Genomic DNA, 112,900 nt, shown 5'->3' with positions numbered 1-112,900 from the left:
CCTCAAACTTCCTCAAATTAAACAGTAACAAAACAGAACTTCTTCTATCTAATAGGCACAAAACACACCCTAAGCAAACTCCATAACTTCTCCATTCCCATCGATAACTCCTTTGTCTCCCCCTCTCCTTCACCTCCCACATCAATAATGTCACCCGGTCTGCCTACTTCCACCTTCGTAATATCAATCATCTCCGTCCTTCTCTGACTCCTCATTCCACTGCCATTTTGGTTCACAGCCTAGTTACCTCCCATCTAGATTACTGTAACAGTCTTCTATTTGGCCTCCCTCATAAAACCCTCCATAAACTGCAACTGGTTCAAAACTCTGCTGCCCGTATCATCACACGCACCCCCTCCATCCAACACATTACACCCATTTTGCAACACCTCCACTGGCTGCCCATCACATACCGCATCAAATACAAAATACTTCTCCTCACTTTTAAAGCCATCCACAACCTCGCCCCTCCATATCTCTCCGATCTCCTCCATGCTGCCACACCTGTCCGCACCCTCAGATCCTCTTCCTCTATCCATCTCACTGTCCCCTCTGCCCGCCTTGTTACCATGGGGAGCAGAGCATTCAGTCGCTCTGCCCCACAGCTCTGGAACTCTCTCCCACCTGACCTCCGTAATACAGTTATAAGTCTGGTGTGCTGCTGCTTGGTTGGAACAAAAACCTGCAGCCACACCGGCCCTTTGTGGAACAGTTTGCCTACCCCTGCTCAAGAGGAAGAAACCTCGGGAGGAACCAGGCTCTCTGGGGTAGGCCCATCCTCCTGATGGCTAGGGTATCCTCTGCTGCTCCTGGTAGTGGGATGTTGTCCTGATCCTGCCCCTGGAGGGTTGAACATGAAGAGAACATGCTGGTGAACATGGAGGGTTAAGATCCAGAGATCTTCTCTGGATTTTAGCCCTCCATGTTCACAATCGCTCTACAATGAGACTGAACAAAAGGTAGAGATGCTTAACTTTTCATGCCTCAGCCTGTGGTTGGTCTTCTTGATTAATTTTTGGGACTATCATCATCATTGCCATGGTCTGGGTCATTGGGGGTCGTTGGAGTAATCTGGCCATCTAGTCCTGAGAATAGAAACACATTTAAAATGAATACAGGTGGATTTCTAAATCCCTCCTCTGGACTGTAATCTTTCTGAAATTTAAAGAAGAGCAGCATTTGTGTTGTGTGTCTGTCTCTGCCACATCGTCTCTATGATCTGTTTGACTTAAGTTCACGTGACAGTGCTGTCTCCTTACTTGTCTTCTGTAGAACAAGATGTAGGAGGTTCTTTTCCGCTGGTCACATACAGAGGCACTGCTTGTTTCGGTGACCACTGCATCGTTGTAGGTGAACCAGCGGTCAGTGGGGTCCTCCTGTTGCACGTCTAGATCCACTCCATCACAGATGTAGTGTCCTACGAGGAGAGGAAGCATTGTTGCTGCTGGCTGTCTTCAGACTTCAGTGGATGTTATGCTGGTTAACTAATTTTAACTGATAGCAGGTGACAGTGATATATATCATTGTTGCTTGGATTCAGAGTGAGTTTAAGGAAAATAATAAATTATTTTACCGCTTGTTGCTGTGGCACCGATATGGTTGATGGTGCTCACCAAACTGTAGCAGCCACCACCCTGAGAAGGAACACAGCTGATCAGAGCTATTCCACACACAGTCCAAACATTTATCAGTCTCAGTCTGATGATTTTGTTTGCTATAAGGTCATTTAGTTCTTTACCTCGCTGGACAACACCACCAGCTCTCTGAACAAGCTGATGGGATCGTGAACCTTTTCCAGCTCGAAAGATGGAGTGAAACTGAAGCGCTTCAGATGTAAGACTAGAACTCTTTAGACAGAAAGAAACATCAGCACTGGGTGATAGTGAAAAAGATTAAATAAGATATTGCTAACTCATTCAATTGGCACTTTCTCTGTTAAATATGTCACAATTAGTCCTTGGAGTCAGTGGAGCCCATTTGGATACCACTGGGTGAACCAGTACTATCACTAAGTGCTATGGGCAGGAGTTAGGTCTCGTGTGATTGAATTGATGTTACTCACCTTGGCAGGGTGACAAACGATGAGCGCAGGCCTGACGTGGTAGCACTGCACTCACAATTATACTCCACTTCTGTTTCCTGCAGAACAACACAACACATGCTTTCACTTACTATACTATACTATACTATACTGAATTTACAACAGTGATGGTGTGATTGAAATGTGTCTGTGTTTTCTACATGATATCATCACATTATATCAGTGGGTTCTAATGTGAATGGATGAGGAGCAGTGTTTCTTACCATCAGGTAATCCTCAAGCATCTGTTCTACTGTTCCACCTCCAGGTGCCAGGTCCAAGGACAGGTCTGTAAAAGTCTCCTCTCTGGTGGATTCTTTGCCGCAGCTGCACAATGAACGGACAATACTGTTATAATACAACTGCAGAGGTGATGAGAATGCTCAGTTCACAAAGCTTTTCCTTTGATTTAGGCTAACCAGATCTTTTAAAAATTTGTTTTTGTTGATTTGCAAGTTGTACCTCTTACAGCTCCTGGTTGTTGCCATTTTGAACATGAAGTTGTCTTCTACTGGACAGCTGTAGGCTCTGCCCATGCTGGTGGCGAGCACCTGAAGCTGTGAGCTCAAACACGCCATCTGTTGTAGCACGGACGTGAGGAACTCGTGAGCGTCCTGTAGATAAATACACACAATTGTACAGAGAGGTTAAAACATTGAGAGGAAATTATCAAGAAGCACAACAAAGCATAAAACCTGCTTACTCACTTTCTGGTGAAGATCTTGGAACTCTGGAGCCCACTGAGAGACCGCCTTCTTGAATGCAGCAAGAAGGCAAATTTTATGTGTAGCATCACTCGAGAACTGTGAGCTTCTGATGTCCATAAATGATCTGGAGAAGAGGGAAAAATGATCAGAGGCACTGTCTATGACATTAAACTGTGTAGTGTTCAGGATACAACTTGAGGACAAAATGAGGGCTTATGTCTCAGGGGTGCTGTACTTCATGAGCGCTGACTCGGGGCTAAGACCCCAAACATCTTCCTGACGGCTTATGTCTCTAACAAAGTTCTCCAGTGTTAAGAGGCTCTGCAGGCAGGAATTCATATAACAGATCTGTGCTGGGTTGGGGAACCTGACACACAAACAGAACAAGTCCAGCAGCACATGTCAATATCATCAATTCTCCAGTGATATGTTCACAAACTGGGGCCTGTTTTCTGTGTGTGTGTGTGTATGTGTGTGAGTGGGTGTGTGTGTGTGTGCATGTGCATGTGTGTGTGCGTGTGTGCGTGCAGATGCACTCACCCCAGACACCCAACCTGCTGATATCTCAGGATTCTGGTTGTTGATACTTCAACTTCCTCCTCGTTGTTGTTCTTCTGGCTTTGTTCTTCAGGGGATGGTGCGACCTGACATCTCTTCTATTGGAGTAAAGAAATATTCAAATATAAAATAAATCATTCAAAAATATGTTCATTAAGTAAAAATTATCTGGTTCACATTGAGTGTTGTACTTTGTGTGAAACATGCATACCTTGCAACAACACCACCACCGTGGCTTTTTAGTCTTTGGCTTCTTGGCATGTTCTTTTGGGGTTTTGTCATCTGGGTGGGTGATGCTGGTGACAAAGAGAAACGCTGTTTGTCATCTCATTGAGAACTTAACATTTGGCTGCGGAGAACACTTGAAGAGATAAATCTGTTTCTAGTCACTGCTAAGTAAAGTGCCGATACAAAGTTGCATTAACAATAGCAGGATAAAAGTTTTGATTCCAAAACACATTAAATTCTTTATGGCACTTAATGTGCTACCTAACAAAAGGGTTGAAGGATTAAAGACATGCAGTCAGGAGGAGTTTGTCTACCTTTGCTTCTCCTTTTGGGGATGGTTGACTTTTGTCTGTACAGTAGAAACAGAAGAACAAAAAAATAGAATAAACTATGTCAAATATAGTTGATCACATATACAACTTACAAGCACAAATATTAGTTTAATGTTAAGCCATGATGCTGCCTGTTAAACATACCAAGGGGCGTCCGAAGAGTCGATACCTCCACGGGACCCTTTCATCTTTGTTGTTGACGGCAGTTGGATCATCAGGGACGGTGACACTGGTGATAAAGAGACACACAGTTGGTTTTCTGTTGTTTACTAATGCTCAGAAGAAATCAGAAATCCTTGAGAGGTGTAGAAACTCTGCTATCTGTACTTCTTTAATGTTAGTGCTGCAAAATTAAGCCAGGTCACAAATGAGTCACAAGTCTGTCTGACAGAAGACAAATCCAGGTCCGCTGTCTCAGGTCTACAACTCTGGTACTTAAAAAACCAGGATGAAGCATGATAACAGTTATGAACTTCCTTACCTCCTCTGAGACCTGATCTCATCTGCCGTCACAGGTACAACTCTTGATTTCTGCGCCAAGTAAATCAAAATAAACAATGAAAATTCATTAAAAAATTAAGATAAATTATTGGAAACATAATGTATTTTCACAGCAAACACTGTGAAGTGTGAAGTGGAAATAGATCCACGTTTCACAGGTCACAAACTCACATAAACAGTAGAGAAACAACAGAAAATGTGTATCTACGAAAACAAACCTTTCCGCAACGGGACCACGAACGAAACATCTTTCTAAGTCTTGTCAAAGTTCAGTTTGAGTTGGACTGAAAGTGAATTGCTTCTGTCTGCAGGTGTGTTCAACTGTGATCTGTTCTACAGAAACTCTGGGACCTGAGACAGTGACAGTTCTGGAATCTTATTATGATGTCATAACACCAGTGTGGATCAAAGCAATTCTGAATGTAAACATGGTTTGGATGTAAACAAGACTGGTGGTGTTAAATGGCCCAAACAAAAAATACTCAAAACTGAAAATAACCAAAGTGGTTGGTTGGTGGAAGTTGGTTTATCTTCAGAAACCCTATCTGCAACCTGGTGTACCAGGCAAAAAATAAAATAAAATAAAATAAAATAAAATAAAATAAAATAAAATAAAATTTAATTTAATTTAATTTAATTTAATTTAATTTAATTTAATTTAATTTAATTAAAAAAAAATAAAAATAAAAATACACACACATGCACACACACATATAGCAAGATGAAGCCCGTTTTTCTACCCAGTTATCAATTATGTGTCAAACACATATTGATGTCCTTTACTTAAAGTTGCATTTCAATCCACACAATTATTGTGTGGTGTCTACAGTATGTTGTAGATACAGTAATACAGTATATTGCTATATGTATTACATATATTTATTTATTGTTATATGTTATACACTGTATATATGTATATATGTGTGTGCATATGTATGTTTAAAAAGGCATATGTATATATTTAGGATTTTAGTGGGGATTTCACACATTACAATTGCTGCAGAAAAATACTCACATCCACACCAGAAGAAATATGTCAGTGCCATGTAAGCTGACCACTGATGTGTCCATGTGTTTGGTGACTCAAACGTCTGTTGCAGCGTCACTGTCCTCTGGAGCAGCCGTCCTGTCAACCGCACAGAGGACAAACTGTCTTTACCAGGCTGAGGAACATCAGAAATTTACTTGCTTTCTAGCTCTTTAGGCCCACAATGAAACCAGAGAGCTTAAAGTGAAACATCTTTACAACAACAGAACAGGAGATCTGCGAGATTTGAACAGTATGCTTCACTAAGAGAAGCAGAGGGGAAAAATACCTTAGGGCAATGTGTAGTGATTTCACATGCACATCTCTGAAAGTCAGTGTAGATTGTTGACACATGATGCAATGGAAACTAATCTGTTCCACGAGGCAGTGTGAATTGCTGTTTCAAAATATAGTAATAATAATACTTATATATAGTGCTATCACACCTTTCCTCCTGGCAGCAATGTCAGTTAAACAACCTGACCTAAAACCAGGCAACATCAAGAAACTTCTAACTACTGATTTGGAAACTAAGTGGCATGTTCATTGAGCATTTACCAGTGCACAGGCAGCTGTTGTTTGTTTCTCTAACAAACTAAAAATGGCTGGGTGTGCTGCAGGAACGGCGGTGGCTGCCTGTGATAGGGGTGACGGGGGCCACGACAATGCCTGTCTCCCTCCCTGCTGTTCCACCTAGGAGCCTAAACTACTAATGGCCCCCTAATGTATAAATACCATTCTCTATGCATTAGTCACACTTTCTCTCTTTCTCTGACACAGACACACACATGCATCCACACACACACTCAGAGAGGCAGGTCTATAAGGCATTAGTCACAGTAGCAGCACTGCCTATGGTTGGATTGCAGATGAGGGCCAAGGCCAGAGGCTGAGGGTCTAAATTCTCTTGCACAAAAAAATGCATGTCAAAGAGGCCCATCAGAGGCATTCTTTAAGGATGGGAAGATGAAGTTTAGAGCACAAAGAGAGGGCAGCAAGATCGTGCCAAAGACTGGTGAAGGTAGAGATGTGTATATACTGAAGTACAGGTTGCCACAGTTATATCTGTGTGTGTGTTTCATGAGGGTGTATGCAAGCCGTTCTGTTGGGTAAATGTCCAGTTGGATGAGTGGCATGTGGTGGCAGGTTTGACTGTAGCATAGAATTAGAAAACATGTTTACTCTGAAGCTGTGCTTTCATGCAAATCTGAGCTGGAGAATGCCATTTTTCTTTTTTATTTCTGTTGTTGTGAAGCAAGACCACAAGCAGGGGAAGACAAAAGCTTCCGCAATACCCAGGGGTTTGTTGACAGCTCGATGTCTTCATTCTCACATGAGGCATTACGGATGCAAATTGCCATTTAGGTTCATGTATGCAGGAACAGTGGAGATCATTAATTGCTATTTAAAGCACCATTTATCAGAGTTATATAAAGACTGTATGAACAGCCATTAATCACGATATATTAAGTAAAACTTGTGCACAAAGCTGTGTGTATTTTTTCACCTGTGTGTGTGTGTGTGTGTGTGTGTGTGTGTGTGTGTGTGTGTGTGTGTGTGTGTGTGTGTTTGGGTGTGTGTATGTGTTTGGGTGGGTGCATCATTGTGACCTTACCCTAACTTTCTGACATTTTCCCACACACGTCAAGGAAGCTACAAGTTGACAGCCAAAAAACACATTGATAAATTCATCATTTTCTTCTTTCCACCCACATACATGATCAATCAAATTTCTTTCAGCACCAGTCGAGGCAGCTTTCTGGTCGTTAGAGAAAAAGCAGGGGCCCTTGGAAACGATATTGTCCATTTTGGAAGGAGCGTTTCATTCATGTATGTGCAAGAGCTTATGTCCTATTTGTAAAAACAGGTTTAAATTGAACAAATCCTGTGATGCCAACAACCTCAGGCAAGTCCCGCATTTTTGCTGAAACTAACAGATGGCCCTGGGTCAAAAGCCCGTCATGCCGCTGCTAAAGTACAAACCCATATTTCAGTCTATTTAACAATTAGTGAACCTCACAGCATGGGACATGGACATCATTATTGGAGAGCATCAATCAGACCCTTGAAATCAACCGTAGCCATGGAACTATTACTGAGCCGTGACCACTCTGTTTCTGTGACCTTATAACAGAGGCTGTAAAACACATAAGGAGGCTGTTACTCTTTTTTTTTTTGTTTCACAGTGTTCTTCTATCACAGTGCTTTACTTTGGAGAGCAAAAATAATTTAACAGTCTGGTCTGTGTAGACGCTCTTCTGGTCTATGTTGCACCGGAATCCAATTACAAACCAAGACAAAATTGAGAAGATTAGAAAACATTAATACTTTGCTTTCATCAAAAAAAAAAAAAAAGTTGTGTATGGTTTGGCACATTTGTATTCATGTAGCCTGTTATGTGACCAAGCAGGAATGTGTGTGTGTGTGTGTGTGTGTGTGTATTAAAATAACAGTGTTTCTCTTAAGTGGCTGGAAACTCTAACAAGCTAGCAGCATTTGGAGGGGGATTCCATGAGAAAACACCTCACCAGGGCTTTCCTCAACATCCTTTTCCTCCACCCGCTCAGGCACCAGCGCTCGTACTTGCTAATAGACAGTGACATGCATGCATGCAGAGAGAGTGAGGCATGCTAATTTCTGCTTCTCTTGGACAAAGATAAAACCGTGCAGGAAGTCGGCAGGTTTCATTTGTGTTATTAAGACATCAAATAGCTGGAGCGTAGGAGTGTCGCTGTTACAAGCTTCACTGTGACCCTGCTTCATCCCCACACCCTCTGGGAACCCAGAGTGAAACAAGCACCTGAAGCTGATTCTGTCAGCTCACACTTCCACAAGTACGTCTGCATTTATTTCATTATTGTTGTTAAGTCCGGGGTCTCCAGGTGATGTGGCCATAATGTTTAATACCTTTGCAGAAATGCTAGACAAAGGGGAACAGTGCTCCCCAACAGCATGAGGCACATTTTCCACCGATTTAGATGTTTCTGCTGTTTACCAGGTAAAGACCCCAGAGAGAACACAGGCTGGAAACTTAAACGAGGAAGCCTGTTTAACGAGAGAGGGGAAAAGAAGCCTTTACAATTTGATTTCACATCATGGCAAAAAAAAAAAAAAAAAAAAGTTGGCCTTAAAGAGTGTATGGAAACCACCAGAGGTAGTGGAACACGACTGCTTCTGACCTTGCAGGGCAGGGGACAACGATGAGCGTAGCATTTTCATTCTGAACATGGGACTTTAGACAAACAGAAGGACTGGCATCAACTGTTCATAACGGACAATTTCTGGACTGAAATGTATTGAAATTGAAGCGCAGCATCCCAGCACTAATACTTTCCACATTGTCACACGACCAGAAAGCAAGCTGGCAGATCTCAACTGGCAGGATGAAGTGTGTCATGGAATATCATGGATCATTTGGCAGCTGATGTCATGGGTAACCAGACAAAAGGAATATTTTTCTCACCTGTGATTTGGATGCATGTAAGAAAAAGGCTGTGTCTCATTAACTAGAATTGGATGATTATAGCCCTCAGAAGGATTTAACTGGCAGTTTCATTCTGCCAGTAACATGATACTGAATCTTTAAATTCGATTTTTTTTTTCCCCACAATTTCACCAAATTACAAGGGCTCTTTTCTACATAATTTCCTTTCTGGTGGTGTGAGGAGGCCACTACAACACTTAGTCCATGAAACACAAAAACTCCCACTGAAACTTGAGCTCAATGCTGAGCTTTAACTGAACCATAATGCTTCACTAATCTATTTGTATAAGTCTATTTAAAAAATGAATTATTACCACAGGCTTTAGCTAACACATTTACCATATCAACTTTTTCAGCTAATAACACTTAAGTGAGGCTTTAATAACATGTGTTCTTTTTTTTCTTTTGTAACTTAAAGACTGAAATAAAGATAAATCCATTATATGTCTTGTGTTTACTTCTTATGGGAATGTCCCCCAAGTAAAGTAGTACAAACATTGTCAGTTCTCTTTTTCTGGACTTCATGGGTGAATTACAACAGGTTGTTTTCTTGTTTGTTTGTCTTTGTTTGTTTTTTCACATTCTGACAGAATCAGGTTTGTTACTGTTAATAATATCTTCTAATAGCTTGGTTTTGAGGCCTGTTTAATTATGAAGTGAGAGTTAATGGATTAACACTATTCACAGTCTCCCTGTCACACAGCACAGATACAACTGATGACTGACAGTATTTGAACAAATATCAAGCCCAAGAAGTTACACAACCTAAGGTTCATCAAAGGCAGGCGTCATCCCAGGTTTCACAGACTGCTTTAGATGAAGCTGTTCAATAAATTCACTTTCTCAATGCCCAGTTTTAATGAAATGATCAAGATCGGCTCCTTATTTACAAGACTGTCCTGTAAAAACAACTCACCCATAGGTCGTCTGTGCAAGCAGCTTATTACATAGGTGTATTTTATTGTTAGGTGACCTCTTGCAGCCGTTGCTGCTTTACGTTACGTAAAGGAGAAAGTCAGGTGACGTATCACAAAGTACGACAAACTCGACAGCAAAAGGAGATCAGGGTGGGTGGATGGGTTGACAAAACACAGGACTTTCACACAAGAGACCGCAGTTTGTTTCAAGTGTTAAAACGTTAAACTATGATTTGTTTTGTTTTTTTATCCATGACCTTTCCACAACCTTGAACGTGTGTTTATTGCTGTAACGGTGATGCCGAGGTGTGCTTGCCGCTTAGGGGCGACATTTCAGAACAAACAATCTATATGGTCATTATATACAATAGGCCTATACTTAGCACTAATGAATTTAAAAAGAAAGGCAAGGCACACCTGTTGGGTGTTGCCACATCCACATCTGACAGCCATTACCCCCTAGTTCAAATCTCCACTCCATTACACTACTACACTGTTACCATGATACCAGGATACCACCAAAGATGACAGCCTCATCAATCTTGTGCTGTCTTTGAACAAATACACTCACACACACACACACACACACACTGAAGGGAACTGACAGTCCTTTCTCTGCTGTGCTCAGGCCTCCTCCTGCAGGGAGTTTATTATTCTTTCTCCTCTGACATGTTATGTGCTCTTTTATCTTTGAATAATGCATGAAGCCTTTTTGAAATCCAGTTGTACATTTGGCACAGACATTCAGTTTATTTGGCTTTGCTTTTAGATGTCGAGGTGCCCCACGCATTATCGAAGTCTGTCAAACCTCAAACCCCGGCTCCCATTCTTTTTCTGCCTCCCTTTTCAATAATGACACATGCAATTTGCAGAACTTTCTTTGGTTGAGTTTTTACAGTAGGCCTCATTTCTGCTGCAGCCAAGTCCACATTTACAACACTTATTTCTTACAGTAGGTCCCACTTAGGAGTGTCCAAGCCTGCGTCTGCAGTTCTTTCCCTCCCTTGTGTATTGTAATGGTGTCGGAGTGATAATGTAAAGTGTTAGCAAAGGGGCCGGGTCACTGGCTGCTGTTTTGAGGCCTCTGTGTTCTCTCAGGCCTCTCCTTTCCCAGCTCCTCTCCCCTGAAGCACTGTGGGTGTGTTTAGAGCATGCTCAGCAGGCCGCCCTCAATCACAAAGCCCTCTTCTTCCACAGTCCAAGGCTGCCAGCTGGTGAGAGTGGCCAGTGTAAGTGTGTATGTGTGTTTGAGAGAAATAGAAAATTTGTGTGAAAAAAAAAAAAGAACGACTTTATCTACTCCTCCCTCTGCCACTGACCTAACCACTGAGGAAGAGAATGAAGGGAACAGGCTTGAAGAGAGACATGCAGGACTTGGATCTCGAGGTGGAATAAATCAACAAGCTGGACTCATTAGACCCAGCATTGCAGGTTTTTTTTATCTCCCCAGCAGGCAAGCAGGGCTGATAAAGCTCCTCCGCTCAGTGGCAGCTCCACAGAAGAAAAAAAAAGAACATAAAACACAAAGAAAGAATAAAGTGCTGGCTTTGGGGTTTCAGGAATCCAAATTAACTGTGGGTCATGTCATGTGAGAGCCTTTCTGCGGTAAAGCAAAAAAAACGAAACGGCTGAACTACATCACCTTTCTGGAGCAGTGGGCAGATCAGCCATTCCCATGAGAACTCACATAGTCCCGATGACCCACCCACCATGAAAGCCTTTACAGAGAGACACAAGTTCTCAAGCAGAGGAGCAGGCATAAGATAAAAAGATGTGGGAGTGTGAAAATGAAGGACACAGTTTCTCATTTTCTTGAGGCCAAATGGCATGCTGCACACCCTACAGACCTGGCTCAGCTGTATTCTGTGAAGGAGACAATGACAAGTGGTTGATGAGCATCACACTCCGATCCAATCTAAGTCCTCAAACAGCACCAGTGGCCACCAAGAGCGATGCATCTGTCAGCTGTCATCTTCCTTAAAGTCTCTCAGTGGGGAAAAAAAAAAAGGAGTCCACTTCCTTCCTCCCAGGCGTCGTGCAGCAGCCAGGTTTCAGAAGAAAGACATTCTGGTGCTCATCACACACCCCTATGATTATTCACAATAGTACTGGAATGCTGCAGAGACCAAGAGCTGCTTGAGATGTGACTGTGGCCAGACTGACAGCGAGAGATACATTTTCTGATGCTACAGTGTCCAAAGACAATCAGACAACTTCTTTCAGGGCTGTCAAAACAGCTGGTCGTGTGCCATGTGGGTTTGTAAAGGACACAAGAGGGAGTGAACCCCAGTTTTCTCCATCCTCTGGCCCTTCACCAAACTCTGCTGCTACACAATGTTACCCTCTTCTGTTGGTTTCTTCCCCTCCATGTTTTCTGTTGTGTATGCACTCATTCATAACTGAGAAAATAATTACGTTTTTTTAGTGTCCTTGTGATAGGGACTTTTGTCTCCAATTTTTAAATTCTCAGACGTGAGCCTTTTCATATCATGTATCTCTTTGACAATGCCCCGGGGATGTCCACTCTTGACCATGTGTTTCTGATGTTCTTCTCGGTTGCCAGAACTTTAACAAGATATCAGTCCTCATGTTCCATATTTTCATACTTGGGTATTTGACAGCCTATCATCACTTTCAAAACAACCCAAACATCATCCCAAAGTTTTCCACATTCTTTTCTCCACACTGTCTCCAGCATGAGTGTTGTGTAGATGTGAATCTAACATTTGGTATGTTGTATTTAGGAGTGATGAAAAATATAACTATACTTTTGCCTGGAGCTTGTGGTTGTTTTAAATCATTTCAAAGTTCTGGTTTGCCCAAATTACAAAAACAAAAAACATCTTTTCTTGGTAACTCTTGGTGGTATCTAGAAAACAGATAGTTTGGGGTTTATTTGCTTTGGCTTTGAGATATCCAAAGGATCTGAGACAGTGTTTCGAGTGAGACACATTGTTTAAATGTCATCTTTCAGTGCTGTGAGCACCACAAACAAATTTCCATTCACTTCCATTGTATTGAATTAGTTTTAATCTACACATTGATGGAAATCTCAAAAAAAAACAAACAAAAAAAAACACTTGGAGTCAAGCAGCATAAAGGTCTTGAACACATTCTGGTTCCACATGGATCAGAACCCATGTTCTGTTTCAGCTAGTTGTCGTGGTCGGCCAAACTGCTGAGCAACGGGCTAGATCTATTTTCAAAGCCACTCACACTGATCTCTGCTATTAGAGCAGACACTTAGAGTGCTATTTCAGGAGCAGGCCCGGGGGCCACAATAACAGTGTTTTATTGTTGTGGATGAAGCTTGAAATTAAAAAAGCCACTTTTGAGCTTCACTTAAACAATTTTAGTGGAACGAGGAGAGGCAGACTTAATGAGGTGGATTTGGATGGATAATAATAGGAACGATATGAATTCAGAACACATACTGTACTGGCTGAACAATGAAATCATAGGCCTTCTGACTCAGGAGGCATACGGAAGCACTTCAGAGAGGATCCTGCTTGGCTACGGTTTCAGTTTTCATTCCCCAAAACCATGATTATTCTTTTGAATTTCACCCCATCAAAACTGCACTCAGACCTCAAGGCACCACAGTGATCCTCCGGGTCTATGATTTGCATTTCAGGATTTATGGGAACACTTTTGAAGATCTCCAGATCAAATGCAATATTAGAACACTGAACTATTCCTCCAGCTCCATAAAAAAAGGAAATGATTACACAAACATAAACAATTTCAATGATATATTGAGAAATGATGAAAGATGCAAAACAGAATCAGTTGGATTGTTTTTACCTTTGGTGCATGAAGCCAAAGAGGAGGAGGGGCAGAAGGTCAGGGGCATTTTCAGTCACAACTTCACACATGCTAGTACATGAGGGATGGTTTTATTTCCTGTTTATACACTAAATGGATCTACTTTGGCCCAGGAGCACAGCTGCTGCAAATGTGATTGTTTGGAAAACTGCTAAAACGGTCATATTTATGGTTGCCACTGACAATTACTAATGGTGTTAGTCACTGAGTAGTACATTAATAATTTTGATGTGTTTGGCCGATAGCAAAAAATATATTTATTAGTTTGTTTAATGCAGCATGTCCCCCCACTGCCTAACAAGCTATATGTAACTGCTGGTGACCACAGTCTGTTCTTTTGAAAGGGAGAGTGACTTGTTGGCCTTTCTCCTGTTTGTCTTTGCCTGTCCAGGTTTGTATTGGCAATGTGGTGACTGAAGAGAAACACAATCAGGCCCAGAGTGCTGCTCTGTGCCCTTCATTCATCCATCACATCAAGGGCTCTCTGAACGCAGAGCTCCTACGAGCAATTAATGCCACTGAGCGCCAGCGTACAGGCTGCCTTGAGGCGCAGACCTTAGAGGTCACAAAGCACTTCCTATACTTTAACCTCAGTCTTGTAGTGGAAACAACAGACAGGCATCAAAGCAGCGTCAAAGCATAAAACCTTGATTTCCTTTGTACAGCTGAGAAATTTCAAATCTCACTTTGTCTTTTTAAACACACAATCTTACAAAGCTGTTTGACCAAAGACATGCTGCCCAGCAGATCAACAAAAAGCTGGCATTGTGTTTCCTGTCTGGAAAGGAAGACTTTACACGTTTCCCGCTATGAATGTGTACTGATAGGAAAACATCGAGAGGAGCTCAAAGCAGCAGTACAAGCCAAGCAAGGCATTTTCCTTGGCTCCAGTCAGAATGGGTAACATGGGAGTAAAGCTTGCTCCCAGGATATACCATGACATGTTGTGCTTAATTTTATAGTACAAATATAAACATGTTTTAAAGGAAAAATCAAACAGAAGACAGTTTATTTCATCTATTTCTCAGGGGTTAGCTTAGACGTACATAGTCACAGGCATGGATGCAAAACCACACATGCACACACACACAAACTTATTATTTTTCCCACAGCTGCCAAAGATCTTCACGCTCAATCATGTTCCACGTTCTCTGAAAACTTTCCTTGCCCGCTGTCTGGACATCAAACTAACATAACCACCTCCATGGGAATCTGAGAACGGCATTTCAAGCTGAATCTGTGGTTTTATGCTCCATAAAATGGACATTTTAAGGAGTTCAAAATAGAAATTGGTTTGGATGAGACTTTTTTGGCATGATAACAATGATAAAACCTCCAGAGAGGCATGGGTCTTGTTTTATATTTGCAAAAAGTAAGAGGATGGTAGCAAACAAAAACGTAATCGCTGGACTCAGCATCTATTAATGGGGCATCTCTTCCTGCTCCAGAACTCCAGTGAGGCATGGCCCTGGGCCACTGGGCTATGAAGAGAGATGAGATAATCTGGCAATGGTGGAGGTCCACTGTGGAGAGTGTATTGTCTGTGATGAAGCTAATAAAGTCCAGCCATGCTGTCTGATCCTTGATCCTTGGCCCAGGTCCAGACCGGGCATACTGCTCCTGTCTCTCCACTTATCGTCTTCTCTCTGCCCCCTCCGAACTGTGACAGGAGGGCTTCCAGGAGCAGCTTTGATCAGTGTCTGCCTGTCATTCAGCATTAGTCACCCCAGGAGAGGGGGAGTCCTCTCTGGGCCCGGTGATGGACCAGAGGAGTGCTGGACCCTGAATGGAAGGAACTATCAGCTCTGTGTGATACAGCAGAGCTCTGGGTGTTAGCAGACACACTCTGGTGTGTGCCACATGTCTCACCCCTGACACTGTCATGACCCAATCTGTGCTCCCGTTACAGCTTTATCTCCCTAACATGGCCCCACAACTCTATTAAAAAGGACGTGTTGGTGAGATCATAGCTACTGCTGACACATACACATGCTCATTTAACTATGATTTAATTGATATTTAATGATTTTTCCAGGGCAAAACTCCCAACAAAAAAAATTGTGAGGGCACTGACTTATACTTGCTGCAACCATAAGGTAAAAGATACACATTCACATGTTTCAGTTCCAACAAATTAGCTTATTTCCTATTCCATTAGAATCACTGTACTAACGACTTGTGAGAATATTTTTCTTGCTGCAGGCGTATTTAGCTGCCAAGCATGACATCAGACGCCCCCCGCTCAAATCTATCATCTGTCTCTACCTCATGTCTGAGGTGCAAGAGGTAGACAAGAGTACAGGAGGAGGAGGAGTGTGCATTTGTGTGGGTGTTATTCAGGCAGGCAAATTTTCATAGAAGAGACAGGAGGTTACTCTGGCTGATAGGAACTTTGACTTCTTTGACTCCTATGGCTCAGGTGCTTTGAAATTGAATGGGAGGATTGTGGAGGATTGGGTTTAAACAACAGAACATAATGTGAAGGCCTCATGGTTCGTGGCCATGGCCTTGGAGGCAGTCACGAGTGCAGTACAAGCACCCAACAGACACACACGCACATGCGCACACTCTGCATATACACACTGTGCCGTAACATCTGACACCGCTTCCCTGCTGCTCCCACCGTGTCAAGAGGGGAAGTCCATTCATTTCAGAAAAATACCTTGTGAATCAGAAAGACTCTGAACCACGACTGAGGTTTCAGTTTACATGGAGACTGAATGTTAACAGCTTGTGTCCAAAACCATTCATAAATAACATTTATATTTTATATGCAAAGGCTGTGATAAGGTGGACTGGGACCATCGATCATGAAGCATGTAGGCTGCGTTGAACCGTAAAAGTAAGGTAACATGAAATTTGACATTGTTCGTTTTAACCACACAGATGTTGAACGTCTGAAACTTTAGCTGCCAATGTCTTATTTTGTGCAATCTGCTGTATTCAATCTTGTGGCTCTCTGCATCTCAGTAGCAGTCACACAACTGGCAGACACATCAGCTATCACAACCCTTTAAGTATTTCCTGTTCACAAACCAAACCTTGAGCTTTATCCAGAGGCAATCTATCATCAAGATTTATGTTTTTGTATGGATACACATAGCCACACACACACATACAGACACACACACACACAGTAAAGTCAGAATGAGGGGAATGCTGTAGGATTGCAGTTTTGGAAAAAATGTAAAACTCAGTCAGCTGCAAAGAGATGACAAAGTGGATATGAGCCAGAGAAAGACAAATAAAGAGGCAGTGAAAGAAAAAGAAAGAGAAAAAGCTGACAAGCCAAGTAAAGGAGGATAAACCAGGGCGGACATTACTTTTGGTTTGGCTGATCTGATTCAATTAACTGACTGATCAAACTGACAGTAAAGAATTTGCACATCTTCTTTCTTTAAAGCCCCAAATTTCTACACTGAGCAATATTCATATTTTTCATAATGATTCAATTTATTTAACTGCAACAATGCAGCACCACAGCGCCTATGCAACGCTAAAACATCTTGGCATTCTCCCTCATACAATGTGGTGCTGGTTCCCTGTGTTGATTTAAAATTAAAAAAAAAAGTTTCCCCTTGTCTTCTTGTCTGATGCCAGAATGAAAGCAATAATGTAGAGAAAGCTGAAAGTTCACTTTGTTTAAAACCAGGAAGTTATCAACAAAGGGCCTTCACTGATATTAATTGAATCTGCGTTCCTATGAGATTAGCTACCGCTGCTCTGGCCTTGACCTTACAGCAGGCTCTCTGGGGCTGACAATGTACACGGGTCTCACTCTCTCATATTGTATATTTATTCTGTACGCTGACCTGCCTGTAACATCGACAGAGACAATAGACCCCAGTGGATGAAATGTTTGTTCTTGAGTCAGCGATTGCCAGAATCATGAAATATTAAACTGATTCAACATGACTTGGAAATATAACAACATGTTTCTTTTCGTGCTCTACTTTCCTAACTCTCAGTAATCAGTCACTTACCACTATCAGGCTTCTCACTTCCTGAAAACCACTAACATGACATCACCGGAGCAACGGTCATGTCCAATTAGAGGCCAGAGAGCGACAGGAGGCCTGAACCCCCACTAATGGGAAATAGATATTGTAGTTATTACTCTGCTAGAAGGGGTACATTTATTGGGAAATATTACACACTGCCTCGCTAAATGATGGAGACAGAAGCAAATTAGAGCAAGGGTCAGTCTGACAGGTCCATCAAGCTATGAAAAGGTCCTGCCATCATATTCCCAACATGAATTACATATCTGCTTTCTTTAGAGAGCTGGAGCTCTGGGATAACAAGCTTTTTTTTTTTTTTAAAGGAGCCTTGAGGCCGTTGAGTAAAAGTCAGCCCAACAGAAACAAACCTCATGTAAATCTCAGCAGGATATTGTACCGAATGTGTGTGGGCATATCACATTCTGGTAAAACACCCCAGCATGCACGCACAAAATTATCACATCCCACTGAAGAAATACACTTCGTCCATTCTTCCCTTCTCAGAAGTCAAGTTAAATAAACACCAGAAATGTGAAGTGAGGAGGAAGTGACAAATAAGTGCCCTTTGATTTGTTTTACAGTTAAAATACTCAAGCTCATTCCCAAGTGTTTCGTCTCTGTTTTCTGTCAATATTATGAAACCAGCTCCAATTCCCAGATCTCAAATAAAATCTCAAATTTCACTTGAATTTTAGTTTTTTCTTTTTCTTTTTTTCCTTTTTATAAATAAACATGCTCTGTCAAGAAGGCCGAACATTCCCATCTTTGTTCAACACAGTCAATTACCAAAGGCAAAGTCACTCAGACTTTGTGAAATCCAAATAATTAAAGGATTTAGCCAATCAGTCTCCCACTGCAATTTCCTCCATCCTGGCTCCAGCCCAATGGGGTTTAAAGGAAGCCTGTAGAGGTGAAGGTCACGGGCCAATGGGACGTGTTCAGGAAGTAGCAGCACACAGCGCAGCCTGTAATGAATATCACGGGCGTCAGAGTAAACACAACACCACAAGTAACAGCTCAAATCACGCTCTCTCTAGAATATTCTGCATTCCCAGCTCACACTGCACATTTCAGTGTCTGAGTGCAGAGGTGTTCAACATTTGATATTAGGAAAGGTCTTTCATGGAGGCAATTATATTTGGCATGGCAACTGGCAACTGGCAACTGCACAGAAACATAAGTTCACAACATGAATGTGAACCACAAAAAATAATAAGCCATTAGCTATTAGTCAAGGCACACAGTACAACCTTGATATTTCTGTCAGTGTATAACACGGCCATTGAGAGACACAGAACAAAGGCTGCATGTCAGACCTGGGAATGGACATCAATGTTTGAAATGCGTACAGACACACCACACACACACACACACACACACATTTATTTTCCTTAATCACCGATCGCCCCTCCTGTCAAGTGGTTTGAGCCATGCTCAGAGAAAATACTCTGTCAGTCAGTGAAATATTAAGCACAATACATCTCTCTATACCTCGCCACAGGCTGTGAGGACAGAAGTGAACAAAATGAACCTGAATCAGTCAGATGTCAATTAAACATGAAATAATACTCCCACAGAGGCCCGCTGTACCGTGGGATGGTTTTTCCATACAAAAGTCAAGATGTCACACAAGGTGAAAGCATGAGAAGTGAGGTTCTGTCCTCAAGTTCTCAACCTCAGGTAAAACAAGATGTCCAGTTTTGCCTTAGGACTGAGATTGAATGACCACCTGTGTGTTCAAGAGCCCTCTATCAAAAGCAAAGAGCCAGAGGAGAAAGAAAACCCCAAAACACAAAACTATTTATTGAGACAAATTCAGAGCAGGAAGGGAAATATTTGGTTAGCTCGGCGGCGAACGGTCGGCAGTGTTGGAGCAGTCCACGGCTGAAGTGGGGGGGAACAGCCGGCCCTTTGTTTGTGGACAGAATGGTGCACTCCGTGGGGTCACTGCAGGAGGCCCAACATCACAGACACAAGGACACATACACACACATTCTCACTCTCTCACACACACACATGCATGCACACACACACATACGTTTGGTTGCGCATACATGCACACGCATACAAAAACCATAACATTCCTCTCCTTCTATGAATGTTTTATTAACCATGTGAATGGGTCACAGAGTTACACCCCCTAGCATAACTGGAGTCTCCATAGTGTCACACACACGGTGCTGCTCTTTCTCACACTCACACATCTACAAACAGGCAAAGTGGATGACATTCACATGGCGTGATTTCTGGTCTTTCATTACCCTCCAACCTGTGTCTCCTTGTTAGGTCAGGCTGTCTAAATCTGGCCAAAAATCATGCAGTGGCGGTTCTACACTGAATTACTCCCTGGGCGACAACCCCTCCGAGCGCCCCCCCATGTTTTAAAAATATTTATATTATAACAATCTCCAACTCCAACATTGCCAAAACAATTTAGAAATTAAAGTTATCAGAAATTAAACAAATATACTCTATACACATAAAAGTGGCAAGAATATAAATAATCACACAGAACAACAGAGAATAACAATAATATAAAATAAAAAACACAAAATTTTATTACTCTAGAATAATAAAGAAAATAAAAGAATAATATACAAATAAAATATAGAATAAATATTCTGAATAGCACAAATCCTTCACACAAATGAAAACACACTAAAGGAAATCTAATTATAACACTATAAAAAAAAAACTAACAAAAAACTAAACTGGCACCGTCCCCATCTCCCAGCATGCCCCAGCAGCATGTATAGACAGCACCCTGACTGAAATGAGAGTGCACAGGCTCTCAGGCCTGCTCGGGGGGCGTCGCACAGCCCGAGAGAGGAGCATGCGAGCGCCCGGGAAGGAGGATATGTGTTGTCAACCAGAGAACTCATTGTTGCATCACCTACCTGTCCATAATTGTTGGCTGTGTGCATTGTTCTGAGTGTCAGCCATCATGGGGAAGTTGTTTAAGTCCCCTGAGTGAAGCTGCAGCACATCAACAGATCTATGAAGCATGCTGTCCTCCTCAGAAACTGTTAATTGAGAATAAAGGCAGTTTAATCACAGAAACTATCAGGATTTCAATGATTTGTTTTGTTTGTTTGGTTTTTTTTTTTGAAAGCAAACTTACTTATCTGTGAAACGAATCTGCTGGCCAATGGGATGATCATCATATGACTCCTCCTTGACAAAGATGAGATCAGGTTCCCTCTCCATCAAGTCTATTGCCTAACAACAAGACAGGTGACAAACAGCTATGAACATAAAAATCATTCGGTCATCTCTGTTCACTAAAGAAGTTATTGCACTGAAGATGAAAACCAAAACCAGTTGGTAAAAAAAAAACAAAACCAGTTGGTAAAAAATACCAGTTGGTACTCCCATGCTTGTCATAGCAGCTCCATTGTGTCTTTTCTATAAGAGAGGTGTTTATCTTCTCTCCAAAAGTCCATACATGCAGAAAATACAGAAAATGTGTTTTTATGTATGTATGTATGTATGTATGTATGTATGTATGTATGGTGGTGATTTGGTGATTTCGTCTCAAATAGATAAATAGAAGAACCCAGGGGGCATGGTGGCCTCTTGGACATTACTGTACAGAGCGGCACCGTGACCCAGGGGGCATGGTGGCCTGGTGGCATGGTAGGTGACAAACAGCTATAAACAGGGGCTGGCTGGCCATCGGGAGGTTTGGGAGATTTCCCGAATGGCCGGTCCGTTCCCAGCCGGTGGTCGGAAGGTTTTTTTACCCCATAAAATGCAACATCAGTGTACCGCAGCAGCCTGTCCTCGCAGCTGCAGGTGGCACAGAGTGGAAGGTAACGTTAGACTGGGATGATTCCGCACCGCTGGACTGGGTCAAACTAATATTTTGTATATTAAGGGGGGATACGAGCGGCCCCTCCTAATTTGAGCTGATCCCTCTTTCTACTGAAATGTGATTGGCTCAGCCGCTCAGTCAGTCATCAAACTAAGATATAAGATATAAGATAGATATAAGACTAAACAGAAAACACAGCTAGTGCAGGATGCAGCCAAATGCGCTAAATTGACGGAGCTTTTCTGTGGCAGAGGGACTAAAGCCAGCGCAGCTTCAGTCATCCAGCCAGGCCAGTGAAGCCACAGAACTGATCAGCATGGCCACAGCAGGTTAGCAAGCACTGCCTACATGTTCCTATCATCCCAGACTTGATGTGTTTAGGACACACAGAACATTAAAGGTAGCCTGTCAGCAATGATACACCATGTATGCATAAATCATTAATCTGCTTTATCTATTAAAAATAAAATCCATAGTGACTGACCAAAAGAAACACACACATTTCTTTATTGTAAAAGAAAACATATTTCACTCAGGGGACTTACACAACTTGCCCACGGTGGCTGACACTCAAACAGAACAATGCACACAGCCAACAATTACGGGCGGGTTAAGAGGTGATGCAACAATGAGTACTCTGGTTGACAACATATATCCTCTGATATGTATGCTGAGCTGTATTTACATTTAGTACACAATACTGCACGATTTAGTAGAAAATCTAAAAAAAACTATCAATCATGACAACTGCACGTCAATTTAGAAGAGATGCATGAGCCGAAGACTTGCAAAGTAACCTTCCAAGGTGCTAAACAAAATCAAGAATACATTAGAAGCACAACACGGTAACCTAAATAAACTATCACACCAATAAGATCTCACTTTTACCCAAAATTAAACGTGCTGGAGCCAAAATCAGGACTATATTTGCATATTATGTTCATTTCAATGAAACGCTTATGGACAGCGCCATCTTAGGTCACACAAAAAAAAACTAAAGGGAAACAATATCTGTATTACTCTCACAAAATCGATCTCACACTAATTTTAGGTGTTTAATAACACGTGTATGTAGTTATGCAAGTTTTAAAAAACTTCACAAACCTGTAGAAAACAGGACAAAAGGATGAGACACGCGATACGCACCTCCGTTCAATGCAGCTTCGTTCCGTCGAATAAGGAAGTGAGCGTGTCTGCTGGAAAAAAGAGGGTCTTTTGGAGAAGCACAGCGCCACACTGCCTCCTACTGGCGATACTGATATGCAACTGTGTTGCAGAGAGGGCTTGGCGAGAAGCCATAATTAACCTTTACGGCTCACATTCAGCTGTTTTCCTCACAGAAATAATACACCCAAAGTAAAATCGTGAATAAAAAAAATATAAACAAAATTACAGAAAATGTGACCATACATTTTGTGTGCGTCACACATGCATATGCTGCTGGGAGATGGGGACGGCCCCCACACTCTCCATAAAGTCAGACACTACCCTGAGTCAGGGTGCCATCTACACATGCATATGCTGATGGGGCATGCTGGGAGATGGGGACGGCTTCCACACTCTCCATAAAGCCAGCTACCACCATGAGTTAGGGTACCGTCTATACATGTATATGCTGGGTGATGGGGAGTCTCCCAGCATACCACACCTCTGGGGAACCACACTTCGGCACAGTGGTTCAATACAACTGTCTCATGAGCTACCACGCATGTGTCAGAGCCTTGGGTGTTAGAGGACCATCACTAGCGACGACTCCCACACTCTTCCAACCTAGCCACTACCCTGAGTCAGGGTGCCGTTTCTACATGCATACGCTGGTGGTGCATGCTGGGAGATGGTGACAACGTCAATTTGCAAATTCCCCACACAGTAATATGATAGATGATAGAAAACAGCCTAGTGGCGCAGATGATTTTTTTTTTTCACGTGGTTGTGCCGCCCCCCATGTGTTGCCGCCCCAGGCGTCTGCCCGGTTCTCCCATGCCAAAAACCACCACTGAAATCATGAATTACAGCTTCTAGGCAGTCTGTGTTTCGCTTGATACTTATCCTGTATTCTGGTGTCAGTCTTACTGCTGAAGCAGGACATTTTTGATACAAATAAGCATTAAAGGATTAGTTCACCCGAATCCCAAAAAACATATTTTCTGACTTACTTCTGGTGGTATCCAGCCATGCAAATAGTTTTGGTTTTATTTGCTGTCACTGAGATTTGTGCTTCCACCCAATTCATGAGGTCTATGACATGATCTCTCTGGACAATCCATAAATTGAGTTAAATGGAAATCTATCAGCTGTGGCCCCTCTACAAAAACTGTCCACAGCATGTAATGTGGAGAAAAAAGCCAAGGAGAAAACCCCCAAAACAATGTAGTGATTTAGATGTGGCTGCAGTTTTCACCTGGATGTCTGTTTAACAGCATCCTAAAAGTCTTAAAACAGCCTTTAAACCGACGTTAAGTTCCTGCAATCCTGAGTGACCTCTTGTACGTTAGAGTGTGACCTGTTGTTTTGTCCACCCATAAAATATTCCTGAGGTACACAGGAAATTCACTTATAGCAGCTGTAAACATCCTGGAGGATACACAACATGTGAAACATTTGGCTCAAACATTCTCCTTTTTTTATTTTTATGAGCACAAGACATTGCCAGTTAGTCCGTCCCCCAAACGTGCACAGCACTGTTCTTTTTGGACAAAGCATGACAACATCAGTCACTAGAGGATGACTGGCCAATAGCTGATCCACATCAAATCCCCTGTGCATACACACAAACAGCTATCAGACCCCCACTGCTGAGCTATGAAACCAGAAAGTCTTAGCCAATACCATGCAAAGGTGTTAAACTAGGAGCATTTCCAGAACCAACCATCAGTCCTTGCACCACACACAGACACACACACACACACAGAGGCATGTTAATTCCTCACGCTCTTCCATACCCCCACAGAGAACTGAACACAACTCCTGTTTGGTTTGGACGGCCCTACGAAGGGACCTCCATGTTGAACAAACTATAGCACACCGTGGCCCTGTAACACAGCCCGAGTGGTCACATACAACAAGTTTCACAGTACACTGCTGCTGCTGAGATCAGTGGGCAGAAGAACTCACCTTTCAGAAAACCTGGATTATAAAACAATCATTCAAACTCTGCACTGACAAATCATATTCTATCCTACAGGCCACAAGTCAGTTCATATCACTTATGCAACAATCCACATTGTATCCATCTGGTAAATTCTGCTTTGTGTCTCTCTCAGCTCTCTGGTGCACTGATACATGCTTTGTATGGTGCGTGTGGTGGCTGCAGTTTCAGCTGTCCTTTTAATGTGATTTCTGATCCCAAAGATTACATTGCTGCATGTCCACACTCAGTCTGAAAGTGGCTGTTGCACATCTGATGTGGCCGTATTTATTAAAATCAAAATGTGCGAGATTGTGATCTCAGCATGAGCCTGACTACTTCCACATGTGGCTTTGAAGATCCAATAGCAACATTAGAAAAAATCCAATTTTTGTGCGCTTTGACCTGTCACTTAATACACCCATGCTTTGGGCTGAAACATAAAAGCCATACTGAAATGACATGTGTAACCATAGCCTTAGATTATGTGCCTTGAGATCTCTTGAGAAACATTTACCAGTGGTTTTCTCTGTCCTGCTGTTTTTCATCTTATTAGATCTGGTCACAATGATGCTGCTGTCCTCACAGTCATGACAGAGAGAGGAGCATTATTGTAGATAATGCCTCGGCATTAATCTCACACCGGCCTACATATTCAGGGTTAGAGGTCAAAGCCATTTCATGTTGTCATCCTCACGCTTGAACTTGCATTGGGCCGCGTCCTCCCCAGGACTATTTATTATGACCCTAATGCCCTGGTTTCAGATATCACTTTAACTCTCCCTCCCTATCTCCCTGCTCACACTTATGTTAGTTCTGTTCAAACTTTTTTAGGCATTCCAGTGTAAACTCCTGCATTCTGTCGAGCAGATGATTCAAGCTACTCGGCCTGCATAAAATACAAAGGTCTCTTAGTTTATTTCCATGTTCTACTTCAGAGAACGGCAACGAGATACTCCCATGTTGCCACAATGACAAGGGATTTTTAATGGCTTGTTAATAACAGAGAATGACAGCTCAATGTTGGGCAATTACTCTTTGGTTTGCAATTTTTATTGCTTCAAAAGAAACAACTGTATATCTTTCAGTATCTGTTTGTGCAGCCAGGGGTTTTTGATTTACGGAGTGGTCATTCTCAAATGCCACTCTAAATTCTCACTGGATTTCTCAGAGTGTTTTTCAAAGATGACACTTAATCAAAAGGAAAACGGTATTGCATGTACTCAAACAAATAACCACAACAATTAATCATATTTTGTTTTTCAGCAGAGTGTAATACAACATGGTATGGGAAAAGACAAAGGCATTTATGTGTTGGTGTGTTATGATAAAACCATAGAACATGCCACTTCAGCCATCTCCTTTAAATATTTCTCTCTTCATTGTCTCTCTCTCTCTCTCACACACACACACAGACACTTTCAAACACATCTCCAGAGTAGTCCAGATTTAAGACCTGTCGCTGGTGTGGAACATAGTGAAAAGAAGTATCCTGTGGGGCCCTTGGGGGCCAGAAATGTACTAAGTAGCTCTGTATGTGTGCTCGTGCATGTGCGTGTGTGTGTGTGTGTGTGTATGTGTTTGTGTGTGTGTATAGTGGCAGAGTGTGACCTCAGAGGCCCAGCTAGTTATAGCCTCTCTGCTGGAGACCACCACTTCCACAAAACAAGCATTGTTGGTACAGAGCTCCAGACATCAGAGACACACACTGGAAACAACTCGTATAGGCAGACACACACACACATACAAAAAAATACGTACACACCAGAGACAGAACTGTGCAGAGTTTGAACCCGGCAATCCCAGCAGAGGTCATGTTCTGTTTGCCATGAATAAAATCACAGAAAGCCCCTCGAAAGTCTCATCTCACAGTTACACACCAGCCTTTCACTTCAAAATTCTCTCTTTCTCTCTCTCTCTCTCTCTCTCTCTCGCTCTCTCTCTCACACACACACAACACAAATGTGGATCACTGTTGCTAACAATAGCCCTTGGGTGGTTGGTCAGACTATTATTGTAGGTGTTTCTATGCTAATTATGTGTGACTGAGACCGTGTCAAAAGCAGTTACTGGAAATAATGTGGTGAGCTGGAAATTTTGAGGTGGAATTACTTTGCCCGCAAAGAAAAAAAAAGCGCAGTTTATTGAGTTTCAACAGTGGCTTTGTCTGACTGGCGCTGAAACAAATGACTACAAGTTCTATTCAGAAACACTGCGCTGAAGCCTCTGGATCAATGTTGTCACTCCACCGACGCAAAACTACATAAGGAAGACATCATCGACATCATCATCATCACCAGAGAGGGGAAGGGGTGGGGTGGGGTGGGTCAGCATCATGACCTCCACTCCTTGCTACGTGCTCTGCAGAGACCTCGTTGGCTGACAGGAGTATACGTCAGCACCTCTCACAGATCCAGTATAACCCCCCCCCCCCCCCCCCCCCCCCTCCTCAAAGTCTGTGGCGGTCACACAGACGCAAGTGTAAAAGTAGCAGCTCCAACTCCTGTCCGGACTAACCCATTCAGCATCCACGTCCCACACAGTCTGACACAGAGGAGTGAGACGGCTCACCGAGCGCGAAAGTGAGAGGAGAGGTGGAACATTTACGCACAGTCTTTTTTAGTCTGGATTGTTTTGGCGCGTCTTTAAAGTCCACTTTGGATAGTTTTGGACAACATTTCTCCGCACTTGTATTTTCCTCTTGGATTTTGTATTCAATCCGGCACATAAAACGCAGCTCTAAGTATGATGTCCTCGCACCTGTTCCTGTTGATGTTAAACTGTTTCCTGGGTGCTGCATCGGTTAGGATCATGAGAGGGGACTCTTGGGGCGCGCAGGACAGCAGCTTTCTCCAGTCCTCCTCGGACCCGTTCTCAGATGACCTGGATCAGGACATGGTCTCCCAGCACATGTTCAAACTGTACGAGAAATACAACAGGGAAAACCGCCTGAAAGAGGGAAACACTGTCAGGAGTTTCAGAGCCTCCTCAGGTGTGTGACTAACCTGTATATGCAGTTGACAGTAAATAGGTATAGCCTCCTGCAAGAGTGCTCACGTGCATGCTGATTTCATATTGCAACCAAAACATTTTTTAAATCTAGTCTTGTGTGCCATTAGTGCACTAGTAATCCGACGCAAAGAGCAAAAAATAAATGTCAGGAGCATCCAGACAGCTCTCCGATCCTTTTCATGGATGATGGTTATTAAAAGTACAAGCGCTCAGTGGGGCTGCGTGGCTCTGTCAGACGCTCTAAATAGGTAGGATTGTTTTGGAACAGTCTGAGAATGCTTTTAAATGATTTTGGGGCGCTGTGGACACACTGGGTTTGTGGCAGCAGCTGTGCCCCTTAAGCGCAGAGTCTGACCAATTACCGCAGAAGGACGCGCACTGTGCGCAAGAATGCATGCGATTCCCTGAGAGCAATGCCCGGCTTTAATACAGTAAAACCTCAGCGGCAGTTACGCGCTACAAAGGGTCACCGTCGTGGCTTCTATGCTCTTGTTATGGCTACAGGACATGTGTGACTCCACGTCCTGGAGTCAAGGGACTTAAAGCACAGTCGTTCCTCCCTGTCTGATGCTGTTTTTATAAACACAACTCATGGACATTTATATCCCACATAGTTCTCAGATGGCATATCATAACACGTGTGTATTTTTACTGCAGAGGCTGAGTGTAATCCAAGGAGAGATGTAAGAGAGTTTTCACAACAATGTAAGATCTGTTAAAACAGTTGATTATGTCTCGGTGTCTGGGCAGACAGTGCTGGCTGTATTAGGCTTAAGAGGAAGCTTTAAGAGAAACTGAGGTAAGCATTTCCATATGCAGGCTGAATCCAAGGTAATGTATATCTCTTGAGTCAGTCCATACTTCCGCTCAACTCTTATACAATGAACAATAACTCTGCTGTTGAAGTTAATGTTCATCATGAATATGTAGCTCTCTGCTCACACCCCCCACTGCCCACTCCCACCCCCTCCACCCCTGCCAGCCAGATCCACAGAGTCTGGTTCCTCTTAAGGACACCTTCTGAAATCCTACTAAAAGCATACAACCTCGTACCAGCCACACAGCTCTGTCAAGTAACGCAGAACAAGGAAATGTGTTTAATAGCACCACTTTTTTAGATTGTAGTAGCAGGAGTGTGTTTGGTGTAATTTGGCACCTTATTCACAAAACCCTTTCCTGTTTATATATGACTTTATTATCAAATTGTTTGCCTCTTTTTCAGACATTCCTTTTTAATAAAAATATATATATTTTTAAAAATCACTGATAACACAGAAAAAGCTCAAAAGTGCAAGTTCAAGTAAGGTTCAGTTTATTGATACTAGCGCCAACATTGGCAAATGCTTCCATCATCTAATCACAGCAAATATTTTAGGCTCCCAGCGTGTGTACCTGTCCAAGAACAACCAAAGATGAGTAGAACATTTAAAATAGATTCTGGCTACAACATACAAGCACCACTGAGCTGCAAAGTGCCCCAATTATTTCTTTGTAAATTCATCTTTTTATGTAAAGGAGCTGTGGCAAATGTTTCAGAAGATGTTTTGGTTTTAAAAGCGCTTTATTAATGAGCAACAGGTTTCACTGTAGTTCACCTGACTGACACCAACTGATTTATTGTCTTTGCAGAGTCCTCTGACCACAGGACGGTGTATCGACTAAACTTTACAACCCTCCAGGATTCAGAGGTCATCCTCTCTGCCACATTCCACTTCCTGCTTGATCGGCGCCCTCATCAAAAACCCTGGTTCTGTAAACGCTTCAAGAGCCCATCCTGTCGTTCCTCAGCCATCCACCCTTCTCCGTCCGTCAGCCTGCTCCTTCGCTCTGTCCCCTCTGGGTCAGAGGTTAGATCTGGGTCAATGGGGTCATTTCTAGGCAATGTGACCTTCCACCCCCACAGGAGAGGGGTGTGGCAGATGAAAGATGTGACCCAGGTCATAAAGGAGGCACGGAACAAGGGTCATCTCCTGGTGTCAGTGGAGTTGGACTTAGGGCAGCAGTACCAGAGGAGACCAGAAGAGGCGCTGTCTGCTGGCAGCCTGCCCTACCTGTTAATGTATGCCAATGACCAAGCCTTGGCGGAGCCCAACAGCGTGGCTGCAAGCCTTCAGAGATATGATCCTTTAAGCGAGGGAGGAGAGCCCTCACATTCCTCCCAGGCCTCTCAGCTGCTGCACAGACCCAATTCCTCACCAGAGTCGAAAGGACGCGTGAGAAGGGAAGCAACTCTGCCCTCTGATCCCATCCAGAACAATGAGCTGCCCGAGGTGGACTACAGGCCTGATGGATACAGGAAAGACGACCTTTGGGAGAGCGCTTGGTACCTCAAACCCAAGCCTAAATCAGGAAGGAAGGAAAAGAAGAGAAAGAGCCAGGAGGAAGAAGGAGTGGAGGAAAGTAGAGGAGAGCCTGTTAGAGAAGAACCACAGGTTCTCAAAGAAGGAGAAAGGACATCACATGGCCTCAGGCCTGGTGATTCAGCTGTGAAAAAATTCAAAGACAGCCGCACACCGACTATCAGTGATGGGAGAAAGCATGAGCGGAGGAATGAGGGAAAGGATGGAAAAAAGCACAAGGGGAGCTCTAACACTCAGTCACCTGTCCTGAGTTTTGATGAACAGACAATGCGTAATGCCAGGAGGAGGCAGTGGGGCAACACCCAGCACAGAGGCTGCTCCAGGAGAAACCTCAGAGTGGATTTTGCAGATATTGGCTGGAGCGAGTGGGTCATAGCACCCAAGGCCTTTGAAGCCTACTACTGTGCGGGTACATGTGGATTTCCCATGCCCAAGGTAGGAGCACAAACACCTAAGTCATTCTGCATCATATCGTTTGGTTATAGCATTATATTGAGTAACAATAAGTGTGTTGTTCTCCCCCTTTCGTGATTTTCTCCTTTGCATGCCTCCCCTCCACTCAAACTCTCCTAGGTGGCGAGGCCGTCCAACCACGCCACCATCCAGAGCATAGTCCGAGCTGTTGGGATCATCTCTGGGGTTCCTGAGCCCTGCTGTGTCCCAGAAAAGATGAGTCCCCTGGGCGTGCTCTATCAGGACGAATCCAGGAACCCCGTGTTCAAGGTTTACCCCAATATGTCCGTCCAGTCCTGCTCCTGCAGATAGGAAGGGGAGGAGGACAGAACAGGGTGGATGTGAAGAGGAACAGAAAAACAGGACTAATGGAGACAGAACCATACCTCTGTTTGTTGAGTGGTTTCTTGATACTGAGAAACAAAGTCACTTTGGCCGTCATCATTCCTTGAGGAACATAGGCTGTAAAGAAATCACTTCCATCTCTTTTGTCCTGCGGCTGCAGACTTGAGGAGACACATTGTCTGGCGTCTGCTTTAGCAAGAGGAACAGAGTCACACATGTAAAATCAGGGCTCCACATGTTTAAGAAGCCCAGTTGTTTTGATTCTGTGTTTGAGATAATACTGAGGATTTCATGGACAGGAGCATTTAAGAGACATTTTCCTTTTTTATCTCAGAATATACCGGTTTTTCTAAACAGCTCACAGTGAGTTTGAGTTCATGTTTTCTTTGGACTCAAAGGCTATAAATATAAAACTTTATCAATGAGTCATCAGGCAGCTTACACAGCAACATATAAGATGAGAGATTATGAAACGGTTCTGCATTTTTACATACTGTGTCCAGCTGTTCTTACTTTGAAGCTAATCACACGCCACAGTGTACATACAAGCAACGTTAATTTGTTTGCAAGACAGGGAGGTTATTGTACATTCTTGCTCTGTATATCTTTAAAAGGAAGTATCCAATGAATTGTAGAGAACATCTGGAATTCATTTACACCCACCACTCCTTCAAGAATGTTATAATGAAACCAGAAATATTTTTCTATTTTGAATGTGAAACATGGTTAAAAATAATTTGTCATGGTTACTAGGTTATGTATTGTTATATTTTAGATCAGATGGTGTTTTGTACATGTGTATTGTTTAAATTATGAAAAGGTAGCCTTCTGTAAGTTAGCATTAAAAAAAAGTAATTTAATCCAATGATCTTGTTGGAATATTTTTGTTTCACCCAGTTTAGTCAAACTGTGGGGTGGGGTGAGGGCGGGCTTTTTTTTTTTTTTTTTTTTTTTTTTGTGAAAACAAACCTAAAAGGGCACCACTGTTCCAAAATAACTTCATACAAAAGCAGGAAGGTTCCACTCAGAGATAGCCAACATTCCCCTGCAGCCCCTTGAACCCATTATTACCCCACACCAAAGGCTCAGACGTCTGCTGTCCAGCAAGTAATGTGACTGATGCGGTTGCCATGCATTAATGGTTGATGGAGGAAGCAGGCACGCACCTATTAGGACGTCAACCACTTGAACTTCAAAACATGATGCACGTCCCCCTTTTCTACCATCCGCCCCCCACCCAGATTCAAAAGCAGAACATTTCCAAGTGCAGGATGTTCTTATATAGACTTTAGAAAAAAAAAAACAGATTGATGATCTCAACCCCTTTAACACAACTGCTAGTTGCTTTGAATCTCTGGAGGAAGAAGGTCATTCATGTGGTGCCTAAACTGTGTCAAACTGACAGTGAAATGACAGAGGGAACATTTTGATTATTAACCCATTACTCTGTGGCTGTTTTGCCTTGAGCCTGAAAAAGCTGGCACAGAGAACCACATCTGTTTGCAACAACAGAATGCTTTGAAGTTTGCTAAGACTGGACAGTAATTTTTGTCTCGGACATAGAGACAAAAACCACTGAGGGGGGAAAGGAACAAAAGACTGAGCCCTTGTATAGTTTATTGCAGTTGAGAATAATGTTAGACGTCCTCTGGTTTGGGTACATGCAATTGTGCGTGGAGAGCTAAAAAAAAGGAACAGTCAGTCAGCTGTTGTCATCTCTGAAAACAAATCCTCCCAGCCTTGCCTTCTGCATTGTTTTATCCATTAGATCTACAGAGACTATATAAAGTATTGAAAGCATTCAAGTGTTAGTGGTAGCAACGAATAAAAGAGGTTTAAGTTGGGAGATTTAATTTGGCTTTTGACACAGATCAACCCTTTAACAACAAAGTGAAAACAGCTCTTTATGAACACAATTCACCAATATCCAATATCCACTAATTCACCAAAATGTGGATATTCAAGATCCAGATGTATTTACACTGAAGTCGCACTGGTGATCTCCATTTACCTAAGTATGTGACTTATAAAACCAACTTCCTGTTCCAGACATGAATGATTTGGTGTCTCTTCTTATGAATACATTAAATCCTATTTGTTTCAGTGTTGTAAGAAAATACAATGTGAAAAGGTTGGGGGTGGGTGGAGGTTTATTGTTTATTAAATCAGTAAGTATAATATCAACAAACTAAATCCTATCATTTTAGTTAGGTAATAAAAATCTGTGTGATAAACACTGTTTTACCACTTGTTGTCACAATAGTTGAATTAAATGGATGTTTTGCAAAAGGAAGAGTATAAGAGACAGTGTGGCCTGCAGCTGAGTTTTCACTGGCAAAGTGTGCTGCTGTTTTGTGATAAGCAGTATCACAATCCTACAAAGATTATCTTTAATCCATATCTGAGGATGACGGAGCGAGACAGATGAGAGAGAGATGTCTGAAATACCAAATGCATGATTCCGTTTTCTCCATTTTGAACAAGTGGAAATGTTCTGCAGCTAGAAACTTTTTTTTTTTTTTTTAACAAATGTACCCTTCATTGGGTCTAACCTCCTTTTAAATCATGATGATGACTGTAATTAAGGTTATTATAAATCATGTTTACATTAATAGATGTTTAAGCTTTAAAGTAGGCTAACCCAATTGTAATGTACACATCCAGATTCTCTCTCTTTTTTTCCCCTCATTTCCTGACTGATCCCTTTTTACAGGCCGGAGCCACAGTCTGCTATTACAAAGTGAACCCCATGTCAACCGCAATCACAGTCACAGGAGAGTACTTACAATGGTCAATTCCAGCCGAGAAAACCACAGTAGTCTAGGCTCGTGTACAGAACCCAATGTGCCCAAAAGCCAAAATGAGGCAAGTTGGGGAACCAAGAACAATATTTGTTTTTCCACATGATGACTGTTCAATTAAAGGAGAGCAATACAGCCATTATTAGACAACAGAGGATTTTCTGTGTCTGGGCTGAATTGGCTCTTTCCTCACATGGTTACTGAGCTCAGAGAACTAATGGCTCTCTTCATTAGGACATAGTTTTAATAAAGTGACACTGTGCCTCTTAATCATCCATTTAATCATGTTGGCCACTGGGTATTTTTATTTAAATATCTTATTTTTCCTTAAGAGAGCAAAAAAAAAAAAATCTACTTTAACCAGTTTCCAAATAAATTTTAGAACTTTTATTTGGCCAAGAAGTTCATTTTAGTCTTTCAACAAATATTATTCTGGATGCCGGAAAATAAATGAGGTTTTAAGAAACTCATTGAAAGATTATGAACATGCTGCAGTGAATTTGTTCTTGTAGCCAGTTTTTGTAGGCCACTTTGTGTGTGTGTGTGCAGTTTTCATGTCTGGTGCAGGTTTGGGTCCCAGTTATAAAACATATGAGTAATGTTCTCCAACCGATCATCATCTCGAGCAAAACAGCCAAGAAAGAAATCTGTTAAATTTCTCAGAAAAGTATTTATAAATTCCCCAAAGGCACCTGTTGATAGTCTAATCAGTTTGTGGTACGCACATAGTGGGAGCATAAACTCTTTCACTCAAATCAGAGTAGATAACAGTAGTGTGGGTGGTTTTCCGTCCCCTGCTTACGTTACAGTGTGACCGAACAGGGTCGAGGCTTGACTTTCCCATGAACCTCATGCCTTCTTCCCGCCTCATTTACCTGCAACAGAGAGGGCTATTTAAGTCCATCTGTCCGGAGATTGACCCAAATGGGATGTACTGTAAGCTGCTCACTACTGGCGGAGAAACATAAAAATCACAAATTCAAAGCAGTGGGGTTATGTGGACTCCATCCAGATCTGGAGATGAACAACAACCATGAAAGTGTTTAAACTAGGACTTGGTTTCATTTTTGAGTAGCAGCTGGGAAATCAGCCTCTGATTGTTTTCCTATGTGAGCTCCTTTTTTTTTTTTTTTTTTTTAAATAGCATGCTGACATGTTGGGTGAAACATCTCAAACCACACATTGATATTGTATTGATGTGCATTCTAATTTTTGTCTCATGTTGTGAGGACCTCCCACTGCTCTATTCTTTCTTTCTATAAATTACACAATCCTGGTATCATTCAGTCTAATCACAAAGCAAATATGTCTGATACACATTATATTGAATAATTTACAGAGGAGAACAAAAAAGAAGAGAAACGTTGGTCTCAGTCGCCGCCTACTGGACCAGACATAGAACTGACGCCCTTTCTGATCTGAACCAACACGACGGTGGAATAAAATACTGGACACGTCTGCTTGATTTTCATCACTTTAGATTTCAAAGCGAATGTGCAAACACACTCAGTCCACAGGTTCTGTACAAGTCAGAGCAAAGAAAAGCTGATAAATAAAGAGAACTGCGTCGAGATATTTATGACAATCATGAGCTGTCCTCGAGATCTCTTTCTCTTTCTTCCCTTCTTGGTTCCATAAGGCACAAAATAATCATCAACCTAACATACAGGGGCTAAAAGAGCACAAACAACAGAACTGCAGCGAGATCAGCTCACACAGACCTCTATCGTCATCTAGTGGACGGGCATGTCTGTCCGTCTCGCTATTTTCTTTACATTTACCTACATTCCCTGTTATACACCTAATCTGGAGTATAAACATGTTAAATATCAGTTAGGAAATAAATACAGTGTTTTTTGTCCATTTTCGTCTCAGTTATGAGAAGTCATGTGCCTGGACAGGTGGTGCCTCTCTCGGAAGTATTCGTGACAGATAGGGCAGGTGAGTTTCTCCTCCCTCCTCCTTCTCACCTGAGACTCGGCAGCGAACTCCTTCTTGTGATGAGAGCGCATGTGGAAGACGAGGTCGGAGGTCATGCGAAAGGACAGGTTGCATTTGGCGCACCAGTTCTGCACCGAGACGCCGAATGAGGTGAAAGTCGGCGGGAGGATCGTGAGGGAAGATGTGGTCTGCAACTGAGCGCCAATGTTCCTGGACCAATGCTCCGGTGCGTAAGGGAAAGCGTTGTTTAATGCAACCGGGGAGGCTACAGTCTGTAAGTCACCGCTCAGGAGGTTGGATGCCATTGGAGTGTTGTATCCCATAACAGTCCTGGAGGTAAAGGCATCAGTCATCTCCTCTAGGCGACTAGAGGGGGCTGTTGTAGCGCTGCTGAGATGCGCCTGGGGGTCAATAGGAGAAGTTCTTTTACTCGGTTTACAGAAAGCGCTTTTCTGCTCGCCCTGACTGTTGCTCAGGACCAGAGAAAATGCACTGCTGCTGCTTGAGTGCACACTTGAGCTCTCTCCTGTTGCCGACCGTGCGTCCATCTCTCTGTCGTGCGTAAAAGTCTCTTTGGCTTCTCCCACTTCAGCAAAAGCATCATTCTTACATCCCAAATGATCCGGTTTGACCTTATCGGCTTTCAGCTTTTCCGCAGAGGAAGATGCATCTCCTGTCTGGTCGTGAACCTTAATCAGCTGTGTAATATTATCATCATTTGAAATATTCGTTTTTTCTAACAGAACTGTTTTCCGCACTTTGGGATAAAGATTCTCCTCGTATTTCCTTCTCTTGGGGGAAATCTCTGCGTCCTCGTTGCTGCTAGATTTTTTGTGTTCCAAATCTCTGGCGATGTTGTGGAAATCTGTCACACGGTGTTGCCTCTTAATTTCCACGTGCTTGTGCCCGTAAACCTCCCGGCTCCAGGTGTCACTCTTTACTTGAGTACACAGGAATCGGCAGTGGGCCAAGAAAGGATATTCATTCTTGAAGAGCTGGTTACATCTGCCACATTTGAATTCTACAAGAGACAAAAATAACAGAATGTGATTATTCATGATTCATAATTAAAGCTGTCGTGTCCTTTATAGCAAGGCACAGAAGCCCAGTGTCCTGACCTTGCATTCGCAATTACAGAGCAGCCTCCTTACCTTCACTTGATCCTCTGGTCATGTCTGTGAACCCCAGTAGGTGAGACAGCTCCTGGTCGTACCACACCAGCAGCTCCTCTTCCTGCCTGATGTCCCGGGTGGTCCGCACATAGAGCTGACCCGCTTTCAGAAAGGCCTCAGTGTTCTGCTCCTCTCCATTGCGCGCAGCCTGCACGAGCCGCAGCCAGGACAGCACCAGCGCAGAATTACGCATGGCCTCGGGGTCCACCTGTTGGCAGGAGTTTATTTAATCCTCGTTTTTACGTTAGTCCCTTTCTTTTAATACACAAGATGAAAGCTTAATGTGCAACATAAAATATAGTCACAAAATAAGGAAGGTAAATAAACGTGTAAATTCAGTCCAAATTAAAATGAACAAACAGATCTAGAGTCCAAAAACAATGGTCATGAAATCACCAGGCTTCTGGCTCACACTGACTTTAATAACAACCAAAGCTGTTTGAAGACGCCAATAAAGTTCAGATGTCCTTGTTTCTTGACAGCTGACCTCAAACCCGTCCAACTCACCCTGAACACGTAGGATTTAGCTCTCTTGTCGCAGGATTTCTGCGCTATGAAGGCGATGGTGTCGTAAAAAGTGTTTTGGAGCACACATGGACCAAAGCACGTGCCCGCAGGGATGCTGCGCGTAACTATCACGCTGCTGTAGAGATCTGCTGGATGCTGGAGGAATTTACTGTCACCGGTCCAGATGGACCGAGGCAGGAAAGAGTGATCCATCGTTAAACTGTAAGAAGATAAAAGGGTTGTTATTAGGCCAATCAAAGAAAAGGTAAACAATACAGGTTTAAAATGGTTTAGAATTATTATTGTTATTATTATTTTAAAATCACGAGGCCTAACTTTAACATAATTAGAGTAAAATCATGAGAACTGTAACACCTAATATACGTTTGTAAATTTGTTTTTTTAGTCAAACAATATAGAGCTAACAATAGGCCTATGTGAAATAAAACATAGTGTTTTAGTGGTCTGACATGCCGTAAGCCAATTTGGATTCAGATGCTCTTCACCCACGCTCAATTGTCTTGCATGAAATAATGAAAAATATGTATTTTGAGCAACAGTATTTTAGATTATTTTTTTCCTGCTAAAAATGAAGCGTCCCAACTGTGAAGAAGGCGCAGCCGGTGTCGAGCCAAAATGATTTCTAACGTCCTTTGTCTCAGTTTTTCAGTCGGTTTCTCCTTTTGTCTCCCCATCTGCCGTGGAACCCAACTGCCTCCTTTGCGCGCAGGATAAGTTCAATACGTTTTTCTTTTCCTAATTTATGAACAACATTAACGCACGCAGATTACGTGACTATTGATTTTGACCTCTCTGGTCAATAAAAAGTATCGCATCTTTGGGCTTTTATTTAAAAAAAAAAAAAAAACGTTGACAGCCAAACGCGGCAGAATGATCCTGTGCCAAAATGAAAATCCCAGGTTCCCTATTAAAAATAACGACATTTGAGAGAAAAATCGTGCATGTCCGTGAAGGAAACGGAGCAGAAGTGCATTAATAGTGTTGCAAAAGGACTCACCCGCTGGACATGGAAGGGGGATGTTTGTGCCGTGTGGCAGCAAGTTGCAGCTGGTGCAGTGGACCTCGGTAACGATGCCCTCTCGTTTCTTGGTGACGAGTTACTTATCCGACTGGATCTTCCTGCGTACTGTCGTCCCTCTCCTCTCCCACTCCCACTTATCCCCTTCAGAGAGCTCACTGAAGCGTGGCGCATTGGTATAAACACGTGCGCGGTCACGCACACACAAACACGCGCGCACACATACACACACACACACGCCTCGAATTTAGTCCCTTGGCAAATTCTCTCTTGTCTGATTTACAGTCCTTTCCTTGGAGAAGAGAGATATGGGCGTTAGTATGAAGAGAACAGTGATAATTTGGCCAGTAATGGATATTGCGGTGTCTTTTATGTTATTATTAATACAGCAGAGCATAGGCGCAGCTGGCTGATGTGGACATGTTTTAAGGTTTTAAACATAAACGTCTCTGTCGCGTAATTGTACAATTTGAGGTCGTGGGCCTTAAACGTCCTGAAATCAGGAGCTTAGAGGAACACAACCTGGGGCAGTAGACCTCACGCAGGCCTTTGCCAGCCTGCACTTCGTCAGATAAAAATACAGAAAATCATTATAATGTGTTCCTGGAGCTATTCTGACATCTTATTATGGTTTTAAATGAAAGTCACTCCACTGATTGCACTTTGCGCAATAGACCGACTGCACTTCAGTCTGTACACGCTATGTGGGATTGAAAGATTTTTGGTCACGTTTCTGGGAACAATAAGTCCAGCTACACGAGACTTACACAAGGGGTGGAAATTGTCCTGGCTAATGTGGGCAATGGGAAATTGTAATATTGGCCACTTTTGCATGACATGATGCAGGGTGGTCTGGGTTTGCCACCGGGCAAATGCATTATTCATAAACTAAATGTTTCTGTCTAATGAGCATTTAATGGATTATTCTGCATCAAAGCTTTGGTTTGGGTAAATGTCCTGGTGGTTATCGAGCCAACTTTCTATAATGAGAGAGCGGAAGCACATAAAAGCCTTGGATGGGGAGTCCTCGGGCGCACTCTAACCGTCTGGTTAAAGTAGCCCATAATTAGTCCACACTATAGGCTGAACAGTACGTTATTTGACGTTAGATAGCATTTCCTCGAGTTTTAATAACAATCACAGGAACAGTTTGAAAACCTTTCAACATCACATCGGTTCATGGGTCCATTTGCACTAGGCCCATAACTAAATTGCGCTTGTCTTTGCAGTTCCTGTGTTTTTCATTTGGGGGCGAAATGCCTGAGACTGTGTGGATAGCACTTTTTTTTTCTTCTTGAAAACAGACTGCAAATTCCGAGGCACATAAATATTCAAAACAAGGTACGAAAGGACGGTTTTGTTAAATATGATTTTAAATCCTTAACCATGCGAAACCGGTCTGTTTGATTTGAATTTTTTAAATCATTTCAAGAACTATAAAAGCAAAAATATAGAGGAGAAACTTTGCATCAAAGGACTTGAACTTAAATTGAATGAAATTTATGTAACGTGTGTGATTCATAACCTTCTAGTGTTTCAGAAGATTAATTAAAAAAAAAAAAAAAGACTCAGTCACTCTTGAGTCACTCCTGATCCCCCCCCCCCCCCCCCTCCATCCCCAAACAGTCTGTATCTTGTTATTCTGGGATATCCCACCACATACAGTGGATACATCAGCTCAATACTTCTCATGATTTGTGGGGAAGGATTTTTTTTTTTCAGTGGAAAAGTGGAGTTTTGTATCTCTCCTCGGGTGTCGCTCCTCTCTTCCATCCTGCCCTCCTGCATTTTTTTTTTCCTCAGCTGAAAGAGAAAGGCTTGGAGAGAGCCCGGCTTAAACTGAACAAGACTCCTGTGGGCTGATTGCACTCAACCTAAGAACACCGAGACGCGAAACGATATACACACGATTCAGAGACAGGCGACAGAGAGAAAATGTGAAGATCTTTAGCTGCCACGGTGTTTTGGAGCAGTTAACAGTAACCGGGAAAGATGGCGAGGACACAGACTCGCGTGTTCCTCGCTTTGGCTTTGCTGGGAATTTTCTTTCTCGATGTCTCGGTGAAAGGGGAGCAACAGGAGGAGGAGGAGGAGAGGTCCTGTCAGGGCGCCTTCGACCTCTATTTTGTCCTGGACAAGTGAGTGCCCGATATTATTTATGGCTTTGTTAGTTTCTCATCGCTGCGCATTGCCATGCAACTGCCCAGTTGTTTGGAAACGCGAAGCGCATCAGTCGGATTCAGTCTCTGTTGTTGTAACGGTACGAGAGAAAAGTAATCTACAAGTTTTAACTTGTGAAGTCGGACGCTCAGTCTTTGTCAAATGCCCTTTTCGAATCATTTAGTCAGTCTTAAATGTTAAATAGCGGTTTCTTGTTAAATGGCGTGTCCACGCGTCCAAAACCACTTAACATCTCATTGTTTATCTTTGAGTGCCTTTGTGCAGAGGTATACGGCGTTGTATTTGAAGTAGGATGAATATTTCAGACATTAGGGCATGCCTTTTTTCCCCCTTTTCGTCCGGTTCACAGCGGCGAGGCAGAATCTTTACCCACGGGATGTGGGCAGGGCGAGCAGGATGGATAGAGTTTCAGGCCGATGACGCCTGCGGACACAGCTGCAGCAGCTGCCCCACAGTGGTGCTATGTGGCCCGGTGATCTTTTAAACTATTCTTCTCTCCATCCACTGTGAGCCGATTGTATCCTGAGCCCGACGTGCAGTGACTGGAAGCAGGGTCCATTCTCTATTGTTTTCCTGCAGGGAATTAGATTTCTCAATACTGAATCTGACTAGGCTGATGTTTGTTATGAAAAAAAGAAAAGAAAACATGGCATGCATATTGATACCAGTTAGTTTTTTTTATAAGAAGCTTTAAAGATGTTACTAATCACCTTATTACTGCTTAAAAGGGTGTTTAGTAATGCTTTATAGATCAGTACTAAGTCATTTGTAAGAGCAACATTTTACCAAGTTGTGAAAAAGCCATTTGGATAGTGTGTATCTTCCCCCAGCATAACTTGCTTTGCCTTTTAATTACCTCTTCAGTTCAACAGGATGTTGCCAGGAACAGACAAGTCAGCCAATTACCTCCCATAAACAGGAAACAGAATATCTGAACCAGAATTTATTTATCTTACAATTACAGTTGACAACCCCTTTTTAATGGTCACAACCTTTTAAACTATGCTCTAGTGGTACTGTTGTGTTTTTAAAACTTTATACCTAAAATTGATCTTCCACTGATCCTAAAATGACCTGTTTCTTGTTTGGGCATGTGTGTCTTTGTGTGATTGAAGTGCATAGAGGGTTCACTGGAAATTAGACATGAAAGAGGAAGAATGACAAACAAAGGCCCAGAGCCTGATTTAGATCAGAGACCTTGCAATTAGTTTCACCTCTTAGGCCTCTACGTGGCCAGGAAGCCCCTATTTTTAACATTAGCACCAACTCTCAGACTAACCAGACTAACTAAGATCAGTCTTTCAATATCTTAATGCCATATGCCAACACTTTTTAATCACCTGAAACTCAATAGACTTTACACTGGCAAGCCAAGAGGAATGCACATTAGGCCGCCTCACAGCACCAGCAAACGTACTTGTCTTGCAATAGTAAGATTTTTCAGGCTTCATGGACAGTGAGTATGTTTTTGCCACCGTTTTTAAGCGGTGCGAGCGTGTCTGTACCGGTAATTATCTGTGCATGACCTTTCTGCGGTCTCAAATTGTGCTGCTGTTTGTGGCTGCTCAGACATCATAATTGACATTTTTGTTTTATCTTGGCTCGAGCTGCAAGGTGAGATTATGTACGTGGACACAGAAAAATCAAACATGTCAAAACATGCAAAGGGAGCAGAGCAAGAGAGAGAGAGAGCGGGTGACACATCCAAAAAAACATGAGCTATGGTTGAATTTGTTGCCCCATGTGTGGAACAATAACAGGTTGTAATGTCAAAAGAATAGATGATGTTTTCAAAAGAACGACAGAGTGCAGTGATTTTGTGGCGACAGAGTTAAACACTGTGGTATCTGTGTATGACATTTGGGAGTACGGTGAGGTAATGGTTTAAAAAAGCTGTATGCTCCATGTCCTCGGTTGCCCTAGACTCACTACCTATGAGCTGTGAGGTGGACGTGTTGAGTGACATTTTGCTCTGGCTGCGACACATTTGATGGTCTTTCAGTTGTCCACGGCAGCATCTGTCAGCCGCTCTTCAGTCTTTACCCTTTGCTTCAAAAAGTTTAGGAGGAGCCCGGGGAGCGTGGCACGTCACGCATGGCCAAGCCTCTGGTACGCCTCTGTTTGTCTGACTGTCTGGACCAGCATGCTTCAGCAGACCTTCAGGAAGCTGCCAATCTTTCTCCTGAGATGGCACCGATTTGGTTGCTGCTCTGCACATCTTAAATGCCACACAGTGACCTAAGCTTATTGTTTCTGTGATAGAGAAAAGAGCAAAATCATACATTAGGTATTTTTTGTGTACAGTGGTCTTTACCTCTTCACTATTTGTCTTAGTCGCATGTTTGGCTGTGGCCTCAATGTCCAGAAGGTTTTGAGGCATGCTGAGTAGAGAATGTGTGTGTGCTCCACTGGAAGCATCTCTGTAGACACAGAACGAACATTAGAGAAGCTAAACTACCATCAGCTCCCCACATTCCTACACTCCACGTCTGACCCACACCAAATACCAGGCTGCATTTTTCCTCTCTATCTGGTTGCCCACAAATAGAATAATAGGTGTTGTGTTTTATGGCTGGGTTCAGAATAGAAAGATTTGTTTTTACTGATCTAAGTACTTTGGAGGGTAAATATTGCCAGCTAAAAGAGATTCTGCCCTCATATTCTACAAGCGTAGGAGTACAGGTAGATCGCTGGAGAACAATTTCTGAACTTCATTGCATGATAATGAAAGCAGAACCGACTTTGAATTTAATGGTACATTTCCAGAGAATGAGGATTTTTCAAATGCATGTAATATTTAAAAGCAATTCACTCGTATGATATTGAAAGGGATTATTTTTGAGTGATCAATCTCTCATTTGCTTTCTCGATTAAACAAATAATATTATTTTTCCAAAAAAATGTCAGAAAATTGTTTGTTTAACCAGAACAACAGTGAAGAACCCAAAGATATTCACTGATATAAAACAGCAAGTCTTCACATCTGAGGAACTGGTACTTGCAGGTATTTGCTTGACAGTTGACCTAGATAATTAACCAATAAAAAGAGCTTCCATCTGTTTAGCTGTACACTTGGCACTGTAAACATTTTCATTTTTGTTTGAAAAAACTTTCTGTCCTGCACATTGGATTAAAACTGAGCTTTTGTTGTGTTTGCGTATCAGTAAACACGGTGAGTCTTTAGATTTTTTTGGTCAATTAAGAAAGTTCAAGTTCCCCCTGGGGACTCCTCCCAACGCAGGGGTTTTATCAAGCTCTCACTTCCAGGGAAAAGGATAAGTGGATCAAGAAGCGACTGGTTAAATGGGAGGCACAAAAGAGCCATCATGAATCTAACCAGCTCACACTCTCACTGTTTATGACCCTCTTACCCACTGACATGCACACACATACATAGCCCCCTGCCCTTTGCTGAGTGTGGTATATAAGCTGTTTGATGTTGCATCCTTCAACGGACACTCTCACACACACACACACACACACACTCACTCACATTCACCCCCTGCTGGGTGTTACTCCTGCGTCCCTCTGTTGTTCATGTCACAGCCTTTTCACTCTACGGACCCCCAACCTGTTGTTAGACTTGCTGTGCTCACTGGGACCATCTGTTCCCCTTCACAGCCACACACACACACACACACACAGCCACACACACGCACGAACACTCACATAAACACAGATACTATGCACACACAGATACGGACACAGAGGCCAGCTGCCTGCTACATGGTCCCTGCTAGAGGCAGACTGCTACATCTGTCCCTGTCTAACCTCAGCCCTCTGGCCCAGCAGCAATTAGCCCCCATTAGCAGCCCCCTGGGACTGGGCTTCATTAAGAAGACTGTCATGTCCACAGCAGCATGTAGCAGGCTAACCGGCAGCTCTCACCACTGACAGGTTACAGTCCAAAGTAATGCAATGTGACTGAGCAGCCAGAGGAATGTCCTCAAATGTGGAGGAGATAAAGTCTTGCTGTTGTTCCTGAAACATATCTCCATCCAATTTGTACAAGTTTGTATCTATTGTTAAAAACCCACACCACCTTTGAATCACATCCTATGAAAAGTGACGACCTTGCTACCTAAATGTGCAAGATATAGATTTGTATTTCTGTTAAATATTAGTGAAACTGCCATTATTACTTATTTATGCCTTAGTTTAATCCTTCCTATAGTTGTTGAGATATTTTGGCCTGGACCAAAGTGGTGGACAGATGGACTACCAGACCGTTAGCATCCCTAGAACCTCTAACATGGATGCAAACTTTCATAGTTTCACACAGTCAGCTCTGTTTTTCTCTTATCAAACAAAATACATTCTTATTTTTGTATGAACAGACCCAAACTTACTGTGAGATCTGGCCAAATTTCCTAGTAATGCTGCATTTGATTCAATAAAATCATATCGGCTGTGGCTGATGATAATTAGTCATCTGTGGTAACATCGCATTTTTTCCTTAAAAGGTTGTGTTTTTGTTGTTTTTCAGATCTGGAAGTGTGAAGAATCACTGGATAGAGATTTACTCCTTTGTGGAGCAGTTGGCAGAGAAGTTTATCAGGTACAAGCAGGATTAGTCATTCATGTTGTGGGATGTTTTGTTTTCTCTGCTTTCGTCAATGTTAATGTGAAACAACTGTGTTTGCAGCCCCATGCTGAGAATGTCCTTCATAGTCTTCTCCACGCGGGGAAACATCATTATGAAACTGACCGAGAACAGGTAACAGCCACACCTGATCAACTTCTGATATGTCACTGCATCTTCTGTCTGGATCTCTGTCTACCTGTAATATGCAGGGATGTCATCTCCTCATGTGATTATCTCCCTTAGTGGTTCTAAATCTTTGGAGACCAGGATGTTTTTTTTTCTTGCAACTCAAAATTTAATTGCATATAAATTTCATCCAGCTTTAGGAAGCCTACTAATACAAAGCAGTGCATTAAGTCTACTGAGGACAACTTTGGCTTGGGACTAACACTTGGACACTACTTGAGCTACAAAATGACTTGCCAACTCCAACCACTCTCTACACGCGCCTTTTCCTGAGGACAACCTTCTTCCAGGGTATTTTATCTGGCTGTTTGTTTACCCCACAGGGAGGCCATTACCGCAGGCTTAACGTCTCTGAGAAGGGTTATCCCCGGAGGAGACACATTTATGAACTTGGGCCTAGAGATGGTAAGGCGGGGTTTAAAGACCAAACACACTGGAAAAACCAGCCCAAATTACACTAGCTTAGTCTTTGCTATAAGATTTTATTTGGGAACTTATCCACTGAGGATTAATTGAGCTTGGCAGCTGGAAACCAGGATGAATTAGATAAGTATGAGGAGTGGCTCAGGACACAAATTACTTGCTGCCTCTTGAAACTGCTGAGCTTTCTGGACAAGTATGAAAGTGAGGCATTGTAAAATTAAGCATGTCTCCACACATCTACATGGTCTGGTTTTCATTTTTAATTCAGACAGAAAGATGTTTTGGTGGTTAAAGATTTAGCATCATTTCCAGATGAAAATCTAAAGCAAAGCGACCAGCAACATGCTAGAAAGTGGTATACTCATCCAGCCATGTGTAGGTAGGCTTCGTGCTGAGGCCCTAAAAGAGCACTTACCAATCTTCAGTCGTAGAGCGTACTTGAAATACCACTTACCCACTTACCTTGAAATACCCAAACTAAAAATTACACTGAGCATAGTGAGATTTGTGTGCTGGCTTTGTAACGATATCAACATGTTTTAATTCATGAGTCTCAGTTCTGGTTCTTGTACTGTCTGAAACCATACTTGTTTCCTTTCCCGTTAACTTCACTGGTTCAGAACCTTCTCTAACACCCTCTTTGTTATTGCAGGCCAATATGCAGATATATCAAGAGAAGCACGGTAAGCTCTGTTTCATGTGCTCATTACATTAGCTCACATTCAGTACATTGTTTCAGAGAATATAAAAGTTGTGTGTTCTTCAGGGACAGCCAGTGTTATCATCGCTCTGACTGACGGCGAACTGAATGAGTGGCAGTTTGATACAGCTCAGCGAGAGGTAGGATGTGTTAGCAAATAGAAGGGTTTGGGGAGCTGGACAAAATATTGTGAACACTTTAGGGTTAAAAAAGGATTTTAGATTTAAGTCACAAGCAAACACTTCCTGTGGGTGGGTCTTGTTACTCTATTCCTGTTTGTTAGGCTTGAGTGGATATTGCTGCTCTGTTTTATTGATGTTTTTTGCAATTTTCTTGTTCCTCTTGACATCTTAAATAATTTCACATTTTTTGATTGATGCACCTGCAAGTTGAACACAAATAACTTGGCCTCTTTAGTGCTCCATTAGTTGTTTCGTAAAAACAACTACAAGTACTTAAAGCAAGTACTTTATTGCCAAGAATTTGCTTTGGTGAGCCGAATAGAAGCCGTGAAGCCTGACTAATCTTACAGTTGTGAATTTCTTCACTTCCTGTGACTCTTTACAGTGCTCATTGTTGGATTCCTGTCAAAGCTTACAAATCCTGTAAATTGTTTTTTTTTTTTTTTCTAAATGACTCGCTTTTGTGGCAGTGTTTTAATAATGCGGCCTGGCTCCTGTCTAAAATTTCTGCCATGTGGACAGAGAAACCTAGATATGTTTTTTTGGGAGATGTATTTGACACCATAAGCTTAACCAGAGTCTCTTTATATTCTCTGCATTTTGGTTTGTTTATTCTTTTCTTACAGGCGCAGAGGGCCAGGTCTATGGGAGCCATTGTTTACTGTGTAGGGGTCAAAGATTTCAACCAGACCCAGGTAAGATCTACAGAAGGGACACTCAAGATGTTGCAAATGCCTAAAAAAAAAGAAAGAAGCAAATACATTTTTTTCTTTCTGTCTGTATGTTTTTCTAGCTCGCAACTATTGCAGACACTATGGAACATGTGTTTCCTGTATGGGGAGGCTTCCAGGCCCTCAGGGGAATCATTGACTCGGTATGACGCATAGATACCACACATATAGTCACACAAACACATACCCACAAAGAGAGACACACCAAATCATATTATATTATTGAATTATCTTCTGACTGTGAGGTTTTTTTTTTATTTTGTTTTGTTTTGTGTTTCTTTCGTGTCTCTCAGATCATCAAGAGGTCCTGTATTGAGATTCTAGCAGCAGAGCCGTCCAGTGTGTGTGCAGGAGGTAAGAGGTGTGAGGAGCAAGGGTTTTCCCCTCCTTGTTAAGGCACCGGGCAGTCACGGTGAGCGATTGTGTAAGATGACAGTCATCTGAAGCCTCTGGAGTGGAACATGAGGTTGAGTAATCGCATGGACGCTTATGACCGCAGAGTGACAGAGAGCGTATTGTCATTCACGGCCGGGGGAAAATTAGCATAGCCGCTTCAGCACAGCGTGTGTGCTAAAAAGAGGGAGGGGGGGGGGGGGCGGGTGTTGGTCAGAGGAATTAGCAGTGAATCTTTAAGGATGGCTGCTTCTCTGGCCTAGTTTGCCATATCGTATAAGCTAAATAGTCATTCGGACTTGTTTCGACCCTGTGTTCTGCCTCACCTTCTGTCCACACGTCTAGCTCCTCTGCTTCTGGAAAGGAGCTTGAGGAAGTAAGAGGTTGAATAACAGCTAAGAAAGAGGGGGGAGAGACAGAGAGAGCTTTTATGTGTAGCCAGCAGGATGGATGAGCTTTGACATGACCTTATTAGGACTCACTTAAGAGAGTGCATTTGGAGCCGTGCTACCAGGACAACCCGAGTAGATTAACATCCATTATGTGATATGAAGGACAGGAAAGGATATGAGGAGAGGAGAGAAGCAGCAGTGCTGCCCTACAAGGACAAAAATCAGTAAGGAATAATAAAAGAATCACAGTTGTACCCATTACAGTTTGTGGGTTCTTGCCAGAGTCGGAGTGTGTGTCACTTGACATGTGGACAAATATCCTCCAGCCTCATTTATTATTCGATTGATGAGCAGCCTAATGGTCAGTGAACTAAGAAACCACGGACCCGCTTTAACCAAGGCCTGATTCTGGCCTAATTAATGAAGGGCAAGGATTGTTATGGTGCATCATCTTATGCCTATGAATGGCTTTAAATTTTACTGTAGAGAAATTACTGCCACTTCTGTCCTTTACTTAAAGATCTTGATCTGCTTAGAGAGACTTAATCTTACAGTATAATGTAAAATAATGTGACTGTCGAGCACAAACACATTTAGCGAGAGCTTGCTTTTATTTTGAACTGAAAGGCTGTGGACAGCACTACTCAAAGGTTTGAATGTAACCATCTACCCACATCCATCCATCCTGGTGCATTTACACATACATGTACACGTTCTGACATATTGCATAGGTATTGTGACAGTCTCTCTCTCTGTCTTCCTCTCTGTCTGCATGTAGTCACATACCATGCGTGCTGTACAGCAACACACAGATGTTTAGATGTTCTCCAGTCAGCACACACATATACACACACATCTTCAAGCACACACATGTCCCTCATGCTGATGTGAAGTGACCAGACCAAGCTGCCTGCAAACAGGCCATCAGACTGGACAGTGAATGCTGGGCCGCACTATCAGACATGACAATACTGATTTCCCTCATGCACACACACACACACACACACACACAAGCACACACACACACACTGAGAGGATAGTGAGAGTTGGGCCTTAGATCTAACATGACAGCAGAGATTGCTGCTTTCATTAACGTCTGACCCTTTCCCCTGTGTTGTCCCTTCCTCCTTTGCCCCTCCCTGCCCTTCACTGTCCCGTCGCACTAACGTGATTGAAGAGCCGCTGTTCGGACAAGGCGTACCCCATTTTCTCCCACACACACACACATACACACACGAACATGTGTATAGTCACACACAGACAGACATTCATACAAATTTAATCCTTGTCAAACGCTCAGGTGTAGATGTAAATGGACATGTGGCCACGGAGGCAAGCAGAGAGGAGAGGGCAGCAGCATATGTGTTGTACATGTCAGCAGGGCACCACCAGTCCCTGCCCACCATGTGTCTGACAGCACTGACCTTTTAGCCCATCAAGCCTCAGTGTACATAGTGTGTCAGAGTGTGTGTGTAGAAGATCACTTATTCATTCAGATTTAAGAGATTTGTGGAAATCAACCAAATCTAATATTTGATATTTGAGAATACATTTTTAAACAAATGGCTTTAATTTGTAAATATTAAAGTTGATTCATATTTAATTTTTGAACTGAAAAGATCCTGTTCTGATAAATGTTAACCTTTTACATATTTAAGTAAATGTAATATGCAATGCAGTACACTACCTACTTTACAACCATGTTTTTTTTTTTATTTGTTCTCTTTTACAAGAACTTGACATTAACTACTCTCATAATTAAAACTAATATCTGCTCTGGACATTGTGTATTTTTGTGTGTGCACATGCGCCCTGTCACAGTGAAGCTCATGTCATTTGATGGTAACATTGTGTGAAAGGGGGATGACTGCTAAAGCAGCCAAGGCACTGAGCATTAGGCATAATTAGTGTTAAGTCCCCTCATTAAGTTGCATGTTGTTGTGGCTGTAAACCGCATAAGCCATCAGTTTATGAGAAAATGAGTACAGCCCAAGTTATTTGATGTTGTATTGTATTACATAGTTGTAATTCATGGTTCTGATTGTTGCGGTGGGGTTTTACAGTAAAACTAGGGCAGGGGGAAGGAGAAGACATTGGGCTTGGTGCACATGAAATGATAAGGCTGCCTGTAATTAGATGTGTGGGTAATCGGGTGGTGTGTGTGTGCGCGTACGCATGTAGAATCTGAGTCTTGCTGACAAAGTGACATGAACAGTACTGACAAGTTGCAAGTCATTGAACAGCCGTAAAAAAGCATGAACACACACATGCAGACAGACACAGTTGCATGAGGTCAGCTGTGTGCACAGTTAGGATATTAGAAATTTGACTTAGAGAAGGTTTTATTTTGCTGAGGTGCACTGTGTTTAGTGATATGTATTATCTTAAATCTGTATCATAAACAGTATATCATACAGGTGAGAGCTCCATTTCAGTTTCCATCTGTCTTGTACATCACCAGTTTCCATCTTGGATCTCCTCCAGACAGAAATCTGTACTTTTCCAACATTTTTGCAGCATCTGTAAACATGTAGATACATGCAGACATCTGTAAAGTGATATTTCTTCTCTCCTCTCAGCTCCATCGCTGTTTGTGTATGTGTATTTATGGCTTTTCACTGCAGCTTGTCTGACCTTTAAGGAAATACTGTCACATATACACTCACACCCTGTGATGTTTTTATCCAGTGATCTTCACGCTGGAGCTTTAAATGTTAAAGGTGTGGCAAATGTTCACTTCCATTAGCCAGGATAATGCTAGAGGAAACCTCAGTGCACAGCCAGAGACCACAAGCGCACACACACATGCCTACACACATTGGGGCATGCACATACTGAGGACATATACACACTTACACATTCCTCAGAAAAAAAAAAAACATATACAGTGTGCACATAGAGTATATACAAGTTACATATGTACTCTCACATACACTTCTGCTTACAGACACACACGTGTGCTAATGCCATGCCATGGTGCCATAGGTAAGGTCAGACCTACTTTGACAGTGCTGTGCTGTTGTCAGCCCTACAGGCATGTTTTTAAGCAACTGTTTTTTTTCTTTCTCCCACTCTCTAACATATGCTGGGTAGCAGCCACATAGACACTCTGACATATGCTGGCAAGCCACTGTCAGTGTGCTTTAACAGTGCCTGGGGGAAACTAAAGGTCAAAGAGACACACACACACACACACACACACACATGCACACACCTTCCGGCTACAACACAGTCTAAGATATTTGTGAATAGCAACACTTTAAGCATTAGCACCACTGGAGCATATTATGGCCTTTCCACACATACACGCACAAGCACGCAGATATAAACAAGCAGTAATGAAGCATGAACAAGTTTCTACTGCTTAAGTTGAGCGCATCAGAAAAAGAGAATGGTTGTCAGCGCTCACCTCAGTGGTATGCTAGAAATTCTTGTCTTGTTCAAATCAAAATCTGAGACCAGTTTTCTCTCTCACATGGCTGAAAATATCTCTTATGAATAAGTCTACATACTGCTCATTATGCCTGATGCTGCCTACTCTCTGTTTGTTTCAGAGAGTTTCCAGGTGGTGGTGAGAGGCAATGGTTTTCTCCATGCCAGGAACATCAATCAGGTCCTCTGCAGCTTCAAACTGAATGATACACACACTCTGGGTAAGTTCTGCAAAGTGCTCGAGACACCAGGACATATTTTACACAGGTTACACAGGATAAAAAGATTTGGAAAATACATCCAAACTAAAAAAGAAAATACATCTAAAGAGAGCACTGAATTCTGATGTATTTTTTTCTTGCATGCTTCTTATTATAGCAAATATGCTGCAATACATTAATTCATGTACTTTAATGGATCATGGGATTCTGGTTTGGCTTATGCATTTAAGAAGAATGCGGGAACTGTGTCTACGCTGCAGATTTTTAAATTTCTACATCGTAAAGCGTGATTTTGTTTTTCCCTGTGCAGATGAGAGACCAGCTGGAATAGAGGATACCTTCCTGCTCTGTCCTGCTCCTGTTGTAGAGGAGGTTGGGAGGTGAGCTGGATATATCTCTTTTGGCTCTCACCACCTTTTCACCCCTACGCCATCTCTTAGATATTACTCCAATTGCCAAACTCTCCATGTACAGCTGTAACACTTTGAGCAAGATATGCTAGATCCTTGCCAGCTGCATTCAAGTTTGGTGTGGGCACAGAAGACTGCTGTCCTTGAACAAATTAGGGCCAAAGTCATTGAGTGTCTGTGATCAATCAGTGTTTGTCACAGCTAACGAAGCCAGACACCAATCACAAGGGGACAACAGGAGTAGAGCCCAGGAACATGACTTAATGAGAGCCTGCTGGAAAGGACCTTCGCAAATCGTGTATGTGTTTGTGTATTTGCATGTGCGTGTGTGCGAGAGATGGATCCCAATCTCGGTCTGATACTTTGGGAGAGGGAAAGTGTGAGTGGAGTCGGCCGGGCAGTGTAAAGTTTCCTCTGAGGGCTTCCAGCTTTGCTCCTGGAGATTCAGAGCAGAAGTTTCTTGCGGGGCAGACAGAGCGATGCTGTGGGCTGAGCTCGGAGAGGACCGAGGCCCAGCAGCCCTCCCGTCCCCACTGCCTGCAGTCCTGTGCATAATTATACACTCCAGCCTGCGGCCTCAGACACCTCCCAGTCATCATCTGTCTTGTTGCTGTCACTCAGATTTCTAGTGTGATTTGAGCTTGTCTTGTCCGCCAGTGAAAAGTACTGCTTTGGTGGGTAAGTACCGCTCAGAGATGGAGAAAAAGGAATTCTGTTTTTATATTGTGGCTACAGGAAGATTTAAGAGTCTGCCATACAACTGTATATTTCAATCACACCTTATGACAAAAGTAGGCCATAATTATTTAGAGTTTGACATAATGCCAGAACATATGAGTCATAAGAGCCAAATCAATACATTTACAAATTACACGGTCCATCAAATATCTGGTCCTTAGCATGCCTTTGTGTCTGATAGCAGTTGCCAGCGTGGCGTTATGGCAGGTTGGGCTTGCTCCTCCTGAGAGCAGAGCAGAACAGGGAGCATCATTACACTCTGCAATGGTGCCTGAAGGAGACATCCTTTCCGTGTAACAGAAGCCCATTAGAGCAGAGTCAGCACTGCCTAACACCCTGAGTGCTACTAAAGAGGAAGTCAGCTGTGAATGGCTGAAGGGCCCAGAGAGGAGGCCAACAGCTGGCTGATGAATTCTGGGCTGTAGAGCGATGACGTGCGGATAGATGTGGAAATGCGTAGTGAAGCGAGAGTGCCTCTGTGTAGGCTGGGCAGGTGTTTGTGGTACAAAATTGTCCTTCGTGTAGTGTTGTGTGCCAAAATGGTGATATTTTTAGTCCTCTCAAAAGAATCTGTTTTTTTTTTTAAGAGGATGAAAACTAACAAAACCACAGTAATTAAAACACTATCCGAAGAGCCTAACAGATTGTCCAAGATAACATCAACTTGGCAAAATAAATAAATAACTTTAATTAGCACAAGGTCCACACCCTTGTTTTCCTCAAACTTTCAGCCCCATCTCATGGCTTTCCTCAGTGCTTAGAGTCAAAATTAAACACCAAGTATGTGGGCCTCGTCAAGCTGGTGTTGCCAAGTCCATTATCACAGCATCAGTCCACGGCCCCACTGAGTGGGGGGAAAAGCGCAGACCCTGGTATATTAAATAAAAAAAATAAAAATCAGTGTTAAAATAAATAGAAGCATGTTTACATTTTATTCACAGACATACAGTGAACCATGTAGCTAGAAAGACATCTGAACCCACCCACATGTTAGGAAGCAGGTTATACCAATAGTATAACTATCACCTCCCAATACAGATTGCAAAACAGATTTTTCCGTTTCCTTTCATTTTATAGACTAAATGTAATCAGTACGAACAATAATCAGTATTTAGAGCTCTAGAAATCACCCTTACATGTCATATCACATTATAGGTGAAATGCTTCCTGTTTTGGGGTTGTAAAGTCTATGCAGGAGGTCTCAGGGACTCCAGCTCCCAGCATCACCTCTTCACCCAAACCCCAAAGACCCTCAATCACCTCCTGCTTCACCCGAGCCTTGTCGCATATAATGAAGTCATTGACGTTGCTGTCACACAAATCTGTGTTGACTGGGAACCTTCCGGATGCAGCCCCCCCCCCCCCGCCCATGCACACAAACACACACACAGGGCAAAGACATATATAGTGGGCAGATTGATGATTGATAGGGGCTGAGATCTCTCTGTCAGAGAGGAGCTGATAGCACCGTGTCCCCTGCCTGCCTGAAAGTAGGGCTGACCAAATGATGGGGAAAGTCGACGGGGGGGGGGGGGCAGAAAAGGGAGGGAGGAAGTAGTAGAAAAGATGAGTGGCACCTGCACCGGCAGTTTCCTACTCTGAAGTCAGTGTAGCATGAGTTATGAGACAAGCTACAGTGGTGTGGAGAGGATACAGGAGGGGGTGCGGAGGCGAAAACAGAGTTAGGAGGGAGGTCTCAGAAGGGAGGGACAGTGCTGAGGGGATGTAGAACAGGAAAGACCCTCCTCTTACCATCCCCCACTCTGTTTCCTCTCCTCTGCCTTCCCCATCGTCCCACCCTGCAATGACCTCCCCTTTGTCACCCCCCCTCCTCAAACCTAAACCCAGAACTCAATGGCACCCTTGTCTCTGCCCCCCACCACACCCCAAAACCATCCCAAAACAGCACAAGAAGCCTTTCTCCATTCTTTTCCAAAACCTTTAACTAAAGTCCAGCTGTCTCCTGTTTCTACCCTTGCCTGCCTGTTTTGTTAATGTGTCCTGTTTTTGTTAATAATTCTTAAAGAGCTTTATGGAATAACCTGTTAGTTAAATACCCCTCTGTCCCTTTCACTGCCTCCCAGTCCTCGGTTACGACAGTGTTTATTGCTTGTATCGCTATCCTGTCATTTTCCCAGCCAAAAAAATAAAGAGGTTGTCTGCGTCTATCCTGCGGATATCGGCACTGAATACTGGAGAAGAAGAAGTCATTTAGCTGTCTGTGGTTTCCACATTAGAGGTCTGGCTCTGACCCAAACAGAAGAGATTCCTTCTGCGGGTGGAGAACTCCCTGACCTCTGTGAAGGCTTTGGCTTTATGTCTGTGTCAGCATGTTTGTGTGCTTATAAGGCAGCAAGTATGGACAGAGTAGATGGAGGAATGTGTCTGACACCTCGGGCAAGCTTGTACAGTGTCCCAAACACGACCGCGAATGTGTGCGCACAAGCAGATATGTACTAAAAAATGTGTGTGTGTGCAGATCAGAGGATTAGATCATTCATGAGTTTGTGTTTTGCAGGGTGATCTACCTGCAGGTGAGCATGAACGAGGGCCTCTCCTACATCACCAGCTCCGTTCACATCACTACTACTGAATGTGTGAGTACATCCTGTGTATACAGTCTGCACCGTCACAACAACACACAGTGATATTTCCCCCTCGGGACGCCTCCTTATTTAAATAAACTTTCTTTCAACCCTTTTATTTTCTCTTGGTTCTCCAGTCTTCTTCTTCTCTTCTTCCTCTCTGAGGTCTCCTCTGTTGTGTCTGTCATCAGAGGAGGCTGTGAGTACTCTTGCTTTTCATTTTCACCTCATTTTCTCGTCCGATGTCTTTTAGTTCAGTTTAATCTTAATGCTGTCATTCTGTTTTTTTTGTGTAGTTTGACGGCACCATCGTGCTAATATCGTTGCTGGTGGTGTTCCTGCTGTTGGCTCTGCTGCTGATGTGGTGGTTCTGGCCTCTCTGCTGCACGGTGGTAAGTTTTTTTTTTTTTGTTTTTTTTTTAATGTTTCAGCCTGATAATCAGACTGAATTTAGATTCAGAGGTCTGGAACCAGGCTACACTTAAGTATTTCAGCTCTGGGATATTTGTAAAATATATATTTTTTTTGTTTACCAAATGACTTTATTTATTTATATATAATCTCCAGGTAATCAAAGAACCTCCACCACCTCCACCTCCAGAGCCAGTAAGTCACCAGCTAAATGAATGTGACTTGTTGACTTAATAGTAATAATTATTAATAATAGTATTGTGTTTTCAAGAATATGAGCCGTATTATAAGTGAAGTCATGATCACAGGAATCGGACGATGAAGATGGGATGCCAAAGAAGAGGTGGCCCACAGTGGATGCATCTTACTATGGAGGAAGAGGAGTGGGCGGCATCAAACGCATGGAGGTATACACACACACACACACACACACACTTAACTTTAAACGTTAAACACTTAAAAGAATGTATGTTTTGATTATGTCTTTTCTGACTTTATCTTTTTTAGGTGCGATGGGGGGAAAAGGGGTCCACAGAGGAAGGTGCTAAGCTGGACAAACCTAAAAATGCAGTTGTAAAAATGCCAGAGCAGGAATTTGAACCTTATGAGCCCAAACCTCGAAAACCTCCCCGTCGCCCCCCACAGCAGAGGAGGTGGTACACACCCATTAAGGTTGGTTTTTTATATCACTTCCTTTAGACGTTAATTGCATATTTAAGGTTTTCATTCTTCTTATCTGAAAACCTTTTTTCTTTTTTTAGCTGTCATTGTCTCTTTCTGTGTCTTTTAGGGGAAGCTAGATGCTCTGTGGGCTCTGTTCAGGAGGGGTTACGACCAGGTATCTCTGATGAGACCGCAGCCTGGAGACCAGGTGAGCCTGCCTCTCAACTGCAGTCACATTTCATTTTTTATCTTAACCTAATACATGACTATAAAATCCGATGTACCAGAAACAGGCATAAGGACTGACAGAACAGTATAATTTGGTAATTATGTGTAATTTGGGGGATAGCTCTGTGGGTAACAACCACTTAAAAGCCTTTACATGGCAAGTTGCATGGTACGGAAGGTTTGGGAAAGTGTTTTTTTTTTTTTGTCTCTGTTGTGAACAACTGAGCTTCTGCATCCTTTTTGTCTGTCACACTGCATAAAGATAACACTTGTCAGTGAGCAACATCTACAGCACAATCTTCTACAGATCAGCTCAGTACTGATTTTCTACATGCACACACACACACTCACACTCACACTCACACTCACACTCACACTCACACTCACACACACACACACACACACACACACACACACACACACACACACACACACACACACACACACACAGTGAGTCAGTGAGCTACTGATACCACTCTCTCCATCAAAGCTGCCATTGTGCACACACAGGGAGTACTGTATCTTCTGTACTCCTTCCTGTGACTCCTAGAAAATGACTGGGTTTCTATCACGTTTCCAAATAGCATGTTACACAGTCATTCTCTACTTTCAAGCGATAATTATAGTACAGTAAAAAAAAAAAAAAAAAACTGCTACTGTGTCAGAAAGGGTTTTATGTGCTAAGGTTTCAGCCGCAAATTTTATTGCGTTATATTACTGTCGTTTCTGAAAAGTTCTAAATCATGACATCACTCTGTGCCATCCAAGTGTGTGTGTGTGTGACAGAATAAGAGAGATCAGAGCGGCCTCTGTTATCTGACCTTGACCCTGTGTATGGCATCCCATAACCCCACAGAAGTGTTTTCATCATCACACTGGTTGTCATGGTGAAACATCTGGTCAGTTGTAAATGGTTTCATTGTCGCGTTTCATAGCTGAGGCCATACAGCTATAAAATTTATCGATTTGTACTTTGAATGGCATGATTCATCATCAGCGTGAGTGTGTGTATGTGTGTGTGTGTGTCCACTGTATCTGGAGTCTATAAAAGTGGTCATCATCAGTGGTTTTTATCCCTTCTTTCCATCTTGGAAGTTTTTTTTTTTTTTTTCTCAGAGCAGAATAATTCATCTGTGTCAGAACAGAGTCTTTGTGAGACACTTTCTGTGAGGCTGTGGTCCACGGACGCTCAACAATGACCCCCACAAACTCTCTTTACGCGCCATTAACTGAGTAAAATAAAACCCTGCGTCTCACGTGGAAAGAAATGAAGGGGAAAAAAATCTACTTTTGTTGCAAAGGAAATAGTGGATAGAACCGGTGCTAATAACCATATCAGACATGAAAGACAGCAATGATTTCTCATTGTCGACAAAAGACAGGCACAGATTAAAATTCTCAAAAGGAAGAAACTGCAGCTGGATGACCGTGAGATTGCAAAAAAAACTACCAACAAGGTGGTAAAAAGCACAGCGATATCTAGCATGGATCAGAATTCTCAATGCGGATTCCTAACCAGCAGCTCAGGAGGAGCTTGTCCTGCTTTCTCCCCGCATTACTCCCACTTCACTGCCTCTGCAAACGGTCATCAGCGGGCTGCCAGTTTCTGCCACGCTCCCTGTTTGCATTTCATCCCTCTCTCCTGTGTGTGCGTGCATGCATGTGTGCGCCACTGTAACTTGTGTGTCAGCTCTCCCGAGTGAGCGTCACACAAACAGATGGGGAATTGAAAGGCCACGAGCCATATTGTGACAGAAGAGATTCCCTTCTTTTGTCCCCAGAGCTGATGGCGCTGATGGCCCCGTCACACAGTGCAGACCGGACCACAGGGCGGCTGCTGCCGTCCCTCCGTCCTCACACTCAGACGGCACAAATGAGCACATCAGCACCTCCCCTTCATCAGCCTCTTCTCCCTCAAAAGCCAATCAGTTTACTTAAAGGACCAGTTCACCGAAATATAAAAAAAAAAACCTGACATACCTCTTGTAGAATCTAGCCATGCAGATAGTTTTAGTTTTATAAAAGTTGTGAGACAACTACAATACGGTTGAGGTGAATTGATTTTTGTTTGTGGTTTGACAGGTTAGTAGCCAAACAATCTCGACTCAAGGTTCACTTACTCACTTGTCCTGGTGCTTTCAACCATATCATATAGTCCTCATTAGCATCTTAAGAATCAGTTGAAATAATGACTTGGTTTTAAGCTAATCCCATAGACTGTATAAGACTAGGCTAATCCACATATTTGTGTTTAGGAGGAAAACAGACATACAGATGACAAATTGGTGAGAGACTTACCTTTAGTATATTTACTGTCACAATGGACAGTAAACACCCTAAACTGTAAAAAAAAAAACTAGTTAACCCTCAAGATCAGAAGTTGAAATAGATAAAAACAATTGGTTGGTTCAGAAACTAATATCTCTAAACCTCAGTAGATAAAACCTAAATGACCTACATGGCTTGATACAGCTAGATCTAAGAATTTATTTAGGGTGAACCAACTCTTCCTCTCCGTTTCAGATCAGTTATCCTGACATTATCTAAATAGAAACTGTGTTAACTCTTAGCATGGAGCACACAGAGCGTTTTCCTTATGTGAGTGGATCGCTGTAATGTCATGCGAGGTGACAGGCAGAGCTGTCAGGTCAAATGTGTGTCTCCGCTCTCTCGTCTTTCTCCGATTTTCTTTACTATAAATGGTGACAAATGTGCGTGTGCATCGGTTCCCTGTAAACGGCCACAAACTATGTTTGCTTTGTGTGTTCATTTGTGAGGAAAGGGCAAAGTCTTGGGGCACAGACAGAGAAACAGAGGCCAGACATGAGGAGTGGTGTGAAGAGGGACGCTGGAGGTGTTTTAGGGCTTTGTTTTTCTCCTAAAAAGGAGTTGAGGGTTTGGAGTAAACAGTCGCCAGGAGGGGAAGTAAAACAGTGGCAGACGTTACAGCCAAAGGGGCACACAGGGAAGACTGCCCATCACAAGTAATGCATTGCTGACTTCTCACCCAGCTCAACTCATCTATGCACATATCGGCAACTTAAAAGTGGAAAGATCTCCTCTTCTTATCAACTTTTCTGTTGCTCTTTTCAACACCAGCCTTATGTTTTTGGTGCTCTCCTGCACCCCCAACCCTAATCCCCCTACCCCACGCCCCCTACCCCAACCCAACCCTTCTCTCCCTCTGTTTCTGTTATTCATGAGGCTGAAGTTTCTTTCAGGCCATATGTTCTGGTGGAGGCATGCTTACAGTCACTCACACACACATACACACTCATATTCATGAGCTTGTGTTCTCATTGTGTCCATATGCTCTCTCTGGTGTTACACTGCTTCTCTGCTGCTCACAAACTGGCCTTTTCACCACGACCCAGCGACAAGACCGAAGCAGTCACCCCCACACCTCCATCCAAGCTTCCCCCAATCAATTACGTACCCCCTCATATAGAAACACACAATGGCCCCCTAAGTCACAAAGCTACTGCTGCTGGGGTCCCCTTAATGGCCCCTGTGTGACTTTAGGGCCTCTCTGTTTAATAAGGTGTTATAATCAGACCACCAAGGGTCTGTGACACAGAGACCTACTCTTCATCCCTCACACACTGACTGAGCAAGACAAGAGTTTGTGTGTGTGTGTGTCTGCAGAGGGATCCTATGCAAGGAACAGAGAGGGTGAAGAGAGGAAAACCATCAATGAGAACAATAAGAGAAGCGTTCCATTCTCTCTGACTTGTAAATTATGTTAAATGCTAAGGGGCCTCTGTTAACTATTGTGGGGATATTGAAATCACCCCAAGTCAAGCACATAAGAGACATAAACCACTTTCTGTTCTGCTTCAAGAGAGACTGAGTCACAGCAGAGGCTCCTAAAGAAGAGGAGGGGAAATGGGGAAAGCTTCAGACTGCAAAAGGCCTGCATGTATGTGTGTGCCTGTCTTAGCTAGCATCACAGCTATTGTAGTGCAGGTGTGGACAGAAGCAGCTCTGTGTGCTGTCCAGGGCCCTCAAACACACATGCCTCTGTCAGTAGAGCTGGGCAAAGACTCACACAAACCACTTTGGCTGGTGGATCTTAGAAGCTCATTGATTATTTTTGCACAAAGAGGCACTGCATTTTCATCTGTATTCTGGATTGAAATGATGTGTAGCTGTATTTATGTCTTACAGGGTCGCTGTATTCATTTCCAACGGGTCAAAGATGGGGACTCCAACCCAAACAACCAGGCTCCTCCTCGCACACATCACTCTCCCTCGCCTCCTCCTCCTCCGCCCGCTGAGCAGCGACCTCTGGTCACTAATTCTGTGCCCCGTACAAAGCCTCCATCAAGAGGGCCCCGCACAACGCCACCCTCCCGCGCACCCCCTTCCATGGTCAGTCCCCCTCCAGGTCCGCCCCCAGCCCGTGCACCCCCTGGGCCTCCAGGACCCCCGCCATCTCGACCCCCACCAAGGCTCTGATGATCCAAGAGTTTGCCTCCAATAAACAACTGGTACATCAACTCATTCCAGAAAAAAAAATGTCCTCCTTTCACTCTAAAGACTCAGAGACAGCAGAGAGGCGTAGAATCTTACAAGCCAGGAGCTCTAACCTGAAGCTCTGTGCTTTGTTGCTGGACAGCAAAAAAAAAAAAAATATTTATCTAATATCAAAATCAGCTACTGAGTTTCATCAAGATAACATTTCTATTAAAAACAAAAACAAAACACAAACATTATAGAAAAAAACAAGCATGTAGTTACTTGATTAAGCCTGTATGTACAGTATTAGAGGTCATGTGGATTTAAGTGTTCAGAGTAAGTGCAATCCTTTCTGGAAATACTGCAGAAAGGATTTAAGTGTTGTTGAAAGTTAGTTTGTGACAGCTTGTGTATGAATGGTGATGACGATAAATACACCTGTGTACTTTCGTTTTTTGCAGAGAATAATCACGTTGAGCGGGGATGCTGTGATAAATACAGCACGTAGTGAAAGGTGGTCGCAATGTTGGTGATGTTGGCTTTGGTTTTTTAAATGTTCACTATCTTAGGTTGCTACAAATCACACTGATGCATTTTACCTTTTCAGCCAAAGAAACTTATTCCCACATCGTAGTTAAAATTTAGTGTAAAAGTTCAGTGATCTTATGGCAACTGCAGGGCAGTTTCTTCATATTTTATTTATTTTAATAAAGGCCCTGTCTGCATCTGTTTTCTGTTTAGTATCAGGTGGATGTCTAGGTTTTCAGGTCTTTGAGGAAGGGGGAACACCTGGGTGGATATAAGGAAACCCTCTTGCATGGCATCTGATGTGTTTGTGGTCTTGTTAACACTTTCAAGCGAAAGATTGTGTTGAAAATGAGCATCTTCAGGATTCTCCTGTGTTCTGCTTTTACTGACTGAAATGATCATTTGCATTATTTCTTTATTAACAACTTTTTGTGACTGTCTTCAATAAACAAGATGTTTTTTACATGATACCTGTCAGAGATTTCTTTTATACTTATTATAATTCAGATTTCAAGAGGACTTTTCTTGCAGCCATATTATGAATCAGCTTACAAACACACTGAGGTCAGTGCAACAGAAACCTAATGGCATATTTATTAGCTAATTGGAAATATTGCAGGATGTAACACTCTGTGCTCCTCTTTAAGGAAATGTTCTTTAATTAAACTAATTACAGTTCTGCTGCTGTCAGGACTCTAATAATCTATCCATGACATTTATATAGGCAGCATGCAAAATTAATAGTAAATTCTAGTTGCTTTTAGGTCGATTTATAGTCATATTTCTGGAGCACGTTGCTGCTCTGATATAAATCTATGTGTCACTTGTTCAACATTTTTTAAAAAAACAGTACAGTTGATTCTCCAGTCCACTTACAGTGGCTTTGGAACATGTTTTCTCTTTGTCATTATGGGTTGTGTGCAGTAAACAAAAGTCTTTTAAATCCACTTAAATTAAAAACCTATCACACAGTTAATTGTGCAAAAAAAGAAATAGTGAAGAGGTCTGAATATTTCTTGAACTGACTGTATATACACATACAGTAAAACCGCAATGCTGATGATGTCTGGTCTGAGAATGTCCTGAATCAGTCCAGGACATCTTCACCCCCCCCCCCTCCCCAGAAACACTGATAGACACATTGAACTGAGGTGGTTTGTCTGTCACTTCATGACTCATTTTGCTGCAATGCATCTGGGAAAATGAATCACACGGGGCTAACGGTATGTCAAGTCAGCCTGTGCCGCAACAACCTACAGCTTCTCTCTCAATGTTGGAAAGAAGCTACAACAGGAGGCAAATTGTGTAATGAAAACCTCTGACTGCAGCTGGAGATAGCTTGTTTTTTTTCTGATATGGAAAACTGGAAAATTATGTTTGTTTGTTTGTTTTTAACCTTTCAGTCCCAAAACAGCTTTAATGATGTATTTAAATCAACTTAGAAGCACTCATGAATGCTCCTAGTCACTGTTAATAATTAAGAAGTCTACAGCGCCCTCAAGAGACCAAATAACGCAATAACAAAGTCACAAATGACTCTTCCCCTTAACACTCTTTATGTCTGTCTACATATTCCAACACATAAATATATTTTGTATGTCATCAAAAGGGAGAGTTTTATCTGGTGCCTACACAAAGGATTACACTTGAGTGGTTTATTTGACAGCCCAATGATTTCCTATTTGGTCAGTCAACATCCATCAAGGCAGGGACAGCACTTTCAACATTTGGTGTGACACACACACACACACACACACACACACACACACACACACACACACACACACACACACACACACACACACACACACTATTGATTGTGGTGAAAGCTGTATGGCATCAACTGGAACATTTCTAGAGCTTTGAAAGATAACAGTTTAAAAACAAACTGGTTTTACCTTCACTGACTGTCTCCTCAGCAACACACAGACATACGCACACATCCAAGGTGTGCGTCCACATTTTAGTAAGTGTTTATGAGCACGCCATCGCACACACAACGCATTTAAAGTCCACTGAGTTATATAAGCCGTGCCCTTCAGGCTTTCCTCTTTTTCTTCTGCATTTTCTTTCCAGACAGCGCCCCCTTCTGGGCTCCTCTCACCATGCCCTTGAACTGGCCCTGCAGTTTGGCACGCTTCCTGTGAACACCGAGAATAAAACATGTCAGCGTCCAGTGGTGGAATGTAACAAAGTATTTGTACTTCGTTACTGTACTTGTTTTTTTTTTTTACATATCTGTACTTAAGTGAAAAAAATAATGCATACTTTGGATTTTACTCCATTACATTTTGCAGCAATTATCTGTACTTTCTACTCCACTACATTTCTACCATTTATGCCGTTACTCGCTACATGTTATAAACATAATTAAAAATAAATAGACTGCTTGCGTTGAGGCGTTGTTTGCCATTGCCAACCAATCAGGTGGCTCTATTACCTCCAATGATGGCAGAGCGTGCATTTGGTAGCAGCACGAGCTAGTGGACTGGCCTGATTCCGGCGAGAAGAAACGACACACGACATCAACATGAACCCAGAGCCAACGTCGGCTGAGCGTGAGCCTCAGCCCTCCAGCTCAGAATCAGACAGCCATCTTTGGCCGTATTTAAGCAGGTGACATAGGCAGAGGCATAAATCACTATATCTACATTCTTTATCAAAATTTAGGGGCGCAGCGCAGTGCGTTAAGAGTGCGGCTTTGGACTTTGGACCAGCCTGAGATCCGAGGGTTGTGGGTTCGATCCCTCGACCAAGCGCAAAAAAACGGATGCGGTGGTGGTGAAGGAGACGCGCCTCCCCTGCCTCTGCGACCATGGCTGTGGTGCCCCTGAGCAAGGCACCGATTCACCCCAGCTCCCCGGGCGCCTCACTAGGCAGCCCCCTGCCCCAGCTTCTCTTGTGCATGTTTGACAGTGGCTTGTTGCTCATACCTGCGATTGAGCTGGGCCTTCCTCAGAGGGATGTAAGCGTAAGGATCAAGCTTTCCTTTTTTCTTCACATCTCCTTTTCCTTTCTGCGAAACGAAGAATGAAAGAACAGACACTCGGAATCAGAGTTTCTAACCAGCGACTCCTGCAGTGTGTGTTTCTGCACGTTGCCAGACTCACCTTTGACTTGTAATCAGCTCCAGCCTCTTGACTGCCTCCAAGGGGTCTGTGGATACCTGAGCCTCCAGCTGAGTGAGTGGAGGGGGAAAAGTCTGAATCACAATTCCTCATGGACCATCACAACGTCAGCAGGACGCTTTGCTTTCTGGTAAAACTTTATCTGAAAAACCTTCCCAGATGTTAACCTACATAGATCATGTACAGGCTAGTTTACTAATCATACCTTTATATTTTAGCTGGGGCTCAATGTCCATGTCCTCATCAAAGTTGTCATCTTGGAACTTCCTTTTCTGTGACTTTTTCTAAGGGAAATTAAAAACACATAGGTGATAAATGAAAAACAGCAACACAAAGGTCTCTACAGCAACAGCAGCAACAGCAGCAACAGCAGCAACAGCAGCAACAGCAGCAACAGCAGCAACAGCAGCAACAGCAGCAACAACAACAACAACAACAACAACAACAACAACAACAACAACAACAACAACAACAACAACAAAACGACAGTTCCAGTGTCACATATGTAAGTGTAACGGCACACTGACTCGCCTCACAGTACCACTAGAGTCTGGCAATGTCTCAATCACTCGACCCATATTCCAGGAGTTGCGAGGGGCAGATTCGTCCACTATCAGTACAATATCTCCTGGCGAGAAGTTCCTCTGTGGTGTGAGCCACTTCTGTCTCTCCTGAAGGAATGGCAAATATTCTCTTGTCCATCAAGTCCAAAACAGATTGGCAATATACTGTACTTGTTTCCATCGCCGTCGTACATATTGATCGTTCTTTTCAAAGACTCCTGGTGGGATGTCGGGTTGGGTTTTCATAAGCAACAGGTGGTTAGGTGTCAAGGCTTGAACATCATTAGGGTCATCTGATACATGTGTTATTGGTCTGTTATTGATGATGGCCTCCACTTCACACATGACGGTTTGAAGTCCTTCATCATCTAATGTTGCTGTAGCACAGAGTTCAAGACTTTTCTCACAGTCCGGATTTGTCTTTCCCACACGCCACCTTGGTGTGAGGCTGCTGGTGTGTTGAACATCCACTTGATACCTTGTACTGTCATGGTGTCTTGTATTTTGGTCTGATGCAGGTTTTCCAAAGCTTTGCGCAGTTCTTTTTCTACAGCAACAAAATTTGATCCGTTTGAGCGCAAGATTTTTACTTGTCCTCTTCTGCATATAAAGCGACGGATGGCATTAATGCAGGAATCTGTATCCAGACTGTGAACTACTTCAAGGTGAACTGCTCTGATGGTGAGGCAGGTAAAAATCACACCATATCGCTTGACAAGGGTCCTTCCACGTTTGATCTCAAATGGCCCGAAGAAGTCGACCCTCACATTGGTAAAGGCTGGCTGATCAGGTAGTAACCTGAGGATCCAATACTTTTGTCGCAGCACTGACAGCATATAGTTGCGACCACAATGTCCAACTTCCTGGCGGATGTGCTGCAGGTTGGCTATAGGTGACTGCTTAGAGAGGAGGGCTGGATGTTTAGCCTCTTGTGGCATTGCAGCCTTATTAAGCCTTCCTCCAACTCTTAGTATACCATCCTGCAGTATAGGGTCCAGTCTATACTGGACTTTTTTTTCTTGATTGGAGCCCTTTCTCGTAGAGCACAGATCTCCTCTGAGAAATCCTGCGTCTGACTTTGCTGTATGAGCTCTGTTTCTGCTCTGACCAGCTCTTCCAGTGATAACGCAGGCTGTGGAATTGTTGATTTGAATTTCGACATGTGCTCTGCAATGAGCTTTTGTTTTTCTGAGTTGTTTTCAGACAGACTCACAGTAGCTTTGAGCTCCTTTCTCTTGTCTAATAGTAGTATTAGTGTGTCTTTCAGTCTGAGAAACCATGCGACTGCCTTCTTTAGTCGTTGCCAGAGTAGAAAGCAACAAGCTTGTTGAAAGTGTACAAGCTCTCAGTTGTGCTGGTCATGACGACTCTAGCGCACGTTTTGACTTCTGGGTCTCCTTCTATTGACAAGTCTTTCTCATCCAGCTGTTTAGGCCACTCATTTTCATGTTTCAGCAGGAAAGCTGGGCCATGTATCCAGACTTTGTTCTGCATGAACTTCTTCACTTTGACCCCTCGAGAAGCCTGATCCGCAGGATTTAGTGCCGAGTGGACATAGCGCCATTGAGTGGGATGAGAATGGCCCCTTATGGTGGTGACTCTTTTCGCCACAAAGGTTTTGAAGCGAGCACTTTCATTTGAAAGATATCTAAGTACTGTAGTGCTATCAGTCCAGAAGACTGATTCCTGTAACTGGACCGTAAGTTCCTGTCTGAGCATTCTGTCCATTTTGACAGCAACGACTGCTGCTGTCAGTTACAGTCTCGGTATTGTGACATGTTTCAGAGGCGTCACTCTTGACTTTCCTACGATGAAGGAACAGTGTTTTTTGTTATCATGACTGGTAAGCACCATGTAAGATGCAGTGGCATATCCATCCTCGCTGGCATCAGCAAAATGGGGCAGCTGTGCTGACTGCGTGGATCCAAACTGATCTGTTTTGATGCATCTGGGTATGCTGAACTCTGTCAAGTTCTTCAAGTCTGACAACCATTCATGCCATCTTTTTGCATGTCCATTGTCAATCACTTCATCCCAGCCATGTTTCTTTTTGCACAAATCGCGCAAGATGAGTTTTGCTGGTAATATGAGTGGCGCCAAAAACCAAGGGGGTCAAAGACAGAACTTACTGTGGACAAGATGCCACGTCTGGTGACAGGCTTACTTTGCATATTTATCTGGAAGCTGAACCGGTCAGTCTCTGTGCACCACTGCACGCCAAATGCACGTTCCATTGGAAGTGTGTTGTGGCTTAAATCCAGGTCTTTAACTGCAGGTGCTTTCTCATTGTCTGGAATAGACAACAAGACTGTCTTGCTGTTACTTGGTCAGGTGAAAACCTCCTCTGGCGCATAAGTCTGTGAGTTCTTGTACCAGTCTGACTGCCTGCTCACTTGTTTCCACTGCTTTTAAGCAATCATCGACATAAAAGTGTCTTAACACAGTGTCAATGGCCTCAGCACTCACAAACCCTGCTCCATCCTCCGCAGTTCTTCTCAGAGCGTAGGAGGCACAACTGGGTGAAGATATAGCACCGAAAAGGTGTACCTTCATTCTGTATTCTTCCACATTGTTGTTTAGATTGCCTTCTGGCCACCACAGAAACCGCAGCAGGTCTATGTCTTCCTCCGGCATCCTAACCTGATAGAACATGGACTCCACATCTGCCATCAGCGCCACTGGATGCTCTCTAAACCTCAGCAGGACACCAATGAGGTTGTTAGTGAGGTCCGGTCCTGGGAGCAACTGCTCATTTAGGGAGATACCCTGGTATGTGGCCGTACAGTCAAAGACTACTCTTTTCTTGGGATGGTACACACCGTGGTGAGGGATGTACCACACGAGGCCGTCACTGCGACTGAGTTGCTCAGCTGGTATTTTCTCAGCACAGCCGTTTTCAATGATGCCTTTCATGAACACTATGTAGTCTTTATGGAAGTCTGGGTTTCTCTTAAACTTTCTTTTGATAGTGTCAATCCGCTGCTGTGCCATGCAGCGATTGTTTGGCATTTTAATGTTCACATTTATCAGGGGCAAACGCAGGCTGTAATGCCCATCAACTACCTTGGCTGAGCTTGAAACCAGGTGCATAAACCTGTGATCATCCAGAGACATTTCATCCTTTTCTTCACAGCTTCGTTCCGGGAAATCTGTGTTGTACTTTTTCACTAACAGTTCTTCTAATTCCCTCACTTGAACTCAATTAGCTGTGTAGCTCTGCAGCTTACCATCATCTGCTTGTAGGGCACCATCTTCTCTGAGAGGTCCATTGATCACCCATCCGAGAGCGGTTTTAACTGCATACAGCCCTTTTCCTTCACTGTTTATGACTTGCCATGGCTCAATGGCTTTTGGTACATTGGCACCAATTGGGCAGCATTCCCACTTCTGCTTGAATACGAGGCAGGCGTACTTCTTTCAGATACTGCCAGTGTGCAATGTCTTCTTGTCGCGGGATATTTTCTTTCTTTACTGGGATGTGGTTGTGTGTAAACACCTTTGGCAGCTCAATGTATTTATCATCTTCAAGACCACATACATTAAGATCTGAAAGTACAACACTTTTCATTAACTTGTGACTTTCAGAGTTGTCTTGTGCCATTGTGTCAAGAAGAAACTGGGTGCTCTTTCCTTTAAGATTTAGTTTTCTCTGAATGTCTTCAGTGCAGAATGTTGTGGTGCTGCCAGGATCTATGAAGGCATATGTTTCTACATATCTCTCACTCTTCTTGGACTTCACTTTAACTGGTACAACAGCAAGCACACATTCTTCCTCTCCAGCCCCAGTGTTTCCACTTGACTCTTGACCACACGACACATAGGCACTGGACACTACGTTGTTCTCATCATTGTTTTCTTCCACCTTTTTTGAAGCACTGTTATCTTCTGTTTTGACATGGAGTATGTCTGGATGCGACTGAAAACAAACTTGACACTTAAGTCGTTTTTTGCACTTTTTGCTGAGGTGCCCAAAGGTAAGACATCCAAAACACAAGCCTTTAGATTGCAGGAAGTCAATCCGTTCCGTGTTTTTCAGCTCTTTAATTTTGTCGCATACAGAAAGTGTATGATTCTTCTGGCAAAAGAAACAAGGTTTGTGAAAAGCTGTGAGAACATCTTTTACAGGGCCGCTTTTCTTAGCAGTTGCCTCCCTAGTTGCATCTTTCACACTTGTAGCAAATGTACTTTCTCTTTGTCCAGTTTTCCTAACGTTCCTCTCTTTTGTAGCCTTTTCTTTGGCAGAATGTGGACTCTCTATAACGTCACCAAAAAGAGGATCCAGAGCTACTTTTGCTTGTCGGTCAATGAAGTCGACTAGGTGAGAAAACCTTGCTCGTCCTCTTCCTGTCTCATGAATTTCGAATGCAGTTGTTCTCCACTTCTCTCTAAGCTTGTAAGGAAGCTTTGAAATAACAACTCGCATATTAATAGGATTATCCATTTCTTCCGTGAATTCAATATCGTCCATTGTGTTCCTACATCCAATCAAGAAAAGAGCGTAAGCACTTAATGCTTTACCATCTTCAGATTTGATCTGAGGCCATTTCAAAGCTTTATCCATGTATGCATTTGCGATCTTCAACTCGTCTCCATATTGCCTCTGGAGCAACTTTCTGGCCTTGAGGTAGCCTCTGTCAGGCATGCTCACAGCGTGCTCAAATGCCCTGATGAAGGATTTATAAGTGAGTGGGTCACCTTTAAAAACTGGAATGGCTTTCCAAGGGAGATATGACCTCCTCTGTTGCTGTGCCAGCATCTCAGTAATCTCATTCTGCCTCTGCATGACTTCATGCAGTCCTCCATCATTGTGATCAAGTTTCTTAATGGTGCTGCTCTTGGTTCATACCAGTTATGTTGATCTGCTTGTCCCTCATCTTCATCCAATAAAGCCACAACTGCAGCATTTATATCCTCAAACTCAGTGAATGTTTTTACCAAACTGATTATGAAGCATTTCTTCTACCTCATGCACAGTTGAACAATCAAGTTTCAAGTTTTCAATAATTCTCATCATGCTTGTAAGCTGAGATAATTTACCTCTTCTGGATCCAATAAGCCTGCTTATTTTATCCTCCACTGCCTCACACTCTCCACAAATACTCACACTCTTGACTCCAGCCTCTTCTAGAATATCTTTCATCTCTTCCTCATCTGTGGGAATAGTAAAAGGTCATTATCACAGCTTGTTCAGACATAAAGTAATGTACAGCACAGAGGTGGGTTCCTCTCACCTTTGTCTTTCACATCCTCATCTTCGTCTTCTCTAATGATCAGCCGTCCATCTGAGGTCACTTTAAAGCCATGCTCAACCTTGGTGTTCTTTCTCAGCTCTGGGTTGGTGGCTGACAAACAGCAACAAAAAAAATTGTTTTAACTCCACAGAATATAATAAGCTCTTTTCTTGGTAAGTCAACATCCAAGCTGGCAGCAACTATCAAAAGGAAAGTAAGGAGGCTCTGTTACCTAGCACTCTCTGAGAAACTTTGGGATCCAGGAAGTTCAGTGGCTCATCTTCCTCTCCTTCTTTGAGCCAGGCCCGTCCTTTCTGCGGTTTGCCTGCTTTCTTCTGAGGCTTTCCTTCATCTTCGGACAAATCACTGTCGGACTCTGCAAGGATGTCCTCAATACTTGAAAGGACAAGACAGAAGGTTACTGTATAAGAGAGGAGAAGGGTAAATCTATAAGGGACGGCAGGGCTTTATGTGTGGGAGAACATCGGTCAGACCTTTCGCTCTTTGTTTTAGGTGCCTCCTCTTCGCTCTCAGAGTCGTCCTGCTGCTCTGCGGCCTGCTTCCGTCTCTTATTGCGAGCCTCAGCCTTGCGGATGTTTACAAGCACTTTGTGGTGTTCTGCGGGCAGCATGCTCTTCACCAGCTCAAAACTGGAAACACAGCAGATAATCAGACACATACACAAAAATACAAGACACTGTGACACACAGAAGTAGAGCAGTTGTGTTATAAAATTTCCAAGAGGAGACATCTGGTATCATCTAAACATCCAGTGCAGAGGTAGGTAAAAAAAAAAACCCTCTGACATAAAGTTTGGTGAACACAGGTCAAATCACAAATAGCATAAGATATGATGTGGGTATGTGAAACCATCTTCAGCCTTAGCCTCTTTCCCAGGACAACCAGTTTAAGAGGAATCAGCTGTATTGATCTCAACAAACAGCTGGAGCCACTACAGAACAAAGCAGCCCTTTGTCACAGTGAGAATATGATTAGTACGCTAACATTATTACTGCTAACATCTCCTTCTAATAAATTCACCACACTGTGCTGAATTTAAACAGCTGTGTTTACAACAAGATTGTTTTGGTTAACTGGTAGCAAACAAACCGACATTATTCCAACAAAAAAAAGACAACCAGATGCCTCCCTTATGATGAAAGATTAGATCCAAACCAGAAGCAGCACAGAAATGAATGAAATGAACACTGTTGGTTCTAAGCGAGCTCTAGGCAGTTGATGCTTATCGCATCTAAAAGTATTTCTAACACTCACCCAAACTTCCTGATGAACTTAGTGAAGATGTTCTTCAGTTTTGTTCTGAAGTGCCTCCTCACATCGTCCTTGATGTTCCCGATGCCCTCCATCTGAACACAAGAGTGAAATCTGTTAAATGAGAGCCTGAATGTCTTCAATACCGGACTTCCATTACCCAGAGTGTACAACACGTACCATGACAGTGACATGTGAAGCCAGTGTCTTGGGGTCCATGATGAAGAGGATGACCTTGATGAAGCCTAAAGCTGCTTTGACTATCTCCCTCGTACGAGACGACATCAGCAGACAAACATTGTGCAGCAGTTGCTCCATGGTGGTCACCTCTATCGAGTCTGGGGAAGAAAAGGCACCAGACTGAACCCAGTCCACTAATACAAGCACCTGAAGACACCAACAGGAAACAGCTGGAAGTCAGTAGGCCTACCTTTATACTCAAACACCAGTCGAGTTAGAGCCAACACCGTGCAGGTGATCATGGTGACGGAGCCTGTGAGGCCTGCATACACCAGCACCAAATACTGCTCCATGGCATCTGGATCAGAGACAGTTTATATTTTAAATCTTCACAGTCCACTTGTGTACACACACACACACAAACACACACACACAACTATAAGAGTAGCATAAGAGTGCATTACCTTTCTTGTTCCCACAGAAGCGAATAAAAGCGTTTCCTATTTCCACCAGCAGGTTGTAAGCGTTCTTACGAGCTCCAACAGACACCTCCTTCGTACATATAATCACCTGACAGAGAGACCATCCTCATGAAAACGATGCACATCAGCACACTCTGTGTTTGTGTGTTTTTCAGCACTTGTTTGTGTGTGTACCTCTGGCAGCAGTGTGGTGATAAAGTCTTTGTGTTCTTCGTTGAGCCTTTTTACGATGTGGAGCAGACACTTCAGTCTCGGCTGAGAAAAAGCAACACACACGAAAGGATTAGATCAGACAGCTCTGTAAATCAAGACGCACGATCCCATCTCATGTCTGGTTTATTTCATTCTTCTCTCTGCACAGCCGTCATACCCTCTTTGCTGGTGAAGAAGCGTTTTTTAAAGTCTCGAGCAGGACGACTTTGAGTGTTTCCAGATTGGCCACGACAAACGATCGACACTCGTCTCTCTCTCCACCGCACATCTCCTCCAGCACACGGTACGCCTTCTTCTGCATGCCTGGCTCCTTAGTCTGAAAACAAATGCATCAACAGACTCAGAGTTAACAAGACATACACTTAAGTTCAATAGGTTTGAATTACGTACAGCATGTATACCCTTACCTCCAAATATGGCCTAATCAGCTCAAAGGTTTTAGTCATGGTGGCCTCATCTACAAATGGAGCCATGGCAACCACCAGGTCCATCATTGACAGACTGCAGGGTAGAAAAAGCAATAAGAAGAGACGCAAAGAGACAGAGGAGTTAGATATACTGATATTTATCTTATTTGTCCTGCAATTCTATAGCAATAAATAAGTATTCATATCCTACCGTGTGAACTCTGTGGTCTCTGTGCTGCTCAGTCTGTCTATGGCTTTTTGCAGGAAAGTGCAGGTCATCTGAGGATGATCATTTTAATTAGTGATACACCAGCACAAGAAATATGACCAATGATTGGACAGACGGCCGATCAAACAGGATCGGTTCTATATGAAACATGACTAGGCGTGGTGAATGGTTTATAATAGAAGTTAAATTGTGTAAACAAACATAAACAGCTTAATAGCTGAACCATATGAGAATACTGTGCAGCAGAATCTCAGCAAACTTAACCGACCTGTGTTTCGGTGACACTTAGGTAGACTTTGATGGTGTCCAGCACAGCCATCCTATAGGTGCCGGACTCTCTAGCTGCAGGCTGCTGGCTGTACACGTTGAAAAGGATGGGCAGGAAGTTCTTAGAGAAGCGGCCCACTTCAGCCTTTTCTTCTGCTGCAGACATAAGGCAGACACATGTTTTTGAAGGGCTTGATTCAAAAGAAGGTAGCTGCAGTAGTGTTTTTTGTGTTGTCTCTCTGAACACGTGTGTCCTCCTACCTGTGGAGCAGCTCTTGTTGATGATAGTGCGCAGAGCCTGGCACACTGTGAGTCTCAGGTCGGGTCTTTCATTAATAGCCATACCAAGAGCACGGGCGATGCCTTTAAAGGATGCCAGCAGGTCCACGGGACATGTACAGAAGCCAGGAAGCATGGTCCAAATCTGAAAAAAGAGAGCACAGACATCTTAATAACTCAGTCGCTGGGTCTCAGAATACTGAGCATTATTAAGTTAAGTCTGTTAAGCTACCTGAAGCTGTAGAGTCTGGTAGACTTTGGCCTCCAGTTTCTGGCCTGCTTGCTCCAGCTCTTCGGCTGCAACACAAGAACAGAGTCATCAGAGAAAGAAAATCCACCTTCCAAGTTACCAATCCATCAAGTGGAGCACCACACATTTGGTTTACCTCTCTGTCTGAGTGTGGAGGCCAGAGGGAGGAAATAAGAAGCGAAGAAACCAAGGTGAGTGTTCTTCACATGATCCCGTATGACCGGGACCAGCCAGCTCCGTGGGAACTCCAAGTCATCACTGGTGGAGGAAAAAAAACACACACACACACATTAAAATACAGTCAGTTAAACCACAACAACGACAAGAGGGCTGCATTGTGTGTCTACATTCCCTTACTCATAGCCAGTGATGTTGAGAGGCACAGCACCAAGGACAACTTCAGGCCCCATGCTCTCTACAGCTCCTCCTATAGCCAGGTCCAGCTCTCCACTGAAGGGGAATTGGGGAGTGGAGCGCAGCTCTGCCAGAGACTGCAGGGACTGTCCAGGACACAACGCAAGGAGTCAGGCATTTAAACATTTACCTCTTTCTTTACTCACATAGACATCAACAGTGTTATGTGACTATACCTTGGTCATGATGGGGTGAGCTTGTTTCCCTGCAACTCGATAGAAGCAGCCAAGGATCTGCAGCACAAATGGCCAGGAGGCATGGAAGCGGTAAGATAATCCTTCTTCTATGATACTGGAAAACACACACACACAGGCACAATTGTCATAACAAACGCTTACACGTAGCTATTACAAAGGAAAGTGGAAGAATGAGACTAATTTGGGGAACTTACCGAAACATTTTGCAGATGTAAGAGGGATTTCCAGTAGAGGCTGTGGCACTGATGAGGCCCATTCCATCCAAGCAAGGGGCAACACATTCAGTCAACAAAGTCTACAGAAAAAAATAAACATAAATAAATCATAAACAGACTTCCCTATCTGGAATGCATCTTTGAAGATTTAATTACTAATTACTTTGCAGAAATATCAAATCAAAACACCTCTATCAACTTGAGTTGATCAATATGGAGGGTTATTTATTTCTTTACCTTTAGTGTGTTGGTGGCTGCAGAAACCACCTGAGTGTGAGGAGACAGCAGGCACGACATGGCAGCAGAGAAGAGGCGAGGGAGGTGACCCAAACTCAGAGAGCTCTGCAAGCTAGACAAAGAGACCGTGGATCAATAAATTGATAACTAATATGACTAGAAAACACGCAAGAAGGAATTTGGCTGTTGTGAGAAAACGCAGATTATTACCTTGCCAAGTGAATGTGTGCTTTCTCCATGACAGCGAGCCACGCCATCAGAGGCTGCAGGTCGTTCTCACTGGGCAGGTAGTCATACAGAGCCTGGGGATGAGAAATGAGAATGAGTTTTCACGCCGCATATTGCACGGTGACTTGGGGACGTTCATTTTGTTTGTGTTCTCTCACCGTGATGATCTGTGCGTTGAGTTCCGGTGAGAGGGTCGAAGCGTTCGGCTTCCCACCGAACAGCTTATGGAAGGTCTGCATGGCACTCGCCGTCACCAGCTACAGCCAGAAACATAGGAGGAGAATTTTAAAAAGAAAAAAAATAAATAAATTTGAGATGTAGACGCACAAACGGGATCTGGCTGCACTGATGAGCATTTTTGCGTTCTCACCACATGGCTGAGTGTCATCACTCGTAGCAGAGTCTCACAACAGGACTTGACAGCTCCCAGAGGAAACGTTCCTATCAACTCCTTTAGAAGACCCAGCACATGAAGCGTGGTGGTGTCCTCTTTGATCCCTGAGGGGAAAGAAATGGACTTAAAATTGCTATTTTTTCCACAGTAACAACAAATAAGTACATACTGGGGCTTTATGGATGGATCCATATGTATAGTATATATGTCAGTGACTGTGCTGTTGTACCTCCTGCCTGCTCCATTTCTTTGATGCAGAACTTGGCTGTGGTCGCTGCAGCGGGGTGATGGGTTGGGGCGTTATCTGTAAACAGGAAGTCACTACCTCTGAGGACGGAGCAAACACCTTGCTGTGCTGCTTTACGGACCTGAGAGGAAACAATAGATATAAACATGAAATGGCACAAATGAGTTTTGAACTCGTTCAAGGTAGAATCCAACATGTAATACTTCTGAGGATGGTGAGACAGACCTTAGGTTTGCAGTGCACTGTAAAGCTGAGCAGGCCATGGTAAGCCTGAAGAGTGGACGGATAAGTCCAGACAGATGCATCCTGCTTCCTCAACAAAGTGGCCAAACATGACAGGATCTATAGATGCAAAAAATATATATATATATCAACCTTTCCTGCAACTTTCAGCAATGAACAATAAAGAGAGAAACAGTTGCAAACAAATCTTCTCACCCATCTAAGAGCCGAGGCGGTCTCAGATGTGGCCTCTTTAGACATGATGTCCATCAGAGCCTTGGTGGTGTCCGAGAACTTAGACATGAGCACCGGAGCAGGAACCCTAGGTAAAAAGTAATACACGAATCAGAGGAAAAACATTTTCAGTCATTTCTAATTAGCTTTGATGTGACATATCATGGCGGGGTTTTGGAGAAAGAAGGTGTATAAATCCAACCGTTTCATGACGAGGTTGAGGAGGTACGCCACTGCAGCCTGGGACTCTGCTGAATCCACAACCTCCAGGGTGGTCATCTTTTAAAAAAAAAAAAAAAAAAAAAAAAAAAGCACAGACATGCTTCATTTTCAGACACAACACTTAGGCCCACGATCACTTTTCAGAACACCACAACTTATTTGATGATGACTAACTGAACACATTTAAAACAAAAAGACGACACTCACCAAAGCAGCAAAGTACTCTGTTTCAGTCTCTTTCCCTCCTTGACCACGGATCACCTCAGTAACAGCTGCTAATACAGCACAGATCTGTGAAGCACATTAGGTAACAATGTCACAGCTACAAGACGGCTGTTGGATTTGTAATGATTTACATTACATTACATTACATGACATTACATAAACCCCACAATCCACAACAATTCATAATATTCTAATAAATTATATATTACTGGGCTTCTGTGAATAAATGATATACCTTGAAAATGGAAATTCCTACCTCTTTATGGGCAGCTGAATTGGACTCCCAGAATCGCTGCACCTTTCTGAAGGTTAGGTTGGAGCAGTCTGACAAGCCGCTGAGAAAGGTGCCTGAGGTTCTTTCTGACAACGCCACATCTGGCTCCTCTTCCATAAAGACCTCTTTACGGCCTCCTGCACTGAGCTCCAGTGGACCTGCCTGCAGCTCATTGTGTAGCTTTAGAGCATCAACTGTTAGGTCACTCTTTCCTGTGCAAGAAAAAAAAAAGATATGGCCTTGCATTAAGGTGACAACCATGTGGGTCAAATGGAGGCAATCCTAGTGCATGTTGGGATTTTCATCAGTGATGTGTACTTTTCCATTACCTTTACCATTTCGTTTGATGAAAGTCAATTGTTTTCCCTTAGTTTATTCTTTGTGGTTTTGGCTTTGTGTTTTACCATATCAAGTTATTAAAAATAAACAGTGGCTAAAACTCTGTATGCTGACCCGCAGTTATTAAAGGTTGTTTGAAGGCTGAGGACCAGACTGAAGGTCTGAACTATTACTGTCAAGACAGTCTGTTTCGGGGTCTTATCTATAGGACGTCAGCAATAATTTAAAGCCACGGTTAAATAAGGTGTCGATTTGGTTCACAAACAAACACACTGGAGTTGTGTTGGAGCAAACTTTTCCTGAAATGTTATATAAACTGACTAAAGGGAAAAGACAGGAAGCTGCAAAGTTACGTTTTCCACTGACAACGTTACCAGGATTGCTGATACACATTTAAGTCGCAAAACATCAAGTTTTCCTGGGTTGTTAAAAGTTAAATGGCTAACGCTAGCCGCAGTTAGCCGCTAGCCAGAGACCCACGTGCAACTGTAGGCTTACCGGTGGGTCGGCTGAAGAAGCGGCTTTTAGCAGCCTGTCGAAAACGACTCGTCTGCGGGTTCGAGTCGCTACTGTGTCCTTTCTTCCACCGTTTGAGCTTCGACCCTGTCCCAGATCGAAGTTTTCCCGATTTGACCATTTTCGGGGTTGAAAATAATCACGTTACCCCGACTGCTGTCTGTGTGGCTGCAGGCGACTCTGTCGCTGACAAGTGACGTCACGGGCGCTCTCACGTGTGCGACTTGGTCTTGGTGTTGTTTTGCCGGTAGAGTTGCCAGTAGAGGGTGCTCATGTATATATACATATTTATACGTACACACACAAACATTTAGCAGTATTATGTTAGTAGTATTTCACTACAAGTACTACAAAAAAACTAAGACAAGTCAGAAAACTTAATTTTACATAAGAGAAATTTTTTACCCCCCCAACTTAACTTTAAACATTTCTATAGAGACTTGTGGTGCCTAAGAATCAGAAAAGCAGGCAATAACTTTTACTTTTACAATATTTATTGATAAGTTATTGAAGTACAGTGGAGCATCATATTGTACATAAAACTACAGTATCTTGTTTGGAGTGATGAAATTAAAAAACAAAACCGATCATCTTTTATTACCTTTTAGAAAGGTGCCTTTGTTACATTCTGTGTCTTCATTATGAATGAACAGTTGTGAGTTGAGAATGTATTAGTTACATGACCAAACAACACATATGGAAACTGATATTTACACTTTTTTCTTTTTTTTTCTCTGGAGTTTTCTGCCATTCTCAGCCTACTTCTCAAATCGCATGAGAGATATCTTAAAAAAAAGAAAGAAAGAAAGAAAGAAAGTGGAGATAATGGATTTTCCTTGGATCTGGATCCCCAGGTGAACCATATTAAGTTTATCAATAAGCACAAGTACAAACACACATGACAAGGAGGGAAACCCATGTAAACAACAGAGCTGTGAGTTGACAAACAGATACTGGGATGTGCATCTTAGGACTAAACTTGTAATCTAAAGTGTTTCAGTGCTTTTGAATACTCTTACCTCATTTGGAAAAAGGAAAAATACAAAAAGGAGCAATATAAAAGCAATATATTTTATATAAAAATGTACACAAAATTCCACTGCAGTACCAACTGGCAAATGACTTCAAGCCCTACTCCTATTCCTGCAGCCCTCTCTGGCACTTCCTTTGTCTTTTCTTCTTCACAGCCCTCTGTCTCACTCCTCAGTTAGTTATGACTGAAGGGTTCACGTTGACAATCACTTGGACGACAAAGTCCTTCTGGATCTTGGTGTCTTGCAGACGAGTCTTGTCAGTCAGGAGCTTCCCAGAAAAGAACCACCTCTGGCGATTCACATCAATTTCTTCCTGTTCCTCCAATTGTTTCTTTAGCTCAGCGATGGAGTCTGCCATGCTGGCTGTCAGACGCACATCCTTTCCTAAGAAAACCACAAGGCATAAACAGTGTTGACACAGATTTCTCAACAATTTTCGAGACACTGAAAACTATTAATTATAAATTACTCTCCAGGCAGGATGAGACAAGATGCAATGATATTTCAATATGCATGGGGAAGACAAAAAAACATGTAGTTCTTTAGATTTAAATGTCATTTTATTCATATTTTATATGTCACACTGGTTGTTTCTTACCTGTTGACAGTCGTACCCGCAGCTGGAATTCTTGTCTGCTTGGAGGAGGCTGAGCTTGTTTTTGTGTGGATTCAGAAACTTTGCTCTCACTGGACGTTTCAGAGATGAGGTTGACAGGCGGGGCTAAAGTGTACGCTGGGAGCTGGTAGCGGTTTCCCAGTTCATCATAGCTCTCTGTCAGAGAGCCTGCAGAGGGAGAAATGACCTACATTAACAGCCAGTTTCCAAAAACCTTTCTATCAGTTATGACAACTAACTTCGACCCTGATCCATAAACCATATATATATATATATATATATATATATGGTATATACAAGTATGAGGTCATCACATTTACATTATATTTACTTACATGCTTGTCCTTGAACTAGTTAAATGATTAAAAGCAAAAATACTCTTGTGTCCATAAATGTGCATTAACAGAGTGCTATTTCCACCTTACTCTGTCATGGCTTTGTGTGAACCAATCCATTCACAGTGGTCACGCAGCACTGCAACTCTTATGTAACTATTACAGCAGTAATCTCTGAACAACTGATGCATGGGATTCTGCAAACTGTCCTTTGACATTTTGAGAATTATTACAGTGAATTATGCATTTGTGCTGTGACGTGCCAGGGCATTTAAAGCTTACAATTGATATCTGGATGAAGCACATTTCCATAGCTGAGAAGGCGTGTGTTTGTTTGTTTGTGTATGTGTGCATGTGCACGTTTATGTGCCTGTGGGTGGTTTCATACCATGTGGCAGAGTAATGCAGGCTCCATCCACTATAGCCTGTGCAAGCTCCAGGTCATTGCACTCGGCAGCCAGGGCTGCTGCTCTGAGTGCGTCCCAGATCTCTTTCCGTCCATCAAAGGCTGGAGCCGTATCCCAAAACTCATCCCTCTTACTCCTCAGCTGGCCCTCCGTCATCGGGTATTCACTCTTCCATTTTGGACGCTCCTTCTTAAGGGGCTCATTACGTCCTTGAAATAAAAAAAGAGAGGGCAGTGTTCAATCTGATCTAAAGAGAAAATCTAAAGAGCGAATCTAAAGACTGTAAGCCAGTATAATCAGAAATATGCACTGCTGGACATTTATCCACAACAACTTTTAGTTTTTAAAACTGCACCACATTTGCGGTGAAGACATCCACAGACATAATGGCTGCAGCTAAAACAGCTAAAGGGGATTATATGGCAGTAACACCAGGTATCAGGTAGAGAAGCTCTGAGGAACCTGCTTAGTATGTAAGTGGTTGATGGGTTGGCTCTGGTCACAACTGCTGTAAAAATGGCTGCGCTCTTTACCACTTCAGCACTTTACCTCGGGCATAAGTGAGTGTTTAGAAATATTTCTGTAAGCTGTGAGTTCTTCATAACGTGTTGCCCAAAGCGGAGCTGTGTCAAGCTCATGACTGAGCATCATCAATGAAAAAACTATTATGAGTAGAACAAACATTTCACGATATAAGCTAGAATTTGTGGAACAGACATAAGAAAAGCTAAATGCATCAAATGTACTATAATGGAATTGTTTGATGTACAATTGGAAAAATACCACTGAGGTCAGACATGGACAAAATTGCTCATATTAAGACTCCCAGACTGAAGTCTTTGGTCAAAATAATCCCTGAAAACAAATAATGTGTGTTTTCAGTGAAGGCCAGTTACAACTATCCACACAAATTTTCTTTGTCAGAACTCCACCTGCACATGAACTGACTAATTTTACACACCTACTGCAGGTGTTTCCACGTTGCATATGCAGCATAGCCACTGTACCAACACACCAAGAAAGTCAATCTGATTCACCGAGGGAGGAAAATCAAAGTGATTATTTATAGTGCCGTGGATTACTGCAGAGGCTAGTAACACATACGTGTGCACTGACATGCACTCACATACACAAGCACACAGCAGTGGATTATAGGCAGTAATCAGGTTCCACATAACAGGATTTATCTGCCCATGTCCCATAAGGCACTGGTTGGAGAGATGAGCACCCTTCAGCCGCTGAAAGGCAGCGAAAACACACGAAGTCTACAACAGCAAGCACACAAAAAAATGCAAATTCAACGCCCCTACATATTAATTATTACATCATCATATTTTCAAAATACACAAAGCACAGATTTACGTGATTTTCTATGGCACTGCCAATGCAGGAAGCCATTTAATGTTAAATGTGACACTATAACCTTTAGTGGTAAGGCCAATTTGGATTTGGTGTACATGTAAAATTTTTTTTTTTTTTTACAAAATTTACATTTTCTTTCTAATTTTGTTTTATTTTTATTTTTAATATCAAATCAACTCTTTCACATTTCCAAAGCCATTGTTACAATACAGCAGAACTCTGGAGACTCCTACAGAAATTTATGCTGTATATTCCTTTGATCCAGTGTCTGTAACATGATTATGCTTATGAACAGTCTATTCTTGTTATTTCTCTTGCACTAACATGGGTCTTTTGAGTTCATGTCCACGTTTGTTATTGTGCACGTGAAGCACACGTTATGTTAATGCATTCCTTTGCAAAGCTTGAAAGGAATGCATTAACATGGCACCCAAACAACATATTACAGATTCCTAACAAGACTAAGGTAATACATTACAAAACCTATTCCCAAGAAAGTGTAGGGTTGAACGATTTTTGAAAGAAAAAACCTGGCCACAGCACAACAAAATACCAGGTGATACAGATATAAAGATACCTGCATTATATGAAGAATGTTTTAACCATACCTGCATTATATGAAGAATGTTTTAACCACCCTGTTGCTACAGTAAGACAGTGAGCCTGACTGTGTGTGTCCAGTGGAGTGTCAGTGTATAGAGAGGTCAGCTGTGTGTCCTCAGCTGTAAGTCCAGCTACCTGGAATCTAAGATTAGCAATTTCAAATGAAGTCAGTGCATCACTTTTTTTCTCCTCCTTTTCTGGTGGATGAAAAAAATACTTACTAAACCTCAACCACAGTAAGAACTGAAGAAATTCCAGTCATGTGAATGAAAGTCTTATTTTTGAGCTATCGTTATTTCTGCACCATTTCTATATAGTATTTTATAACCTACAAGTAGTTGTGGAGTTCGGTGTTCTGCACTGCACTCTGTTCTACTCATAATACTGGAAAATACAGAAACATGTAAATACTCACAAATATTAAATTCAAGATGGTAAGAAATTTTATATTAAATGTTAACAATATTCTTAAACTTATAAACTTATAATCCATCAAAGTGATGCCAGTTTCCATGAAAGTGGATGTTGTTAGTTATAACGTTTGTTTTCTTGAATTTTTAGCCATTTTTTCTGGTTGTTGATTCATTTCATTTGTTATGGTGTTTTGTGTATTGTATAACTATTAACTGCTGTCATACAGAAATAAAAAAAAACTATCAACCTTAGTACAATAACAACAACAGCACAGACAATCTTCTGATCTTGACCCCTCTGAGACAAGTTATAGCACAACAAAGAGAGCTGCACAAACATGAAAACAGAAAACTTGAAAGCATTTCTTTCACCCAAGACAAAAATCTATACTCACTTTTCAGCAGAATCCTCAAGGGTGTGTTTGGAGCATGATAGTAGTTGTATTCCCTGGAGTTTGGTACTCCCATAGCTGTTCTTTCTCTGAGGTTTGATGTGAGTCAAACTATTGTACATCAAAAGTCTGCAATAATGAGCTACAGAGACCGACCCTGAGGAAGAGGACAGCCCCTGCTGTGTCCAACCAGCCTACAGAAACATGCCACACAATTGACGAGACAACCACCTGACCTGTTTTGCCACGACGTGCAGACTCAGGTTCAGAGCTCAGTTAACCGTCGTGACAATTCCCCAGTTGCTTAAAAATGACCACACTTCCTCCACTTTTATCCCTTCTAATAACAAACACTCCAAAACCCAGAAATACCATAGGATGAGTTCATGGAAAGAAGGGTGATATTTGGGGAGAGTAAGTTGAACGTCCTCACCAGCAGATACCTTCTTTGCACAAGAGGCCTAATCCTATCAGCTCTATTTAGAAACAGGATAGAAATACCCAAAGGCAACACGCTAAACCTATTAACAGACAATAAACCCTTGCCAGACAGTTACCGTCTACTTGAAGGAGAAGCTACTGCACCTTTGTGAACTGCCCCCAACAGGTGATTGCTTTCTTTTACATGTATTTTTATATATACAGTATATACACGAAATCTGGAACATGATCAAATGAACATGATCTGAGAGTTGATGTCTGTCTGGCAGGTGTATTATCCCTTTCTGCATGTAAATATATTTTTCATCAGGTCGACATGAGGTAAATCATGCACCAAGTAGGTCAAACTCTGATAATGCAAACTCTCTTTGCAGGCCCCTGCTGCTGCTGCTCAATACATAATGCATGACAATTCAGTGGAGCCCACAGCCGCTCTTTCACAAGGAATGGACTGAACAGTGTTTATATAAAACACTGTCCTTATCAGCACAGGTCCTCAGCACAGATTAGACACATGACTAAGCCAGTGGCACTTGAAACATTTAACACCTGAGGCAGTAAGCTCCCAGACTGAGAGAGATGTCCATCCAGAAGGGGCATAGCGAGGAATCACCTCATGGTTGTTTCCTTAATGCTTGAATTGTTGAGGCGGCATCTTATAGCCCATCTGACTGGTTCTATAAATCTTGTATATCTCCTCTGTGCTCTCCTGTGCAAGGTGTAACATTGTTAAGGCTGCTGTGTTGCACTATTAGTGACAGTGGCTGTGGACACTTGCATTGTAATGCATCAACCCGGAAGAAATTTAGTGACAATAAAATAATAATTTAATGTAAGAGTTCTAGGCCTGCAAGAATATTTGTAGACTCTCTCAAGCTCAGGACCCACACTGTCACCACCTTTCATCTGACTTGTAACATCACTCTCTGCGTAGATACTGTCTCATTCCCACTTTCTGATTTGAGGACATCATCTCCTGAGATTAAGGCAGTTCTCGTGCATTCACTCAATTATACGGTTATATTTTAACAGCTGAGAGGCTGCAGTCCGGTGCTTTCCACGTTCTCACCTCCACGTTTTTTGCTCCTTGTCGAGCCCCGGGCACTCCCTTGTCCATCCGTCCTACTCCTCCCCACACAGCCTCCCATCACTGTCCCTACATTCCACACCAAGGAGAAAAATCATCAGTCCGTCTGTCTCACATTTGCCACAGATACAAATACAAATGCTTTTAAAATGCACAATGAACAAACAGTTAATGATGATGTCAAATTAAGAGCCTCATATGAAAAGCATCATCGGGGGAATAATGACAGCTCAGCACTCCTCGTTCCTGTGAGGTCAGACAAGCCGCGATGTTTACGTCACGTGTACTGCCAGCTGACGGGGACACGCGCCTGTACCTCATGCCACCCTTGCTCTTTTTATTTTCTATTAACATATATTTTTAAAAAAGGCATTTATGCATGTATTACAATTTCTTTTATGTGTAATTTACAATATGTATTTCTAATTAAATCTAACTGATTTGCAGTTTTATCAAAGGCCTTTTGATTTATAGTATTTAAAAAAAAAAAAGTGATGCATTTTGCCTACCGGAAATCCAGTCTGCTAAATTATGCATCCGTCTGCAGTTTGCTTGCCACATCCGAACTTGTTTTTAAGTGAAGTTATCAGTGGATCCTGACGCGACGATCAGTAGAAGCAGGTTGACAGACAAACTGGGAACAGGGTGTCTGTGCAGGACTGGCGGGCTGGTGACCAGTCTGGCCCTGCAGAGCCTCTAGGAAATCTCAACAGTTTGTCCCCCCCTCCAAAAAAAACTGCAATCAATATCCGTATTGCCCCCTGAATCACAATGAATGGAGCTCACTCGCAAAATCCGTTTGCACTGAAGTGGAATTAAATCCTTGTCAGTCTGCACGCATGCGCAGCTTAGACCAATTCATCTGTCCTTCGTCAAGCTCACCACAATAAAAGCGGAAACTGAGAAATTACTTCTTCACAATAATAGTCTCGATTGTACTTAATTGCCCGCTCAGTTTGTAAATAGGCAACATTTTAAAAACATCAGTCAATACGATAAACTTTGTGAAAAAAACAAAGCTGTAAAACCAGTGTTGGGGTTGATGTGCAATGTGGGTTTGTGTTCCTGAATGAGGATTTTAGTCTGAAATACAGGGCGGAAGTTCTTTTTGTTGTTGTTACGGTTAATTGACGTTTCTCCCCAAACATGGAACATCTCACTCTTTTTCACAAAAATCTGATGTTCTGATTTTACTTATAATCCTAAAAAATTTAGAAACCAGCTGTTGTTGCTGGTGTTTCTAAAAAATCAATTGTTGAGCAAAAAGTTTTACTTCAGTGATGTCATTATTTATTTGGAATAAAACGGTGCAGAACCAGCCTGATATAGTGCAAACTACACATACATTAATTCAAGCAGTTTATTCTTATGTGTAAATAAAAGTATCTATGAAGATCAAACTTATATTGGATTATGTTGTATCTTTGTCTGGGAACACGGTAATCCTGTCTTAATTTAATCTCACGAAAATTCAGTTAACTCTACACAGTTAACAGTAGCTTATCCACGGAAGGTTATACCTACATTTATAGTGTATACAGATAAGGATAAAAACAGGAACACTTAACACGATTACTAATTTGAGGTGTCTGATAAGGATGAGGGTTACTCTTAGCTTTTGGAACAACTTCAATCTTCCACAGAGACGTCACATATAAGTCCTGAAGTGAGTGTGTGTGTGTGTGTTTGTGTGTGTGTGTGTACGGAATACTTGATTATTGCTTATGAAGCAAAGCATCGAAATGGGTTAATACAAGAAAAATGCACCTGAAATAAAAATGAGGAAAGGTCACTTGACTTGAGCCTAGCCTTTATGAAAACACTGAATTTGTTCAAAAGTGTCTATATAAGGTTGGTACCATCTTGGAATAAGAGCATATAATGAAGGTATTGACATACTTGCGCCACACAGAATGCAGACATGGTCAAAATAAATGAATTTTATGCAGTTTCATTACTAACAGAAATGCTGCCGTTTCCTATTTATTAGCACTAAATTAGCATAAAATTAAACTAAAAGTATATAAAATTCTTTTAAATACTGCAGGATTCTTCATTGCTCAGTTATTATCATCAATCATCCTAACCCATTTCTGACCAAACTTGACATGTTGAACACTGACATCTGCTGGAAGATTGTATACTGACAGGTGTAGCCTGTTTCAGGGTGGGTGGGTGTGTTGAGCAGAGGCAGGGCCAGAGGGTTGGAATCAGGCTGAAATCTGCTATCATCCCTTAATCTCTTCTCTCTTTATCTGAAAACCTCTTCCTCTTACATTCCCCTTCTAACTGATAATACCAGCTCTCATTCCCTAAATGCTACTTTGTCAATTTAACTTATTCTTTACACTAAAAATCTCTACTAATATCTAGTTCATGTCGGCAAGATTTTGCTTAAACGACCAGCACATCATTCAGCGGGAACCCTTTCATATCTCTAATTTGTTTTCATTTTAGTGCATCTCCACTGCTGTGTCTACTTATACAGGCTGTAATATATTCATATGTGTCTGCAGATCAAATCTGGTATGCATCTCAATTAATCCTCTTCTACTAGCAGCATGTCTCTGGGTCTGTCTGTGCAAGCAACACTGTGACATAACACTGGAGCTGGAGTTTGTCTGTTCAGTATGTCATAGAGTGATCCTGGAACATAAAACATAATATAGATAAGTAAGTAAGATAGATGTCCACCTTAGAACTTCCAGAGTGAAAATGATCCTTTTATGTTTCTGTACAAAGTGAAATCTCTGAAGGTGTAATAGTAATGTGCCTATTTAGTAATAAGTAGATCCTGACTACTGAAATTAATTTAAATAAAGCAAGATATAAAGATTTATTAACAGGTACAAAATACAGATAAATAACACATTATCACTGTATTGCAGTTTTCCATGAATGTTCAAATTAAGTGTTAATATTGGACTGGAGTGTGCAAATGGTATTGGGAGGTGGAGGTGTTGAGATAAACCATTTTGTCCCAAAGCTTTGTAGGTTTCTTTTGGTTTGTTGTAGTTTTTAAAATAAATATCAGCTTGGGCAGAACAAGCAGAGATAGTGTTTACAAAAAATATTAGTTTACAGGTACTTCAGTCCAATGATATGTCAGTCAGTACATGTGGCTTGGAAAATATATCAAATCCATCTTTAGCACAATGCTCATAGTCAAGTAAGACCAGTTTGTGAGTAAACCCCAGCAGTGATAAACCCATCCCTGACACATCGCCTTTTCACTGCTGAAAAATGTAGACTGTCGAATCATGAGCAATGCCACAGCAAGTTTTTGAGGTATTGGAGGTTGACACAACCTCCTCTGGTCATTCTTCCTCTGGTCATTCTTCCAGAGGAGGAGCAATTCTCCTCTGATCAAATGACCAGAGGAGGTTGGGCACAGAAAAGACTGCCAAAAGTAGGCTACACATATGCCTTGGTAGTGTCTTTCATACAGGAATCAAGTCCTTTTTAACTGGGAAGATGTCCCAAGTCAACCCATCACCATGTGGGGCGTGTCCAGAGGGAAGGAGAACTCGCGTCACCCAGTGACTAGAGACAAAAGATAAAACAAAAACAGTGGTGACGAGCGGTACAAGGCTATATTAGTCATAGATGATGCATGGCGACATTTACAGAAAACTTCTACAAACACCACAGAAACACACCTTCTCTTCTCCACACCAAAGAAGATTTTCCAGTTATTCAGCCTGCCATAGTTGAAAGGGTTTCTGTACACCTGGCAGAGCAATTAAAGAAAAAGAAAAGAACAAATGAAATATCCATTACAGAACACTTTCACTTAAACAAAAATGAACACACTTTCTTTCATTGAGGCCTTTGTGGCTCATCATAACAAATGTAATAACATGAATGGTTTTAAGATTGAATTATCTAACTCACCTTTCCCCGCTTTGCCATTCGCTTTGTTTCTTTGCTGTTAATGTGTCTCTCTATGCTGGTCTCTCCTCTGGATATGAGAACTGCATGCCAAATGGTCAGAGCTCCAAGGGCGACTCCCACTGTGCTGAGAAATAGGAAACACACTTGATTTGAGCTACTGCCAAAGTAATAAAAAGACAATTACCATGTCCCAGCTCTACATAGCATACTGACAGCTAACAGTATGTGATTTACAGCATGCTGCGTTTGGAGTTGGTATGAAAGAAATCAATGCACTTTGTTGTTTTCTACTAACAGGAAGTGATAAAGGTCGTATTGAACGAATTGCAAACTTGTAATGCTGTCACCCATTATACTTGACAAAGAGGAAGCCAAATAGCCTTTCAGAGATTTGATCATTCATTTGCTTTTTGTTTTTTTGTGAGCAGCTCTTCTGTTGCCTTTGTGCATTGCATGGTCACGAAAGTGTCCATCAACAGCTGGCTAAACAATGAAGCAGATTTTGTACTCACACTGATATCTTTGTGTATACTTAATTCCATCACTTATCCAGTGTGAACACATTACATACGCAAAACCTGCTCTCAAGTAGTTTGCAGAAAGCATTGGGTAACATTCGGTGGCACGATCCTATGTGTGGCAACGTGAAATGCATGTTTTTACCTGGTAAGCACCCACATGTAGATGATGCTCTTATGAATCATCTTATCCTTAAAGGTGTACGGTGGTGCAGGTGTCTGATAGTTGGTCTTGACAAAAATAAAAAGAGCAATTACAAAACTAACTAAATAACAAAAGAAGATCAGATTAATGTGTCAGTATTTTGAGACTGTACCTGGCCAGGGGGGAGAAGCCCTATTAGAAGTCCCATCCCTGTTACTGGCACCCCTGGCTTTTCCATATCCAAATGCTTAAAGCGCTAATGGAACAGCCCGCGTACACAAACCCAAGTGTCAAAGACAGAAACAAGCAAGTGTCAGTGAGGAGCAGCTGAGCTCCGAAGAGAAAGACACCAGACATGGAGGAAACATAACAGACAGAAACTGACAAGCCTTACAAAGGACAAAAACGCAAAGCGGGCCTGCAAGCAACTACAGTCACACAGTGTGGTGTGAGTATGAGCATCTCACCTCAAGAGCATTATATGCATCTAGGAACAGGTTTCTGCCACTAATGCTACAGTAGACACAACCCAAGGTCATGAAGAGACAGAAGGAGAAGAAGTAACGGTGGTTAAAATGGCCCACACAGTTGTTCAACCATGCTGAAATGCTGACATTAAGGTAAACCACCATCTCTTCGTAGTCACATAATATGATTTCTGATACTATAAAAATAATGTTGGCACAAAAGATACGACAGTGATGGTCCATTTTCAGGATGCACCTGCAAAGGAAAAAAAGAATATTCAGTCTGATATTTATGTAGACAATCCTGCAACCTTTTTCCTTGCTTAACATGAGGCTATGATATCCTGCATGTGAAGGCTGTTATCAGAAGGTTCTTGCTAACCTGGTCTGGACCTGCAAGTCCATTTTTCCCATTGATGTGGCTTTGGTGGTCAAAAAAACATAAAATTTGATAGATAGCGAAACACCTGATACTCCACGAACAAACCACTCCCCAATTAAAGGAATAACAGAACAGAAGAAAAACGACACTGACTCACCTGTTACAGATACCACAATGGTGTGTTCTTGCTGGTTTGGGCATGATACATTTTTTGCAGACTGACACAAATGGAGTGTCACTTTTTTCCTGATTGAAAGAAGATGTTTTTGTTGCATCACGAGGTGTAAATTTAATCCAAGTCAAGATTAGTGCTACCGAAGAAAAGTGTAGCTGAAGACTTACTGTCGGGGGATACCCGGGGGAGGTCATGGCGGCTTTGTAGTAATGGAAAGCAATCATGATGAGGTTCCAATGTCCATAACAAACATGCCAAGCAATCCACGCAGGTGAGTACGTGTTGAGGACCAGAGGCAGTAGGACCACATAGGCTATCACCACGATGGAGCTGGTCAGTATCACCACCAGACAAACAAACACCTTCCAGACAAAGACAGTGGACACCCATAGAGAGCTTTCTTTAGAGAGATACTTAAAAACTCCCCATAACTAATTAAATGAGCACACAGACAGACAGACAGACAAACACACACTCACCGTGCCGAACCAGCGGGTGACATAATCCACAGTCCAAAACACTGGTTCAAAGACCGAGTCGAAAACCACATCTGAGTCAGTGAGGGAGTTAAAGTAAAGTGACTGCACCAGGAGTCTCATGTAAACCCATGTCTCCCTAATCCACAGAGGCAGCCTGTTCCTTCCTCTCCTGGTACATGACCGTAACCGCACACAGCGCAGCAGATGGAGCACAGAGCTGGGACACCACCGCATCCTGCATTTGTAATATGCACGCACCTACAAGGAAAATAAATTAATATATGAACTGTAAAACTACTTGCAAGCATAATACATACATCTACAACAAAAGCTAACAATGCAGAGAGGGTCTGCAATTAACAATTATCATGTAATTTGTTAAATATTTTCAATTAATCAACTGTTTGGTCAATAAAACACATAAAATAGTAAAAAAAAAAATGTCCGCCTCAAGCACAAGATAACTGCATATTTTGTTTGATCAAGAATCCAAAACCCAAAGATATGCAGTTACTATCACTTAATACCCAGAAAAGCAGCACATCCTTTGGCATTTTCGCTTGAAAAGTGACTGTCGATGGACTAATCCTTCCACCTCTAATCCAGTGTATTATATCAAACTTACCATATGCTGTATTTGAGAGCCAGTCAACTTGGGTTTTTTGGAAGTTAAGTTGTTTATATAACTCCCCATGTCGCCCTGTGCCAGCTGACACTTAAACTTCATCGGGAACTCGTACAATTTAAAAGGCACAGACGAAGGAGCCAGAGCATCTGCTGGTGAATGAAATGAGAATACAGAGGAGTGTAGAAAAAAGGGCTGGCTCATAGGTTTATGACATATGCCAAAAGTCTAGGGAGGCACAACACTCCTGCCTTGCTGCATTCCAGACAGGGTGGAGTCTGGGTGGAGGTTTAACAGTTAGCAGCTACTATAGGTTAGAGGGACAGTGGTCTGGAGTGGAGTGGACTTTTTTTTTTTTTTTTTTTTTGAGCAGCAGCATTCAGCTTCATCAGACACTGATAGGATATTCAAAGACCAATGTGAGACAGCAATAGCTATCGCCCCGTGAAAGCACCAAACAACTAATCTGTCCATAATACACAATGCTGTGAACAGTCCCACAGAAACCTCACGCTACCAAATCCCTTTTGTCAGGATGTCATTCAGTGTTTTCCTACTCAAATATCCGACGCTGTGCGCTGCTGCTCATATGTTATTTGCTAATATTTCAGATTTATTTGAGGGAATACTCACTGTTCTATAAAGGCAAGAAAATTGATGAAGCCACCCCTCCCGTCGACATTTTCAAAATGAAGGCAAAACAGGGATTATTGCCACATATTAGCGAGGAACAACAGGACCTTGGCTCTTCTGTGACAGTTAACAGATCCGAATCCTGATCCGGAGTTAGTGCGCAGGCGCCAGAGGAGCGGCGAAAGGCATGATGGTACTCTGAGTCAGGAATTAAATAGATAGATAAATAGATCTGAAGCACTGATTTTTTCTCTCTCAAAAAACACACTTTTAAATTTCTGTGTTCTGAAACTCTCTAAATTTAATCTAACTTAAACAGATTTGTACCGGTTACTTTTATTCTTTACGAGAAATTTAACAACCTGGAGCTCGGCGACCGGATCACGGTTCTCGGAATTGTGGGAGTTGCGGTTCACAGCAGCTCTGCTAAGCTACCACTTGCAGCCCAGTTAGCTTGCCATGTGGAGCCCGTGGTAAAGGGGGAACCAACTTTCCAGCCTCAAGCTAGCGGTGTGTAGTGTTGTTAGTCAACATGTCATTTTGTTTTAACTTCGACGTCCCAGCACAAACAACAAACCCGGACGATGTGGATGGAAACGGCCTGCAAAACGGAAAGAAAAACAGTGCTTCTGCATCTGTGAGTAACGTTAGTTTACCTAATAATGTATTTTAGGTTAAGTTACTCAAAGTACTCAGAGGTGTCAGGTAGTGATATCAAATTGTGGTTTCCTCAGACCTGGGATTTCTGCTAACATGCAACTGCACTATTAAAAGAAAGATTATGCGACTGCAGTGGCGTGTATGTGGTCAGGGCACTTTAAGAGGAAGAACAGGATCCTTGGTACGGCTTTAAAAGACTTAGACTGACCTTTTATTTTAGTAACCTGTCTGTTTAACAGCTTTGTTATTGTAGGAGCAAAAACATTGTGTTCCTATCTGCTGTAATGCAAAAGATCCCAGGACAACGCATACGTTTAGGACAGTATGAAAACAGAGCAAAATAATAAAATTATTGCATTGCAAGTTCTTCAACTTGGAAATGGTGGGAGACGAAAAAAAAAGTCTTCACTTATTTACACATAAATAAACTTCTGTCCAATAGGTTTTTAACCCAGTTTATAAATTAGATTACACACACACACACAACCAAATTAAAAAACAGATATGATTAAAAAACAAAAAAACCCAATCTGTTCAACAGAAACATGACTTGATACTTTTTATAGACTGGCTGGTGTGTGTGTGTGACAGACATAACAGAATAAAGTAAGGAGGAGTTTCTTTAACTATAAAGATAGACCTGTCACCTGTTGGAGTAGATGGAGGAAAAGTCAACACAACTTGAGTTGCCTGTTGAATGGAACACAGAGGAAAACCGCAGTGGCACCACCCACTCACTAATTCATACACATACTCTACTCATATATGCTGATCATTCAATTGAGTACTTTCCCCAGTGTGAGTGATTCCATCACACTGAAAATTTCTTTTGTTAGGTGTGCAACCACTAGAGCGCGTAGGTTGACAGTCTTTTTGGCCTGTGGGCCTTGACGTCACAGAGCAGTGGCATGTCAATAAAGAGTCACTGCGGAACTGGTAAAAGTCCATACTGGTAGAAGACTGTAGGAGTTGTTATTGCTATATCTGACTGCAAAGTTCAGAGACATGTAAACAGCCTTGTCGGGCATTTTTATCTGTGACGTTGTGCCCTGGTGGGGGCGACGACACAAGCAGTTAGACCAACCAATCCACATTATATTTGCAGTGTTTCAGTCACACATAGAATAGCATAGCAATAACATATGTGGCAGTCTAATGTCTGGATTCATCAGCTAATCAACCAAACAACCAGTCAGTATTACTAGAGTATTATAGACGTAGTAAAACATTAAGTAACTAATAAATACATATTGAATCAGACCACCTAAGGTAGAACTCACAACATTCACTTCATGAGCAGGAGAGTCGTGCTGTGTTAACTCAGACAGAATTGGGAGCCTGTTTTAACCCATTTTCAGTGAAGTTATCAAAGCCCTCCAGAGACTTGTTTCAACATTAAGACTAGTAATATTGGTTAGTAAGAAGTCAAGTTAAGAAGAAAATTTGTATGTTAAGTGACAACTTTAATACTTGATTTTTAATTGTCTTAATAAAACATGACCAGAGTTCCTTTTGTTTCTTACAAAAATGCTTACAACACAGCATACTTAGGAAGTCAGCATTTCATAAGTAAATTTCTATGATGACCCAAAGGCACCACGGTAACTTAAGTCTTAAAGGGTTAGGAGTAGTTGCCTCAAGTGGCACAGTCAAAGTCCATTTCTGATTTACATCTGTACTGTCAAATGTGCTTCAAGCCATGATTCTTGTAACTTGAAACATCTGTTGTCTGTGTAGCTCCATTGCTACACAATTGTATATTTGCACAGAGCCATCAAACACATACATGGCTGAGGGAAATCATTGTTCCCTAACCATACATACTGCTTTGTGTTTTTCAGACACAGGATAATGCCAAGCCAGCAGAGCCAGTAAAGGAGGCTAAAGAGCACCTTCCACCATCTGACCCACAGTTCCTCCTCATGGATTCTGTCCCTGAAACGGTTACCATTGGAACTCTTCCTCCTCTCCACTTCCTCAACGAGACTGTTTTTGAGAAGACAGCCTCAGAGAGGGAGGACGGTGAGAAAATTCTCTCTCGCACTGCAGAGAAGAAGTCTGATCTCATCCCTGGCGTGTACGAGGGAGGGTTGAAGGTGTGGGAGTGTACTTATGACCTTTTGGAGCTCATAGAGAAAGACGGAGAGACCTTTGGGGGGAAGGCGGTTTTAGATTTGGGCTGTGGTGCGGGACTGTTGGGGATATTGGCTCTAAAAAGAGGAGCCAGGCATGTCCACTTCCAAGATTATAACAGTACAGTTATTGAACAGCTCACAGTGCCAAATGTAATACTAAACTGCCAAGAGGATGATGACATAGAAAGTGAGGATGACAAAGAAGGGAGGGGCAAAGGAAAAATACCAGTGGAAGATGGTTCTAAAAAGAAGTTGCAAGAGAAACAAGAGGTAAAAGACGTCAGCCCACCTCCGAAGAAAAGAGCCCTAGACCTATCCCAGCACCCGTTACTAGCCAAGTGTCGTTTTTTCTCTGGTGACTGGAGCACATTTCTCGCTTTGGTTCTAGAGAGGGGTCCACAAACCAAATATGATATCATATTCACCTCAGAGACGATCTACAACACGGCTTACTACCCTGCCCTCCATGCCACCCTTCACAAGCTGCTGGCACCAGATGGACTGGTCTACCTCGCCACCAAATCCCACTACTTTGGCGTAGGTGGGGGACTGCACCTGTTTGAGACTTTTGTGGAGGAAAAGGGTATTTTCTCTGTGGATCACCTGTGGGATGGAGAGGAAGGACTTCAGAGACATGTAGTAGTCCTGCGTTTTAAAATGCCAACAGACACTTGAATAAGGTCTGTCAGAGACTCTTGCTGTGTGCTGTTAAAATGGATTTATTGCTTCACAGTTTCATGAACATAAAAATCATTAGGATTGTTGTTTAGTCTTTATATATATATATATATATATATGTGTGTGTGTGTACATATATGTATATATGTGTATATAGATATACATACACACACAGTGGCAATACAAGGAATAGCTCTAATAAAAAATGATGTCTCATCTTCTGTCTTTGGTTACCTGCACCTTTTTTCACTTCCTATATAGAAATTTGAATATGTCTGCCAGTAACTGAAGTGCAGTTGAAAGGGGCTGTTACAGGTCTTTAGATGCATCTGGAGGAAAGAAAGGAAATGGGCTCAGTGACCTTTGCGAGTGATTTCCCCAGTGTTCAAACAGCAGCATGAAAGCCAGGCTTGTTTCTGAAGTCCGGCACAAAATGTCAATTGCAACTTATCCCACCAGCCCAAGGATGTAGTTTGAAAGTGGATTCTAGAGTCACTGCACATCAATGGTGGAACTCTATGGGGTCTCTGTACCTCTTATTCTAGTAATGCTTCCTCTTGATCCTCTCAGTTTTTACCTTCAGTTAAATTCATTCGAAGTATTGCAAAACCAAAAGTCATGACACATTCTGAATATATACATCCTGGAAGTGTGAGCAAATACGCATCCAAATACAAGAAGGGAACTGTGCTGAAAAATTTCCAACACCATGTGGAATCCCCTTTTCATCCATATCAAGGAAATCAATTGAACTGATCTGACAGGGCTTTTTTAAGAGGAAGTATTCATCCAGTCTAGGCAAGTTTCTCGTTTGTGGTGGCTAGGTGAAGAGAATGAGGAAATCAGAGGGTTTTTTACATGGTCACTAAACTGTTTGAATGTTAGTGTTTGCTGGTGTGCTCAAAACGGTGGTTTTACCCTGCTGACCCAGTCGTGTCACCTCCACACTGTGTCCACAAGTGAACACAATCAGTATTACCTCCCTGTCATGTTTGACTATGACCATAAAGCAAACAGTTATTTTTAGGAAGGCTGTGTTAATGATAAACATCACTATCAGACCTCGCCTGTATGATGACTTCAGCTACACAAATTTTCACATGAATCGATCTCATCCTAAACATGCCCATGACGCATGAAGGATACACTGCCCTGCTGATAAATAATATTTAGCAAAGATAAAAACTGTTTTCTAGGAAACATAATGTCACCAGGTCAAACATGACTGTGCATTTCAACACCCACAGAGTGGGGACAGAATTTCCAATTACATATTGTGTAAATATACTGTAGTGTTCGACACTATTTCACTGTTACGCACATACAAAACACCTAACACAGTTTCTGTTTGCTTACGCCTGGCCGGCAAACTTTCAGTGTGCACGCTTCGTCATCATCTCTCATCTCGACAGCTGTTCATGGCCTGTGGGGGAATTCCTGGTTCCTCGAGTAGACACAGCCTTTCCCCTGCTTACTTTATGGGAACAGGGGGCAGGGCCAGTCAGATGGTTTTCCTCAGAAACTATTATGTGTTGATTCATTGTGAGGGGGCGTGCTGTTCACTCCCACTGTTTCCTTCTTACTGGGAAGTGACACTCAGGCTTACCGTACAGAGGGAGTGTATGAAAAACAGATAGAGAGGAGGGAGGGAGGCTGATGGGTGATGTGAAAGGTGGTGGTATTTAAGCTTCTTTGCTCTGAATGTCAGCCAGTATGCCGTATCGTTCCTTGGGACTTGGAGGACATGGGAGAGCGAGCAGAACACGCAGGTGAACTGGGGAGGGATGGCTTACTGTATGTTCATTCAGCTTGGAAAGACTTGCTGCTGGTTCAACACTAAAACATCCTTTTGTTGAGATGGGACTGCTGAAGTGTGATTAAAGCTTGACTCTGCAGGAGTACAACCCTGGGAGGCCTTTATCAGGAGATGGATTGCTGATATATCCAAGATCTGGAAAGAAAATCGTCAGTGAATGACTGGGGTAGGTATGTAGATGAAAGACTATTGCAAATCATGATCGGCTAAACAAAAAACTGGACATATTTTAGCAAAAATTGTCAGAAATGCTTATAAAAAAAACTTAAAGCTACAAACCTTCAACATTTTTTCTGTAGTGAAATTTTTTGAAAGTGGTAGAAAAGAGTTTGACGAAGTGCCAACTTCCACATTTTCTGAGAACCAGGAGATTAAGCATGTTAATGCTGTCATACTATAGAAGACAATATGGTGTTTGAATGAGAGCTGGTTAATTTAGTTCAGACTTCAAGCCTGAGTTAGTGGCCTCATGGACAACTTCTTGTCTAGTAACAAGCTGTAGAACTGGTTGTTTCCCAGTCCAACTGCCAAATAGATAGGAGTTTCCTGAACATGTTCAGGTGTGGCCTTCCTTAGAAAGTTCATTGTACTGCATTACCTGTATCCTAAAAGAATGTGCACTCAAACTGAATAAACCACAGTGACCGAGATAACATTTAGAAATTATCTCACTGTACCGTCACTGTCAATATTAACTCCAGGCCTTGAATGGAAGAGTTTTTTCTTTTCTTTTTTTTTGGGGGGGGGGGTCCTGTAATTCAGCGGACGTCAGTTAATATCAAACTTTGTCAGTAATCACACAGTCCCAAAGTTCTTTTCCTGGGAGTGTGCTGCTATAACTGATGAGTCATTTTCATGCCTTGACCAGAGCGCTATCAGCGTGATCTGATTCAGTGCTTGCATCAGCCCAGTGGACAGACTTTCATTTCAGTGGTTGTGAAGCATTTCCAGGAATACTTAGGTTGAGAAGATGATTGGATTCCTCAGATGACCCTGAAACTCTACATAGGCTCTGTCTAACCACAGAAATGGATCCATTCTATCGCATCTGCATTTCGGAGGTTTGTTTTCCGTGTTGGCTTTATTTCACTTACAATAAAATGCCACTCAGTCTGTTGCCAATTTCTGAAAAAAAAAGTAGATGTTTAAAATTATATATTGCACTGCGGTATAATGCAAAAGCCAGCTATTATTGATTGTTGTTTAAGATGAGCTTCAGTTGCTTCAGTGGCCTCTTGCTCAATCTTCTAATGAACGCAGTAGGGCTGACGATATCACCTCTTCATTCGCCCCCATTTTTCTTGAGAAATAAAGATGGACATGGGTGTCTTAACCTCAATGTGCTGCTCAATGTTTTACACGTCATATATCTTACAGCAACTTTCGTTATCAATTTCCCTAGTTTTTATGTTACTTTATTGGTTTCAGATTGCTTTATTTTGTTTTGGTTTTATTAATACACGGGCAACAAGCTAAGCTGAACAGGGTATTCATATCAAAGCATGAGTTGTGTTTAAGGATTAAGCCACTTAAGGATCAAGAGGCTCCTGTGGACCATATTTTAAGAAGTGCTCTACTATGAGAACTGAATTCCATAGATGGTGGCATCTTCAGGTGTCATCTATGGGCTCAGTTCTTTTGGCATGGTACTGGTTTGTCAGCTTTACTGCACAGCGCCAGGGACCGAAAATCATGGCCACGAGAATGCCTTAATACATGTGTGATTAATATTTGTTTCAGAATGACTTCGGTTTATTCAGCATTTGTATATATTGATTTGAAACTGCACCTAATATCAAAGTGAGTAAAACAGACACATTTCTAAATTACTGATAATAGTTTTCCAAAGTTAAAGTTAAGCATGTTGGATGTTGTTAATAAAGTAAATCAAAGTGAATTATCTTCCTCTGTAATTTTTTCTCTCTCTGTTAAAAAAAAACCATTTCGTTTGATTTTAAAATATTGCAGCATTTAAGTTGTGGTGTTCACAAGAAAGAAACACAAGGGCTACTATGCTAAATGATATAACCCACACAGACAGTACTATTTTTTTCCAGCTCTTATCTAGTACCATAAAATCTGCAGCCGTGGTGAAAGCTAGTTTCTCTATAAACAACATGATTAGATACGACAGCCAATATCCTTTTCAAGAACAACATAATGACAATCTAACATCTCTTTATAAGTATAAAATATCATGTTGTTATATGGACTTTTAGGGAGAGGAAGACTCAATCATAGATGGTTGTGGTTGACTAGTACTGTTTTTTGGGGGGTTAGTTAGTTATCTATCTATCGATTTGTGCAAATAAATAAATAAATGGGATGCGCAAAGCACTGTACACGGGAACTTTCTGGCAACCTCTATTAGCTCTACGACAGGACTATACACACTTTCCAATCTCCCCCAAGAAAGTTTGTCCTCAGTCCAAACCTCATGCTGGGACTTCAGCCATTGTGGTCAGGGTGGAAATTAAGCCACAGGGACCAAAGATGCCATGGTTGCTGAATTTGCACACATCTACCACATGGGTTGAACAACAGCAGAGGAGAAAGTCCATAGTGGTTGTTTTCTTCACCATCACGGTTGAATCCTAAATTTCTGGCTGTGCGTAATGTGTGGTGGTGACAGGCAGAAAAGGCGGCTGGTATTGTATCACCGCATAACAGAAACATTGCTCTGTTGTAGCATGTAACAAAGTGATATGTATGAGAAAATTAAAGTATAAAGAGGAAATGTGGAGGAATGGCTGACACCCTGGTGCTTGACAAGCAGGTTGAAATTATCTCTGCCTTGCATAAAACCTGTTTGCTGATAAAATAAAAAAAAGAAAGAAAATAAAACAAAAGAAAAGATAAACGCTTCATTGTTGTTGCTCTTGCATTCAGCATTATGAAAGAGATGACAATACCATACTTATCTCTGATCAGGGAAGTAATGATGAAAAACACCCACAAGTTCCTCACCTCAGAATGTTTTTTTTCTCATGACAAGTGTCTGCTGATACAATTGTCAATTTTTCTGAAATAAACAAATCTCACTGAACGACATTCTTGTCACTCATGTGGAATACTCTTGCATGTGGCCCAAAGATTACAGGATCCAGGCAGCAGTAAAACAAGTAGGATACACATAAATCCTGATTCATTATTATTGTACATGTTCAATGAATATCGCCTGCAGATAAACACAATCATGCCAATATTTCTGATTTTTGTTCATGACACACACTCTACAGGATATTAATTTACAGCATACAGTGGAAAGATCAATAATCCACTGACTGCACAGTGAAAGTGTCATGATGGCTTGACTATTACATCTTCAAAGTAATGATGTTTCTCAGACATATTTTGACTGAAATCTTTGACTCATAACAGTCACTTTATGTGGAAGCTCCGGCTTAAGACCCAAGTTAAAAAATATGCATAAACAATTTCTGGATAGAAAAGCCAAAATGTTATGCAGCCTAATACAACTTTAGTTGCAGTGGTAAGTAGCAGCAACTAAGAATATTCACTCAGGTGCTAGTGCTTTATTTGTGAATTTCATTATATACTACTTTGTAGTCATTGCAGAAGAAAATATTTTCTTGACTTTTTCTTTACCGATTATGATATTTACACATTAATGTCTCCTCCTGAGACCTGGCAATTCATTTTTGTCCTCTTTGGGGGACATGAGTCTGAGACCCCGAGGTCAAAATATAATTTATAGAATCTATCTCAATTGTACTGTCCTTTTAGGTGGACATCCTGGGCTTTCTTGTGATGCCTCAGTTGTGGAGTTGTGGCCAACACAGCAAATGCACTGTCTTTGCAAAATGACGGCAATTCCAACTTCCACATTTTATGGCAACAAGAGAGATAAGTCATTGATTTTTTTGCAGATATCATTTTTCTGTTGCTAAAAACCAAGTTTTTTTCTTTAATATCAAAGTCTTGACTTCAATTTAGTAAGAGCCTGTTGCCTGTAAATGACATACGATGAGAGCACGCAGGCTCTCTGGGGGCCTGCTGGCCCAACACCACAACTGAAAAGCCTGTTGCCTGTAAATGACATATCTATTGTTCTATCTACACTGATTATCCAAAACTATGCTATCAACACTACTACTACTAACAACCGCAGCAAACCAACCTACTCTGCAAAGAAAAATTCAAATGACCGCCACTATATCGAGCTATCCTATCCCTGAACAGACCATAGACTGTATAAGACATGGACGTAGCACCCGTGACGTCACCCATTGGTTTCGGGGAGTCGGTTTTGTGACCAAACCATGGGCATTAGAGCTGCGCCATCTTGGATTTTAGTGGGAGTGTACTTTCCATATTTGGCGAAGAGGCGGTTACTCTACGGGTTAGCCGGGGTCAGCCGGCCGAGAACCCGGCCACGAACCCGGCCACGAACCCGGCCACTTAGCTCGGAGCAACCGAGCTAGCCTAAGGCTAATCAGCTAGGCTAACAAGCTAAGCGGTAGCTACACCACTTACAGTTACAGCAGCCACTTACTGACGGAGCTGCTCTGTCCATGCAATGTCGGACTTTTTAAACAGAAAAATGAGACGAAATAAAATTGTAGCCTACTATTCCCGCAATAAACAGACTCTGAGAGCACGGAACACACCGCAGCAGCGTTCCTAACATTACCCGCTCCGGTCCTCTATCTGTATCAGCAGCGACCATGAATCGGCAATTAAGTCATAAGCCAGCGGCAAAATATGCCGGTACATGCTAATTAGTGCAAACATCCAGGTAAAATAGTGAGAAATTTACTTACCGAAAAAACTGAAACACAGACTCCTTCGACGGTCGGTTACTACAGTCTACACTACAACAAGCCATACTGTCACAAAAACATATCCGAACTGTAGGCTGTAAAGTTGGCTATTTTAACGTAGGGGTCAATGGAGAATTGCTCACTTCTGGAGCCAGCCCCCAGCGGCAGCCGAGGAACTGCAGCTTTTTGAACGCGGAAGTGATCCTCATTGCTGAAACCTACAACTCCCCCCTTGATAAAAGTGGCACCCTGACTCAGGAGGGTGGCTGGGTTTGGGAGAGCGTGGGGACCCTCCCATCTCCCAGCATGCTCTACAAGCATGCTTGTATATAATATTTTACTCTCAAATTTATGTACTATTACTGAAGTGAAAATTTGAGCACATGACTAAAGTGGAATATTTTAGTATTTTAACAATTTACAACATATTTCTTCAACCACTGGTTGCTTTAGCTTTTCTTTGAATATCCATTTGGGTTATGCATCTATCATTTGGCTCCTGCATCTATCATTTGGCTCCTGAGAAACTTTGAAGTCCCGACCCTAAAATCACGTCTTTCTACTGTTTTGATTGACAGTATATGAGCCAATCAGAATTATCTCAAAATTGACTAAACCTAAACCTCTGTTTTCATTGGCTATTTTTGGCCGTCAGTCAGTGACGTCAGGACCTTCATCCAACCAATGGTTAGGTCCTTTTTTGTAGAGGATGAGCAACAGGCAGGGCCCCCGCTGAGCGTAGCACAACGAGCGGAGTTGAATTTGTTTACCGTTGGACTGCTTTTCTAGTCTGAAGCTTTTATGGTTTAGTTCTGTATCTTTTGTTTTGAACTGGGGCTAGGTAGAAGAAGATAACTGCATTCACGTTTTTTTATAAATAGAATAACCAGATTTGTTCGAGGCCGTGGCATGGATGAGGTACGGCCTACCAGTGGTGCTCAAGCCCACGGACTGGTGCCGCTGTTTCCTCCCGGACTCCAGGCTATCTACGGGGAATGCCGGCGTCTATACCCCGAGCAAGCCAACCCGCTTCAAGTAACAGCCATTGTAAAATACTGGTGGGTACCCAGTTTTGTTGCCTGTCTTGCATATCTGTAGGTCCTGAATTTGTGGATCAAGTTTATCTAGTGATGGATATTCCTCTAGCAAACAGTTAGCTTAGCTGCCAAAGCTAACGTTTCAGCCAACTAAATACCGGATCCACTGTTGGTAACTGCTGCTGTGTTCTGTGGAGTCAGAAGATTCAGTGCCAGACTACACTAGCTTGATTAAAACCCCTTCATTTGAACGTATCTCACTACTTGTGTGCAAGTTATTCCCTCCCATGTAAGCCACCGGTCTGTGCATAGGCTAACTGAAGAGTAAATGCAGTCCACTGACAGTAAAGCAAATTTTGACATGGCTGATGGTTTTCATTTTATGCCTCTCACAGGTTAGGGGGACCAGACCCGTTAGACTACATCAGTATGTATAGGAATATGGGCTGTCCGGCTCAGGACATCCAGGAACATTGGCACTATGTCAGCTTTGGACTCAGTGACCTGTATGGGGATAATAGGGTTCATGAGTAAGTACACTAATATAGCAACTTGTTGTATATTAGTTGTTGAGTTCAACAAACTTTTGATGGGACAGATGCACTACATTACAGAAAGTGAACTCCATTGTTGCTATTATTGTACAGGATGTCCAGTGTGCTGTTGATCTTGACAGGCATACAGATTTTTACATCCCCTCATTCATAAGGGAGAATAAAGGTACTGTTGCTGGTGTATGTTTCAGATTCACAGGCACAGACGGACCCAGTGGGTTTGGCTTTGAGCTCACCTTTAGACTCAAGAGAGAGGTGGGAGAGACGGCACCACCAACCTGGCCAGCTGAACTGATGCAAGGCTTGGCGCGCTATGTGTTCCAGTCAGGTAAGAGCACTGTGCTTAGGGGTGGAAAACATACTTATATTTTGCATCTTTGCATGGAGTAAAAAACACATTAAAATACTTAGAGGTCAATGCATGTCATTTAAACTCATACTACATTGGTAAAAAATATATAAATTAGTTTGAATAACTTTTTTTGTAGCCAGTTTTGCAGCATTAATGAAGAAGAAATAGGGGAATATGTGTTCTATTAAGTGTTTGAGGGACAAGGGACCAATTTAGAAATAATTTATCATATTATAAACACCAAAATTTATTAAAATGTAAGAAGTTCTTGCTTTTCTTAGTTTAGTTTAATGTAATTGTTAGCCATCAGTCTGCCCCAGCAGTTTTGAGAAATACATTTGGCCTCTGGCAATGTCATTTATCAAAAAACATTGTTGCCGCTCTGCATTCTTCATCCTTCACCTAGAAACTTTTTGTCAACGAGTATTGATTTCATTTACTCAGTTTGTTAATAGACTAGTAAATGATTCATCTGCACTGGTTTTGAGAGAACAACACCCTTTTGGCTGCGGTTTCTTTGCCACCTTTTCTCCTCTGTGTGAATGTTAAGAATGTGTGCTTTGTAAAGGTAGCTTGTAATTCCACTGACACATGTAAACATGCATGAATAGAGGAGTCTGCTGTCAGCCGCAGTCTTAAGTTTTGTATACATCATTTGTGTTTGTTGGAGCTTTGGGTATTGACAGGAAGTCTAATTTGCCCTTTCTCTCCTTTTACCATTTTAATAGGATTGTGTTTTTATGGAGGGCAAGCAAGGTTGTTGTGTTTGCAGCATGTGAATATATACACTATATATTCACATGGGTATACACTCTTCTGCTAAGTTCTTTAAATCCTTCAGTTGTGTATATTATGTAAACAACAAAGTGTAGTTGAGAAGGGAGGGGCTATTTAAACGCCATGTAGAGAGAGAGAAGAAGGGTATTCTCTCCAGGCTCCCTTCTCCTCTCCAACCAGCCTTGCTCTGCTCTGCTCTCCAGCTGGGGTCAATTTGCGCGTGGGTGGGCTGGGCCCCTGAGCTAAATGAATGCTGATTCCTGGCCATCTTCCCCCTCACTTTTCTCCTGCAGCAAATCTGAACAGGGTGGTTGTTACCTCCCAAGCAGAGTCCCCAAATGTTTTTCTTGCCACATTTGGATTTAGATTTCTCTCTCTTACTAACTCTCATTCTCTTGCTAATCTGTGTCCCCTCTGTTCCTTTTACTCTAACTTTCCCTCGGCAATTCTTTGCTGTCAAATAATGAAAAGTAGGAAAGTAAGTGTAGGAAAGTAACCAGTTTCACGGCTGGTTGAAGGCACAGGCCCAAATGTAATCTAGACAATTTAAAACAGCACAGCATGTTTTGTCATGTTCTAAAATTAATATCTCCTTTTGTTCTTGCTTCTACAGAAAACACATTTTGTAGTGGTGACCATGTCTCGTGGCATAATCCACTAGACAACAGTGAGTCTCGTATCCAGCATATGTTGCTTACCGAGGACCCACAGATGCAACCAATTCAAACGCCATTTGGCACAGTGAGCTTTCTCCAGGTGAGTTCAAATATGTGATATTCACACAGTGAAAATAACTCATGCACCTCCGGGATCTTTGTGCCAACTAAATTTAAGCCAATCACAGACAGTCGTAATGGGCTTGGACTGAGGATCTGGACAAAACATGGACCAGCAATAGAAGAGATGAGGATCACAGTTGTCCAGCAGTTTAATGCCAGTGATGATAATGCAGGACACATTTACTTTGTCAAAGTTATGTGCATTTTGGCCAAAATTTGAAACTAAAATGATAAAAGTTAAAACTTCAAAGAGAAAAAATTGCCAAATCTAAGTATTGGTCCAGTTAAATAATAGATTTCTGGAGCCCAACAGTGTGTGTACACTCATCTGTCCTTGAAGTTTAAGAGAAGTTCATTCCGTATGTGAGTTTTATCAGCCCTATGGCAACAGGAGGCTGGCAGATCAACATATTGTAGTGTCTGTGTTCTCTTCGCATCAAGTCACATAAGCTGAATTGTAAAATGAACGTATTACCATACAGATGACTAAACAGTTAATATTACATAATAGTACCAAACATTATTAGGGATGCTGAAGCAGCCACGGAATACTAACCTGTGACTATGTGTCTTGCACAAACGATGAGAAACAGTCCACTTGTTGATAAAATTTGCACAACTTGGGAGATTTTGTTTTTGTTGTAACTTAACAAAATAAAGATAGAAATGGTAGGACTCAGAAAGTAACATTGTTGTACATCACACCCTCTCATGCTCTGCACTGTCTCCTATAGATTGTGGGTGTATGTACAGAGGAGCTACAGGCAGCCCAGCAGTGGAACGGCCAAGGCATCCTGGAGCTGATGCGTGGAGTCAGAGTGTGAGTACAGTAAATATAACTTGACTTGACACATGCATACATACATACATACATACATATATTGTAACACAATACATTTTCCTCCAAATGTTCAGCCGTTGAACTGAAGTAAAAAGACTGTTGTATCAGTTCCACTCCACTGTAAAATGCATGGAGTTCATTCAACAAACACATTGTGAGCAGGGTGAACAGCGTGGTTACTTATTAATTTATTAACTTTTTGTGTTTATCTTGAGGTTAATGCTGACCTGAACTAATGTTGAAGATTGTTCTGTGTACAGAGCTGGTGGCCCCTGGCTAATCACAGACATGAGGAGAGGGGAGACCATTTTTGACATCGATCCACACCTACAAGTAAGGCTTTATTAAGTTCTCACCCTCAGCTGAATGCTCTATATTATCTTTATACAGTGAAAGATAAGGGGCGATCTTATGTTCCACTGCTGCTATGTTTTATATAGAACTTCTGCAATATTTTCAACAATTTAATTGTGTAAATTAATTGCAGTCTACTTTTATGGTTTATTGTAAAGCTCTGTGACTGGATAGATGGTCAGTACAAGGAACTGGATTAAAAAATTGAGCTAAATTGTAAAGAGGTAGGTTTAAACCAACCCAAAGGAAACCAGTGCTCCATATATAAAGATATATATAGATAAAAGGAAGCTATTTTAACTTGCAGTGCTAACTGGAACTGATCTATGTGACCTTTTTTTTTTAAGGGAACTCCTTGTAGTTTATTTTATAACAACTTGTAAATTTTTTTTCTCTCTGACCGTATTTAGTGCCAATTGTTGGCACATAACTGTTTATGCAGTGTCCTTTCATTTCTGAAAATGTTAACTTTATGTAAGTTTTATGGGAGCTAGTGTTAATGATTGCGTATATTTCTTGCTCATCTAAGCAGGAGAGAGTGGACCAGGGTATCGAGACAGAGGGCTCGAACCTGAGCGGGGTCAGCGCCAAGTGTGTGTGGGACGATCTGAGTCGACCGCCAGAGGACGAGGAGGACAGCCGATCCATCTGCATAGGATCACAGCCACGCAGGCTCTCAGACAAAGGTATTCCAAGTCCCACAGGAGTGAAAGGAGTAGATCCTCTAATTAAGACTGAGCAGATCCAAGAATGCTTAACCAGTCTGTACGCTTGCTGTCAGCAGTGCATGGTGGGATAATTCCATGCTGATCTTTGTCTGTGTGTTGACAGATACGGAGCAGATCAGGGAGACCCTGAGAAAAGGACTGGAATTTAACAGCAAGGCAGCACTACCACCCATCAATAGCCAGAGACAAAGCCATGAGAGACCTCAGTGAGTGTTCCTCCCACACGCACACACACACACACACACATTAACAGGGGTTCAGCTGCTTCCGCCGTGTGCAGTGACTCACAGTGCATTTGACATCTGAACTGTTGTCACCATTGTTTCTTAGCTACAAGCATGATATGGTGGTTTGTCACTATCCTGTTCCTTGTTTTTCTGTGGAAGTCGTTACGTCTTCTGCAGTGTCAGGTAACACTTCTATGAGAGAAGTTATGAAATATTTGTCTGAACACTCCCATGTGCAGACGTCGGCCAAGGAGCTACCCTTTCCTTTACAGCAGCTGTTTTTCACAGCCACCCTCTCATTGCTGATTGTACCATTTCAGACTTCCTCACTTACATTTCCCGTCCACCTTTCTCTTCTCTTCTCTTCTCTGCCTGTTTCTCAGGAGTCGGAAGGACAGTTTGGAGAGCGAGAGTTCAGCAGCCATTGTCCCACATGAGTTGGTCCGAACACGTCAGCTGGAGAGTGTCCATCTGAAATTCAATCAAGAGTCAGGCACACTGCTGCCCCTCTGCCTGCGGTACTACACCGTTTTCTCTCTCCTATACCCACACACAATATTTACCCTTTAGGAACATCCGCAACACAGACAGACACAAACATTTGTGTTGGATGGGTGTGGCAGAATGTCTTAATAAAACACCAGAAAAAAACCCCAAAGATAACACAAGTTTCTCAGGCATTCTAAAGGGGCTTCCTGCAAATCAATCCAAAACTCTTGATTTCCATCCTCATACTTTTGCTTTGATGCTACTTCAAACTGTCAAAAAATTAAAAACCTAAACTTTACAGTGCTTTTTTTTTTTTTTTTTTTTTTTAAGTAAGTCAAATGTTTGAACTAAATATAAATGTAGCCTGTGATATGAATAAAGTGACTGTTATGCATTTACTGTTGGTCACTTATAACCTAAAGAGACAACAAGGACTCTGATCCCCTGTATTTGTCTGGCATGTTTTGTGTAAATAGGTTTGATGTTTCTACCTCTCTTTTCTGACTGTTAACCAAGGGAAGTCAGCAAAGCTTATGACTTTACATTGATACCATAAGTGGAATCAGTGGAGTCATCAGAGCTCATGCACAATGACTTGTGTTCCTTACCCAACAAGAAGTGTTTCAAAGGGCAAGAAGAAGCTTTAGGAGGACAAAGGTCATGACTCGCTGAATAAAATCTGGGATTTTAAACTTTAGGTTTCACAGATATAAAGAAGATCTTAAATAATAGACTAAAAATGTATGCTGTGAAAACAAAAATAACAAGTTATTACATGACAGGCTGTAGTGACAAAACAGCAGTTGACAGGAGCTTATTGTGTTTTGGCTTTCTCTGGCGTTTACGCACCTGTGGCTGATGACTACCTGGGCTTGGTTTTCACCTTTATTTTGAAACAGTATTTTGACTTTTTCTTTGGATTGTGTTTTTGCAGACAAAATATCGTCTAGGCTTTTACTGTCTGTTAGGAATTGTAGGGTTTTTATAAATGCTCCTTTGCACAGACAGAACACAAGGATGGTAATCACTATCTGAGGAAAGAACAAGAGCAGAGGTAGTTTACAGAGAGACCTTTGTGTGAGAGAGGGAAAGATGTTGTGGGGAGTTAAGAGTGAGAACACGGTGTAAAGAGCCCGATTATGTTATATTGGCATCAAGTGTGATTACGTCAAATGTTGCCTACAAACTATGTGACTTTTACTACCCAAAAAGGTTGTGAAAATAGGTAATTTCCCACTAAACAACAGATCCAACCAGATCCAAGTCAAGATCATGTTAGACTGCATTGAAATTTTCAACATTAACCAATTTTCTTGTTAATGTAGGCTGATTGACTTTATTGCAAAGCCACTTTAGATGTAGTTGCTACAAGTGAAGTTTACTTATCACACTAAAATGCAAATATCTTAAAAACAATTGTTTTTTTTAGTATCCGTCTTATTACTTCATACTTTACTGCACAGACTCCACGTCTGCAGTTACTCAGAGAAAATCTACAAAGTCTACAAAGTCAAATGAGGACACATGCGACATGAAGTTTAATTCTGACTACAATTCATAAACATTTTTGTTCTGACATTGTCTTCCTTCAACAGGAAATTCTTTAAAACATCAGAGATTCACAAAAAATGCTTTGAAAGGGCTTTCTGGTAATTGGGACATGGAAAGAGAAATATTCTGTTCTGGCTGAAATAAATGAAAACACACTCTTATGCACTTGTAATTACCTTCAGTACCTTCATACTGTGCTGTATTTAATCTTTTACAGGGGCCGGTTGCTCCATGGGAGACATTTCACTTACAAAAGTATCAATGGAGACACAGCCATTACATTTGTGTCTACAGGAGTTGAAGGAGCTTTTGCTACAGAAGAGCATCCATATGCAGCCCACGGCCCCTGGCTTCAGGTATGTACACATACACACTCACATATAAGCTCAAAGTTTCCATGTGGGGCTTTCATATTTAATGGATTTACTGGACTTTCTGCTTTCCATGTACAGATATTGTTGACTGAAGAGTTTGTGGAGCAGATGCTTGGGGATTTACAGGAACTGAACACTCGTGAGGAGGTAACTAAAAAGCCCCTGTATCTTTAACTTTTATTTTCAGTTTGATTTTCTTCAACTGCCTGCCTGCTTAACCACATATATCCTTTCACTTTTGTGCAGACAAAGTTACCAAAGGAGTACAGTTGGCCAGAAAAGAAGCTGAAGATTTCTGTCCTACCAGACTCTGTGTTTGATAATCCACTGCAATGAGACAGAGACATTTAAATCACTAGAAAATACCAACAAAAATACCTGCAAACACACAGACTTCCAGAGAGGACCATCATGGACAGGAGGCCTCCCAGAACATGCACCTGACCCTGAGCTGTCAGGGCGCACAAATATGTTGTTCCCACAGTGGACGGCCAGAGACCGTTTGATCTCTGAAGACAATCTGAGGGATGATCCGAAGACTTTTGACTGTTACTGGATTTTCAGACTAGCCCTGTTGTTTACAATATTTCTCTGAGGTTTGAAAAAATGTCAAATCAACCTCAAGCCGGCCTATCCAGATGGCTGACCTGTTAGAACAATCATCTTAGGTGTCACACTTAGCTGTAGGGCAAAACAGGATGCTGTCATTCCTGTGGTAAGGCCTTTCAGGTCCAGCATATACGTCACATATGAGGTTGAACGTGCATCCTGTGATCACCAGACATAATGTCCCAAGTACTAACTGTGTTGCAGTTCTCAAAAACTAGTTCTATTTATTCCAGTGGCCTTAGAAAGGGCAGAGAAGTGACATGTTGAACCAGTTTATCAGTGTTGTTTTAGTATTTACAAATGCTGGACATTTTCACTCTGTTTGTGGTCATACCAAAGTTATAATTGTTGGCAGTCTGCTGCCAGAACTCTCTGTGTTTCAAATGTGTCATGATCCTGTGATAATGACATGACAGGCTGATTTACTAGTAATTACAAGTCACTGCCTGTTTGTGTGGGATAACTAAGCAATGCATCTTTATTCTTAATTTTTTTAAGATATGTGGCAAATGCTGCAGGTATAACCACACCTATCCCCTGTGCCAAGAACATGGCTTCTGTATTGAGTAATATTTTTTGAATGTTTCAGTTTCCTCATGCTTACTAATGCACGTTTTAGAGTTTAGAGTAAACCCATCAAGTCCGTTGTAAATGTTCAGAGACTGGGAGTCTGTTTCAGTGTCCTCTCTCAAGTGTTGTCTCCAGTGGGACCTGACCGAAAACGAGTTGGAGAGAAATTCCTCAGTGCCTTGTGTTGAAAAGGACCATGTATTGTCTGTTGACCCTTGCCTTCAGCTCCTGGATTATTGAGAAACATCAATTTGGTTTGAGGCTGCTGCGTTCACTGATACTGTCGTTGCATTCCACAATAACACCAAAACAAAGAAAAGACTACTTTTACTACAATGTCTTCTTACAACAAAATTGTACTCTTATACAATCTTATTTTTGTTTTTTGTTTTTTTTTTTATTCAGAGTGACAGATGTAAAGTTTAGACATTGTTGATATGGTATTTTGTAATTGCTATCTTATTGACTGAACTGGCTGATTGTAATCCCAAGTGCATTAAAGAGTGTAGACATTTACACAAATAAAGCTGGAACACTAATGCAGAAATACAGAGGAACTTATTTCTTTAAAAGTTTTTACGTGAACACTGTGTACATTTATAAACGACTTTGTATAAAATATTTAGGGGTAATGAGGCACCTTATATAATGGGTTTATGATTAGTAACTAATGGTGTTATTAAGTTTAATAAATCAAACGCTAATGCTTTATAGCTACATTAGAGGCCATTAATAAGAGCAAGTTTTGTTTGCACATAAAGGCTAAACATATTTTTGGCTGGGGTTGAGTCATTCTATAAATGTTGGTCACCTATTAATAAATACTCAGGTTTCTCACTTTCTAATTAGCCATCAGTTATAAATGATCATTAGTAAAGGTAATGGGTTTAGCACTAGCTTTCTAATAGGTCACACAGTCTGAAGTTGTAAATATTAATAAGTAGTGGATCAATAGGTTTTGGTCCAGACACTCTGCAAACCTTTCCCAGAAGATAAGTGGTCTAAAAGTTCATTGGCTGAATTACCACCTGGGCAACAAGGGTTAAATGCCTCCAGGACTCCAAACGCAGAAGGGCCCCCAAAGAGCCCCATATTCACTGCATCTTAGTTGGTTTTGGCAAGTTGATTGCTGAAAATTTGTTGGGGGAATTTGCACCTTAAGAGCTCACCCATGGCAATTAAGTTTATAGCCATGTGTTTTAGAGCAGCTCTGTGTGTTGTTGTTATTATAAATATTTTATATTGTGCTCCCATTGTGCATGTTCCTAAATAAAGTTGCTGAAATCAAATGACTGTTCCCTCTGGACTTGGTTGAACTTACAGACCACAGGGTACAAACAATGCACAGAAGGCAGTAGTTGGGGGGCCGGGTAAGGGCCCAGCAGTAAATGTTGCCCTGGGGCCCTCTCACAGGATAATCTGGCCTAAAATAAC

At 42.2% G+C, this 112,900-nt stretch overlaps 8 protein-coding genes across 20 annotated transcripts; 4 read left to right on the top strand and 4 right to left on the bottom strand.

The window, feature by feature from the left end:
* Positions 1-27,100: 27,100 nt before the first annotated feature.
* Positions 27,101-31,636, top strand: gdf10a (growth differentiation factor 10a). Its single transcript, XM_041049033.1, has 3 exons — positions 27,101-27,593; positions 29,243-30,408; positions 30,547-31,636. The coding sequence occupies exons 1-3, from the start codon at positions 27,347-27,349 to the stop codon at positions 30,736-30,738; spliced, it is 1,605 nt and encodes a 534-aa protein (XP_040904967.1). The 5' UTR covers positions 27,101-27,346; the 3' UTR covers positions 30,739-31,636.
* A 3,455-nt stretch (positions 31,637-35,091) lies between these two features.
* On the bottom strand, positions 35,092-38,282 carry prdm8 (PR domain containing 8). Its single transcript, XM_041050211.1, has 4 exons — positions 38,211-38,282; positions 37,193-37,412; positions 36,665-36,893; positions 35,092-36,534 (listed from the first exon to the last, which is right to left on the bottom strand). Exons 1-4 carry the CDS (start codon positions 38,219-38,221, stop codon positions 35,444-35,446), a joined length of 1,551 nt encoding a protein of 516 aa, XP_040906145.1. The 5' UTR covers positions 38,222-38,282; the 3' UTR covers positions 35,092-35,443.
* Positions 38,283-39,894: 1,612 nt separating this feature from the next.
* Positions 39,895-62,141, top strand: antxr1d (ANTXR cell adhesion molecule 1d). Its single transcript, XM_041049157.1, has 18 exons — positions 39,895-40,369; positions 44,899-44,970; positions 45,058-45,129; positions 45,507-45,588; positions 46,259-46,289; positions 46,373-46,446; positions 47,115-47,183; positions 47,282-47,362; positions 47,513-47,573; positions 51,559-51,657; positions 51,968-52,037; positions 55,324-55,402; positions 55,687-55,782; positions 55,958-55,996; positions 56,110-56,208; positions 56,309-56,473; positions 56,592-56,672; positions 60,860-62,141. Exons 1-18 carry the CDS (start codon positions 40,224-40,226, stop codon positions 61,148-61,150), a joined length of 1,707 nt encoding a protein of 568 aa, XP_040905091.1. The 5' UTR covers positions 39,895-40,223; the 3' UTR covers positions 61,151-62,141.
* Positions 62,142-63,436: 1,295 nt separating this feature from the next.
* rrp12 (ribosomal RNA processing 12 homolog) lies at positions 63,437-78,336 on the bottom strand. Its single transcript, XM_041049155.1, has 34 exons — positions 78,126-78,336; positions 77,271-77,500; positions 76,997-77,080; positions 76,770-76,846; positions 76,550-76,655; positions 76,337-76,453; positions 76,094-76,232; positions 75,841-75,968; positions 75,629-75,727; positions 75,453-75,544; positions 75,243-75,354; positions 74,985-75,085; positions 74,770-74,884; positions 74,537-74,679; positions 74,316-74,437; positions 74,162-74,226; positions 73,912-74,074; positions 73,652-73,806; positions 73,366-73,433; positions 73,155-73,248; positions 72,905-73,063; positions 72,709-72,789; positions 72,517-72,622; positions 72,303-72,410; positions 72,053-72,210; positions 71,876-71,967; positions 71,095-71,250; positions 70,833-70,996; positions 70,601-70,711; positions 70,474-70,520; positions 65,012-65,090; positions 64,789-64,856; positions 64,612-64,694; positions 63,437-63,819 (listed from the first exon to the last, which is right to left on the bottom strand). Exons 1-34 carry the CDS (start codon positions 78,262-78,264, stop codon positions 63,717-63,719), a joined length of 3,864 nt encoding a protein of 1,287 aa, XP_040905089.1. The 5' UTR covers positions 78,265-78,336; the 3' UTR covers positions 63,437-63,716.
* Positions 78,337-79,346: 1,010 nt separating this feature from the next.
* Positions 79,347-85,394, bottom strand: ubtd1a (ubiquitin domain containing 1a). 2 transcript variants are annotated; one of them, XM_041050224.1, is made up of 5 exons: positions 85,343-85,394; positions 84,816-84,902; positions 80,517-80,744; positions 79,776-79,961; positions 79,347-79,561 (listed from the first exon to the last, which is right to left on the bottom strand). In XM_041050224.1, exons 1-5 carry the CDS (start codon positions 85,392-85,394, stop codon positions 79,347-79,349), a joined length of 768 nt encoding a protein of 255 aa, XP_040906158.1. The 2 variants fall into 2 exon arrangements, with proteins under 2 accessions (XP_040906158.1, XP_040906159.1); XM_041050225.1 differs by lacking the exons at positions 84,816-84,902; positions 85,343-85,394 and adding an exon at positions 83,309-83,381.
* A 2,261-nt stretch (positions 85,395-87,655) lies between these two features.
* zdhhc16a (zinc finger DHHC-type palmitoyltransferase 16a) lies at positions 87,656-92,290 on the bottom strand. 9 transcript variants are annotated; one of them, XM_041050621.1, is made up of 11 exons: positions 92,152-92,290; positions 91,519-91,670; positions 90,894-91,151; positions 90,582-90,776; positions 90,397-90,485; positions 89,858-90,113; positions 89,563-89,646; positions 89,391-89,476; positions 88,728-88,851; positions 88,493-88,563; positions 87,656-88,376 (listed from the first exon to the last, which is right to left on the bottom strand). In XM_041050621.1, exons 2-11 carry the CDS (start codon positions 91,618-91,620, stop codon positions 88,274-88,276), a joined length of 1,368 nt encoding a protein of 455 aa, XP_040906555.1. In that variant the 5' UTR covers positions 91,621-91,670; positions 92,152-92,290; the 3' UTR covers positions 87,656-88,273. The 9 variants fall into 9 exon arrangements, 6 of the variants coding, with proteins under 6 accessions (XP_040906555.1, XP_040906554.1, XP_040906557.1 ...); XM_041050620.1 differs by lacking the exon at positions 92,152-92,290 and having other exon boundaries at positions 89,858-89,991; positions 90,085-90,113; positions 91,519-92,144; XM_041050623.1 differs by lacking the exon at positions 91,519-91,670.
* Positions 92,291-92,394: 104 nt separating this feature from the next.
* On the top strand, positions 92,395-95,710 carry mettl18 (methyltransferase like 18). The gene is made up of 2 exons (XM_041049990.1): positions 92,395-92,788; positions 94,653-95,710. Exons 1-2 carry the CDS (start codon positions 92,684-92,686, stop codon positions 95,619-95,621), a joined length of 1,074 nt encoding a protein of 357 aa, XP_040905924.1. The 5' UTR covers positions 92,395-92,683; the 3' UTR covers positions 95,622-95,710.
* Positions 95,711-97,309: 1,599 nt separating this feature from the next.
* sufu (suppressor of fused homolog (Drosophila)) lies at positions 97,310-112,174 on the top strand. Of its 4 annotated transcripts, XM_041049828.1 has the most exons (14): positions 97,376-97,393; positions 97,521-97,606; positions 103,106-103,282; positions 103,657-103,791; positions 104,007-104,143; positions 105,558-105,700; positions 106,458-106,543; positions 106,825-106,897; positions 107,448-107,604; positions 107,750-107,852; positions 108,257-108,391; positions 110,131-110,269; positions 110,366-110,434; positions 110,534-112,171. In XM_041049828.1, the coding sequence occupies exons 3-14, from the start codon at positions 103,134-103,136 to the stop codon at positions 110,621-110,623; spliced, it is 1,416 nt and encodes a 471-aa protein (XP_040905762.1). In that variant the 5' UTR covers positions 97,376-97,393; positions 97,521-97,606; positions 103,106-103,133; the 3' UTR covers positions 110,624-112,171. The 4 variants fall into 4 exon arrangements, with proteins under 4 accessions (XP_040905760.1, XP_040905762.1, XP_040905759.1 ...); XM_041049826.1 differs by having other exon boundaries at positions 97,310-97,606; XM_041049825.1 differs by lacking the exons at positions 97,376-97,393; positions 97,521-97,606 and having other exon boundaries at positions 102,475-103,282.
* Positions 112,175-112,900: the final 726 nt, after the last annotated feature.

This window comes from Toxotes jaculatrix, chromosome 11 (assembly GCF_017976425.1).
Source record: "Toxotes jaculatrix isolate fToxJac2 chromosome 11, fToxJac2.pri, whole genome shotgun sequence".
NCBI classification, from domain to species: Eukaryota; Metazoa; Chordata; class Actinopteri; family Toxotidae; genus Toxotes; species Toxotes jaculatrix.
The sequence above is the reverse complement of the archived record's forward strand: the minus strand, read 5'-3'. Positions and strand labels throughout refer to the sequence as shown.

Coding starts and splice junctions, on each gene's coding strand:
- sufu (XM_041049826.1), top strand. CDS start 103,134: ATGGATGAGGTACGGCCTACCAGTGGTGCTCAAGCCCACGGACTGGTG. Junction 107,853..108,256: donor CAAAGCCATGAGAGACCTCA/GTGAGTGTTCCT, acceptor CCTGTTTCTCAG/GAGTCGGAAGGACAGTTTGG. Junction 110,435..110,533: donor AACTGAACACTCGTGAGGAG/GTAACTAAAAAG, acceptor ACTTTTGTGCAG/ACAAAGTTACCAAAGGAGTA.
- antxr1d (XM_041049157.1), top strand. CDS start 40,224: ATGGCGAGGACACAGACTCGCGTGTTCCTCGCTTTGGCTTTGCTGGGA. Junction 45,589..46,258: donor TGAACTTGGGCCTAGAGATG/GTAAGGCGGGGT, acceptor TTGTTATTGCAG/GCCAATATGCAGATATATCA. Junction 51,658..51,967: donor GAATGATACACACACTCTGG/GTAAGTTCTGCA, acceptor TTCCCTGTGCAG/ATGAGAGACCAGCTGGAATA.
- prdm8 (XM_041050211.1), bottom strand. Junction 36,894..37,192: donor CTAAATCCTACGTGTTCAGG/GTGAGTTGGACG, acceptor TCCTGCCAACAG/GTGGACCCCGAGGCCATGCG. Junction 36,535..36,664: donor GACCAGAGGATCAAGTGAAG/GTAAGGAGGCTG, acceptor TGTCTCTTGTAG/AATTCAAATGTGGCAGATGT.
- mettl18 (XM_041049990.1), top strand. CDS start 92,684: ATGTCATTTTGTTTTAACTTCGACGTCCCAGCACAAACAACAAACCCG. Junction 92,789..94,652: donor AAAACAGTGCTTCTGCATCT/GTGAGTAACGTT, acceptor TGTGTTTTTCAG/ACACAGGATAATGCCAAGCC.
- zdhhc16a (XM_041050618.1), bottom strand. CDS start 91,722: ATGAGCCAGCCCTTTTTTCTACACTCCTCTGTATTCTCATTTCATTCA. Junction 91,152..91,518: donor GCTCTCAAATACAGCATATG/GTAAGTTTGATA, acceptor TTTTCCTTGTAG/GTGCGTGCATATTACAAATG. Junction 88,852..89,390: donor TACATGTGGGTGCTTACCAG/GTAAAAACATGC, acceptor CCTATTTCTCAG/CACAGTGGGAGTCGCCCTTG.
- gdf10a (XM_041049033.1), top strand. CDS start 27,347: ATGATGTCCTCGCACCTGTTCCTGTTGATGTTAAACTGTTTCCTGGGT. Junction 27,594..29,242: donor GAGTTTCAGAGCCTCCTCAG/GTGTGTGACTAA, acceptor TTGTCTTTGCAG/AGTCCTCTGACCACAGGACG. Junction 30,409..30,546: donor GTGGATTTCCCATGCCCAAG/GTAGGAGCACAA, acceptor AAACTCTCCTAG/GTGGCGAGGCCGTCCAACCA.
- rrp12 (XM_041049155.1), bottom strand. CDS start 78,264: ATGGTCAAATCGGGAAAACTTCGATCTGGGACAGGGTCGAAGCTCAAA. Junction 75,086..75,242: donor CAGCCACCAACACACTAAAG/GTAAAGAAATAA, acceptor TTTTTTCTGTAG/ACTTTGTTGACTGAATGTGT. Junction 64,857..65,011: donor GCCCCAGCTAAAATATAAAG/GTATGATTAGTA, acceptor CCACTCACTCAG/CTGGAGGCTCAGGTATCCAC.
- ubtd1a (XM_041050224.1), bottom strand. CDS start 85,394: ATGTGGCAAGCAAACTGCAGACGGATGCATAATTTAGCAGACTGGATT. Junction 80,745..84,815: donor AAGGAGCAAAAAACGTGGAG/GTGAGAACGTGG, acceptor TTTTATTTCAAG/GACGTAATGAGCCCCTTAAG. Junction 79,962..80,516: donor CTGCATTACTCTGCCACATG/GTATGAAACCAC, acceptor CTCCCTCTGCAG/GCTCTCTGACAGAGAGCTAT.